The sequence below is a fragment of the Mytilus californianus genome, unplaced genomic scaffold (genome assembly GCF_021869535.1).
Source record: "Mytilus californianus isolate M0D057914Y unplaced genomic scaffold, xbMytCali1.0.p SCAF_3, whole genome shotgun sequence".
NCBI lineage: Eukaryota > Metazoa > Mollusca > Bivalvia > Mytilida > Mytilidae > Mytilus > Mytilus californianus.
Window position 1 is genome coordinate 57,358,456 of NW_026262679.1, and position 116,498 is coordinate 57,474,953.

General features: G+C 31.6%; 2 long non-coding RNA genes across 51 annotated transcripts; both read left to right on the forward strand.

Annotated features, from left to right (window-relative positions):
* The first annotated feature begins 41,278 nt into the window (after positions 1 to 41,278).
* On the forward strand, positions 41,279 to 88,142 carry LOC127733050 (uncharacterized). 50 transcript variants are annotated; one of them, XR_007996620.1, is made up of 18 exons: positions 49,684 to 49,698; positions 58,601 to 58,806; positions 62,252 to 62,457; positions 64,361 to 64,566; positions 65,559 to 65,766; positions 70,478 to 70,683; positions 71,473 to 71,555; positions 73,370 to 73,538; positions 73,929 to 74,117; positions 74,506 to 74,686; positions 75,076 to 75,264; positions 75,654 to 75,834; positions 76,224 to 76,412; positions 76,752 to 76,813; positions 78,903 to 78,967; positions 79,789 to 79,855; positions 81,924 to 82,008; positions 87,969 to 88,142. It is a non-coding gene; the product is annotated as an uncharacterized LOC127733050 (long non-coding RNA). The 50 variants fall into 50 exon arrangements; XR_007996661.1 differs by lacking the exon at positions 79,789 to 79,855 and having other exon boundaries at positions 73,873 to 74,117; XR_007996630.1 differs by lacking the exon at positions 79,789 to 79,855 and having other exon boundaries at positions 74,450 to 74,686.
* Positions 88,143 to 92,352: 4,210 nt separating this feature from the next.
* On the forward strand, positions 92,353 to 96,917 carry LOC127733057 (uncharacterized). The gene is made up of 2 exons (XR_007996687.1): positions 92,353 to 92,958; positions 96,293 to 96,917. It is a non-coding gene; the product is annotated as an uncharacterized LOC127733057 (long non-coding RNA).
* The last annotated feature ends 19,581 nt before the right edge of the window (positions 96,918 to 116,498 follow it).

Consider the following 116,498-nt stretch of genomic DNA (forward strand, 5'->3'; position numbering starts at 1 on the left):
TCTTCAAAAATCGCAATCAATAAATGCACGCAATAATTTCTGAATTTATAGTATATAACTGAATTAATGCATATTTTGACATTGTATGCATTAGCTTTGAATAAAAGGAGATTTTGGTACAACATAGATGAGACAGCATTCCAACAATGAAGAAATGAAAGACATTTTAAAATCAAAATACTAGTAATGTCTTCAACAATTGTTGTTGTATACGTCAAACCCTAGATTACCCTTGATACAGAAAAAGTTAACAAATTTCACAAAATATCTTCCAACAGCACCATTCCATAGCGGACAAAACCTTAAGAAAAATCAATGACGAGGTTTTTGACTTGAAACAGGCACAGGAACATGCAGTGGTGTAAACTTAGTCTTGTAAAAGCACGCAACCCTTTCGTTTTTATCTCATTAGGATGCATGTATCTTCTGTTCCGACGTAATACTACTAGCAGAATTTGTGGATGAAGACAGACTCCTAACCATGTTATGTGGTTTGATAATTGCGTGATTAATCAATCATGTATTGATTTATACGGACTTGCTTGATTGTCCAGTGGCAAATATTTCATGCAAATTAGGAGTAAAACAAATTGCAAATACATTAAATTGGTTGGTTCTACTGTATATTTATAAAACAAATTTGGGATGTTTATCCATTGTGTGAAAAATGATGCGATTAGTATCCCATCTTGAATGTTGATCCAATTTTTTCCGTCATTTCTTGAAAAATTAAAATGTCTCACATTTTTCTATTGGTCTCTATTGTTCATAAAATTTCAATCTGATATGGGCTGTCTGTGCAAGTAGTGTCCGGTTCAGAACTTTGGAAGTCCCGAAGGACATGAATATTACTTGATATTACCGTTTCAAACCATTAGAGGGAATGTTTTGAATAAGATTGGAATGTCTGTCTGAAATGTTTTTGGAAAAAATTAACGTGATTCGTCAAAATCTGTCGATTTTTTTTATCGTCTTGAAGAAAGTCTTCATTTTATCGTCATGCACCAAAATTTACCGTTAACGTCATTAGGCAAGATTTTTTACCGTTATTCGTCATGAAGGTACCCCCATTACCACCCTCTTTCATAAAACTCCCCATTAATAAATTCAGAAAACAATTAGTAAAATTAGGTTCCAACCTCCTCAAACAAAATTGGTCTTAAGTGGAATTTTCTATTCTATTTAGATCCCCTTTTGTTCCTTAACTATCCTTGATTTCAATTTTTTTTATTTGAGCGTTCTTGGTAAAAGTAAATCTAGAAAAGCGCTTCGAACGCAACACATTTTAAAAGTGTTATTTTAATTTTCATGTTTTTTTTTATTTACACGAGATAAAAACTATTTTAAAAAATCAATCCAATAGCAAGAAGCTTGAAGATGAGTGTCTGTAATCAAGCTACACGTAATTCTCATGAAAGAGTCCTGTTTAGCGGTACTGCACAGAACAGAATTAAAACATGACGTAACATCACAAACAATGACCTAAAACGTCATAACTGCGCCTTGGAAACCCTAGTACGAGATCCGCTTGATACTATCAACCAAAAGGAAAAATGGGAGCTACATTTGCAAAATTGGATTGCTCTGGATGCTTCCGTAAAAATAAGATATGGGTGGTAACAAACTCTCAACACAGCATAACACACAGATTTGAAACACGTCCATCATCTGTAATTATACAAGAGTTACAGAGAATTGGGATTGTGTCCGAGCGTTCTGGCGGAGTTAGATTTTTTGTAGAGACATTAACAGAAAGTGACAAGCCAAATGTAAAGCCACGGAGACTTCCTGCCCTTCCTGGTTCTACTGGTTTAACAAGAGGAAGACGCACTGAAAAATCAAGGGTGACTACTTCAAAAGGTATTTTTCAGATTAAATATTTTTGTTAGAATTTAGCCGGGAATTGCAAGACAATTGCAAAAAAGTAGATTTGGGAATTAACTGAAAAGTAGAATTTGATTTTTTTTGCTCACTGTGTATGAACACCGGAACCTTTATGACAAGTCATATAGCTATAGGATCATGAATTTGAATAAAATTAAAAAAGTAATTAAAATCTTCTGTATTTTCTGTAGATTTTTAAGATATGATATCTGGTTTCTACTTTAAAACTTTAGGGAACAACGGTTAGTTTTGTTCTTTTCTAGAAATCAAATTGAAAACAATATTATTTTTTTCTCTTTTAGAGAACGATATACATGTATATGACAAAGAAGAAAAGGGACTGATGGTCGAGATTCGACGTATTGGAGCGCTCGCAGATAAAGGTAATTCTAAAAGTTTCTTATAATCCATTCTAATGTATACATCATAGTTTAGTGACTTGCAAGATTGATTTCCTCGTTATAAACGTATGTTGAACACGGAGTTTTGGAAGCCAAAAATATCCAAAGGACTTCAAAGTACAGATTATAAAGCATACGAACCAATCTCAAAAAGCCCAAAACTAGAAAAAAAAAATGAAAAAGCAACTAAAAAAAAAAACCCCAAAAAACAATAAAACAATAAAAACAACAACACGAAGGATCTCCGTTTTATAGATATGATTGTGCATAGAAAATAATGGAAATCAGAAGAAACAATCTCAACTTTTCATACGACATAAAACTTATGCAGGACAGACAGACGGACTTATATTGTAGTAGGGCAACTAGTTGGTGTAGTGTTGTCAAATAATCAGATCCAATGACATTGAAGTAGCATAGCCCTATTCACAAACAAAAGTGAAGCGCACGTAATAAGTCAAGCAAATCCAATCTTTCGTGGATTTTTGCAATAATAACTACTATAAGCGGCAACAGATCTTTCACGACCCTTTTCACTTTCATCAAAAAGCTCTACCCGATCTTTCTTTTTCTTTTTATTTGTACAAATATTCCCATTTTTGCAAAGTTTCTGATAAAACTAAAACAAAATAACTTTAAGAACCGTTTTTAACCGTAATGTGGAATGATATTTTTAAGAGAAAAGTAGTTTATGCATTAAAAATATGAAAAAAAATCATGTTTTAGAAAAACAAAGGATATGGATTATCCATCCATGACACAAAATCAGTACATGCACAGCTATAAAACACACAAAAATCAAAGGAACAGCGGTTTTTTTTACTGTTCTTCATCTCAAATTTACAGTTAGGCCTTCAACGCGGAGCAAAAAAAAAACTCTCACCTCACTGCAAGTTTAAGACGGCCCCTTTGTTTACATTTTTATTTCTTTGAAATTTCGATTAGCAATCTGTCTTTTGTAGTTTTGTAAAAACGGTGTACTTTTAAATCTTGATTTTTCTCGGATATTGATTATAATGTTGAACAATTTTGACAGACAGTTTTATTTTTCCAATATTTGTCATTGTAATTCATTAAATTCTGTCTTCTCGATAAGATTTTTTTCACGATCCTATACCAGATCTCAACAATGACATATGTGGAAAGCTGATTCACGCGTATGATGTATAATTGTAGCGAAGAATTACACGGATTATCAAGTTCATCTATGTATTTTGACCGGATATTCTATTGGACAGAAAAAAATACTAATTATATGCATAAACAATAACAAGATAAACATGTATTGTTGTATTTAGGAAAAATGGCAAAGGAGTCAGCAAAAAGAAGACAAGAATTAATTGCTAGAAAAGAGGCTAGACTAAAAGAAAAGATACACAAAATTGAAAACAAGCTGAAGAGAGAAAATCAAACAGCACAGAAAAATATCACTAAGTCGTCAAAAGAAAACAGAAAACCTGAAAGAAAAACCAGATCAAACAAACCATCCGTTTCTGGTTTACCCTCTGTATCGGTTTAAACTTAATGATGTTACATAATTTAATTTTCAACAAATAATTTTTTTTTTATTTGAATTAGTTAACATTTTATTTGCTATTCTTAAAATAGACTTTGTGTGTTTTGTTATCATTATGACATTTTTAACTGTGATTCGACGTGTTGTATATATGTGTCGCGATGTTTAGTATTCGGTGTTTATTTATTTATTATAGCCCTACATAAGCCATATTAATTCAATAAAATTCGAAAGATTTCCGCAGGTTTTCCTTCTCCGACATGTTGCCTTATTTAACCTTAGCAGAGCTTACAAATACAAGACTTGCCACCTTCTCACTTCTTTATATGTGGCAAAGTATATTTTGTGATGTAAAAAAAAACCAAAACTTCGCAAAAGATCGCAAAAAATGTACCATAGGCATGATTCCTTCAGGATACATTACAGAATTTCCTATTTATTGTCAGAACAGAAGAATGAATAAACTAAAACAATACATGCCATCAGGTTTTATTTATGCAGCATGGGCGAGGGGGGAAAGAGAGACTATCTTTACATCTAAACATTACCGCCCTTGATGGTTAATAGCCTTCGGTCGCATGACGTCAGGTTTTATCATATAGCATGGGAGAGGGGGGAGACTACCTTTAAATCTAAACATTACCGCCCTTGATGGTTAATACCCCTTCGGTCACATGACATCAGGTTTTATTATGCAGCATGGGAGAAGTGGAAAGAGGGAATATCTTTACCTCTAAACATTACCGTACTTGGGGGTCCGTAGCCCTTCGGTCGCATGACATCAGGTTGTATTATGCAGCATGAGAGAAGTGGGAAGGAGAGATCTTTACATCTAAACATTACCGTCTTTGGTGGTTCATAGGCCCTTCGGTCGCATGGTCACTCAGAGCACTAAATGTATTTTTATTTGTAACATGTTACCTTGAGTGTTCCTGGTAATGGTTAATAGTCCTTCGGTCTCATGGTCCATAAAAAACATGGTATTATTACCGTCCCTAATGGTTAATAACCTTTCGGTCATAAATGGTCAGTCACAGTACTCAATGTTCCATGACATATTACTTAACTACAGCACACCAGGTAGTGTCCTACAATGTAATAAACCAGGTAGTGTCTTACAATACAACACACGAGGTAGTGTACTTAAATAATTAAACAACTTTGAAAATAGTTCAAAACCCTAAGCTATATTCTTATTTGTTAATCCCGAACAAAAGCCGTTTTGGATTACCAATTGCAATGGTTTGCATGGTTTGGTCATTGGCTATCATATTCAAGATACGGTTGATCTCAATTTATTTTAACCCAAGGCAACAGACTCCAATTAGGCTTTTAAAGTAGAAACAGTTTGAAACCTAAACTTTATACTTATATCAGTTTGTTCAAACAAATCTCACTTTTTCATTTCATAACTTGTCCATTTGTAAATTAGCCAAAATATAATGAAGTTGTTGATTTGTTGTTTTTTATACGATTTAGTGACAGATAGAGGAAGCAGGAATAACAGTGCCAATTCAGTGTAGCTCATGTCCAGTACGCAATTTAAAAAATCCTGTATTTTGCAATCGCATGTCCGTTGAGTACGGATATTGATTTTAAGAAAACAAAAATTGTTACTAAGTTGTGCTATTTTTTTGCTTTTTTGTATCGCCTAATTTGTAAAGAAAAAGTCCTATTTTGTCACAAAAAAAAGCTCTAGGCCTCTGTCAACTAGACCCTGTAAATTTGCTTATGAATACATATTGCCTCAACTCCTTGAAAGGAAATTGACGAAAATCACATGAAAGTTGCACAGATTTTTCTTTAGGCTGGACCTGGAGTTGTGCACCTGCTACTTGAACTTTTAGTCTGATTTTTGTGTTTGTTCGTTTTTGTTTGGTTTTTTTGGGGGGGAGGGGGGTTGGGGGTCACGTACCTGACAACACTCAATGTGTCTGTAAATCGATTCATATCTATAGAATTATTTTAAGGACTCAAACGCATATTCATTTATGAACTGTTTCGATATGACATATGATTTCTGACTTTACCACACTTAAAAGGTGCCTCGTAATTTTTAGGGTTAACTTGCATTATTTAATAAGAGTAAGTGTGGTTTCTTTAAATAAAATAAAATGCTCCGCTGGGCGCAGCTTGATAAGACCGCAGAGGTCGAACCCTGAACAGTTGGGGCAAGTATGGACACAACATTCAAGCTTGGTACAGCACTGAATTTGGATTGTGATTAAATATTTGACACAGCATAGGTTTCTGACACAGAATGAATGTGGTGTAAGAACTTAAAAAATTTTAATTTACCTATTCAAAAAAAAAAGGAAAAAAGGGGAAAAAAATCCCTCCCCCAAATTTTTTGAACCCCCTTATGATTCATCACCCCAAACTCAATCCCAGCCTTCCCTTTGTAGTATGGAACCTTGCAGTACAATTTCAGAGAGATCGATACACTTGAACACAAGTTATTGTCTGGAAACTAGAAAAATGCTTGTTTTTAGGCCCCTTTTTGGCTCCAAATTCCTAAACGTTTAGGGCAATTACCCCCAAACTCAAACACAGCTTTTCCTTTGTGATATGGAACCTTGTAGTACAATTTCATAAAGATCCATGCACTTACACACAAGTTATTGTCATGAAACTAGAAAAATGCTTGTTTTTCCCCTTTTTGGCCCCTAATTCCTAAAATTTTGAGGCAATTACCCCCAAAATCAATCCCAGCCTTCCCTTTGTAGTATGGTACCTTGCAGTACAATTTCAAAGAGGTCCATATACTTGGACACAAGTTATTGTCTGGAAACTAGAAAAATGCTTATTTTTGGCCCCTTATTCCTAAACGTTTAGGGCAATTACCCCCAAACTAAATTCCAGCTTTCCCTTTGTGATATGGAACCGTGTAGTACAATTTCAGAAAGATCCATACACTTACACACAAGTTATTATGAAACTAGAAAAATAAAATTGAGAATGGAAATGGGGAATGTGTCAAAGAGACAACAACCCGACCATAGAGCAGACAACAGCCGAAGGCCACCAATGGGTCTTCAATGCAGCGAGAAACTCCTGCACCCGGAGGCGTCCTTCAGCTGGCCCCTAAACAAATATGTATACTAGTAAATGCTTGTTTTTTGCCCATAATTCCTAAAATTTTGAGGCAATTACCCCCAAAATCAATCCCAGCATTCCCTTTGTGATATGGAACCTTGTGGTACAATGTCAGAGAGATCCACACACTAACACACAAGTTATGTCTGGAAGTTACAAAAATGCTTATTTTTGGCCCCTTATTCTTTAACTGTTGGTACCATAACCCCCAAAATCAATCCCAACCTTCCTTTTTGTGGTATTGAAACTTATGGTAAAATTTCATAGAGATCCATTCACTTAAACTAAAGTTAGAGTGCGAAAACCAATGTGTCTTCGGACGATGCCAATGTCATACCAATATACAACCGCAAAATTTTTTTGCGGTCGTATAAAAATGACTTGATATTTAAAAAAAAAAAAAGAAAAATTTAACAATTTTTCCATTTGTAAAGGGCATAACTATAGAACAGTAAAAGTGACGACAACAAAATTCAAACTTGATCTGTATATTGTGGTAATAAGCATTGTGTATAAGTTTCGTAACATTTGGTTGAGGCAAACTTAAGTTAGAGAACGGAAACGAAAAATTTAGCAATTTTTCCATTTGTAAAGGAGAATAACTCTAGAACGGTAAAAGTGACACCACCAAAATTCAAACTTGATCTGTATTTAGTGGTAATAAGCATTGTGTATAAGTTTCATGACATTTGGTTGAGGCAAACTAAAGTTAGAGAACGGAAACCAACTTCGGGACGGACGGACGGACGGACAGACAGACGGACAAGGGTAAAACTTAATGCTTCCTCCGCTACGGCGGGGGCATAAAAAGGAAGATGTGGTATGATTGCCAATGAGACAACTCTCCACCAAAGACCAAATGACGAAGAAGTTAACTACAATATATCAACGTTCGGCCTTCAAAAATGAGCAAAACCCATACCGCATAGTAAGATAAAAAAGGTCCCGAAATGACAAATTTAAAACAATTTATACGAGATAACTTACTGCCTGCTGTCGTCGAGTTGTCTTTTGTTATTGCTTTTGTTTCCTTATTTATATTTTGATAAAAATGTAGAGTCTTAATTTCCATAAATAATAAAATAAATATAGAATAATATGCGACATCACAGACATCACGCCCAAACATTTAATAATCCTTCCAGAATCGTCATCCTACCGCTAAAAATATTTTTATAACTTAAATAATAAAATGTTTCGTTATAGCATCTTATATCTGCATTTTACACGTCAACAATTCTAAGGTTCAGTTTATTTTAATTTGTATTAATTTATGATAACGATGAAGGATATTTTGTTCAAATATTTTACCAATTAAAGTAATTGACTTCTAATAACAATTCCATTTTTGCTATTTTAATTAAAATAGGAAAATTTTAAGATTCTCCTTGTTTGTTTGCATCTTTCCTGGACGTAGAATTTTAATTGCTGCTTAAACAGACTATGCTTTAAAGAATCCGGGTCCGTTCGCGCCCTTTCACTTTCGCACCCAAAGTCCGTTTGACCCTACACGTTCTCGCCCAATTTTTATTAGTTTTGTGTTTAATAATTTGTAAACGAGTTTTGGTAAGTGTATTGCTATAAATATATATTTTTTATTGTTTCTAAATAAAGTGAGATTCTAACGCTAAAATTGCTCAGTTTTAACATCTTAAAAAACGTCCCTATCCATTGTCGGTCACTTTACCTCCAATGTGAACCCAGCTTTTATTTCAGAAAACTTAACACAAACGACTCTAATTTAATTAACTATTGTAGGATATCAACCAGCCTCAATTAAGATGTATCTCTATAGCAACCGTAAAACGCAAAAACATATTCATTACATCAATTAATAGCCTATTACGCAGGCGGCCATAGAAAATAACAGATGTATTCCGAAAAGACAGTAGGCATTTCCAGTATTCCCAAAGACTACAAAAACAACAAATAAAAGACATTTTGAAATCATAACAAGTGTGGACACAGATCAGTGTGGATAGTATGTATATATGTTTGACAGTGTTTCATGTTGACAGAGTTCTATATATATTAAACTGTGTTGCACAATGACAGCTTTACTGAGCCAGACACTTAACGTTAGCAGTATTGTTTATTTAATACTTTGTTTTAATGTTCAAGACTGTCATGGAGACACTAATTGCATTGATTACCAAATGATTATGATAAAATATGTTCTACACCTTTGATTTTGGAAACATTTGTAGCTAGGAGAGGAACACAAAGTTCATTTCTTCATGATGTAATTTTTTATATGGGAGATGGTATTGGAGAACATGCATGCATGTACTATTTGTATGGTTATATTTATGTTTCTTTGTGGTGGATCTTCCCAGTACCATCAGTAAAATATTTTGTTTAGATACAAAATTGTTTCACAGATTAGAAGATATTTAATTGTCCGAATATGTTATATTTATCTAAAAAGTTATAGAATTTAAAATGAAAAAGGTATTGCAAAAATATTCTTGTTCCAAGATTTTTTTGTTATATGTATACAAATATAAGTGAAGCCAGTACAGTATTAAGCTAGTTTTGTTGTGGTATGAAAGTGCTGTTATTAACATTTACTGTTAATTCACACAATTTGACAAATTGACAAATGAATGATAGATGTTGAACAATGAAATATGATTTTAGAAATCAATTAGGGCAGATAGGTCCTTTTTTTTTACAATTAACTGAATGACATTTACATCTACCCAGGACTGTGTTATCAGTAGACAGTACAGAAGTTTGAAAAATAGTAACAAAATCACCTAGCATTATATTCATGTTCATGATATTGCTAGTAGCACGAGCAGTATTGTTTGGTAATTTGTGTGCTTTTTTAATTTAGCTTCTGGACACAACATCTTTGGTTCAAACGTAAATAAAATGCTTTAATATCTTTCTCCCCATTACAACTTACATAGATTGGATACTACTACAATTCCTTGTGCAGGTTAGAGTTGTTTGTCAAATCTTTATTTCACAAAGAATGAATTGCATAACAATGAACTGAGCTCAAAGCAAAGCACTTAAATAATACACTTAGACAAAGAGCTCAATCCAGTGATATACTTTGTACTACAGGTCCTTCATGAATATCCACTTCTCACAAAAATGCCATACTACATGGATGGATCTGAAGTCCTGAAAAAAAAAAAAAAAACATAAATTTTATATCATATTTTCAGTATACACCCTTACCGAAAAATAAACCTTGTGGCAAACATTTGCCGCAAGTTTGCAGCAAACATGCCGCAACCATTTTACCATGCAAATGAAGGTTGCGGCAAGCTTGCTGCAAACATAATTATGCAAATTAGATTTGCCGCAAACATGCCGCAACTGTTTGCTGCAAACTTGCGGCAAACTTGCAGAACTACACATATACCAATGTCATGTGTGTTAAGACACATTCAATTTATTTCTTTCAAATTACACATCAAAATTTTAAAAAAGAACTTCCTGCCTGTATACAGTCATTGAAAGAATACTTGCACACTTATGAGATTAAAGGAAATACATACATGCATTTCATTTTTGAAAAAGGGAGCCGGGGGTCATTCTTAAATGATATCATATACTGGTATTAAGAAATATAAAAAAGGATAAATCTCTTATGTGTATAGAGCATAAAGCTTTTTAAGGTAATAATTCCATTACAGAATTCATGACCGTAACTTTTTTAAACAGTATATATTTAATCAGTTACAAAATTCAAACTTATAATAGCTAGAGAATATATTTCAAACACATAGTTGTTATGATGGTGACATTAATTATTTTATTAAAACAGTTCTATGAATAATTTGTACTTACAAAACTACATATTGAATATCCCATATTATTGAACCATTTATCAAACACAATCAACATGACCTAGCCCACAATTTCAAATTGTTAGCTTTTCAGGAAGTGCCAACTAGGCATGCCCAGTCAATATTGTGTAATTCTTGCAATGTTCTGGCAAACATATAGAATGGTCAAAGTTTTCTGCAATTTTGCGGCAAACATATAGAATGGTCAAAGTTTTCTGCAATCTTGCGGCAAACATTCTTTATTATCTTAACTTTCTTGCAATCTTACTGCAAACATTAAGATGTTTCTGCAAACTTGCCGCAAGCTTGCAGCAAAAAAGCTGCAATGTTTGCGGGAAGTTTGCAGCTAGCGGCAAACATCTGCAAACACTTATAATTTTCTGTGTTCCTGCAAACTTTTTGTTTGCAGCAAACTTGCAGCAAGTCTGCTGCAAATTTGCAGCAAACATTTCAGTTCTATAAGGCATGTACGGTATAAATGGGGAACACCGGTTAAAACTTTCACAAAGTTGTGGTAAAATGATTTAGTACCTAAATTGCTTCATGCACAAATTGATATAGGCTGAGTAGTGAGTACCCTCTGTTTAATATAAGATCATACCTCCACCTAATCATAGTAAACTGAAAAACAAACATTCAAAACTATAAAATGTTATCAGACTGTCACTTATCACTTATCAGTGTCTATAGCTACATGTATTTACCATCAAAACTGAATCAATAATATAGGACTCAAGATTGATGTCCCTCTCTAATGTCCAAATGAAATAAGATTCCTAATCTACCACCAATTAAATACCCCTCTAATCATGCTAATGGACAGCTATTTGATGTTTTCAAATCAATGCCACCAAAATATTGGCTTCTCTAATTGACATCCTTTTTACAGACTAGTCATTGGGGTATCTAGTTTAAAAAATGTGTCAGGTGACCCGGCCAACAAACCAAAATGGCCACCATGGCTAAAAATAGAACATAGGGGTAAAATGTAGATTTTGGCTTATATCTCTGAAACCAAATTAAAGCATTTAGAGCAAATCTGACATGGGGTAAAATTGTTGATCAGGTCAAGATCTATCTGCCCTAAAATTTTCAGATGAATTGTACAACCTGTTGTTGGGTTGCTGCCCCTGAATTGGTAATTTTAAGGAAATTTTGTTGTTTTTGGTTATTATCTTGAATATTATTATAGATAGAGATAAACTGTAAACAGCAACAATGTTCAGCAAAGTAAGATCTACAAATAAGTCAAAATGACCAAAATGGTCAGTTGACCCCTTAAGAAGTTATTGCTCTTTATAGTCAATTTTTAACAATTTTTTGTAAATTTTTGTAATCTTTTCCAAAAATCTTCTCCTCTGAAACTACTGTTTTTGGCTCATATCTCTGAAACCAAAGCATTTAGAGCAAATCTGACATGGGATAAAATTGTTGATCAGGTCAAGATCTATCTGTCCTGAAATTTTCAGACCAATCAGGCAACCCGTTGTTGGGTTGCTACTCCTGAATTGGTAATTTTAAGAAAATTTGCAGCTTTTGGTTATTATCTTCAATATTATTATAGATAGAGATAAACTGTAAACAGCAAAAATGTATAGCAAAGTAAGACTTACAAATAAGTCAACATGACCAAAATGGTCAATTAATCCCTTAAGGAGTTATTGCCCTTTATAGTCAATTTTTAACAATTTTCATAAATTTTGTAAATTTTTGTACATTTTTACAAAATATTTTCCTCTGTAACTACTGGGCCAAGTTCATTATAGAAAAAGATAATTTCAAGCAGCAAGAATGTTCAGTAGAGTAAGATCTACAAACACATCACCATCACAAAAACACAATTTTGTCATGAATCCTTTGTTTAATATGCACATAGACCAAGGTGAGCGACACAGGCTCTTTAGAGCCTCTTGTTTTTTAATTTTGTCTATTGTTCCACTGTATTTTAACCTCTAGATGTCTTTCAATTACATTCAGTTTGGCTTTGGGTTGATGTCTGATTGTTGTACATGTATAATTGACGTGGGATTTATTCATATTATTAAAATATTCGCCAAAGCTCTCAATTATAGGCAACCATAAGGCCTTCAAAAATGAGAAAACCCCATTATATACTGTATAGTCGGCTTTAACAGAGCCCAACATGTTTATGTTGTTATACAGTTTATATTGATAAGATTAATACAAAAACCTTTCAAGACATCATAATTATTTGCATTTGTTCTGTTGATTGGTAGTGGTATAAAGACACGAATGAGATCAAATATATATAGTTAGGCTCAACAGTTTTATGGTAAATCAGTTGTAGTAGGTTGTTTGAAGTTATCAGCATATGTAACTTTGTACATCTTTTTCAGGTCTGCAATCAATATAAAAATCAGAATATTTGGTATGATTACCAATGAGACAACTAACCACTGAAATTCAAATGACAAAGCAAATAGTCTTCAAAAGAGGAAAACCCTTGTTGGCTGTCAACAGTCCCTACTGGAAAAGCAATACAACAATTCAAATGAGAAAAGTAATGGCCTGATTTATAATTAATTTAAACAACAGATTGGGATCCCCCCCCCCCCCCCCACCCAAATGAGGAATATTCTTTTTTTTCTAAAAAAAGGAAAAGAGAAAATGTAGCCTTTTAAACTTATAGAGGGGGAGGGGAACAGGGACTATATTTATATAATTATGTTTGAAACAACTTTTCTAAAGGATGCATGGATCAACTTATTTTCAATATTGACAATAAATAATTAAGATTGAAGTCTGGGAACAGCATATATATATCTATTATATAGATTCCAAATTGTGGACAAACCTGACATCAAATGTTGATAATGTTCCATGGTAGGAGATCAAATTAAGACAGTCAGTAAATTACAATGCAGAAACAAATTAATTGTCGCAATGGTGATACATATACATGCCAATGGAAGACTTTCCCGCGTAATTCTCATGTGTAAAATGGAACACCGTACCCCCTCACCCCCACCCCCCAAATGAGGAATATCCCTTATTTTGCTGTTCTAAAAAAGGAAAGAAAGAAAATGCAGCCTTTTTAACTAATAGAGGTGTAGAGGACGGGGGATTCATTATATTCGAAACAACTTTTCTAAAGGATGGATCATCTTATTTTCAATATTGACAATAAATAATTCAGATTAAAGTCCATCTGGGGACAGCATCTCTGCATGCTGTATTATATAGATTCCAAATTGTGGACAAACCCAACATCAAATGTTGATAATGTTCTATGATAGGATATCAAATTAAAAGACAGTCATGATCAGTAAATTACAATGCAGAGACGAATTAATTGTTGCAAAGGTGATACAATCAAATGGGTCTTTCCTGCGTACATCATGTACATGTCATGTGTAAAATGGGATATACCATTTTCAGGGCTGTACTGTCCTTCATAATTTTAGGCCAATTGCACACAGCAAAATATAAAGAACATGTTTACTTTATATAATGTTTCTTTATTAAGGAAGTTTATCAGTAAATCAAACTTAGTAACATACCTTAATTGTACATGTATGTTACTTAATAACCCCTAAAATATATGGTCAGATCATGTTTACTTACCGTATGTCATATGTTTTCATACTATGCATGCTTTTTCAATGGAAATCGTGACATCATAATGCATAATTCTTAATAGAACAAAAACTCATGAGACGAGGATAATGTATATAAAATCCTCTTTAGCGATTTTTATAAAGCCTTTAAAGGTGAAAGACGTAGAATTCATGAAATTTACAGAGATTCCGTTGATTTTATCAGTTGAATGGACAGAAATGAGATTAAATATACATACATGTACACAAAGGTCTATTAGACAGATGAAGTGTAAACAGTAATTCAGTTTTATTTGTTGGTTGATACAGTGAGTGAGACATACAATACATTATTGTATTAACCTCATGTTACAAATTTACAGTTTATGAATGTAATAATATTTCTATATAAATTATAGATAATGCAGAAGAATTTTCTGGTATCTTTATGAATTTTCCCATTTGATCTTTTTATTATTGAAAAATGCTTAAAAAATCATCCCTTTATCCTTGCCTGGTTGCTATAATAAGACGCTTTACCTGTACAGTTGTTGCTAGGGTGCTCTTTGAGGTCTGCGTTCATAGTATAAATACTGGGTAGCTATACAGTTCAAGTTGTTACTGACCTTGCAAGGGCTGCAAAGCCAGTCAAGGTAGTTAAAAACTTCCTTCGTCATTAAAGTTGTCAGTTTATACCGAAGACGTTGAAGGAAGAAGATCAGGAAAGCAGGAGAGTGAAGAGTTAAAAGCAGGATTAGTTAAAAAGTGAAGTGTTTGAAACCTGCTGACAGGATATAGAAAGGCTGAAACAGTTGGTTCGGTACAAATTTCCAAACTGGTGCTAGGGTTTAACGTTACTATTGCAGTGAGTGTTTGCTGTTAAACCATACCTTTGTTGCTACCCTGTTGTTCCGACAGTTATAGACATATATTTAAATAAAGTTTCATACCACTTCAAATAGTTTCCATACATTTGTTTTAATAGGTTCTATACATTATAAGGTTTCAGCCCAGTTTCATACATTTTGGTTTCTGCTTATTTCCAAACATATTTAGTTTGAACGAATATCAGACTGAAAGGGTTTTAAACAGTTTTGATTTACCAGGTTGGGGTTAAGTTGATAGGTGTTGAAATTCACTTTAAATAGTATTTAATTGACTTTAGAAATTTTGTATTGCTCTTCAAATCCAAGGAAACTGCGGTACTCATCATAAACTCGAGGATAAACATATTAAAACGCCCTGTCCTGTTGCACGTTACACTTGTCTCGTAGGTTTAAGTACTATTAAGAATGCAGAGATGTGATATTTTCCACTGAAAAAGCATGCATAGCATAGCATGTATTACAAATTCATATGACCAGAGACAGATTAAGGCCTTTCCCCTCCCCCCCCCCCCCCCCCCCCTTTCCCTGTTCATAAATGTAACATATACATATATCCTAAATAAAAATAGGGCAAACATTCCTAGGGCAAACGGACTATCAGGGCGAACAAACCTAGGGCGAGCATGTAATCAGGGCGAACGGACCTAGGGCGAGTATGTTGCGAACAGACCCGACCCCCCCCATTTCTGGGAAAATTATTGTTGTAATATCCTGTACATCTTCTTCAGTTCTGACTAGACTAGCAGGGACGAATACAGCTATTTTTAAAAAGAGGAACCTTACCCAGGATAAAGGGTCAGTTCCAACTAAATATCCCCATTCAAATGCATTGATCGTCACATGTCAATAAATAAAATGCTCTGCTGGGCGCAGCTTGATACGACCGCAGAGGTCGAACCCTGAACAGTTGGGGCAAGTATGGACACAACATTCAAGCATGATACAGCACTGAATTTGGATTGTGATTAAATATTGGACACAGCACAGGTTTCTGACACAGAAGGAATGTGGTCTAAGAACTTCAAATTTTTAAATTTACCTATTCAAACCATATCATTATTATTAGCTTTTATATATAAATCAGAAATAACCAATTTAAAATGGAAAATTTTAAAGAAAAAAAAAAGGAAAAAAAAATCCCCCCCCCCAAATTTTTGAACCCCCTTATGATTCATCACCCCCAAACTCAATCCCAGCCTTCCCTTTGTGGTATGGTACCTTGCAGTACAATTTCAGAGAGATCCATACACTTGAACATGTTATTGTCTGGAAACTAGAAAAATGCTTGTTTTTTGGCCCCAAATTCCTAAACGTTTAGGGGAATTATCCCTAAACTCAAACCCAGCTATCCCTTTGTGATATGGGACCTTGTAGTACAATTTCATAAAGATCCATACACTTACACACAAGTTATTGTCCTGAAACTAGAAAAATGCTTGTTTTTTGCCACTTTTTGGCCCCTTATTCCTAAAATTTTGAGGCAATTACCCCCAAAATCAATCCCAGCCTTCCCTTTGTGGTATGGTACCTTGCAGTACAATTTCAGAGAGATCCATACACTTGAACACAAGTTATTGTCTGGAAATTAGAAAAATGCTTATTTTTGGTCCCTTATTCCTAAACGTTTTGGGCAATTACCCCCAAACTCAATTCCAGCTTTCCCTTTGTGATTTGGAACCTTGTAGTACAATTTCAGACAGATCCATACACTTACACACAAATCATTGTCATGAAACTAGAAAAATGCTTGTTTTTTGCCCCTTTTTTGGCCCCTAATTCCTAAAATTTTGAGGCAATTACCCCCAAAATCAATCCCAGCATTCCCTTTGTGATATGGAACCTTGTGGTACAATGTCAGAGAGATCCATACACTAACACACAAGTTATGTCTGGAAGTTACAAAAAAGCTTATTTTTGGCCCCTTATTCCTTAACTGTTGGTACTGTAACAGGAGGGTCGGGCTTGGTTTCTTCCGTCCCCTCTAGTTAGTTATTTCTGTCGTGTTAATAACTGAGATATATGACTCTATTCACCAAATATACTAATAGCTATATAGTGTGCTGACGATGGATGCCAAGTGAGATCATTAGACTCTCTCAGTTCTTATAGTTCTTCTCAGGGAACTGAGCTATGACAGTAGGATAAAAAGATAATAAAGATGTTTATATTTGTATTAAATAAACATGATGTTAAGTAACAAAAACAGTACACAATATCAACAAATGTAAACTTGTCTAAAAGGTAAATTAAATTCAACAGTTTATAAGTTTAACAATAGTAAAATAATATTCTGAGTAGTATAACAATTACTTACATTTCAAGATAAATTGAGTATTTGAGTGGACCCAAAGTTTTATAACCCGTTTTTGTATTGACTTATTATTTATAGCTTTTGATTTATATTTAGAACTGTATTAAATACTTATTTATTTTAAATGTTAAAGACTGTAAAAGAACACGCTGTGGTAGTGAATAGGAAAGGACTTTCAAAATTATAGAAATAACTTTTCTACATCTTTGGTCTATAACCTAGGCAAACCTAGTATCAGTAAAAACTGATTATAAATATGTGTGAGCCTTACATTAGCTACTGGTCTGAAGACAAACTATTATTTGAACTTAGATGATATAACTAAATTAATTATTTACGGTACAAAGGTTACATATAATTTTTCCTTCTTCAAAAATATTTAAATATACTCAGAATTTTTCCAAGATAATTTATGACTAATTATAAAAAGTGATAATCTATAAAGATCATACATTACAACTTTAATTTACTTAAACAATATTCAACTAATAACAAAATTAAATAAGCGCAAGGGAGATAATTATCCTTTATCTTATAGCAAAATTGTTACATTCCTCCCCCCTAAGAATCAATTTATATGAAACATATACATTCTTGATAAACATATATATCTATTTTTAAACAATTTAGCTAATATTTAAACATATGAAATTTAATAAGCACAAGGGAGATAATTATCCTTTATCTTATAGCGAAATTGTTACAGTACCATAACCCCCAAAATCAATCCCAACCTTCCTTTTGTGGTATTGAACCTTATGGGAAAATTTCATTGAGATCCATATACTTAAACTAAAGATAGAGTGCGAAAACCAATGTGTCTTCGGACGACGACGACGTCAACGTCATACCAATATACGACCGCAAATTTTTTTTGCGTCGTATACAGGGGTGTTTCAACCTCCGGAATCCCCTGTCCCCCTGGATCCGCCACTGACTAGAGTCTTAATGTGTACAAACCTGACGTCAAATTATGTACTATAGGTGAAACAAATAATACCACATTACATCCAAAAATCAATTACTGTTACTTCACATTACATTAATCCCAAATTCTATTATATTACGATATCAATGGAAGAAGTTCCCGCGCAAATGTCATGTGTTAAACGGGATACACTAAAAAAGAATTTTAGGTGTACGTTAGCATTCGCATTCCGATCAATTTACACAGTTCAATAAAATATATATGTTAACTATATTTATATTGGAATTGAATTTAGATACTTTATCAGAGAAATCGTTTGTTTCTCGCAGACAACGCTAAATAATATACACTAACTCGACATTGAATCTGAACACTCCAAAAACAAAATGGTATATGCAATCGACCAAACAGATTTTCCTAATATTAATAAAGGTAAAATACGTAGAATAAGAATTGTGCACACTGAAATAAAATCAGAGATAAAGCCCTATGTAAAGTGAAAACCAAATAAAAAACATATATAAAATCATTGTTTATTAAATTTTCTTGCATAATAACCTTGAAGAGGGTGGTAAAGGGTTATTTTCGTGCAACGTGATCGCCGTTTTTTATTTTACGTTCAACGTGTTTTTACTTTTTTATTTGACGTTCAGTCGTGCAAGACAGGTGCCTCGTTCAACGTGTTCTGCTTATTTAATTTTACGTGCATCGTGATTTTCAGATGCTTATTTTGCGTGCTCGGTATTTTTCAAATAAAATTCAAACACTTGGCAGGGATCGTCAAGAAATACTTTTTTTAAAAGCCGTAAACCATTTACATCATAAATGTGTATACTAAATCGGGAATATCAAGTAAAACAGAGAGTTTATATATACAAGAAGACAGTGACTCAGTCACAAAAGGTTTACATCAAAGTCTTTATTTTTCGTGCAACGTTCATGATAATAATTATTTCACGTTCAACGTGAAATTATGTCTTATTTCACGTTTTTTCCGTGCAAGCACCCCCCCCCCCCCCCTTTTACCACCCTCCTTGAAGTTGAAACAAAAAACTATTACGTGTATCCTGTCAACCCCTGAAAAAATAATACTGTCTCCTTGACTACTTCCGCGCGCCACGGACTTATAAAATGATATATTGTAATAGTGTTTGTTAATTAATATTGATAATATGATACATATAATTTTTGTTCTAACATACCACTGGCTAGTTGACTGATTATCCAAACCTATATAGATTTCTGCTTGCTGGCTGTCCAGTTGCAAATATCTCATGTAAATATGAAATAAAACAATTGCCAAAAAAATACTATTGGTTGTTTCTTCTGTATACAGGGATGCCAAGTCTCACGCAACGCATGTCCATGCTTATTTTGCAGCATTTTTCTATGATCTATTGTTTTTTCTCTTTGATATTTACAATTTTGGCCAAATCGCACGCATTTGCTTCATGAAAACTTGGCAGTACTGCTGTATATTTATGATTTTATTAGAATGTTTTTTCTATTGTATGAAAGGTGATGTGTATCACATTTTAAATGTTGATCCCATTGTATTATTAAGCATTTCTAGAAACAATTAAAAGTTCTCTCGTTTTTTCATTGTTAAACAATTTCAACCATAAATGCACAGTCTGACTGTGCAAGTCATGTCCGATTCAGATAAATAGTACTTTGTAATATCATATCATTTCATAAGAAGATGTGCTTAGAATAAGATTGCATGGAATGTCTGTCTGAAAAGTCGAGGTCATTACTTCAGTTTGTATACAAAGATGAATACAAAGGGAATTTCTATGTTAAAGCTTTACTGGCACTACCTCATTGACAAGTTATTTATTTGAAACAATCATGCATCGGAGCAACAACCTAGACTAGAACATCCATGAGCCTGACTTCATCTGCAACATTAAAATCTCAAGCAACACGTTAAACAGTGACTGTCGTTCACTCACTATGATTTTGACTAGGATTGATCAAGATCAAACTCAAAACATTTAAGCACATGGTAAAGTCATTTAAAATTCAACAGCGACGTTCTGTCCTTTAAAGTTTTCAAAGAAAAGAACACATCGAGATAAATTTTAGAAAACTTGGCAGGAAATAACGTATGTATAGAGCAAATAATTCGGGTAGACTCTGTAAGATGCAACGCCATCAACCGCATCCAACAAAGTTAGACATCACTTGACGGGCCCTGTCAAAAAGAACAGAACGAAAAGTAGTACATACTACAAAATAGTGCCTACGCATAGTTGTAAATATGAAACAATGTAGAATATATATGAGGGTCTGGATGGAGTTTACAGAATAGAGAATAATGGGGGAAAAAAAGAATAAAAAAAATAAAGAATAAGGAAAAATTGACCAAAAAAGTAAATAATAGATAATAATGGGGTGCTAAAATATAAAGAATACATAAAAAGTAGCTATTTAAAGAAAACAGAAATGAAGGAACCCCATCCAGATCCTCATATATTGGTAATTTATGTATCAAATGAAAGGCAATGGACTGGTGATCCTTGTAGAGCACCATTTGACTGATAATTATGAATAATACAAAAATGTATGATTGAAATCTAAAAAGGAGGGCATATATTGCTTGTTTCTCAGATATGAACTTTGTCATAATTTTGTTTTTTAAATGCACGAGATACAAACTATTTCAAATAATTAATCTAATAGCATGCAGCTTGAAAATGAATACATGTTATCAAGATGCATGCAATCCCATGAAAGAGTCCTGTATAGCGGCACTGCATTGCAACAACGAATTGACACATGACGTTAAATCAAAAGCAATGACCTAAAACGTCACAACTGCTTCATGGAAACCGTAGTACGAGATCTGCTTGATACTACCAACCAAAAGGAAAAATGGGATCTACATTTGCCAAACTCGATTGCTCTGGGTGCTTCCGTAAAAATAAGATAGGAGTCGTTACAAATTCTCAACACAGCATACACAGATTTGAAACACGTCCGTCATCTGTAATAATACAAGAACTACAGAGAATTGGAATTGTGTCTGAACGTTCTGGCGGAGTTCGATTTTTTGTAGAGACATTTCCAGAAAGTGACAAGACAAATGAAAAGCCAAGGAGACTTCCTGCAATTCCGGGTTCTACTGGTTTAACAAGAGGAAGACTCACTGGAAAATCAAGGGCTACCACTTCAAAAGGTATATTTCAGATTAAAAATTTTGTTAGACTATTGTGGGAAGGCAAGAACATTTCAAGTATGTGAATTTGGGAATTAACTAGAAAGATGAATTTAAATTTTGTGGCACACTGTGTATTGAATCCCATGACCTACATGTCGCGTTATATAGCTCATAAACGCAATTATTTGAATTAAAGGTAGTAAATAGTAGTTAAAATCTTCCGTATTTTCTATTCTTAAAATGTATCTGGTTTCTCATTCAAGATTTTAGAGAACAACGGATATGTTGTACTTATCTAGAATACGATTTTTGAACAATATTATGTTTTTTTTTCTCTTTTAGAGAACGATATATATGATAAAGAAGATAAGGGACTGATGGTCGAGATTCGACGTATTGGAATGCTTGCAGATAAAGGTAATTCTAAAAGTTTCGCATAATCAATCTTAATGTATACATCATAGTCAATTAAGTGACTTGCAAGATTGATATCATCTTTATAAACGTATGATGTATGCGGAGTTTTGTAAGCCAAAAATATTCAAAATCAGGTGAAGCATACAAACTAATAGTTAAATAATAAAAAAAAAAACAACAAAGCAACAAACAAACAAACACAAAAACATACACAAAAACAAACACAAAAACAAGCAACAACAATCCAAACAATAACACGACTAGGGATTTGTTTATATTGTGGAAGCTGAATATACGGAATTTATATTTTTTTTATGCTTCTGTATTGTTCGAATAGGTATGTACGAGGCGTTGTCCTCACTTTAAAAATTTATTTTTGGTCTGCTCCGAACTTGCAGTCATATCGCATGCTATAATATTATATCATAATAGCTCAGTAGACGGCACACTCATATATGATAATATCTCATTAGTTATAAAAATAAAGAATTACTGTAGAACATTTATTTTAATCGTGGGGGTGTAAACGAATTTTGTTTGTGTGTTGGGGGGGGGGGGGGGGGGGGGGGGGGGGGTGAAACAATCGGCCAAAATTTGCAAACACAATTTTTTGGAATATATTTTTTTTGTCATCAGTGTCATATGTGGAAAGCTGAATCACGCGTATGATGCGTATAATTGCGACGCATGTACCGAAGAATTACACGGATTATGTCATCTATGTATTTTGACCGGCTATTCTATTGAAACAGAAAAATAGTAAATATATATGCATAAGCAATCATTGCAAGATAAACATGTATGATACTTTTGTTGTATTTAGGAAAAATGGCAAAGGAATCGGCAAAAAGAAGACAAGAAGTAATAGCTAGAAAAGAAAATAGACTAAAAGAAAAGATAAGAAAAACAGAAAATAAATTGAAGAGAGAAAATCAAGCCGCAGAGAAAAATATCCCTAAGCCTAAAAAAGAAACTGAGAGAACAAAACCTGACAGAGAAACCAGACCAAACAAACCTGCCGTTTCCGTTTTACCCTCGGTATCGGTATAAGCTTTAGGATATCAATTAATTTAATTTTTAACGAATACATATTTTTTTATGTGAATATACTTATTTAATATTGCATTTCCTTAATTTTTAACGAATAAACAAATTTTTACTTGCATACTTTAAATTTTTATTTCCTTTTTTGGAAATGGCTTCTGTGTGTTTTACTATCCTTATGATATTTTTTAACTTGGTATCCGAGGGTTTGTCCCAACGTGCTATGTGTGTGGCGATGTCTAAAGGTGTCGGTGTTTATTTACTTATAGCCATAAATAAGCAATACTAATTAGATAAAAGTCTACAGATTTCCACATCAATACATTAACTTGATGTGTCCTACAACGTAATAAAGCAGGTAGTGTACTATAATGTAATACACCAGGTAGTGTACTACAATGTAATACGTAATACACCAGGTAGCGCACTACAATGTAATACATCAGGTAGTGTCCTACAATGCAATAAACCAGGTAGTGTCCTACAATGTAATACTAGTAAACCAGGTAGTGTTCTACGATGTAAAAGAAGATAGTGTTCTACAATGTGATAAACCAGGTAGTGTCCTACAATGTAATAAACCAGGAAGTGTCTTACAATGTAATTAACCAGGTAGTGTCCTACAATGTAATAAACCAGGTAGTGTCATACAATGTAATAAACCATGTAGTGTCCTACAATGTAATAAACCAGGTAGTGTTCTACAATGTAATTAACCAGGCAGTGTCCTACAATGTAATAAACCAAGCAGTGTCCTACAATGCAATAAACCAGGCAGTGTTTTAAAATGCAATAAACCAGGTAGTGTTCTGCGACGTGATTAACCAGGTAGTGACCTACAATGCAACTAACCAGGTAGTGTCCTACAATACAATAAACCAGGCAGTGTCCTACAATGTTATAAACCAAGCAGTGTCCTACAGTGCAAATAAACCAGGTAGTGTCCTACAATGGCAGTTTTCTACAATGCAATAAACTATGTTGTGTCCTACAATAGAATACATCAAGTAGTGTCCTACAATGCAACAAACCAAGTAGTGTCTTATAATGCAACACACCAGGTAGTATCATGCAATACAATAAACCAGGTAATGTTATACAATGCAAAAGCAGATAAAGTTCTACAATGAAATAACCAGGTAGTGCCCTACAATTGTGTAAATTTTAGCAACATCTGCCTAGCCGTGTAGAAGGCTGTAAGGTGCGGATCCAGGATTTTGAAAAAAAGGGGGCCCCTTACAAGCCGACGTTTTGAGTGATACCTTTAAACAGTCTATGCTTTTGGGAAACTATTGTTACAATCCGCTTTCACATTTAGGACATGGATTATATTCTTTTCTGCGTATTCTTATTTGTTTTACAACTGCAAGTAAGAAGAGTTAAAAAGCACACAGACAGACAGACGGACAGGGTAATTTCTATATACCCTGCACCCCCCTCCCCCCCAAAAAAAAACAAAAACAAAAGAAAACTACATGGCATGGAATTACTAGTATATGTAGATTGTTTCAAGTTTTAGTTTCCATCAATAACGCTCCAGGATGGTACAATATCATACCCGTGGGATTGATAGTATTTTGATATTATGTGCATAAGATATGAATAAAAGTAGATGAGATGTGAGGCACAATGAGAGAGTCACAGAAATAAAAAGTGTCAACATACGGTCTTAAATAAAGACGAGTGTCTATTAAATAGGCCAAGTTCTTAATCCCCCAGGTAAAAAAAACTTTAAACGAGAATAAAATTGAGAATGGAAATGGGGAATGTGTCATACCATCATAAAATATATGAGAAGAACATAACCCGTACCATGCCAACAACTGGTTTTAGAATAAATGTGTTTATTTCCGATGCAAAGACCCTATGAGTGAATCAATATTAATTCCAAAATATGATCTTTAATGACCTGACAACAGTATCGTAACTATATCTTTTTAATAAGTCTGTTTAAAAGTTTGGTTAGCTTTTGAGGTGAATGACGCCATTTTTGTGCTTTGTATGGAATAATACCATAAAAGATTTGATGCGTCAGAAATACAACGTATAAGATGTCTGCATGTTGGTTTATATTTACGAATGATGTCCTTGTACCGATCATAAAATTTAGTAAATGTTTTGACTAGTTTATGATATCGAAAACCCTGGTGTAATAATTTTTCAGTATCAATACAGAGATTTCTTTCGTTCAAGTAAAATCAAATACGATGTTACATACACGAGCGAATCCAAAAAGTCAAGTTGAGATATGTAAACACCATAAAATGGTGACAAAGGAACGTCACCATCTAAAAAAGGATAATTAACAATAGGAAATGAAAAATCAGCTCTTCTATCGTAAATTTTGGTATTAAACTTCCCATTGTAGATATTGATATCAAGATCCAGGAAAGTGCAGTGTTCACAGAGAAGTCTATTATATATAAAAAAAAATCTCTAATTGACAAAAACATTTATAACATGCAACTGATGCAAAGCACATTTTTATATTGTACGAATTGGATATAAGGAGATGTGGAGGTACAACATAGATGAGAAAGCGAAATTCAACAATTAAGAAATAAAAGACACTTTGAAATCATAATATTGACAATATCTTCAACAATAGACAAGTGTTGATATACAATATGGCAAACCTGTAATCGTATAGAGAACTCAAAGTCCAACTAGAAAAATGCTTTCGCGTAATGACGTCGTAGCAGAGACATATCATAAACATGTCTCTGATTGTATGAAGGCACCAAGCAAAAAAAGAAAAAGAAATGGCTTCGGTGTTCTGACGTTGTACTACTACGTCTCAAACTCAAATACATGTGTATATGAATAGATGAACTGTGTCCCCGGAACTTATAGAATAGAAAGACTTGACCAGTCTTTATAAAACTTGGCATGACCAAAACGTAGGGAATTGTAAAACTGCAGACTATTATACTAAAATAACGAGGTCCAATTTGTTAGCCGGCATGGGGTAAAAACGACGAATCAAATAATTCAACTTTATATATAACTAATATAGGACAATTGTGTTGATTAAAAATTACACCATTCCAGGCCCTTTTGTTTTCCAAAGAATTAATATTACCGTAATTATTGAGTTCCGGGTCGACATATTCAAACAGAAAAAAAATTGAAAGCAGAGAAAACCGTGCATCTTATAATTAGCATGACTTTATCAGATGACAATACCAATACTAAGAATCCAGGCTAAAAATAAGGCTTATACACAATTAGATACTTTAATTAAGTCACGTACCCGTGATGTCGCGGGTGTCTGTGTGTTCTAGTTTTATCTATCAAAATGTGGGCATAAAACATAAATATTGCAGAAATTTGCTTTCTGAATGCCCTAATATATCATGTTCATTTAGCATGCATTTAAAGCAAATGAACAATCATTTGATGGATTAGAATTATCATTGTGTATTACAATAGCATAAGCATAAATTCCGCCGATAAAAATTCAACAGAAAGGTAAAAGATTGATCTTCTTAAAGCATTTTTTGCATCTCTGCCCCCGGTGACAGTTATTTTTGAATATATTCCAACAATGGACAATAATTTCATCGAAAAGGGAAAGTCGAGTACACCTTTTTTATGTTCAGGCTTGTTCTGTTAAAAAATTATCGATACAAATATCACGTTTCTCTTTTATTCGTCAATTTTAATTTATTTTCTTCTTATCATCATGGTTGTTGATTCCAGTGAGTAATTGTAGCCTAATCCCAATAGTGCTGGCCGAGTCACTCCCAGCGAGATAAAGACCATTTAAATTGGCAGTGTGACAGACTCCGTACCACCATCCACATTTATGCCATTTAGCACAGGGTCCTGAATGATCGTCATTATCCCGATCTTTAGTACTGAACTTTCTACCATTATGGTGGGCAAGAGAGTCACCGTAAAAAGTTTTTAAACAATTGGTTACATTTTGTAAACTTATATTTAAGAAATCCTCAACATAATTGACAACTTGACCAGAATATCACATCTTTGAACTTCGGATATCTCGGCAAAGAAAAAAAAAATTTCATTTGCACATTTTGGCGGAATTTCGAAAAATGTTTGATTTTTCGTATCATAGTGCTATATATAATGCTACGATTTTTCTTTATGATATGAATACCTTAAATAAATTACAGTTGTATTATTGCATTTATAAATTGTCTAATGGTACAGTGTTTGTCATAAACAAACGGATTAAATATTGATCTCGTAATCATGAATTTATTGATTTTCACGTATCAAAAAATGTAACTTGATTTCGTTGTATTTCTTGTTCCGTCTTTTTAGAAAAAAATCTAGCAGCGGTAACGACCAAGTAATAGTAAAAACAAGAGGTTCCTAAGAGCCTCACCGCAGTTTGCCTAAATGAATTATAGTTATCAAGTTAATTGCCGACAAATAATTGGGTAAAATTCGTCATTTTTTGACATTTTTGGTATTTGTAGCTTCGTATTATCTATTATTATTTTGGAGATGATAGCCTAACAAGGGTAGATCATCACTTATGGTCGATAACTCTAAGAAGTCGATTGGCAATTTCGGGGATGTTGATTTATTAGTAGATCTTATCTTGCTGATCATTTTTGCTGCTATATGAACGCTCTATCCTAATAGTTTTCTAATGGTGCAAAAAACATTTTTGCTGTCAATTCTGGTTTTTAAGATATTACACATGCAATTACTTGCTTTTTACACATAAGTTATATTTTAGTAATGGTGGCCATGTTGATTGTTAGGCAGAAATGAAAAAAAAAGTCTACCTCTAAATTCAACAAATATGTAGCCAATAAGAAACTCCAGCATACTGATCACTTTTTCGTCGATGTACAATGTTTTACCTTTTTGTTCACTATTAACAAAATATGCCGTATGATATCCCAAAGCAATAAATTTATAGCGTATGCTACTATTTTTATATTGAAAAGCATTATGGATTATTTCTTTTAGACGATTTTTCAATTTAACAAGAAATAATTACTTTAAGATAGTAATAATCCTGAACTACTTATTCAACTTCACACTGACAAAAGTCCTTTACTTACCACTCCATTATTTTCCATATTGATATTAAACACAAAATTAATGCTCCTTATCGCACCGCGGGTAAATTATCACGTTGTGATTGGTTTAACGCCGTCACGTGGTGACCCCCCATGGATCCGTAGGGGTTTAGTAAATTCCATAGTGGGTTCATGACGTCACGTCTACTGTTAATGGTGACGTCATCTATTGATGTTTTTGTATTTCATTGTTTATTTTTCTACAAAACGCTGCAGAAAAAGTATCGCGTGCGATAAATTCGTTATACGGTTAACTACTGACCCCGGCCTCACCCCCTATGGATTTTACTAACCCTCTATGGATCCGTACGGGGTCAGTAGCGAACCATATAACTTATATTGTTGAAAATTTGAGGATTTGATACCTCTAGTATCATTCAGCCCAAGTTTGGTTGAAATTGATCCATTAGTTTCAGAGAAGACTTTTTTTAAAAGTGTACGACAATGGACGCCAAGAACAAAAGCTAACATAGGCAAGATGAGCTAAAAAATATGATATCGATTACCTAGCGCACGAAATATTTCAGAATAGAACCACATGCGCTTGCTGCATGGACCCCCATTTATTATAAATATCAATGTAATAGATATTTTTGAAATATTATTTCAGCTTTATCTACTTTATCGGCAAAGTATGCATTCTCATACCAACGCAATCTTATCGTTAAAATAGTTTATATTTGCATTATTTTTGCATGGTGTGAGTGACCGTTTAAGTGTAATTGTGAAGAATGGGTCTGCCAAATACTCCACACAAAATATTTCGATATCAGAAATAAAGCGCCGGAGTTTAGAGTTAATGTTATATAACCTCTTTTATGGCGGTGTTAATCAAATGAGGAAATTAAAAAATTCTCAAGACATGTATTATTTCATATTCATAATAAGTGTGCTCTAAACACGTTCTTGTCTTGATGGCATATGATGTTGTCACTGAATGAACAAGTATCGTTTTGGGTGAATTGTCTTAAGCTTGAGTAATACAAGATCCCTGACATACATTTATTAACTTAAGTGACCTTATATGACCTTTTATCAATTATGAAACCGCTCTGTCGACGAAATAACTATATAATGGAATCTTTTTCAGACAACAAGAATTCGGACGACGTAGAAATGTCTCGCCAGCTTTCCTCATTATGATTGAATTTTATGTTGAAAGTCTTTAAGATAATTTAAAAGCTTTTACAACAGATATCACATAAACTACGTATACCACTCATCCATGCATGATTGAAGATGAGGTCAATGTCGGAGAAACCCTGTCAGACATATATGTCAACCTTTCAATCATTCTATACTCAAAATATAGTCGACCTATTGCTGATAGTATCTGAAAACGGACCTTACCACACACACGTTACGTTGATGACTGATCTATGTAATGATGTCAAGGTCATATGCCCATGTCTTACAGATAAGTACGCCATACAATCATTCCTTACAAAAAGTACAGTTGACCCGTTGCTTATAGTATCCGAGAAACGGATCTAATCGCAAAAAACTTAACCTTGAACAATGAACCAAGTCAATGAAGTCTAGATCAGTTGAACCCTGCAAGACAGAGATGTACATCTAACAATTGCAATTAAACCATGGACTAATCATCATTGACCTATAATTGTTTAAAGTATCTGTGCAACAGATCTAATCACGAAAACTCAACGTTGACCAATGAACCATGAATATCAGGTCAAGGTCAGAAGACGGACATGTACACCTTATAATCATTCTATACAGAAAATATCACACTGCTTGTAGTATATGAGAAACGCACTTAACATTGAAAACTCAACATTGGCCAATGAACTATGAAAATAAAGTTAAGGTCAGATGAACCCTGCCAGACGACAAATCCGAGTAACAATCATTCCTTACACCAACTATAGTTAATCCATTGCATGTGGTATCCGAGAACTGAACCTAGCAACGAAAATAAAGTTGATCGCTGATCCATGGAATGAGGTCAAGGTCAGATACTAGGTAACCCTTCCAGTCCTTACAATTATTCTATTTATGAAATATGATTGATCAATTGTTCATTGTATCTGAGAAAACCTTACCGTTGACTTTGGAACCATGAAAATAGGGTTAAGGTCAAATAGACGTGATAAAATAATTTAAGTTTTTTTATGATCAAAATGAATTAATTGAGTTAACGGACATATGCCAGACAGAAACTAAAGTAAATAAGACATCTTAATTTCAATGACTGAATTATGAATACAGACTATTTAAGTTAAGTGTTACCTATGCAACCTTATGTTAATTATTGACTATTAAAATATAATTACAAATAGTTTTTCAATAAAGATTGTGTGGGTATCATAGTCTTTGAAATCACAACTTATATTAGTATTTTAAAACAGGTAAAGTACTCACCAGCATCTCCCGTATACGTCTCATATGTCATCTTAAATTTGATTTTTTCATCGCCTATTTTAAAGTTGGTATATTTGGCATATCTGTTTTCATTCGAAAAGTCCTCCATCGTGATTAGCAATTCATAACTTCCTTGGGAAGTAAGATTATGTAGTTTTTCATTACCTAACTAGATATTGAATTATTCTTAGATTTAACACGGGTTTGTCCATTTGTCTGTGAATAGAAACTACAGCTTGGAATGATAATCCAGAAATGTGCATTGAAAGCAACCAAATATTACGTTTTTAAAGCTTTACTGACGAGTCATCATTAAGTTTGCTTTATAATCAGAGAAAAACTCAATCTAGCAAGTTTGTAGAAATGGAATTGAAGAATTATAAATTTTGCAATCCTTAAAAACAAAGTTTCATCTATATATAATAGACAAAATTGTATCTTGTAATATGCAAAATAAAAAAATAACACTCTTGTAATTTTAAAAACAAAAGCGCTACTCACTTACGAATACAAACAAAATGACGCGCATATCAATTAATTGATTTTTGTTTGCCTAATGTCCATGTGAAAATATTTCATGCATATTCAGTATCAGAATAAATTAACATCAATAGATACAATGGGTAGGTTCTACAGAGAGGGCCGATCGGGATGAAAGGCGGAAATTTCGACTGTCACCAAAAAAAAAATGAAAAGAGCAACTTTAAGGCACTCTCCCTATACGAGGCATCGGATTAAACGTCCTACAAATCTTTTATCAATAAAACGGAAATTTAAGTGGCAGTAGCATACATCGTTCGACAAATGGCAATTTAAAGTCAAGTCATTGTTTTGCATTAGTTACACGTTTTCTGTTCATTTGTACTTCTGTTTGTCGAATTCTTTTAATTTGCCGTATCTTGGAAAGTATAAAGTATCTTGACCCTCAATCATATAAAGAAAACTCCTCCAGAATCATGAAAATAAAAATTGGTATGATACAATGTATTCTTAAATTTACATGGAACTCAAAAACCTTTATACATGACGCCAAATTACCTAGTACTCCAGATAGACAAGACAAAGGTTTGCAAAATATGTTGCAGTTTATTAGTTGTTGCAACTCTGAGATACAGGAGTTACATACGAACGAACAGATGAACGACCTTCCTAACGAACAAACACAAGAAGACATCTTGAAAACTACAAAACCTCCACAAGGATACAAATGTTTATAAAACTTGGCTGATCTCTTACAGTAGTATGATAGCCCAATTTTCCGAAATTAACCCCACCCCTCAATCCGATAGCATTTTTGTCTGAAAACCCATCTGTCTTACAATTACTAGTATATGAAATGCATTCTTATATAAGGAACAAGTAACAAGATTTCTTTGTTATGGCCAGAGACATGTATTATATGTCTCTGTTATGGCCTTTTAAAGGGTATGGCATGGATTTAAGTAAATAAGAACGAGGCTTACTTTATGTTGGTAAGGCTCACTAAAAATCGCTGATGGTTGTTGAACTATAAGTATAAGTATAAGTTTATAGTACGCAATAAGTGGTGAAAACTATCTATAACAACACATTAAAGTTGGAAAATGAATGCAAATGTTTGCGAAATGACACAGTTTGTGAAATAATGCATAGTTTAATAAATAATGAAAAGTTAGCGAAATGATGCAAAATCTTTGTGAAATCATGAAAATTTGCCGAAAAAAAACGGCAAAATATTAGCGAAATAGCAAAAGAGTTTGTGAATTAACTCAAATGTTTACAAAATAAAGCAAAATGTTTTAAAAAGTCTGATTGTGTGGCAGTATAAACATTCGACGGAAGAATATACCTTTGTGTCTCAATTGTGTGTAGCCAGCGGGGTAGCCAGCCGGTGATAAAAGCATGGCCCGCATGTACATCCATGAGACCAGCCTGCAATACTATTCTAGAGATAGATGGCATTCTATAAAAAGCTGCTGGAAACTAGTTATATTAGGAATTATTTGCATAGAGGTCGTCATGACGGCTTTTGGACTGTATAGTTTATATTTAGTCACTAATACAAACCCTATACACGCTGTCGGCACTTTTCTACATTTTTAAATCCATGCTATGTACGTATTATTGTTTGGGGAAAATGGGGGAATGTAGAAAACTTATTACAAATGACATTTCACATCCTAAATTTTACGGTAATATTGCACTAAAAGCACGGAAATCACTAAGTGATCCGTGTAAACTTATCGAGCCTTTAAACAAAGTTATAAGTAAAGGTTATCTTATTGATGTTGTAATAAGATCTTTGAATTTTGTTTTCATTGGCACTTACATCGATTTTTTCATCAACAATTAAAACATGACTAAATTTGTATTTTTTTCGAATGGTTTTTTGGGATGTATATATACACATCCACGTTTATTTTCTATATAAAAATTGTTTTATCTATACACAACATCCTGATACATTTTTATTATCAGGTTAAATCCCAACTATCCTACTGCCTGTCGTTACTTTTATTTTGGCATTGCACAACTTCCACAAGTCATGTCTTCTTCCTGGGACTATACCGTAATAGTCCCAGCTTCCTTGACTGTCCAAGGCGTTAAAACACTAAATCCCTGCCTGGGATGTGTTTTAATTGATTTTAGTCTCTGATGCATGATTTTTTATTATTAATTGTTTTTGGTTTTTAACTAGCTTTCAGTAACTGCGAGTACTCTCAAATCGTACTTTCGTGTTAATTTGACCTGTTGACACAATTTGTAATGCATTTCTGATTCAATGTTTACTTATTTGTGTTATATCTCGTCTTACTATTTTAAATATGTACCACCTTTGATTTTTAGTATTTAGTATGACGAAAAAAAAATCACCTCTGTACTCGTACTATGAATAACAAACTTTTTTTGTTAACAAATGTTTCTGTACTAACAACAACATTATTATATTTAAATTTACCTGTATAAGTTACCTTATTTAACGCCATTTTGTCATAGGTTAAAGTTGTATTTTTGACATTGAAACATCTTTTTTATTTATATTGTGTCATAGATCAAACGTATTCGTTCAGTGTATATTTTATACTTGTTTTTGTGTATTGTGTTTTTGATCGAGTTAAGCCATTTCAATTGATATTTTATTGTGTGTCTTTTTATCGGTTGTAATGTTATGCCACTGTTTTGGGTTAGTGTTGAGGTTGGCGCCTGTTAAAACGTTTTAACCGCTGCATTTTTATGCACCTGTCCTAAGTCAGGAGCCTTTGTTCAGTGGTTGTCGTTTGTTGATGTGGTTCATAAGTGTTTCTCGTTTCTCGGTTTTTATATAGATTAGACAGTTGGTTTTCCTGTTTGAATTGTTTTACACTAGACTCTTTTTGGGACCCTTGATAGCTTGCTGTTCGGTGTGAGCGAAGTCTCCGTGTTGAAGCCCGTACTTTGACCTATAGTTGTTAACTTTTTACTCATTGTGACTTGGATGGATAGTTGTCTCGCACTCATACCACATCTTCTTATTTATAAGATAAGAATTGAAAAATTAAGAATTAAGATATACTATTCCCAGATAAAACTGGCTGTTATAAAACAATTTTCAAACCATTCTCAAAGATGATCTTAAAAGTCTTCAGTAAGGAAAGAAATGTTGCCATTCTATATTCTGTATTGGACACATACATTATTTTACTGAATCATTTCTCGATAGTTTAGCGAAAATAAATAGATACTAAAAAAATTCAAAGATCTTTTAGAGTACATACAATCTAAGACTCTCATCTTTCAACAGTATTAAAACATTTGACTTTTCTACACTTTACACAAGTATTCCCCATTCCAAACTAAAAAACAAATTGAAAGAGTTGGTATTGCTCTGTTTCATAAAAAAGAATGGCCAACATAGAAACAAGTATCTTGTCTTAGGGAGGGATAAATCCTACTCTGTAAAAAATCACTCTGATTCAAACAAAACATTCTCTGATACTGACATTATCAAGATGCTTGATTTCTTGATTGACAACATATTTGTTACGTTTGGAGGACGTGTTTTCAACAAACAATCGGCATTCACATGGGAACCAACTGTACCAAATTGACTTACACCTAGAAATTGACAATGAGGGTCGGTTGAAAACAAAACTTTACGACAAAAGAGATGATTTCAGCTTCCCAATTGTGAACTTTCCATTTCTATGTAGCAACATTCCCGCAGCGCCTGCATACGGAGTACATATCTCCAAATTGATACAAAATTCCCGGGCTTGTATTTCCTATCATGATTTCCTTGATGGAGGGTTGCTGCTCACAAGGACGCTATTAAACCAAGAGTTCCAAATGGTGAGGTTGAAATCATCCCTTCATAAATTTTACGGACGCCATCACGAGTTGGTTGACCGTTATGGAATAACCGTTTCACAGATGATAGCGGACATGTTCCTAATGTCGGAACTACAATCCCGTTCCCTTTATTAGACTATTTACCGGGTTTGTACTAACATGCGCAACACGACGGGTGCCACATGTGGAGCAGGATCTGCTTACCCTTCCGGAGCACCCTGTGGCGGATCCAGGGGGAGGGTTCCGGGTGTTGGAACCCCCTTTTTTTGGACGATCAATGCATTTGAATGGGGACATATAGTTGGACCCCACCCTTTTATCCTGGGTTGGGACCCCCTTTTAAAAATGGCTGGATCCGCCCTTGAGCACCTGAGATCACCCCCAGTTTTTGGTGGAGTTCGTGTTGCTTAGTCTTTAGTTTTCTATGTTGTGTTTTGTGTACTATTGTTTGTCTTTTTCTTTTTAGCCAAGGTGTTGTCAGTTTATTTTCGATTTATGAGTTTGAATGTCCCTCTGGTATCTTTCGCCCCTCTTTTAAGCAAAGATTGAACTATTAAAGGTAAACAAAATCGGAGCATTGGTCGGATATCAATTATTTGAGGTACATGTATAAACCCTTACTCTTATGTCATGAGGGTGCAGTTATATTAAATATCTTTTCAGAAACAGATTAAACCGTCAAGCAAAGGTAATAATCAAAATATTTTAATTTAAACACGCAAGAACCAGAAATCATTTTGTTGCCCTGTTACAATAGTTTTTGTGCATCAATCAGGACATCCTGTCCTTAGCCTGAATTGCATCATGTTAAAGCTTTATGGTTACAGATTAGTGAGATTACCATTAACTTGTGGTTTAAATGAGAAATGCACACACATTGTGGGTGTTTTGATACTCCTGCGTGAGCTGTGAATGTTTCTTTAATAATATTGACCTGGCAAGTTGAAGAAATTGAATTCAAATTATTTTAAATTTTGATTTACTCTGATAATGTGGAAAAAAATCCATTATCATTTTCGCGGGAAATAAATAATTGCAGAACCAAATGTTGGTTTACTGGCGATGTTAATCAGACAGAGAGTTCAATGAAATAAAAGTACAGAAGCTGCACAACAACCTTAATTACTATTCGAAGTCTGCATTACTTAATTCTTGATATGAAAATGCAAGGATGTGTTCTACCCCTGCATGCCTAGCTTTCTCCATTTTCCTTTCGTCTTGTTTTTTTTTTTTGCCATAATCTGCCTCATCAGTAGTTACGGCCCTGCGAATCCGGCAGCATTTAATATTTTGCGACAAAATACCTCTGATCGTAGATTTAACGGTTCATCGGTTCATTAGACCACACTGCCATTACAATCTCTGTTTTAATTGGTCACTATTTTTGGCGGTTTTTTTTCTATTGTTCTAATTTTTCAACTCCTACCATGATGGAATTCATTCTGAAGGTCAGTTTTATTCTTTCTATATTAATGACATACTAATGGTCTAGTAATAGTTCATTGGTGTTACTTACACACAGAATCAAAGTTTATTTTAGCAGAGACATATAGACACATATATATGTCTCATATTTTAGTAACTATCGAAAAGGAGAGTTAATCCATTATAAAATGACAATCAGAAAAGAAGATTTTACGGTCATACTTCATAACTCAGTAATCTTATTTAGATTTGTTATACTATGATATTTAGTCTGGTTTATATAGGACTTGTATTTACCAATTGATTGACTGAACGTTTCGGATCGAGTAGACCGGTTCGACCTATAATATTAGACTTCGTAGGTTCTTACTTCATATCGTTTGCATTCATCGTTTTTTTTTAAAGGTTATTTTTGTTTACTATCAATGTTCGTGGTTCAGCATGGATAGTAAAAAAATATCCGATAAAAAACGTTGAATGCGAACGATATGAACCTATATACGAAGTCTTAAATTATAGGACTAGTAGACCGGTATGAATGCTATTTTGTGTAAATCGATTGGAAATAACACGGCATAGAAATAAATAGAAATAAGAATAGTTCTATAAATGATCAAATGGGTTAAATTTGAATTTTTATCATAAACAGAATTTTTTTTTTGTAAACTGATGAATTGAGCCCTTTTCAACTTATTTTTATAGCTTTGTTCCTATGTTGTACTGTACAACACTATCCTAGGTTAGGGGAGGGTTGGCACCTTCAAACTAGCTTAACCCTGCCACATTCCTACGTCAGGAGCCTATAATTCAGTAGCAGTTGGTTTTTGCTGTATTTCATTTTGTTTTTTCTTTCGTGGTTTTGTACTTAAATCAGGCTGTTTTCTCATTTGAATTGTTAAGCATTTGTCATTTCGGGGCCTTTCATATCTGACTATGCGGTATGGGTTTTGCTCATTGTTAAAGGCCTTACAGCAACCTATAGTTGTTAACTTCTATGTCATTTGGTCTCTGGTGGAAAGGTTGGGAACAAACCCTCTATATGGTGTTTATACCTGTATAGAGGAATAACCCTTCTAAAGAAAGATAATTATCCCTCTGTAGAGGGATATAATTGTTTATATAAAAAGAAGATGTGGTATGATTGCAAATGAGACAACTCTCCACAAGAGTCCAAATGACACAGAAATTAACAACTATAGGTCACTGTTAGGTCTTCAACAATGAGCAAAGTCCATACCGCATAGTTAGCTATAAAAGGTCCCGAATTGACAAATGTAAAACAATTCAAACAAGTAAACAAATGGCCTTATTTATATATACAAAATAATGAACGAAAAAAACAAATATGTAACACAGCAACAAACAATAACCACTGAATTACAGGCCTGGACTTAAGACAGGCACATACAGAATGTGGCGGGGTTAAAATAGTTGGAAGGAGCCAACCCTCTCCTAACCTGGGACAGTGGTGTAACAGTACAACATAAGAACAAACAATAAAAAACAGTTGAAAAAGGCTTAACTCATCAGATGGATACAAATAGAAAAACATCTAACAAAAACACAGAGTTGACGTGGACGGGTACTTATACATCCCAACAACAAAAAGACATTAAGTCCAGATCTGAGAGTACTTGCAGTTACTGACAGCTAGCTCAAAGCCAATAACAACTAATAAAAAAAAACATCCATCTAAGACTAAATTATCAATCAGTTCACATCCAACATCCAATGGATTTAGTGTAAAGACGTCAAAAACAGTCAGAGAAAAACATGACCTTGGCAATACCCAGATACAGGATTATTATTATTATGAGACGGATTAAAAGCAAAACATGGCAAATGTGCATTTTCTACTTATTATGGCAGTAACCTGCAACATTTAATGCACCAATTGTTGTACTTAATGTAATATGCACATGTCTAGTTTACTGCTAAACTGACTGAATATACAATCTATTGTTCATGTTAATTGAAAGCTGTGATGATCAGGTAAATTCCACTTAGTTATGCCTCAATGAACAGATTTCTACATTTTTTTTTAACAATTTTAGTTTCAATCACTGTGATAAATCCTTTCAATCTGATAAATCTGCTTCAGGGCAGTTGTAACTCATTTATAGAAACTCTTTGTTTTGAATTATAGGTTAGATAATACTTGGTCGTAGCCGAGGGTTTTATATATTCATAAAACATGACCAAGTATTGTCTGACCAATTTAGAACATACTCAGACCTTCGAGTGACATAACAAATTTGGCTGCTCTTTGTAATAATCAAACTTTGATATTAGCTCACTTTGAGTGTTAACATGTTTAGTAAAAAGGAAATGGTCATTTCAACAGATGGAATGAAAGAGCAATGAGATAGTTTTGTGATTACAAAAAAGAATAAATTATTGAAAAATGGAGATTGCTTCTGCTTCAGGTACAATTTAATCTTATATATCAAAAATTCCTTCATTTTAAAATGCACAAAATGTTGTATAAATCAGCTTTTCTAAAATTGTATAATTTTCAATATGGGCAAAACTTCAATAAATTTTAATTTTCAATCGTTTCAACTTCAGATGCTTACTCTTTTTTAAAGATGAATGTATTGGGTTTTTTTTCTTCTCAAAAACTTCCTTTGATTTTTGTCGAGCCTTCGACTTTAGTCGAAAAAGCGAGACATAGCGATCCTACATTCCGTCGTCGTCGGCGGCAACCACAAATATTCACTCTGTGGTTAAAGTTTTTGAAATTTTAATAACTTTCTTAAACTATCCTGGATTTCTACCAAACTTGGACAGAAGCTTGTTTATGATCATAAGATAGTTTCCAGAAGTAAATTTTGTAAAAATAAAATTCCATTTTTTCCGTATTTTACTTATATATGGACTTAGTTTTTCTGCCGGTAAATATTACATTCACTCTGTGGTTAAAGTTTTTAAAATTTTAATAACTTTCTTAAACTATCCTGGGTTTGTACCAAACTTGGACAGAAGCTTGTTTATGATCATAAGATAGTATCTAGAAGTAAATTTTGTAAAAAAATAAATCCATTTTTTCCTTATTTTACTTTTAAATGGACTTAGATTTTCGGCCAGGAAACAACACATTCACTCTGTGGTTAAAGTTTTTAAAAATTTAATAACTTTCTTATATTATTTTGGATTTGTACCAAACTTGGACAGAAGCTTGTTTATGATCAAAAGCTAGTATCTAGAAGGAAATTTTGTAAAAAAATAAATCTATTTTTTCAGTATTTTACTTTTAAATGGACTTAGATTTTCTGCCAGGAAACAACATATTCACTTTGTGGTTAAAGTTTTTAAAATTTTAATAACTTTCTTATACTATTTTGGATTTGTACCAAACTTGGACAGAAGCTTGTTTATGATCAAATGCTAGTATCTAGAAGGAAATTTTGTTTTCTTCCAGTTAACATTACATTCAGTCTGCAGTTAAAGTTTTTAAACATTTATTAGATTCATAAACTATCCTGGAATTTTACCAAACTTGGACAGAAGCTTCTTACAATCAAAAGATAGTATCAAGAGGAATATTTTTATTGATTTACTTCCTCATTTTTGTTGAGCCTGCGATTAACAGAAAAAGTAGGCGAGACACTGGGTTCCGTGGAACCCTTACGAATTTTTTTTATCAACAGGCATTGTTTCTGAAAACATTGAATTGAGGTCTGGTATAAAATATGGGTTAAGGTTCATCTATACACTTCAACAAAAATGGCTGTGTTTACACCATGAAATTTTCTCTGAATGCAGACAAAACTGTGTAATTCTAATAGTTTTAAATCCTGGCAGCACCTGGATATATACAAGCTGTATTCATTTTGTGTTTTAAAAAGAAAAAACTTTTGTGGATTTTGCTAAACATTTTCTTTCCTTGCCACAGGTGGTGTAAAAATAAAGTCATGTGAAATCTTTGAGATGGTCCCCCTCAGGTAATGATTGTATTGTATCATATTGATTGATATGGACAATAGAGGGACAATAGAAATCTACTCACAACAAAGGTGATTTAAATAGTGTAAATGAGTGGACTGTATCAAAGAAAACTCGGGTGTTTGTTTATTTCACCATCTTTTGTGGCAAGGAAAGAAAATGTTCATCAAAATCCATAAAGTGTTTTAACTCTTTAGAACATAAATTGGATATTACATTAATTATCTAGGTGCTGCCAGGCATTAAAACTTTTAAAATAACACAGTTTTGTCTGTACTCAGAGAAATTTCATGGTGTAAACACAGACATTTTTGTTAAAGTGTATTGATGAACCTTAAATATTACATGTATTTTACCTACACCTTTGCCCCCTTTTGATTTTTTTTTTCAGGGGTCTATATATGTACCATAAAATAAAATTAACAATGTTGAAATTTCAACTAAGATACCAGCCCCAGGATATTTACGTCGGAACATTTTACACATGATTTGGAAAGTAAGTATATTTTTTTTAATTTATTAATAGTTGTCTGATAGATATTACAATAATTTTGAATATGTATTACAGATAGACTGGAGCCCAGAGAAGAAAAGTACAGTTTAGACATGGACATGATTTAATTGTAGATGCCTAGATGATGATGTAGGTATTTTGTCATTACAATGGTACTTAAACTGTTAATAGTTGTAAGGTAATAAAATCAGTTTCCCCTGGAGAAACAGCTTGAAAACTTATTACAAATTAGTCCAAAATTTCTTTTTCAAATTTATACTCTAATGAAAAAAGTATACTTGTACTCCAATTTAGGATTTGAATTAAAACATGCATCACATTAATTTCTGAATTAATTTTAACAGCAGGTATTTTGAAAGGAAAAAAAAATTAAAGTAGCAAATTTTTTAAGTTTTATATTTGGTTCAATATTTTTGAACTTATTTTGTTTTTGTTTCAGATACCAGCTCCAGGATATTTACGTCAGGACAGGTAACATATGCATCGGAAAGTAAGTATATTTTTTTTTTCATTTATTAATAGTTGTCTGATAGATATTACAATAATTTTGAATATGTTTTACAGATAGACGGGAGCCAAGAGAGAAGAAGAAAAAATACAGTCCTAGACCTTGAAACGATTTAATTGTAGACGCCTAGATGATGATGTATGTATTTTGTCGTTACAATTGTACTTAAACTGTTAATAGTTGTAAGGTGATAAACTCAGACTTTTCCCTGGAGAAACTGCTTGAAAATTTATTACAAATTAGTCCAAAATTTCTTTTTCAAATTTATACTCTAATGAAAAAAGTATACTTGTACTCCAATTTAGGATTTGAATTAAAACATGCATCACATTAATTTCTGAATTAATTTTAACAGCAAATAGTCTTTTAACATTGACAATTTAGAAACCCTGTCTCTAATAGTCTCACCTGAACGAAAGTAAAGTTTCCGATTGTCAATTTGGATATCTACATATTTAGTTGATTTTTTAAAAAGTAATTTGGAAAATATGACTTGATTTAGATTGTTTGAAATTCAGTTGAATAATTCCCGTATGAAATTATAAGGCGTATTACGCCTGGAAATAAGGCGTAAACCATGCGTAAGTGGTTCTTACGTGTCTAGATCTGGGCGTAAGGGAGCAGGAAACGTAAATTTGTAGTCCTTACGGGCGTAGAAAAAAGTGGTAAACCTGGCGTAAATTGAAATAAGCAAGGCGTAAATTTTCTTACAGGCGTAAAACTGTTGGTATGGCGTAAATCATAATACCCATAATGCTTTGTTTAAAGGATCATGGGAATTTTTTTCAAAATTTGGCTCTTTGGTTTTAGTTTGCAAGAGTTGGACTTAGGGCAGCTTCATATGTTCAGGGATAATTAGCTTGTTTTGTGCTTTTTGAAAGAATTTGAAATTGGAAATATGGAATCAAATTGATTAATAAAAATTGTGAAAAAATGGAAAGTAAAACATGGTAAATAATAATTATATGTGAGTATAACCTAAGTTATTAAGTTTTAAGTTTTAACAGTAATTTTAAAATCCCAAAACCTTTAACCTTGGATAATAACATTAAAATCTTTTACATGAAGTTAAATTGCAGTATTATCATTATATTTTAAGAACATTAATTTATAAAAAACTTAGTTAATTAAAATGCTTAAGTTTTATTTCAAGAAAAATTAATTGTCATAATTCTTATTTAAACTTTAAACTTATTTGAGCCAGTGGCAGTGTCTGTCTAAAATGTATTTATTTATATATTAGCTTCTTCAATGGTTAATATTTCAAGTTTTATGTCAAACAATGAGAAATTAAAGCAACAGTACAGAAGTTTGTATTAAATACACAAAAGAACACAGCTAGGGTAGTACACTGATTTGAAATAAGTGTAGTATTATGTAAGGATATTACGCCTGGTTTATTTATTTTCCCAGGCGTACTCATTTGCATATTACGCCTGGTTTTCTCTGGACCAAGCGTACTCATTTAAATATTACGCCTAATTTTACGCCTGGTTTCCGCCTCAGTTACGCTTGGTTTCCGCCTGGTTTACGCCTGGTTGACGCCTGGACATGCATTCATTAAACACTGCAATGACGCCCGGATAAAGTATGATTTTAACGCCTGGTTTCCGTGTCATATACGGGCGTCACAGTTTGTACAGGATTATTCATTTCTGTTCAAAATATATACATCAGATTGTTTTGGTTAGCCACCAACTTCTGATAAATTGACGTGCACATTAATTTCGGAAATAATGATTATATCAATAAACCATCTTCATTACTGATTGAAATATAGATTTAAAATGAAAATAAGTTAATGATATACAGTCAAAAAGAGCAACTGACCAATGATGATGGCTGCCATTAATGCCAGTTTTTCTTTATAGGTATTTTGAAAGAAAAAAAATTAAAGTAGCAAATTTTTTAAGTTTTATATTTGGTTCAATATTTTTGAACTTATTTTGTTTTTGTTTCAGATACCAGCCCCAGGATATTTACGTCAGGACAGGTAACATATGCATCGGAAAGTAAGTATATTTTTTTTTCATTCATTAATAGTTGTCTGATAGATATTACAATAATTTTGAATATGTTTTACAGATAGACGGGAGCCAAGAGAGAAGAAGAAAAAAATACAGTCCTAGACATTGAGACGATTTAATTGTAGACGCCTAGATGATGATGTATGTATTTTGTTGTTACAATTGTACTTAAACTGTTAATAGTTGTAAGGTAATAAAATCAGACTTTTCCCTGGAGAAACTGCTTGAAAATTTATTACAAATTAGTCCAAAATTTCTTTTTCAAATTTATACTCTAATGAAAAAAGTATACTTGTACTCCAATTAAGGATTTGAATTAAAACATGCATCACATTAATTTCTGAATTAATTTTAACAGCAAATAGTCTTTTAACATTGACAATTTGGAAACCCTTTCTCTAATAGTCTCACCTGAACGAAAGTAAAGTTTCCGATTGTCAATTTGGATATCTACATATTTAGTTGATTTTTTAAAAAGTAATTTGGAAAATATGACTTGATTTAGATTGTTTGAAATTCAGTTGAATTTTAATCATTTCTGTTCAAAATGTATACATCAGATTGTTTTGGTTAGCCACCAACTTCTGATAATTTGACGTGCACATTAATTTCGGAAATAATGATTATATCAATAAACCGTCTTCATTACTGATTGAAATATAGATTTAAAATGAAAATAAGTTAATATGATATATAGTCAAAAAGAGCAATTGACCAATGATGATGGTTGCCATTAATGCCAGTTTTTCTTTATAGGTATTTTGAAAAAAAAAAAATTAAAGTAGCAAATTTTTTAAGTTTTATATTTGGTTCAATATTTTTGAACTTATTTTGTTTTTGTTTCAGATACCAGCCCCAGGATATTTACGTCAGGACAGGTAACATATGCATCGGAAAGTAAGTATATTTTTTTTTCATTTATTAATAGTTGTCTGATAGATATTACAATAATTTTGAATATGTTTTACAGATAGACGGGAGCCAAGAGAGAAGAAGAAAAAAATACAGTCCTAGACATTGAGACGATTTAATTGTAGACGCCTAGATGATGATGTATGTATTTTGTCGTTACAATTGTACTTAAACTGTTAATAGTTGTAAGGTGATAAAATCAGACTTTTCCCTGGAGAAACTGCTTGAAAATTTATTACAAATTAGTCCAAAATTTCTTTTTCAAATTTATACTCTAATGAAAAAGTATACTTGTACTCCAATTTAGGATTTGAATTAAAACATGCATCACATTAATTTCTGAATTAATTTTTACAGCAAATAGTCTTTTAACATTGACAATTTGGAAACCCTTTCTCTAATAGTCTCACCTGAACGAAAGTAAAGTTTCTGATTGTCAATTTGGATATCTACATATTTAGTTGATTTTTTAAAAAGTAATTTGGAAAATATGACTTGATTTAGATTGTTTGAAATTCAGTTGAATTTTAATCATTTCTGTTCAAAATGTATACATCAGATTGTTTTGGTTAGCCACCAACTTCTGATAATTTGACGTGCACATTAATTTCGGAAATAATGATTATATCAATAAACCGTCTTCATTACTGATTGAAATATAGATTTAAAATGAAAATAAGTTAATGATATACAGTCAAAAAGAGCAATTGACCAATGATGATGGCTGCCATTAATGCCAGTTTTTCTTTATAGGTATTTTGAAAGAAAGAAAAATTAAAGTAGCAAATTTTTTAAGTTTTATATTTGGTTCAATATTTTTGAACTTATTTTGTTTTTGTTTCAGATACCAGCCCCAGGATATTTACGTCAGGACAGGTAACATATGCATCGGAAAGTAAGTATATTTTTTTTTCATTTATTAATAGTTGTCTGATAGATATTACAATAATTTTGAATATGTTTTACAGGTAGACGGGAGCCAAGAGAGAAGAAGAAAAAAATACAGTCCTAGACATTGAGACGATTTAATTGTAGACGCCTAGATGATGATGTATGTATTTTGTTGTTACAATTGTACTTAAACTGTTAATAGTTGTAAGGTAATAAAATCAGACTTTTCCCTGGAGAAACTGCTTGAAAATTTATTACAAATTAGTCCAAAATTTCTTTTTCAAATTTATACTCTAATGAAAAAAGTATACTTGTACTCCAATTTAGGATTTGAATTAAAACATGCATCACATTAATTTCTGAATTAATTTTAACAGCAAATAGTCTTTTAACATTGACAATTTGGAAACCCTTTCTCTAATAGTCTCACCTGAACGAAAGTAAAGTTTCCGATTGTCAATTTGGATATCTACATATTTAGTTGATTTTTTAAAAAGTAATTTGGAAAATATGACTTGATTTAGATTGTTTGAAATTCAGTTGAATTTTAATCATTTCTGTTCAAAATGTATACATCAGATTGTTTTGGTTAGCCACCAACTTCTGATAATTTGACGTGCACATTAATTTCGGAAATAATGATTATATCGATAAACCGTCTTCATTACTGATTGAAATATAGATTTAAAATGAAAATAAGTTAATGATATACAGTCAAAAAGAGCAATTGACCAATGATGATGGCTGCCATTAATGCCAGTTTTTCTTTATAGGTATTTTGAAAGAAAGAAAAATTAAAGTAGCAAATTTTTTAAGTTTTATATTTGGTTCAATATTTTTGAACTTATTTTGTTTTTGTTTCAGATACCAGCCCCAGGATATTTACGTCAGGACAGGTAACATATGCATCGGAAAGTAAGTATATTTTTTTTTCATTTATTAATAGTTGTCTGATAGATATTACAATAATTTTGAATATGTTTTACAGATAGACGGGAGCCAAGAGAGAAGAAGAAAAAAATACAGTCCTAGACATTGAGACGATTTAATTGTAACCGCCTAGATGATGATGTATGTATTTTGTCGTTACAATTGTACTTAAACTGTTAATAGTTGTAAGGTGATAAAATCAGACTTTTCCCTGGAGAAACTGCTTGAAAATTTATTACAAATTAGTCCAAAATTTCTTTTTCAAATTTATACTCTAATGAAAAAGTATACTTGTACTCCAATTTAGGATTTGAATTAAAACATGCATCACATTAATTTCTGAATTAATTTTTACAGCAAATAGTCTTTTAACATTGACAATTTGGAAACCCTTTCTCTAATAGTCTCACCTGAACGAAAGTAAAGTTTCCGATTGTCAATTTGGATATCTATATATTTAGTTGATTTTTTAAAAAGTAATTTGGAAAATATGACTTGATTTAGATTGTTTGAAATTCAGTTGAATTTTAATCATTTCTGTTCAAAATGTATACATCAGATTGTTTTGGTTAGCCACCAACTTCTGATAATTTGACGTGCACATTAATTTCGGAAATAATGATTATATCAATAAACCGTCTTCATTACTGATTGAAATATAGATTTAAAATGAAAATAAGTTAATGATATACAGTCAAAAAGAGCAATTGACCAATGATGATGGCTGCCATTAATGCCAGTTTTTCTTTATAGGTATTTTGAAAGAAAGAAAAATTAAAGTAGCAAATTTTTTAAGTTTTATATTTGGTTCAATATTTTTGAACTTATTTTGTTTTTGTTTCAGATACCAGCCCCAGGATATTTACGTCAGGACAGGTAACATATGCATCGGAAAGTAAGTATATTTTTTTTTCATTTATTAATAGTTGTCTGATAGATATTACAATAATTTTGAATATGTTTTACAGATAGACGGGAGCCAAGAGAGAAGAAGAAAAAAATACAGTCCTAGACATTGAGACGATTTAATTGTAGACGCCTAGATGATGATGTATGTATTTTGTCGTTACAATTGTAATTAAACTGTTAATAGTTGTAAGGTAATAAAATCAGACTTTTCCCTGGAGAAACTGTTTGAAAATTTATTACAAATTAGTCCAAAATTTCTTTTTCAAATTTATACTCTAATGAAAAAAGTATACTTGTACTCCAATTTAGGATTTGAATTAAAACATGCATCACATTAATTTCTGAATTAATTTTAACAGCAAATAGTCTTTTAACATTGACAATTTGGAAACCCTTTCTCTAATAGTCTCACCTGAACGAAAGTAAAGTTTCCGATTGTCAATTTGGATATCTACATATTTAGTTGATTTTTTAAAAAGTAATTTGGAAAATATGACTTGATTTAGATTGTTTGAAATTCAGTTGAATTTTAATCATTTCTGTTCAAAATGTATACATCAGATTGTTTTGGTTAGCCACCAACTTCTGATAATTTGACGTGCACATTAATTTCGGAAATAATGATTATATCAATAAACCGTCTTCATTACTGATTGAAATATAGATTTAAAATGAAAATAAGTTAATGATATACAGTCAAAAAGAGCAATTGACCAATGATGATGGCTGCCATTAATGCCAGTTTTTCTTTATAGGTATTTTGAAAGAAAGAAAAATTAAAGTAGCAAATTTTTTAAGTTTTATATTTGGTTCAATATTTTTGAACTTATTTTGTTTTTGTTTCAGATACCAGCCCCAGGATATTTACGTCAGGACAGGTAACATATGCATCGGAAAGTAAGTATATTTTTTTTTCATTTATTAATAGTTGTCTGATAGATATTACAATAATTTTGAATATGTTTTACAGATAGACGGGAGCCAAGAGAGAAGAAGAAAAAAATACAGTCCTAGACATTGAGACGATTTAATTGTAGACGCCTAGATGATGATGTATGTATTTTGTCGTTACAATTGTACTTAAACTGTTAATAGTTGTAAGGTAATAAAATCAGACTTTTCCCTGGAGAAACTGCTTGAAAATTTATTACAAATTAGTCCAAAATTTCTTTTTCAAATTTATACTCTAATGAAAAAAGTATACTTGTACTCCAATTTAGGATTTGAATTAAAACATGCATCACATTAATTTCTGAATTAATTTTAACAGCAAATAGTCTTTTAACATTGACAATTTGGAAACCCTTTCTCTAATAGTCTCACCTGAACGAAAGTAAAGTTTCCGATTGTCAATTTGGATATCTACATATTTAGTTGATTTTTTAAAAAGTAATTTGGAAAATATGACTTGATTTAGATTGTTTGAAATTCAGTTGAATTTTAATCATTTCTGTTCAAAATGTATACATCAGATTGTTTTGGTTAGCCACCAACTTCTGATAATTTGACGTGCACATTAATTTCGGAAATAATGATTATATCAATAAACCGTCTTCATTAATGATTGAAATATAGATTTAAAATGAAAATAAGTTAATGATATACAGTCAAAAAGAGCAATTGACCAATGATGATGGCTGCCATTAATGCCAGTTTTTCTTTATAGGTATTTTGAAAGAAAGAAAAATTAAAGTAGCAAATTTTTTAAGTTTTATATTTGGTTCAATATTTTTGAACTTATTTTGTTTTTGTTTCAGATACCAGCCCCAGGATATTTACGTCAGGACAGGTAACATATGCATCGGAAAGTAAGTATATTTTTTTTTCATTTATTAATAGTTGTCTGATAGATATTACAATAATTTTGAATATGTTTTACAGATAGACGGGAGCCAAGAGAGAAGAAGAAAAAAATACAGTCCTAGACATTGAGACGATTTAATTGTAGACGCCTAGATGATGATGTATGTATTTTGTCGTTACAATTGTACTTAAACTGTTAATAGTTGTAAGGTGATAAAATCAGACTTTTCCCTGGAGAAACTGCTTGAAAATTTATTACAAATTAGTCCAAAATTTCTTTTTCAAATTTATACTCTAATGAAAAAAGTATACTTGTACTCCAATTTAGGATTTGAATTAAAACATGCATCACATTAATTTCTGAATTAATTTTAACAGCAAATAGTCTTTTAACATTGACAATTTGGAAACCCTTTCTCTAATAGTCTCACCTGAACGAAAGTAAAGTTTCCGATTGTCAATTTGGATATCTACATATTTAGTTGATTTTTTAAAAAGTAATTTGGAAAATGTGACTTGATTTAGATTGTTTGAAATTCAGTTGAATTTTAATCATTTCTGTTCAAAATGAATACATCAGATTGTTTTGGTTAGCCACCAACTTCTGATAATTTGTCGTGCACATTAATTTCGGAAATAATGATTATATCAATAAACCGTCTTCATTACTGATTGAAATATAGATTTAAAATGAAAATAAGTTAATGATATACAGTCAAAAAGAGCAATTGACCAATGATGATGGCTGCCATTAATGCCAGTTTTTCTTTATAGGTATTTTGAAAGAAGGAAAAATTAAAGTAGCAAATTTTTTAAGTTTTATATTTGGTTCAATATTTTTGAACTTATTTTGTTTTTGTTTCAGATACCAGCCCCAGGATATTTACGTCAGGACAGGTAACATATGCATCGGAAAGTAAGTATATTTTTTTTTCATTTATTAATAGTTGTCTGATAGATATTACAATAATTTTGAATATGTTTTACAGATAGACGGGAGCCAAGAGAGAAGAAGAAAAAAATACAGTCCTAGACCTTGAGACGATTTAATATAGACGCCTAGATGATGATGTATGTATTTTGTCGTTACAATTGTACTTAAACTGTTAATAGTTGTAAGGTAATAAAATCAGACTTTTCCCTGGAGAAACTGCTTGAAAATTTATTACAAATTAGTCCAAAATTTCTTTTTCAAATTTATACTCTAATGAAAAAAGTATACTTGTACTCCAATTTAGGATTTGAATTAAAACATGCATCACATTAATTTCTGAATTAATTTTAACAGCAAATAGTCTTTTAACATTGACAATTTGGAAACCCTTTCTCTAATAGTCTCACCTGAACGAAAGTAAAGTTTCCGATTGTCAATTTGGATATCTACATATTTAGTTGATTTTTTAAAAAGTAATTTGGAAAATATGACTTGATTTAGATTGTTTGAAATTCAGTTGAATTTTAATCATTTCTGTTCAAAATGTATACATCAGATTGTTTTGGTTAGCCACCAACTTCTGATAATTTGACGTGCACATTAATTTCGGAAATAATGATTATATCAATAAACCGTCTTCATTACTGATTGAAATATAGATTTAAAATGAAAATAAGTTAATGATATACAGTCAAAAAGAGCAATTGACAAATGATGATGGCTGCCATTAATGCCAGTTTTTCTTTATAGGTATTTTGAAAGAAAGAAAAATTAAAGTAGCAAATTTTTTAAGTTTTATATTTGGTTCAATATTTTTGAACTTATTTTGTTTTTGTTTCAGATACCAGCCCCAGGATATTTACGTCAGGACAGGTAACATATGCATCGGAAAGTAAGTATATTTTTTTTTCATTTATTAATAGTTGTCTGATAGATATTACAATAATTTTGAATATGTTTTACAGATAGACGGGAGCCAAGAGAGAAGAAGAAAAAAATACAGTCCTAGACATTGAGACGATTTAATTGTAGACGCCTAGATGATGATGTATGTATTTTGTCGTTACAATTGTACTTAAACTGTTAATAGTTGTAAGGTAATAAAATCAGACTTTTCCCTGGAGAAACTGCTTGAAAATTTATTACAAATTAGTCCAAAATTTCTTTTTCAAATTTATACTCTAATGAAAAAAGTATACTTGTACTCCAATTTAGGATTTGAATTAAAACATGCATCACATTAATTTCTGAATTAATTTTAACAGCAAATAGTCTTTTAACATTGACAATTTGGAAACCCTTTCTCTAATAGTCTCACCTGAACGAAAGTAAAGTTTCCGATTGTCAATTTGGATATCTACATATTTAGTTGATTTTTTAAAAAGTAATTTGGAAAATATGACTTGATTTAGATTGTTTGAAATTCAGTTGAATTTTAATCATTTCTGTTCAAAATGTATACATCAGATTGTTTTGGTTAGCCACCAACTTCTGATAATTTGACGTGCACATTAATTTCGGAAATAATGATTATATCAATAAACCGTCTTCATTAATGATTGAAATATAGATTTAAAATGAAAATAAGTTAATGATATACAGTCAAAAAGAGCAATTGACCAATGATGATGGCTGCCATTAATGCCAGTTTTTCTTTATAGGTATTTTGAAAGAAAGAAAAATTAAAGTAGCAAATTTTTTAAGTTTTATATTTGGTTCAATATTTTTGAACTTATTTTGTTTTTGTTTCAGATACCAGCCCCAGGATATTTACGTCAGGACAGGTAACATATGCATCGGAAAGTAAGTATATTTTTTTTTCATTTATTAATAGTTGTCTGATAGATATTACAATAATTTTGAATATGTTTTACAGATAGACGGGAGCCAAGAGAGAAGAAGAAAAAAATACAGTCCTAGACATTGAGAAGATTTAATTGTAGACGCCTAGATGATGATGTATGTATTTTGTCGTTACAATTGTACTTAAACTGTTAATAGTTGTAAGGTAATAAAATCAGACTTTTCCCTGGAGAAACTGCTTGAAAATTTATTACAAATTAGTCCAAAATTTCTTTTTCAAATTTATACTCTAATGAAAAAAGTATACTTGTACTCCAATTTAGGATTTGAATTAAAACATGCATCACATTAATTTCTGAATTAATTTTAACAGCAAATAGTCTTTTAACATTGACAATTTGGAAACCCTTTCTCTAATAGTCTCACCTGAACGAAAGTAAAGTTTCCGATTGTCAATTTGGATATCTACATATTTAGTTGATTTTTTAAAAAGTAATTTGGAAAATATGACTTGATTTAGATTGTTTGAAATTCAGTTGAATTTTAATCATTTCTGTTCAAAATGTATACATCAGATTGTTTTGGTTAGCCACCAACTTCTGATAATTTGACGTGCACATTAATTTCGGAAATAATGATTATATCAATAAACCGTCTTCATTACTGATTGAAATATAGATTTAAATTGAAAATAAGTTAATGATATACAGTCAAAAAGAGCAATTGACAAATGATGATGGCTGCCATTAATGCCAGTTTTTCTTTATAGGTATTTTGAAAGAAAGAAAAATTAAAGTAGCAAATTTTTTAAGTTTTATATTTGGTTCAATATTTTTGAACTTATTTTGTTTTTGTTTCAGATACCAGCCCCAGGATATTTACGTCAGGACAGGTAACATATGCATCGGAAAGTAAGTATATTTTTTTTTCATTTATTAATAGTTGTCTGATAGATATTACAATAATTTTGAATATGTTTTACAGATAGACGGGAGCCAAGAGAGAAGAAGAAAAAAATACAGTCCTAGACATTGAGACGATTTAATTGTAGACGCCTAGATGATGATGTATGTATTTTGTCGTTACAATTGTACTTAAACTGTTAATAGTTGTAAGGTAATAAAATCAGACTTTTCCCTGGAGAAACTGCTTGAAAATTTATTACAAATTAGTCCAAAATTTCTTTTTCAAATTTATACTCTAATGAAAAAAGTATACTTGTACTCCAATTTAGGATTTGAATTAAAACATGCATCACATTAATTTCTGAATTAATTTTAACAGCAAATAGTCTTTTAACATTGACAATTTGGAAACCCTTTCTCTAATAGTCTCACCTGAACGAAAGTAAAGTTTCCGATTGTCAATTTGGATATCTACATATTTAGTTGATTTTTTAAAAAGTAATTTGGAAAATATGACTTGATTTAGATTGTTTGAAATTCAGTTGAATTTTAATCATTTCTGTTCAAAATGTATACATCAGATTGTTTTGGTTAGCCACCAACTTCTGATAATTTGACGTGCACATTAATTTCGGAAATAATGATTATATCAATAAACCGTCTTCATTAATGATTGAAATATAGATTTAAAATGAAAATAAGTTAATGATATACAGTCAAAAAGAGCAATTGACCAATGATGATGGCTGCCATTAATGCCAGTTTTTCTTTATAGGTATTTTGAAAGAAAGAAAAATTAAAGTAGCAAATTTTTTAAGTTTTATATTTGGTTCAATATTTTTGAACTTATTTTGTTTTTGTTTCAGATACCAGCCCCAGGATATTTACGTCAGGACAGGTAACATATGCATCGGAAAGTAAGTATATTTTTTTTTCATTTATTAATAGTTGTCTGATAGATATTACAATAATTTTGAATATGTTTTACAGATAGACGGGAGCCAAGAGAGAAGAAGAAAAAAATACAGTCCTAGACATTGAGACGATTTAATTGTAGACGCCTAGATGATGATGTATGTATTTTGTCGTTACAATTGTACTTAAACTGTTAATAGTTGTAAGGTAATAAAATCAGACTTTTCCCTGGAGAAACTGCTTGAAAATTTATTACAAATTAGTCCAAAATTTCTTTTTCAAATTTATACTCTAATGAAAAAAGTATACTTGTACTCCAATTTAGGATTTGAATTAAAACATGCATCACATTAATTTCTGAATTAATTTTAACAGCAAATAGTCTTTTAACATTGACAATTTGGAAACCCTTTCTCTAATAGTCTCACCTGAACGAAAGTAAAGTTTCCGATTGTCAATTTGGATATCTACATATTTAGTTGATTTTTTAAAAAGTAATTTGGAAAATATGACTTGATTTAGATTGTTTGAAATTCAGTTGAATTTTAATCATTTCTGTTCAAAATGTATACATCAGATTGTTTTGGTTAGCCACCAACTTCTGATAATTTGACGTGCACATTAATTTCGGAAATAATGATTATATCAATAAACCGTCTTCATTACTGATTGAAATATAGATTTAAAATGAAAATAAGTTAATGATATACAGTCAAAAAGAGCAATTGACAAATGATGATGGCTGCCATTAATGCCAGTTTTTCTTTATAGGTATTTTGAAAGAAAGAAAAATTAAAGTAGCAAATTTTTTAAGTTTTATATTTGGTTCAATATTTTTGAACTTATTTTGTTTTTGTTTCAGATACCAGCCCCAGGATATTTACGTCAGGACAGGTAACATATGCATCGGAAAGTAAGTATATTTTTTTTTCATTTATTAATAGTTGTCTGATAGATATTACAATAATTTTGAATATGTTTTACAGATAGACGGGAGCCAAGAGAGAAGAAGAAAAAAATACAGTCCTAGACATTGAGACGATTTAATTGTAGACGCCTAGATGATGATGTATGTATTTTGTCGTTACAATTGTACTTAAACTGTTAATAGTTGTAAGGTAATAAAATCAGACTTTTCCCTGGAGAAACTGCTTGAAAATTTATTACAAATTAGTCCAAAATTTCTTTTTCAAATTTATACTCTAATGAAAAAAGTATACTTGTACTCCAATTTAGGATTTGAATTAAAACATGCATCACATTAATTTCTGAATTAATTTTAACAGCAAATAGTCTTTTAACATTGACAATTTGGAAACCCTTTCTCTAATAGTCTCACCTGAACGAAAGTAAAGTTTCCGATTGTCAATTTGGATATCTACATATTTAGTTGATTTTTTAAAAAGTAATTTGGAAAATATGACTTGATTTAGATTGTTTGAAATTCAGTTGAATTTTAATCATTTCTGTTCAAAATGTATACATCAGATTGTTTTGGTTAGCCACCAACTTCTGATAATTTGACGTGCACATTAATTTCGGAAATAATGATTATATCAATAAACCGTCTTCATTAATGATTGAAATATAGATTTAAAATGAAAATAAGTTAATGATATACAGTCAAAAAGAGCAATTGACCAATGATGATGGCTGCCATTAATGCCAGTTTTTCTTTATAGGTATTTTGAAAGAAAGAAAAATTAAAGTAGCAAATTTTTTAAGTTTTATATTTGGTTCAATATTTTTGAACTTATTTTGTTTTTGTTTCAGATACCAGCCCCAGGATATTTACGTCAGGACAGGTAACATATGCATCGGAAAGTAAGTATATTTTTTTTTCATTTATTAATAGTTGTCTGATAGATATTACAATAATTTTGAATATGTTTTACAGATAGACGGGAGCCAAGAGAGAAGAAGAAAAAAATACAGTCCTAGACATTGAGACGATTTAATTGTAGACGCCTAGATGATGATGTATGTATTTTGTCGTTACAATTGTACTTAAACTGTTAATAGTTGTAAGGTAATAAAATCAGACTTTTCCCTGGAGAAACTGCTTGAAAATTTATTACAAATTAGTCCAAAATTTCTTTTTCAAATTTATACTCTAATGAAAAAAGTATACTTGTACTCCAATTTAGGATTTGAATTAAAACATGCATCACATTAATTTCTGAATTAATTTTAACAGCAAATAGTCTTTTAACATTGACAATTTGGAAACCCTTTCTCTAATAGTCTCACCTGAACGAAAGTAAAGTTTCCGATTGTCAATTTGGATATCTACATATTTAGTTGATTTTTTAAAAAGTAATTTGGAAAATATGACTTGATTTAGATTGTTTGAAATTCAGTTGAATTTTAATCATTTCTGTTCAAAATGTATACATCAGATTGTTTTGGTTAGCCACCAACTTCTGATAATTTGACGTGCACATTAATTTCGGAAATAATGATTATATCAATAAACCGTCTTCATTACTGATTGAAATATAGATTTAAAATGAAAATAAGTTAATGATATACAGTCAAAAAGAGCAATTGACAAATGATGATGGCTGCCATTAATGCCAGTTTTTCTTTATAGGTATTTTGAAAGAAAGAAAAATTAAAGTAGCAAATTTTTTAAGTTTTATATTTGGTTCAATATTTTTGAACTTATTTTGTTTTTGTTTCAGATACCAGCCCCAGGATATTTACGTCAGGACAGGTAACATATGCATCGGAAAGTAAGTATATTTTTTTTTCATTTATTAATAGTTGTCTGATAGATATTACAATAATTTTGAATATGTTTTACAGATAGACGGGAGCCAAGAGAGAAGAAGAAAAAAATACAGTCCTAGACATTGAGACGATTTAATTGTAGACGCCTAGATGATGATGTATGTATTTTGTCGTTACAATTGTACTTAAACTGTTAATAGTTGTAAGGTAATAAAATCAGACTTTTCCCTGGAGAAACTGCTTGAAAATTTATTACAAATTAGTCCAAAATTTCTTTTTCAAATTTATACTCTAATGAAAAAAGTATACTTGTACTCCAATTTAGGATTTGAATTAAAACATGCATCACATTAATTTCTGAATTAATTTTAACAGCAAATAGTCTTTTAACATTGACAATTTGGAAACCCTTTCTCTAATAGTCTCACCTGAACGAAAGTAAAGTTTCCGATTGTCAATTTGGATATCTACATATTTAGTTGATTTTTTAAAAAGTAATTTGGAAAATGTGACTTGATTTAGATTGTTTGAAATTCAGTTGAATTTTAATCATTTCTGTTCAAAATGTATACATCAGATTGTTTTGGTTAGCCACCAACTTCTGATAATTTGACGTGCACATTAATTTCGGAAATAATGATTATATCAATAAACCGTCTTCATTACTGATTGAAATATAGATTTAAAATGAAAATAAGTTAATGATATACAGTCAAAAAGAGCAATTGACAAATGATGATGGCTGCCATTAATGCCAGTTTTTCTTTATAGGTATTTTGAAAGAAAGAAAAATTAAAGTAGCAAATTTTTTAAGTTTTATATTTGGTTCAATATTTTTGAACTTATTTTGTTTTTGTTTCAGATACCAGCCCCAGGATATTTACGTCAGGACAGGTAACATATGCATCGGAGGTAAGTATATTTTTTTTTCATTTATTAATAGTTGTCTGATAGATATTACAATAATTTTGAATATGTTTTACAGATAGACGGGAGCCAAGAGAGAAGAAGAAAAAAATACAGTCCTAGACATTGAGACGATTTAATTGTAGACGCCTAGATGATGATGTATGTATTTTGTCGTTACAATTGTACTTAAACTGTTAATAGTTGTAAGGTAATAAAATCAGACTTTTCCCTGGAGAAACTGCTTGAAAATTTATTACAAATTAGTCCAAAATTTCTTTTTCAAATTTATACTCTAATGAAAAAAGTATACTTGTACTCCAATTTAGGATTTGAATTAAAACATGCATCACATTAATTTCTGAATTAATTTTAACAGCAAATAGTCTTTTAACATTGACAATTTGGAAACCCTTTCTCTAATAGTCTCACCTGAACGAAAGTAAAGTTTCCGATTGTCAATTTGGATATCTACATATTTAGTTGATTTTTTAAAAAGTAATTTGGAAAATATGACTTGATTTAGATTGTTTGAAATTCAGTTGAATTTTAATCATTTCTGTTCAAAATGTATACATCAGATTGTTTTGGTTAGCCACCAACTTCTGATAATTTGACGTGCACATTAATTTCGGAAATAATGATTATATCAATAAACCGTCTTCATTAATGATTGAAATATAGATTTAAAATGAAAATAAGTTAATGATATACAGTCAAAAAGAGCAATTGACCAATGATGATGGCTGCCATTAATGCCAGTTTTTCTTTATAGGTATTTTGAAAGAAAGAAAAATTAAAGTAGCAAATTTTTTAAGTTTTATATTTGGTTCAATATTTTTGAACTTATTTTGTTTTTGTTTCAGATACCAGCCCCAGGATATTTACGTCAGGACAGGTAACATATGCATCGGAAAGTAAGTATATTTTTTTTTCATTTATTAATAGTTGTCTGATAGATATTACAATAATTTTGAATATGTTTTACAGATAGACGGGAGCCAAGAGAGAAGAAGAAAAAAATACAGTCCTAGACATTGAGACGATTTAATTGTAGACGCCTAGATGATGATGTATGTATTTTGTCGTTACAATTGTACTTAAACTGTTAATAGTTGTAAGGTGATAAAATCAGACTTTTCCCTGGAGAAACTGCTTGAAAATTTATTACAAATTAGTCCAAAATTTCTTTTTCAAATTTATACTCTAATGAAAAAAGTATACTTGTACTCCAATTTAGGATTTGAATTAAAACATGCATCACATTAATTTCTGAATTAATTTTAACAGCAAATAGTCTTTTAACATTGACAATTTGGAAACCCTTTCTCTAATAGTCTCACCTGAACGAAAGTAAAGTTTCCGATTGTCAATTTGGATATCTACATATTTAGTTGATTTTTTAAAAAGTAATTTGGAAAATGTGACTTGATTTAGATTGTTTGAAATTCAGTTGAATTTTAATCATTTCTGTTCAAAATGAATACATCAGATTGTTTTGGTTAGCCACCAACTTCTGATAATTTGTCGTGCACATTAATTTCGGAAATAATGATTATATCAATAAACCGTCTTCATTACTGATTGAAATATAGATTTAAAATGAAAATAAGTTAATGATATACAGTCAAAAAGAGCAATTGACCAATGATGATGGCTGCCATTAATGCCAGTTTTTCTTTATAGGTATTTTGAAAGAAGGAAAAATTAAAGTAGCAAATTTTTTAAGTTTTATATTTGGTTCAATATTTTTGAACTTATTTTGTTTTTGTTTCAGATACCAGCCCCAGGATATTTACGTCAGGACAGGTAACATATGCATCGGAAAGTAAGTATATTTTTTTTTCATTTATTAATAGTTGTCTGATAGATATTACAATAATTTTGAATATGTTTTACAGATAGACGGGAGCCAAGAGAGAAGAAGAAAAAAATACAGTCCTAGACCTTGAGACGATTTAATATAGACGCCTAGATGATGATGTATGTATTTTGTCGTTACAATTGTACTTAAACTGTTAATAGTTGTAAGGTAATAAAATCAGACTTTTCCCTGGAGAAACTGCTTGAAAATTTATTACAAATTAGTCCAAAATTTCTTTTTCAAATTTATACTCTAATGAAAAAAGTATACTTGTACTCCAATTTAGGATTTGAATTAAAACATGCATCACATTAATTTCTGAATTAATTTTAACAGCAAATAGTCTTTTAACATTGACAATTTGGAAACCCTTTCTCTAATAGTCTCACCTGAACGAAAGTAAAGTTTCCGATTGTCAATTTGGATATCTACATATTTAGTTGATTTTTTAAAAAGTAATTTGGAAAATATGACTTGATTTAGATTGTTTGAAATTCAGTTGAATTTTAATCATTTCTGTTCAAAATGTATACATCAGATTGTTTTGGTTAGCCACCAACTTCTGATAATTTGACGTGCACATTAATTTCGGAAATAATGATTATATCAATAAACCGTCTTCATTAATGATTGAAATATAGATTTAAAATGAAAATAAGTTAATGATATACAGTCAAAAAGAGCAATTGACCAATGATGATGGCTGCCATTAATGCCAGTTTTTCTTTATAGGTATTTTGAAAGAAAGAAAAATTAAAGTAGCAAATTTTTTAAGTTTTATATTTGGTTCAATATTTTTGAACTTATTTTGTTTTTGTTTCAGATACCAGCCCCAGGATATTTACGTCAGGACAGGTAACATATGCATCGGAAAGTAAGTATATTTTTTTTTCATTTATTAATAGTTGTCTGATAGATATTACAATAATTTTGAATATGTTTTACAGATAGACGGGAGCCAAGAGAGAAGAAGAAAAAAATACAGTCCTAGACATTGAGACGATTTAATTGTAGACGCCTAGATGATGATGTATGTATTTTGTCGTTACAATTGTACTTAAACTGTTAATAGTTGTAAGGTGATAAAATCAGACTTTTCCCTGGAGAAACTGCTTGAAAATTTATTACAAATTAGTCCAAAATTTCTTTTTCAAATTTATACTCTAATGAAAAAAGTATACTTGTACTCCAATTTAGGATTTGAATTAAAACATGCATCACATTAATTTCTGAATTAATTTTAACAGCAAATAGTCTTTTAACATTGACAATTTGGAAACCCTTTCTCTAATAGTCTCACCTGAACGAAAGTAAAGTTTCCGATTGTCAATTTGGATATCTACATATTTAGTTGATTTTTTAAAAAGTAATTTGGAAAATGTGACTTGATTTAGATTGTTTGAAATTCAGTTGAATTTTAATCATTTCTGTTCAAAATGTATACATCAGATTGTTTTGGTTAGCCACCAACTTCTGATAATTTGTCGTGCACATTAATTTCGGAAATAATGATTATATCAATAAACCGTCTTCATTACTGATTGAAATATAGATTTAAAATGAAAATAAGTTAATGATATACATACAGTCAAAAAGAGCAATTGACCAATGATGATGGCTGCCATTAATGCCAGTTTTTCTTTATAGGTATTTTGAAAGAAAGAAAAATTAAAGTAGCAAATTTTTTAAGTTTTATATTTGGTTCAATATTTTTGAACTTATTTTGTTTTTGTTTCAGATACCAGCCCCAGGATATTTACGTCAGGACAGGTAACATATGCATCGGAAAGTAAGTATATTTTTTTTTCATTTATTAATAGTTGTCTGATAGATATTACAATAATTTTGAATATGTTTTACAGATAGACGGGAGCCAAGAGAGAAGAAGAAAAAAATACAGTCCTAGACATTGAGACGATTTAATTGTAGACGCCTAGATGATGATGTATGTATTTTGTCGTTACAATTGTACTTAAACTGTTAATAGTTGTAAGGTGATAAAATCAGACTTTTCCCTGGAGAAACTGCTTGAAAATTTATTACAAATTAGTCCAAAATTTCTTTTTCAAATTTATACTCTAATGAAAAAAGTATACTTGTACTCCAATTTAGGATTTGAATTAAAACATGCATCACATTAATTTCTGAATTAATTTTAACAGCAAATAGTCTTTTAACATTGACAATTTGGAAACCCTTTCTCTAATAGTCTCACCTGAACGAAAGTAAAGTTTCCGATTGTCAATTTGGATATCTACATATTTAGTTGATTTTTTAAAAAGTAATTTGGAAAATGTGACTTGATTTAGATTGTTTGAAATTCAGTTGAATTTTAATCATTTCTGTTCAAAATGTATACATCAGATTGTTTTGGTTAGCCACCAACTTCTGATAATTTGTCGTGCACATTAATTTCGGAAATAATGATTATATCAATAAACCGTCTTCATTACTGATTGAAATATAGATTTAAAATGAAAATAAGTTAATGATATACATACAGTCAAAAAGAGCAATTGACCAATGATGGTGGCTGCCATTAATGCCAGTTTTTCTTTATAGGTATTTTGAAAGAAAGAAAAATTAAAGTAGCAAATTTTTTAAGTTTTATATTTGGTTCAATATTTTTGAACTTATTTTGTTTTTGTTTCAGATACCAGCCCCAGGATATTTACGTCAGGACAGGTAACATATGCATCGGAAAGTAAGTATATTTTTTTTTCATTTATTAATAGTTGTCTGATAGATATTACAATAATTTTGAATATGTTTTACAGATAGACGGGAGCCAAGAGAGAAGAAGAAAAAAATACAGTCCTAGACATTGAGACGATTTAATTGTAGACGCCTAGATGATGATGTATGTATTTTGTCGTTACAATTGTACTTAAACTGTTAATAGTTGTAAGGTGATAAAATCAGACTTTTCCCTGGAGAAACTGTTTGAAAATTTATTACAAATTAGTCCAAAATTTCTTTTTCAAATTTATACTCTAATGAAAAAAGTATACTTGTACTCCAATTTAGGATTTGAATTAAAACATGCATCACATTAATTTCTGAATTAATTTTAACAGCAAATAGTCTTTTAACATTGACAATTTGGAAACCCTTTCTCTAATAGTCTCACCTGAACGAAAGTAAAGTTTCCGATTGTCAATTTGGATATCTACATATTTAGTTGATTTTTTAAAAAGTAATTTGGAAAATGTGACTTGATTTAGATTGTTTGAAATTCAGTTGAATTTTAATCATTTCTGTTCAAAATGAATACATCAGATTGTTTTGGTTAGCCACCAACTTCTGATAATTTGTCGTGCACATTAATTTCGGAAATAATGATTATATCAATAAACCGTCTTCATTACTGATTGAAATATAGATTTAAAATGAAAATAAGTTAATGATATACAGTCAAAAAGAGCAATTGACCAATGATGATGGCTGCCATTAATGCCAGTTTTTCTTTATAGGTATTTTGAAAGAAGGAAAAATTAAAGTAGCAAATTTTTTAAGTTTTATATTTGGTTCAATATTTTTGAACTTATTTTGTTTTTGTTTCAGATACCAGCCCCAGGATATTTACGTCAGGACAGGTAACATATGCATCGGAAAGTAAGTATATTTTTTTTTCATTTATTAATAGTTGTCTGATAGATATTACAATAATTTTGAATATGTTTTACAGATAGACGGGAGCCAAGAGAGAAGAAGAAAAAAATACAGTCCTAGACCTTGAGACGATTTAATATAGACGCCTAGATGATGATGTATGTATTTTGTCGTTACAATTGTACTTAAACTGTTAATAGTTGTAAGGTGATAAAATCAGACTTTTCCCTGGAGAAACTGCTTGAAAATTTATTACAAATTAGTCCAAAATTTCTTTTTCAAATTTATACTCTGATGAAAAAAGTATACTTGTACTCCAATTTAGGATTTGAATTAAAACATGCATCACATTAATTTCTGAATTAATTTTAACAGCAAATAGTCTTTTAACATTGACAATTTGGAAACCCTTTCTCTAATAGTCTCACCTGAACGAAAGTAAAGTTTCCGATTGTCAATTTGGATATCTACATATTTAGTTGATTTTTTAAAAAGTAATTTGGAAAATATGACTTGATTTAGATTGTTTGAAATTCAGTTGAATTTTAATCATTTCTGTTCAAAATGTATACATCAGATTGTTTTGGTTAGCCACCAACTTCTGATAATTTGACGTGCACATTAATTTCGGAAATAATGATTATATCAATAAACCGTCTTCATTACTGATTGAAATATAGATTTAAAATGAAAATAAGTTAATGATATACAGTCAAAAAGAGCAATTGACCAATGATGATGGCTGCCATTAATGCCAGTTTTTCTTTATAGGTATTTTGAAAGAAAAAAAAATTGTCAATTTGGACATCTACATATTTAGTTGATTTTTTAAAAAGTAATTTGGAAAATATGACTTGATTTAGATTGTTTGAAATTCAGTTGAATTTTAATCATTTCTGTTTAAAATGTAAAATTTCGGAAATAATAATTATATCAATAAACCATCTTCATTTCTGATTGAAATATAGATTTAAAATGAAAATAAGTTAATGAAATACAGTCAAAAAGAGCAACTGACCAATGATGATGGCTGCCATTAATGCCAGTTTTTCTTTATAGGTATTTTGAAAGAAAGAAAAATTAAAGTAGCAAATTTTTTAAGTTTTATATTTGGTTCAATATTTTTGAACTTATTTTGTTTTTGTTTCAGATACCAGCCCCAGGATATTTACGTCAGGACAGGTAACATATGCATCGGAAAGTAAGTATATTTTTTTTTCATTTATTAATAGTTGTCTGATAGATATTACAATAATTTTGAATATGTTTTACAGATAGACGGGAGCCAAGAGAGAAGAAGAAAAAAATACAGTCCTAGACATTGAGACGATTTAATTGTAGACGCCTAGATGATGATGTATGTATTTTGTCGTTACAATTGTACTTAAACTGTTAATAGTTGTAAGGTGATAAAATCAGACTTTTCCCTGGAGAAACTGCTTGAAAATTTATTACAAATTAGTCCAAAATTTCTTTTTCAAATTTATACTCTAATGAAAAAAGTATACTTGTACTCCAATTTAGGATTTGAATTAAAACATGCATCACATTAATTTCTGAATTAATTTTAACAGCAAATAGTCTTTTAACATTGACAATTTGGAAACCCTTTCTCTAATAGTCTCACCTGAACGAAAGTAAAGTTTCCGATTGTCAATTTGGATATCTACATATTTAGTTGATTTTTTAAAAAGTAATTTGGAAAATATGACTTGATTTAGATTGTTTGAAATTCAGTTGAATTTTAATCATTTCTGTTCAAAATGAATACATCAGATTGTTTTGGTTAGCCACCAACTTCTGATAATTTGTCGTGCACATTAATTTCGGAAATAATGATTATATCAATAAACCGTCTTCATTACTGATTGAAATATAGATTTAAAATGAAAATAAGTTAATGATATACAGTCAAAAAGAGCAATTGACCAATGATGATGGCTGCCATTAATGCCAGTTTTTCTTTATAGGTATTTTGAAAGAAGGAAAAATTAAAGTAGCAAATTTTTTAAGTTTTATATTTGGTTCAATATTTTTGAACTTATTTTGTTTTTGTTTCAGATACCAGCCCCAGGATATTTACGTCAGGACAGGTAACATATGCATCGGAAAGTAAGTATATTTTTTTTTCATTTATTAATAGTTGTCTGATAGATATTACAATAATTTTGAATATGTTTTACAGATAGACGGGAGCCAAGAGAGAAGAAGAAAAAAATACAGTCCTAGACCTTGAGACGATTTAATATAGACGCCTAGATGATGATGTATGTATTTTGTCGTTACAATTGTACTTAAACTGTTAATAGTTGTAAGGTGATAAAATCAGACTTTTCCCTGGAGAAACTGCTTGAAAATTTATTACAAATTAGTCCAAAATTTCTTTTTCAAATTTATACTCTGATGAAAAAAGTATACTTGTACTCCAATTTAGGATTTGAATTAAAACATGCATCACATTAATTTCTGAATTAATTTTAACAGCAAATAGTCTTTTAACATTGACAATTTGGAAACCCTTTCTCTAATAGTCTCACCTGAACGAAAGTAAAGTTTCCGATTGTCAATTTGGATATCTACATATTTAGTTGATTTTTTAAAAAGTAATTTGGAAAATATGACTTGATTTAGATTGTTTGAAATTCAGTTGAATTTTAATCATTTCTGTTCAAAATGTATACATCAGATTGTTTTGGTTAGCCACCAACTTCTGATAATTTGACGTGCACATTAATTTCGGAAATAATGATTATATCAATAAACCGTCTTCATTACTGATTGAAATATAGATTTAAAATGACAATAAGTTAATGATATACAGTCAAAAAGAGCAATTGACCAATGATGATGGCTGCCATTAATGCCAGTTTTTCTTTATAGGTATTTTGAAAGAAAAAAAAATTGTCAATTTGGACATCTACATATTTAGTTGATTTTTTAAAAAGTAATTTGGAAAATATGACTTGATTTAGATTGTTTGAAATTCAGTTGAATTTTAATCATTTCTGTTTAAAATGTAAAATTTCGGAAATAATAATTATATCAATAAACCATCTTCATTTCTGATTGAAATATAGATTTAAAATGAAAATAAGTTAATGAAATACAGTCAAAAAGAGCAACTGACCAATGATGATGGCTGCCATTAATGCCAGTTTTTCTTTGTAGGTATTTTGAAAGAAAAAAAAATTAAAGTAGCAAATTTTTTAAGTTTTATATTTGGTTCAATATTTTTGATCTTATTTTGTTTTTGTTTCAGATACCAGCCCCAGGATATTTACGTCAGGACAGGTAACATATGCATCGGAAAGTAAGTATATTTTTTTTTTCATTTATTAATAGTTGTCTGATAGATATTACAATAATTTTGAATATGTTTTACAGATAGACGGGAGCCAAGAGAGAAGAAGAAAAAAATACAGTCCTAGACATTGAGACGATTTAATTGTAGACGCCTAGATGATGATGTACGTATTTTGTCGTTACAATTGTTCTTAAACTGTTAATAGTTGTAAGGTGATAAAATCAGACTTTTCCCTGGAGAAACTGCTTGAAAATTTATTACAAATTAGTCCAAAATTTCTTTTTCAAATTTATACGCTAATGAAAAAAGTATACTTGTACTCCAATTTAGGATTTGAATTAAAACATGCATCACATTAATTTCTGAATTAATTTTAACAGCAAATAGTCTTTTAACATTGACAATTTGGAAACCCTTTCTCTAATATTCTCACCTGAACGAAAGTAAAGTTTCCGATTGTCAATTTGGATATCTACATATTTAGTTGATTTTTGTCAAGCCTTCGACTTTTGTCGAAAAAGCGAGACATAGCGATCCTACATTCCGTCGTCATCGTCGGAGGCGTCCACAAATATTCACTCTGTTGTTAAAGTTGAAATTTTAATAACTTTCTTAAACTATTCTGGATTTCTACCAAACTTTGACAGAAGCTTGTTTATGATCATAAGATAATATTCAAAAGTAAATTTTGTAAAAAAAAAAATCCATTTTTTCCGTATTTTACTTATAAATGGACTTAGTTTTTCTGCCAAGAAACATTACATTCACTCTGTGGTTAAAGTTTTTAAAATTTTAATAACTTTCTTAAACTATCCTGGATTTCTACCAAACTTGGAAAGAAGCTTGTTTATGATCATAAGATAGTATCCAGAAGTAAGTTTTGTAAAATAAAATCCATTTTTTCCGTATTTTACTTATAAATGGACTTAGTTTTTCTGCCAAGAAACATTACATTCACTCTGTGGTTAAAGTTTTTGAAATTTTAATAACTTTCTTAAACTATCCTGGATTTCTACCAAACATGGAAAGAAGCTTGTTTATGATCATAAGATAGTATCCAGAAGTAAATTTTGTAAAAAAAAAAATCCATTTTTTCCGTATTTTACTTATAAATGGACTTAGTTTTTCTGCCAGTTAACATTACATTCACTCAGTGGTTAATGTTTTAAAAATTTTAACAACTTTCTTAAACTATCCTGGATTTGTACCAAACTTGGACAGAAGCTTGTTTATGATTAAAAGCTAGTATCTAGAAGGAAATTTTGTTAAAATTTTTTTTGATTTTTTCCGTATTTTACTTATAAATGGACTTTGTTTTTCTTCCAGTTAACATTACATACAGTCTGCAGTTTAAGTTTTTAAAACATTTATTAGATTCATAAACTATCCTGGATTTTTACCAAACTTGGACAGAAGCTACTTACAATCAAAAGATAGTATAGAGAGGAATATTTTTATTTATTTTTTTCCTCATTTTTGTTGAGCCTGCGATTAACAGCAAAAGTAGGCGAGACACTGGGTTCCGCGGAACCCTTACAAATTTTTTAAAAAGTAATTTGGAAAATATGACTTGATTTAGATTGTTTGAAATTCAGTTGAATTTTAATCATTTCTGTTCAAAATGTATACATCAGATTGTTTTGGTTAGCCACCAACTTCTGATAATTTGACGTGCACATTAATTTCGGAAATAATGATTATATCAATAAACCGTCTTTATTACTGATTGAAATATAGATTTAAAATGAAAATAAGTTAATGATATACAGTCAAAAAGAGCAATTGACCAATGATGATGGCTGCCATTAATGCCAGTTTTTCTTTATAGGTATTTTGAAAGAAAAAAAAATTGTCAATTTGGATATCTACATATTTAGTTGATTTTTTAAAAAGTAATTTGGAAAATATGACTTGATTTAGATTGTTTGAAATTCAGTTGAATTTTAATCATTTCTGTTCAAAATGTAAAATTTCGGAAATAATGATTATATCAATAAACCGTCTTCATTACTGATTGAAATATAGATTTAAAATGAAAATAAGTTAATGATATACAGTCAAAAAGAGCAACTGACCAATGATGATGGCTGCCATAAATGCCAGTTTTTCTTTATAGGTATTTTGAAAGAAAAAAAAATTAAAGTAGCAAATTTTTTAAGTTTTATATTTGGTTCAATATTTTTGAACTTATTTTGTTTTTGTTTCAGATACCAGCCCCAGGATATTTACGTCAGGACAGGTAACATATGCATCGGAAAGTAAGTATATTTTTTTTTCATTTATTAATAGTTGTCTGATAGATATTACAATAATTTTGAATATGTTTTACAGATAGACGGGAGCCAAGAGAGAAGAAGAAAAAAATACAGTCCTAGACATTGAGACGATTTAATTGTAGACGCCTAGATGATGATGTATGTATTTTGTCGTTACAATTGTTCTTAAACTGTTAATAGTTGTAAGGTGATAAAATCAAACTTTTCCCTGGAGAAACTGCTTGATAATTACAAATTAGTCCAAAATTTCTTTTTCAAATTTATACACTAATGAAAAAGTATACTTGTACTCCAATTTAGGATTTGAATTAAAACATGCATCACATTAATTTCTGAATTAATTTTAACAGCAAATAGTCTTTTAACATTGACAATTTGGAAACCCTTTCTCTAATAGTCTCACCTGAACGAAAGTAAAGTTTCCGATTGTCAATTTGGATATCTACATATTTAGTTGATTTTTGTCGAGCCTTCGACTTTTGTCGAAAAAGCGAGACATAGCGATCCTACATTCCGTCGGCTTCCACAAAAATTCACTCTGTGGTTAAAGTTTTTGAAATTTTAATAACTTTCTTAAACTATCCTGGATTTCTACCAAACTTGGAAAGAAGCTTGTTTATGATCATAAGATAGTATCCAGAAGTAAATTTTGTAAAAAAAAATCCATTTTTGCTGTATTTTACTTATAAATGGACTTAGTTTTTCTGCCAAGAAACATTACATTCACTCTGTGGTTAAAGTTTTTGAAATTTTAATAACTTTCTTAAACTATCCTGGATTTCTACCAAACATGGAAAGAAGCTTGTTTATGATCATAAGATAGTATCCAGAAGTAAATTTTGTAAAAAAAAAAATCCATTTTTTCCGTATTTTACTTATAAATGGACTTAGTTTTCCTGCCAGTTAACATTACATTCAATCAGTGGTTAAAGTTTTTAAAATTTTAACAACTTTCTTAAACTATCCTGGATTTGTACCAAACTTGGACAGAAGCTTGTTTATGATTAAAAGCTAGTATCTAGAAGGAAATTTTGTTTAAATTTTTTTGATTTTTTCTGTATTTTACTTATAAATGGACTTTGTTTTTCTTCCAGTTAACATTACATACAGTCTGCAGTTTAAGTTTTTAAAACATTTATTAGATTCATAAACTATCCTGGATTTTTACCAAACTTGGACAGAAGCTACTTACAATCAAAAGATAGTATAGAGAGGAATATTTTTATTTATTTTTTTCCTCATTTTTGTTGAGCCTGCGATTAACAGCAAAAGTAGGCGAGACACTGGGTTCCGCTGAACCCTTACGAATTTTTTAAAAAGTAATTTGGAAAATATGACTTGATTTAGATTGTTTGAAATTCAGTTGAAATTTAATCATTTCTGTTCAAAATGTATACATCAGATTGTTTTGGTTAGCCACCAACTTCTGATAATTTGACGTGCACATTAATTTCGGAAATAATGATTATATCAATAAACCGTCTTCATTACTGATTGAAATATAGATTTAAAATGAAAATAAGTTAATGATATACAGTCAAAAAGAGCAACTGACCAATGATGATGGCTGCCATTAATGCCAGTTTTTCTTTATAGGTATTTTGAAAGAAAGAAAAATTAAAGTAGCAAATTTTTTAAGTTTTATATTTGGTTCAATATTTTTGAACTTATTTTGTTTTTGTTTCAGATACCAGCCCCAGGATATTTACGTCAGGACAGGTAACATATGCATCGGAAAGTAAGTATATTTTTTTTTCATTTATTAATAGTTGTCTGATAGATATTACAATAATTTTGAATATGTTTTACAGATAGACGGGAGCCAAGAGAGAAGAAGAAAAAAATACAGTCCTAGACATTGAGACGATTTAATTGTAGACGCCTAGATGATGATGTATGTATTTTGTCGTTACAATTGTACTTAAACTGTTAATAGTTGTAAGGTGATAAAATCAGACTTTTCCCTGGAGAAACTGCTTGAAAATTTATTACAAATTAGTCCAAAATTTCTTTTTCAAATTTATACTCTAATGAAAAAAGTATACTTGTACTCCAATTTAGGATTTGAATTAAAACATGCATCACATTAATTTCTGAATTAATTTTAACAGCAAATAGTCTTTTAACATTGACAATTTGGAAACCCTTTCTCTAATAGTCTCACCTGAACGAAAGTAAAGTTTCCGATTGTCAATTTGGATATCTACATATTTAGTTGATTTTTTAAAAAGTAATTTGGAAAATATGACTTGATTTAGATTGTTTGAAATTCAGTTGAATTTTAATCATTTCTGTTCAAAATGTATACATCAGATTGTTTTGGTTAGCCACCAACTTCTGATAATTTGACGTGCACATTAATTTCGGAAATAATGATTATATCAATAAACCGTCTTCATTACTGATTGAAATATAGATTTAAAATGAAAATAAGTTAATGATATACAGTCAAAAAGAGCAACTGACCAATGATGATGGCTGCCATTAATGCCAGTTTTTCTTTATAGGTATTTTGAAAGAAAGAAAAATTAAAGTAGCAAATTTTTTAAGTTTTATATTTGGTTCAATATTTTTGAACTTATTTTGTTTTTGTTTCAGATACCAGCCCCAGGATATTTACGTCAGGACAGGTAACATATGCATAGGAAAGTAAGTATATTTTTTTTTCATTTATTAATAGTTGTCTGATAGATATTACAATAATTTTGAATATGTTTTACAGATAGACCGGAGCCAAGAGAGAAGAAGAAAAAATACAGTCCTAGACCTTGAGACGATTTAATTGTAGACGCCTAGATGATGATGTATGTATTTTGTCGTTACAATTGTACTTAAACTGTTAATAGTTGTAAGGTGATAAAATCAGACTTTTCCCTGGAGAAACTGCTTGAAAATTTATTACAAATTAGTCCAAAATTTCTTTTTCAAATTTATACTCTAATGAAAAAAGTATACTTGTACTCCAATTTAGGATTTGAATTAAAACATGCATCACATTAATTTCTGAATTAATTTTAACAGCAAATAGTCTTTTAACATTGACAATTTGGAAACTCTTTCTCTAATAGTCTCACCTGAATGAAAGTAAAGTTTCCGATTGTCAATTTGGATGTCTACATAAATGTATACATCAGATTGAATTGGTTAGCCACCAATTTCTGATAATTTGACACGCACATTAATTTCGATATAATGATTATATTATGAAAACTGTCTTCAATACTGAAGTCAAATACAGATATACCATAAGTTATATATATAAAGATATCCTACAATCTGTTCACATCACAAATTCATACTTTTGTGTTTCTCTTACCAAAGTAAACTACTGTAAATTCAGAAATTATTGTGTGCATTTATTATTGCGATTTTTACATTATGGACTAAAAGTAAGATTATTTTATTGAATTTCAGGAAAGTTTTTATACAGATATCGGAATAGGAGTTTCTTATTATTGCAAAACTCAACCTGTCACATTATTCAGATGAATAAAACCTCGCAATAGTGTTTCTGAATTAACGGTTAATTATTTGTGCCAGAAGTTATCCAACACATCACTCTTTTATAATTTTTGGTTTTGTTACAAATGCAGGCCTGAAAAGTTTCAGTGGTACAGCTTGAAGATGGTTCCATTGTACATAGAAGATGAAGATGAGTTAGGTTAAACCTTGTAAGGTAATAATAAAATCAGTTTCCCCTGGGAAAATTGCTTGGTTTTTTAATCACAACTGGGTTTAATATTTATAGCTTTCAAATTAATATTCTAATGATACATTCTTAAATAAAAATGTATTGTTATAATCTATTTTCATGTTACCGAATTGATTAGAGAGTATGGAACTTTTCGATAGGTAACTTACTCTGTGGTAGGATATTCTAGTACTCTGTGATGTAAGAAAGACTGAAAGAAGTAAAATCATGTAAGCTTACAGTCTGTGCAATTTGTCGAAAAAGTTGATTATTTTGGGTTTTTTTTGAGTCGTCTCATCTGTGTAAAAATTTTGACCGTTTGTGGCCTAAAAGTTTATTAGCCATTCATAAGGAGCAAACTTCAAAGACCGTGACACACCTTTCAATTCAAAGGAACACAGCATGGCTCCCTATAGCTTTAGATATGGCAGCCAAAAAAGTTGGAACTGAAGATAGTGACCAGACAACAGAATACTTGGGGGAATAAAAATAATTTGGTTTATAAATCCAGACAATAAAATTTCTTAAATGTCCAAAAACTCAGATGAGAATTAAGGAGAGCCCAAAGGATGATGTGAGATGCCCATCTGTCCTTTGATATATCAACACTAATATGAAATGCTTCAAAGACCTGTAGAATTAACAACTAAAACTGCATATGTGCAAAAGTAATATTTAAAAAAGTTAAATTGTAAATGTACAAACTGTTCAAGATTCAGTTTAACTTTGGTGAACATATTTAAGAGTAGTTGAAGAAATCATGATATATATGTAACACTCCCAAACGTTTCCATCCCCCCAAACATGTCTGATTCCCTAAAACGTGTCCTTAGAATCTTAAATCGCGCATACGTGACCGATTTCACTCCCCCAAACGTGTCTAATAATTGTTATTCGCCAAAACGTGTCCAGTTTAAAGCACCAGAACGTCTCAAAACTTTTAGCGCTTATATGTCTCCTGTGAAGTTTATGGCAATACAATGATGGGGGACATGATAGAAGACATGGTGTTTGGGTTGGATTCTAAAAATAAATCGAAGCAGCTAACTAAGGACATCTGGAGGAAAGATATAGTAATCTGCATAGACAAATATCCAAGATATGGTACAATGTGCACAGGGACTTCTGCTTTCAAATAAACAGACACAGTGTAAGAAAAAGGATGACAAAATAAGCTATTTTTACTTACAGTGGTTTATTAATTTTTTATCAATAAAATTGTCATTGTTTTAAATTACAGTTGGAGGTACTTCATAATTAAGAAATCTAATACAATTTATATTGCATGTTTTCCCAGTCCTTCACTGTTAATACAGTGGTCATTTATTAGCATTAATTTGTCCAATGCCGGTTGTTTATATCAAGCATTATTGCAAGCTTAATTTAACTATTGACTGTTGATTGCTTAATGTCAGTGGCAAATATTTCAAGCATATTTAGAGCAAACAATTACACAGAAAACGCAATTAACTAGTTTTGAACAGTGTAAATCATCGTTTACTTAGTGAATTATTTTGTACTAATATACTCTGGTGATGCCTAAATATCTTTATAATGTATGAGGGTAATTGCACGACAGGCTTCCTGCAGAAGTTGTTTCTGGGCTTTTTAAAAGAACCCTTTGGTTCCATATAGACTGGATACGTTGGAGCTACATAAACAGAACACGTTTTGATACCCTTTAGCAACAAGTCATATTTTGCAGTTCATTGACGTCATATGGACACGTTTGGGGGAATCAGACACGTTTCTGATTGGTACATATATACAATAACTATCTGATTTCCATCTACATGCAGAGTGAAAAAACAAAACAAAGCAGTTCCAAGGAAAATGGTAACATATAGATCTTCAACTAACTCTGAGGCTCTGCCATGAAAAAAATAAAGAAGCAAGGACAGCAGCTCTAAGAAAGATTATTACATTGATAATCTTCCAAGTCTGATGTGTAGCCATTAAAGAAATAATGTAAGTACAATTAGGCAATACAATTTCTGTATATTCTCTAAAAATATGTGATAAAAGTACAGAAGGTAATATCTGTTTTCTTATTTTCCACATTTACAACACACAAAAAAAAAGAATTTATCAATTCAATATATGGTTTCCAGGAACATGAATAAAGCTTTCAAATCACGAAAAGTAAAATTCAGAGAGAATTTTTTCCTTCAAGGGGAGACTAGTACAACAAATGGCAAGACTGTTTTATTCATTGAGAGATTACTCATTGAAAATTTTAGGCTGGCAATTTCAACAAGATTTGTAAAATGTATAATTTATGTCTATTTTAATTCCTTTTTAGGTTATTTCTGAGTATTACATATATACAATAACTATCTGATTTCCATCTACATGCAGAATGAAAAAAAAATAAAGCAGCAGGGATATAATAAGTAGTTCCAAGGAAAATGGTAACATAGATCTTAAATCAACTAACTCTGAGGCTCTGCCATAAAAAAAATACAGATTAGCAAGGACAGCAGCTCTAAGAAAGATTATTACATTGATAATCTTCCAAGTCCGATGAGTGGCCATTAAAGAAATAATGTAAGTACAATTAGGCAATACAATTTCTGTATATTCTCTAAAAATATGTGATAAAAGTACAGAAGGCAACAACCATTTTCTTATTTTCCATTTTAACAACACAAAAAAAAAAGAATTTATAAATTCAATATATGGTTTCCAGGAACATGAATAAAGCTTTCAAATCATGAAAAGTAAAATTCAGAGAGAATTTTTCCTTCAAGGGGAGACTAGTACAACAAACGGCAAGACTGTTTCATTCATTGGGAGATTACTCATTGAAAATTTTAGGCTGGCAATTTCAACAAGATTTGTAAAATGTATAATTTATGTCTATTTTAATTCCTTTTTAGGTTATTTCTGAGATTTACATATATACAATAACTATCTGATTTCCATCTACATGCAGAAAGAAAAAAAAATAAAGCAGCAGGGATAGTAGTTCCAAGGAAAATGGTAACATAGATCTTAAATCAACTAACTCTGAGGCTCTGCCATGAAAAAAATAAAGAAGCAAGGACAGCAGCTCTAAGAAAGATTATTACATTGATAATCTTCCAAGTCTGATGTGTAGCCATTAAAGAAATAATGTAAGTACAATTAGGCAATACAATTTCTGTATATTCTCTAAAAATATGTGATAAAAGTACAGAAGGCAATATCTGTTTTCTTATTTTCCACATTTACAACACACAAAAAAAAAGAATTTATCAATTCAATATATGGTTTCCAGGAACATGAATAAAGCTTTCAAATCACGAAAAGTAAAATTCAGAGAGAATTTTTCCTTCAAGGGGAGACTAGTACAACAAACGGCAAGACTGTTTTATTCATTGGGAGATTACTCATTGAAAATTTTAGGCTGGCAATTTCAACAAGATTTGTAAAATGTATAATTTATGTCTATTTTAATTCCTTTTTAGGTTATTTCTGAGTTTTACATATATACAATAACTATCTGATTTCCATCTACATGCAGAATGAAAAAAAAATAAAGCAGCAGGGATATAATAAGTAGTTCCAAGGAAAATGGTAACATAGATCTTAAATCAACTAACTCTGAGGCTCTGCCATGAAAAAAATAAAGATTAGCAAGGACAGCAGCTCTAAGAAAGATTATTACATTGATAATCTTCCAAGTCTGATGTATAGCCATTAAAGAAATAATGTAAGTACAATTAGGCAATATAATTTCTGTATATTCTCTAAAAATATGTGATAAAAGTACAGAAGGCAATATCTGTTTTCTTATTTTCCACATTTACAACACACAAAAAAAAAGAATTTATCAATTCAATATATGGTTTCCAGGAACATGAATAAAGCTTTCAAATCACGAAAAGTAAAATTCAGAGAGAATTTTTCCTTCAAGGGGAGACTAGTACAACAAACGGCAAGACTGTTTCATTCATTGGGAGATTACTCATTGAAAATTTTAGGCTGGCAATTTCAACAAGATTTGTAAAATGTATAATTTATGTCTATTTTAATTCCTTTTTAGGTTATTTCTGAGTTTTACATATATACAATAACTATCTGATTTCCATCTACATGCAGAAAGAAAAAAAAATAAAGCAGCAGGGATAGTAGTTCCAAGGAAAATGGTAACATAGATCTTAAATCAACTAACTCTGAGGCTCTGCCATGAAAAAAATAAAGAAGCAAGGACAGCAGCTCTAAGAAAGATTATTACATTGATAATCTTCCAAGTCTGATGTGTAGCCATTAAAGAAATAATGTAAGTACAATTAGGCAATACAATTTCTGTATATTCTCTAAAAATATGTGATAAAAGTACAGAAGGCAATATCTGTTTTCTTATTTTCCACATTTACAACACACAAAAAAAAAGAATTTATCAATTCAATATATGGTTTCCAGGAACATGAATAAAGCTTTCAAATCACGAAAAGTAAAATTCAGAGAGAAATTTTCCTTCAAGGGGAGACTAGTACAACAAACGGCAAGACTGTTTTATTCATTGGGAGATTACTCATTGAAAATTTTAGGCTGGCAATTTCAACAAGATTTGTAAAATGTATAATTTATGTCTATTTTAATTCCTTTTTAGGTTATTTCTGAGTTTTACATATATACAATAACTATCTGATTTCCATCTACATGCAGAATGAAAAAAAAATAAAGCAGCAGGGATATAATAAGTAGTTCCAAGGAAAATGGTAACATAGATCTTAAATCAACTAACTCTGAGGCTCTGCCATGAAAAAAATAAAGATTAGCAAGGACAGCAGCTCTTAGAAAGATTATTTCATTGATAATCTTCCAAGTCTGATGTGTGGCCATCAAAGAAATAATGTAAGTACAATTAGGCAATACAATTTCTGTATATTCTCTAAAAATATGTGATAAAAGTACACAAGGCAACAACCATTTTCTTATTTTTCACATTTACAACACAAAAAAAAAAAGAATTTATCAATTCAATATATGGTTTCCAGGAACATGCGCATGAATAAAGCTTTCAAATCATGAAAAGTAAAATTCAGAGACAATTTTTCCTTCAAGGGGAGACTAGTACAACAAACAGCAAGACTGTTTCATTCATTGGGAGATTACTCATTGAAAATTTTAGGCTGGCAATTTCAACAAGATTTGTAAAATGTATAATTTATGTCAATCTTAATTCCTTTCTAGGTGATTTCAGTGTTTAAATGGATGGGAGTAAGACTTGGTGGTATAATATTTCTAATATTGAAGTAGGTATATAATTCCTCTATTTAAACATGTTTTATTTTCATCATAAAATAAGTTTATAGGAAATAAAATATGCTCTATGCTTGAAGATGTAAGAGGTCAGAAGTTTGTTTTTTCATATCAGTACCAAAATTTGACCGTATGTTTTAAAGATTTTAATTAATTCTGTGGATGTCATATTTTTGTGTTGTTGGGATGTTGTCACATTGATGTATATAACTCATCTTCTGTTACTCACTTTTGTCGCGCCTTGACAGAGTCTTAAAGCGAGATATAGGTATGCTGTTTCCCGCGGCGGCAGGGTCAACAATGTATTAGTTTGTGATTAGGTCTAGTTCATGGTGAACCACTAGTGGTAGGTCAATGATATTTGGTATGCAGTTGCATTGGCACATCTCATTATCATGGAGATTATTTGGCCCCGCCCCCTCAGTCAAGGTCTATTGACTTTGAAACTTTGCTTAGTTTACATGTATTAGTTTGTAATTAGGTCAGTTTATGGGGAACCACTAGTGGTAGGTCAATGGTATTTGATATGCAGTTGTATAAGCATTGGCATATCTCATTTCCATGGACAACGTTTGGTCCCTACCCCTCAGTCATGGTCTATTGACTTTGAAACTTTTGCTAAGTTTACATGTATTAGTTTGTGATTAGGTCAGTTTAAGATTAACCACTTATGTTAAGTCAATGATATTCGGTATGCAATTGTATTGGCATTTGCAAGTTTCATTTCAATGGAGATTATATAACCCCACCCCCCTAATTATGGTTCATTGACTTTGAAACTTTTACATAGTTTACAAGTTGGTCCAAGTACACAGTTATTTCGTAGTGCATTTCTTTTAGACAATAAATGAAAATTAAAAAAATCCCACCTGCGCTTTATCAATAATATTTTTAGTGTGTTGTACTACTTTTGGGACAAATTATATCAAAATTATAGAAAACCTCATCGGCTCTAACTCAAAATATGGACAATTTTATGTTAAGGGGGTCTTCAAATCTTTTGACAGCTTCCGAAGTGCTAATTTTTAAAAATTTTCAGCTGGACCAAATCACTACTTTACTTTAAAATTCATAACCAACATTTTTTACAGTGTCATTTCACCCCCTACTTGCTATTTGAGTCATAAAACATGGAGAAATAAATTTGGAAGGGGTATAAAAAAATTGGCAAGTAACACACTGTCCACACTAGGGACTATATTCGTGGACAAGGAAGGACGATAACTATGTACTCGGACTAGTTAATGTTTGTGTTTAGGTTTGTTTAAAGGGAACGACTTATGAAGTCAATGGTATTTGGTTTGCATTTGTATTAACATTGGCACATCTCAATTCCATGGAGATTGTTTAGCCCTGTACCTTCAGTCATGGTTCATTAACTTTGGATATTTGCATAACTTACATGTTAATGTATTGCTATTTTAATTTCATCATTTGCATTATCAAAATAACAAATAGGCGAGACATATCTGTGTTAACAGTTTATGTCATATATAACCTATTTCCATATACTCTGGATTTATTATCATTCTTTGTATACCAATTTTCGTGGATATAAAAGTGACCAACATATATAAATGTTCAATGTAGTACAAATTTTCTATAGGCTTGTATGCCAACTTTATCAAAACCCACAAAAATACAATTGTTCCTCAATCAACGAAAATGAAGAAATGTTCAGAATGTTGAGATCTACCTCCTGTACAATTACGTCAAAACTGTCAGACATTCTTAAAGGAGTTATTGCCCTTAAATGTAAAGTTTTACAATTTTTTTTCATTTTTATCCATTATTTTGAAAATAAAAATAGATGGAGAGAAATTTTAATACAAAAAAAAGCAAGACAATTTATGCACAAAAGTCAAATGACTGAAATCTTCTGAGGACTAATTATTGGAGTTATTGATCTTCAATGACGCAATGACGATTTTTACCATTGATCAGCAAGTCAAGATTTACAAAAAAGCTGCCTTAGATTTTTACCAGGAAGTGGTTATTGTTGAAGATGAAGATGAGCGACACAGGCTCTTAAGAGCCTCTGTTTTGAACAATTTTGATTGCCATTTTACTTTTTACTTTCAGGTTAGCATTAGTTACTGCTTGTCAGTATGGATTGTTTAGAATCGTCATTGGAGCTGTCTTTTAAGGTAAGAACCATTGCATAGATTTATAAACTTGTCGATTAAAGATTATGTAAATGCACTTGAATTTTGCCTGTGACATTTTGTCGCAGAAGCCAGGCATAGCAATTCACATTACTTTGTTTTAGGCATCCAAATTTAGGTTCAGTATTATGGTCAAACATCAAAATCTTTATCAAACTTAGTAATTGTACATCAGAAGAATCCACAGCAAAATTTTGAAATTCAAATTGAAGGAACAAATGTGTGTAGGGTATGAGTTATTTAGTTATTATTGCTGTATATAAAATCAGAGAAGGGGAATTATCAATTTGTATTTAACTTGGAAATCAGTCCTTCATTGCACAGATGCAATAAATGGACTTTTTTCAAAGTTTTCACTAAGATAATTTTAAGGTTAAAATATTAGTTATCAATTACTTTGTCAAACCTTCATAGTATTGTATGAAAATACGACAAAAAACATTTATTTTCCACATTCAAAGTACCAAGAAAGTTATTTTATCAGTTTGATATTTGGTTTCCAGTAACATGAATAAAATAATATATCATTTGAAAAGTAAATTCTGAGATAGATTTTACCTTCAGGAGGAGACTAGTACAACAAACAGCAAGAATGTGTCATTCAATGGGAGATAACTCATAGATTATTGAGAAAAAAATTAATGTTAAAACAAAATCAAAACATGTTTTTTTTTTCCGGTTTTATAGATATTAAACTGGTTTTGATGCTATGCGAAATCTTAAGTCAGAAAACTAATTTTTTGGCTGACAATTTAACACTTTCGTAAAATATATAATTTGCATCAATTTTAATTCCTTTTTAGGTTATTACAGTGACTGTTTTCATGGATGGGGAGTAAAACTTTGTGGTCTAATACTTCTCATAAATGAGTAGGTATCTACTCTGTTGAAAACAAATTTTATTTTCATCTAAAAAAATAAAAATTGAGAGGAATATAATGTGCATTAGGCTTGATAGTTTTAAGAGATTGGTCAGAAGTTCTTTTTGTCTACTTTGCACCACAGGGGATATATGGTTATAGTCTTTGTCTAAGTGTCGTAAACACATTAATACTTAAAGATGGTCGCTCTTTTTTTTTTTTTTACTTTTTGCCAGATATTCAGAATCCTCTTGTTTTATCCATGAAGTGCCATTACAATTTTGCCCACTTACCCCTTCTTATCTTTTCATAATTTTATTACATATGGTTTAAAAACCCATGTTTGAAAATCTTATAAAATCCTTGTTATTTTTTCATAAATCTAATTTGCAATAATATAAATAAATGGAGAATGTTTCCATATAACATGTAAAAGTGACGCCATTTAAATTCAAAGCTGAACAGTGTTTTGTGGTAATTAGCATTGTGTATAAGTTTCAAAACATTTGGTCGAGGCAAACTAAAGTTAAAAACGGTAACCACTTTTGCAATGCACATACAGACAGACAAGGGTAACACTTGATGCCCCCTCAGCTTTGGTGCTGGCATAAAAAATGACCTATATGTTAACAACAAACAGAAACAAAAATTCTTTTTAAATCACACGCTATTGCCTTCATTTTGATACTAATTTTCAAAACCTACCTCAATTAAAATATGACCAATTGCCATGATTGCGGTTTGAATTCAGTTAAAATTAAAGAACCTTAGTGAGCGCGCTCACATACCCCACGTCCTCACATTGTCATTGGAGAAATAAAATATGTGTAAGAAAAAAAAATTGAATCATAATTTCCTGTCAATTTGCACATCTACATAGTATGTCCTTATTATCTACAAAGTTTCATGAAATTATGTTGTGTGGTTTCAGAGGAGTTGCGATGAAAAACTGTTGCAGAAGACATTGAAGCAAATAAGTTCAAAGGGGCGTAACTCCTAGAAAAAATATTGAATCATAATTTCCTGTCGATATGCACATCTACATAGTATGACCTTATTATCTACAAAGTTTCATGAAATTCTGTTGTGTGGTTTCAGAGGAGTTGTGATGACAAACTGTTGCAGTAGTACATTGAAGCAAATAAGTTCAAAGGGGTGTAACTCCTAGAAAAAAATTGAACCGTAATTTCCTGTCGATATGCACATCTACATAGTATGTCCTTATTATGTAAAAAGGTTTCATGAAATTCTGTTGTGTGGTATCAGAGGAGTTGCGATGACAAACTGTTGCAGTAGTACATTAAAGTAAATAAGTTCAAAGGGGCATAACTCCTAGAAAAAAAATTGAACCGTAATTTCCTGTCGATATGCACATCTACATAGTATGTCCGTATTATCTAAAAAGGTTTCATGAAATTCTGTTGTGTGGTATCAGAGGAGTTGCGATGACAAACTGTTGCATAGTACATTGAAGCAAATAAGTTCAAAGGGGCGTAACTCCTAGAAAAAAAATTGAATCGCAATTTCCTGTCGATATGCACAACTACATAGTATGTCCTTATTATCTAAAAAGGTTTCGTGAAATTCTGTTGTGTGGTTTGAGAGGAGTTGCGATGACAAGAAACAGGACTGACGGACTGACGGACTGACAGACGGACGGGTCAAAAACATTATACCCTCCGCAACTCGTTGCGTGGGGTATAATGAAAATATATATGTGGTTCCAGTTACCAGACCCACCCTAGAACTTTTTTTTCATTCTGTAAAATAAATTTTGAATGATCCCATTTTATGGAATGTGAACTTCAATAATTAAATTCAAAGACTTCTGTCATATGAATTTCCAATAAAAGTATCCACTACGGCTAAAAATGCAACAAATTCTTAACAGAATGCAACAAAATTAACTAAAAACGTGACATGTCTGTTATTTCACAACCAAACATATAATATATGATATATAGTGTATAATACCAGAATCGGACTCCGTGAACACACCGACCCTATCTTTTTTTGAGAATGTAACTGGAACCACACATATATTTTAATTTGGACTTATGTTTTTTTGTATTATGCAGATGAAGATTTTGGATCCTTTTAGCTTGAAAGATTGTCAGGAACATGAAGAAACTGAATCCATAATAAACATGTGTACACAAACAGGTAGATATATATCTGTATATAGTTTTCAAATAAAACATGCTTCAGCAGTGTGCAAAATAACTGTTCCATTAATGTGTTATGTATTATAAGGAAAGATGGGGGGTACTTTTAACCACAATTTAAAAGCACTAATTTCTACTAATTCTAAATGTTTATGTATGATTTTTCAAGAGATTGCAAGAAAATACATGCAAGCCCAATTACATCCTAGTCAGTGCCCATGTGTGCCCTATATTAAAGTACATGTACACAAATATATGCACAGCTGCATGTGAATTGGGTTTGGAATGAAGCATTGCAGTTACAGAAAATATATCTAGAAAATTTACCTTTTTCATTACAGAAGAATCATTTATATGAGTTTTCAAAGGCCCATTCAATTAAATGAGAGAAATACTGTTTAACAAAATTGTGTGGTAATGTAGTGTTCAGAGTCGAAAAATCATAAATGTCAACTGAATTGAACAGACCATCAGTATCAAAAACATCCAAAGATTATTTTGACACTCCAAAAATAGTTAATTCCATTAATTTTGTATGCTTTGTTACACAAAATTGATAATAGTTCATTAACAGGGAACTAGTTAACAGCTAGTACAGAAAGATTAGTCGTAGAACACTTGCTATAAGTATATACTTTTATATTGATGTTCCTGATGATGGCCAACCCGGGTAAAACACTTCGGACACCCTGTATTGACAAAGTGCTATTTTACAAACTATACCACTTGGTCGTTGCCGCTGCTTATGAAATGTTAATCACGAGGTTGTCACAAGACCAAGTAGTCAATAACATTAGTTACTAGTACAACATTCATTTTTTTTTTCGTCGATCAATATTGAAATGATTAAGAAAATGAAGTTCAAATTTCCTTAGACAAAGTAAACCTTTATATACAAATACTAGTAAGGAGAGATGTGGTATGATTGCCAATGAGACAACTATTCATAGGAAACTAAAGAAATTTGATGTGATCAACAATAGATCATTGTACAGGCTTAAAAATATCGTGAAGTAAGCTATAAATGGTCCCGACATGACAAAGTGGAAACAGTTCAACGGAGGAAACTTACAGCTTCATTTATGCTGGATCAATAAACGAAAAAAATATGTCAGGCAGCAACCAACGACAACCACTGAGTTAGAGGCACCTGACGTGGAACATGCACGCAGAATTGGTATTTTGGATGATTTGTATATATATATATATCCTTAACTTTCAAATATCTATTCTGAGCGTTCTTTGTGAAAATTAATCCCGACGCGCAATATACATTTTGTGTGCTCAATATAATTATATTGACTTTTTTCGTGTTTGTGAGTGAATTGGTTGAGTTTATACACCAATAAATTCCTTTAAAAAGGCGTTTAATCCTATAATATAAAATACTTCATTCTGACTGAACAGTATACATAAGAGCGGCATATCTCGTGAAAATTCTATGAATTTGAGCGCACAATGTATTATATGGTGCGCATAATATAGCTATATCAAGCACACAATATGATATTAAATAGATCGCACAAAATAATTATTTGTGTGCACTATTTGTGCGTACAATATATTTGCATTGAGCGCAAAAAATAAAAATTTATGCACACCATATAATTATATTGAGCACACAAAATGTATATTGAGCGTACAATATATTTTTTCTCTATACCGTACTTTGATAGGTATAAGAAAATAATGGCCGATAAGTTCAGGAACCACACTTTGATATGATTGGTCTGCCAGGTGAAATTACATTTTAGTTCATTTAAACCAGCCTGGCGTATTTGTTTAAACTTCTCCGTTTCAAGACTGCCATTAGTAAGTGATATCCCGAGGAAGGAAGTTGTCTTGAAGTTACATCATGACCTTCCCTTTTCTTTGTTTTGATTCTTGTGCAGCTGATTGAGTCAACATTTTTCAGTTTTATTATACTTTTAATAGGTCGGGAACTCTAGATTTCCTGACGTCAGAATATATTTGCATAGTAATTTCCGAAATAGAAGGTAAACATGGCCTTGAAAAACTGACCAATTGACTCAATGAACTACAATGCATTGTGGGCTACTACAAGTTTACTACCGCTTAAAAACACGTGAAGTTAGTGGAAAAACTGTCAACTAATATAGTGTCTGGGACTCACATAATAAATGTTTTTGTTCGGCGAATGTGTTTAATGTAAAATATATAACATAATCTTCAAATTGCATGCTCAGATTAAAAAAATATTGTTTACTGGCTTCACGATTCGACTTTCTTTTTCACCTTGTAAAAGTAGTTGAACAGGCTTTGTCCATTGTTATGCATTGTACCTGTGGATTAATTTCACGTGAAACAGTGAAATTTCAAATGAAGTGACCGCTGTCCAGAATAGAAATCTTTTGAGTCCTTATAAACCCGTCAAAACGGTTTGAATTAAGGAATGGGTTACATGTCTATCTCTATATAGATATAGGAAGATGTGGTATGAGTGCCAATGAGACAACTCTCCATCCAAGTGACAATTTATAAAAGTAAACCATTATAGGTCAAGGTACAACCTTCAACACGGAGCATTGGCTCACACCGAACAGCAAGCTATAAAGGGCCCCAAAAAATTACTAGTGTAAAACCATTCAAACGGAAAAACCAACGGTCTAATCTATATAAATACGAGAAACGTGTATGAACTACATAAACAGATGACAACTACTGTAATCAGATTCCTGACTTAGGACAGGTGCAAACATTTGCAGCGGGATTAAACGTTTTAATGGTACCAAACCTTCTCCCTTTTCTGAAACAATAGTATAACATCACAACATAGAAAAATACACTATAAAATATCAATCGGAAGGCTTAACTCAATCAAAAAACATAAATTAACACATAATGAACGAATAAATTTGACCTGTGACATATATGCTTTGGGATTATTTTGTATCCTGTATAAGGGCATACAATACAGTTTTAATCTCACGATGATTTTTTTACGAAAATTTGCATACAAGCTAATTTACACCTAGTCAATTCAAATATGTAATAAAAAATATACCTTCATGTGCTACTTTAAGAGATAAATAGGGTCAAAGTTTTAAACATTTGCACAAAATTTCGGTTTTGTGGACAATACTGTCAATACTATCCTTTTGAAAGGCATACCTAACTTTTTTTGTTTCAAAAGATAAACACAAGCGCATTTTTGTAAAAAAAAATAAACATTTGGAAAACCTTCTTCACATAAGTATGTTCTAAAATTGTATAACAATTCTTTGGAATTAATTAATTTTTATCAAAGTTTCAGGATTTTAGAAAAAAAAACGGATTTTTTTTTTTGCTGTATATTTATCTTATTTTTAAAAATTTCATCGGTGACTTTTTCATAAAAATTAGTATAAATAATCTTAACACGTAATGATAGCACCATAAATGATTTTATTAAGATTGGCAAATATCCGAGTCCGTTAAAAATATAAAAAATTCCAATATCTACTTTAGAAGAAAACGAACTTTGCAAAGACGAAAACAAAACGAAACTACAGCTGCTTGCATTGATTGAGGAAAATATTGCTTCATTACTTTCAGAACAAAGGGAACAGTTTGAAATAGAAAAAAGCCCCAAAAACTGAAATATGCCAAAAAATCAATACTTATAGATTTTGTTAACATTTTCAAAGAAGAATTAAGAAATGTCTTGAGTAGTTTTGATAAAATATGATAGATGATATAGGTTTTATACATGTTCTGTACCTGTCAAATTCTAAACATAAAAATATTACACAGTATTCTATAGTAAATATCTCTTTTCAAGATAATGGAAAACCAATCAAGACATTCTGAAAGGTGTTAGTATATAAAAAAGAATAAGGAGGTGTGGTATGAATGCCAATGAGACAACTATCTACCAAAGTTCAAATGAAGTGGATATAAGCAATTATAGGCAACTACAATGAGAAAAACCCATACCGTATAGTCGGTTATAAATAGCCCCGATTGACAATTACACGTGTTTGTTTCTCAAAAACAAATTAATAAATAAATACCCTTCCTCGATTTAAATTACTTTTTAATCATAAAAAAGGTACAATATCATAACATCAATTTTATGAAAAGTTTGGAAATTTTATTGACCCCAACAGATATTTGACACACAAAGGGTCTTCCTCTTTTTTACGAACCTAAACTTCAAGGATCCCTTATTTTTTTAACTATCTAATTGAAAGTTTGTCTTATGGGTAATTGTGTTTTTCACTGTTGTTTCGTTGTTGTCTTGTTGACGAATACCTGAAATCTTCGTGTAATTATTAATCATATAAATGGCTATATTTCCAGTAATTCAAACACTCGTTTCTTGGCATAAAAACAACTCTTTCTTAATCTGAGCATGGAACGAATACTTTATATCACGGACTATAAATGTGGATACAAAAAGTGAAAAACTAAGCGAAATTGTTAATCCCGCAATGCATGAAAAAATGTGTTGTATTTGAGGAAATAACACGTGTTCTCGGGTTGATCGTAAACACGTTGTAGTCCATCATGCATTGTTATTCATTTAATGGATTAGTCAAAAACCCATGAAAAAAAAATGCGTCATACGTAAATAAACAATTACATGTGCGAGGACATCAGTATGCTAATCTTTGCATATCCATATAAGGTAGTGTTCCCGACCTGTTTGAGAAAACCCTAGGTATATTAGATATTGTTTTTATTTCATGATTTTTTTTCAAATATAAAAACTGACAAATGCATGTAGAGATACATCTGTCTGTCTGTCCGGCCGAAAGACCTTGGATAGGAAACTTTTGTGAAAGTTATCTATAAAGGGGAATGGTTAATACGTTTTTTATTTGGTAATCAGCTTGACAATGTTAAGTTAAATCGAGTAAGCAAATTTTACATCCACTTATAAAAAGAGTCGGAAGATACCAAAGGGACACTCAAAATGAGGGGGGGGGGGGGGGGGGGGTCCAAAATGCATTAGTTGAAGAGAAACCGACAACACCATGGAAAAAAAGAAAAAATAACCAAAAGACAAACAAGATTCTATAAAACACAACATAGAAAACTTTAAAATTTATTTTGTTAAAAGTAACTTGTTAAATTAGTTTAGGAGCTATACCTACAAAGGAGATATCAAAGAGTGGAAATAAAAAATAAACCATCTGTATTTAGTCATTTTTCTTAAAAGACTGAGCAACAATAATCCCATCGAACACTTGGGGTAATAGTAAGCAAATTCTGTTCTATATGTGACACTCGCTGTGATTTTCATGGTATTACTAAGTAACTTTTATATATCTAGTGGATGCCAGGCCTTAAGGAAAACTTTTCCAACTACATACGTTAGTTTTCAAGGTGTAAATACAGCCATTTTTGTCCATTTGTTATGGTGAACCGTCCGAATTCAAGCTTAATATAAAAATTTTATCATTTGCCACAAAACGTCGCTTTTCAGATAGTTTTTGTCTAAAATGGAAGTGGCCGCATTTGTGTTCAGTCTCAACCTTTATATATATGTTACGTATCATCATCAAATACAACATATATTTAAATGTTAAGATTGAACACAAGTGCGGTCACTTCCATTTTAGACAAAAAACCCGTCTAAAATAAGCACAAATGCTAAAATTGTAAAGATTTCAGTAATTTTGCATGAATTAATGATGCAAGTACCTGATGCATATATATGCATTGTTTTGTTAAAAACAGCCCATCTTTATTAAACACAATGATTCTTCTTTCCAAAAAAATAACTAAAAGTTTACATTTTTAACAACTTTTTGAAATGCTATATTTTGGGGCCAAAAAGGGGCCTTACCGGGCCTACTCCTTGTGAACATTGTAATGTCACAGACGATGTTAAACACTTTCTTTTGAAAACAATAAAATATATTAAAAAAAAAACCTCTGTTCGATCTACAAATCATTAGTCTTATCATTAGTCTTCTTTAATGTTATAAATCAATAAATAATTTTTTCCAGACAAAATAACAACAACACTGGTTGATACAATTCTAGGAACCGGTGAAGAAGTTAAAAGTTTTACAATATACTGAAGACTTGCAATGGAAAATCCAGGAAACAGGTCTTTTACTAAACAGTATGAGAGAGCCAAGATGATTGTTGGATTTAAAATGCTTGGAAAATACAACCAAATGAAGACAAAAAATGCACTGCATCAACAAACAAAACAACTACTGGAACATTGGGGCACCAGTACTGAGTTCTGATTCTAAAAACAATTGTTCAAAATCTTCTACAAGATTAAGAAGACTGTACATACATGTATATATATATTTATATAAAAAAGAAAAAAATAATGCATGTGCTTGAAACTTGTGTACATACATGTAATGAATAGAAAAAATGAAAGAAAAAAAAATGAAAACAAAATGAAAAGAAAAAAAAAAGAAAAAAGAAAGAAAGAAAATTCAAAAAAAGAAAAAAAGAAAAGAAATTCAAAAAAAGAAATGAAAAGAAAAGAAAAGAAAGAATATTCAAAAAAAGAATAGAAAATTCAAAAAAAAAAATGAAAGAAAAAGAAAAAAAAAAATTGAGGAGGGAGGTGGGTAATGCAGCCAAGTAATACTGTATTCACCAATTTTCATGCACCATAACACCCACAATCGTGATAGTACTCTTAGATTTGCCTACAAATTTTGTGATTAAATAATATAACCTCATTATGCAGGAAATCTTTTAGAGCAGACCCAAGTCTTTTATCATTTTCATTGATATAAGATACCCCAATTTTAATTTCTAAATAAAACCAAGGTGCTTATTATTATGAATACAGTACAACTTGCCAGTCACAAGCCTGGAATAAAGAGCCACATTAAAATATCAAGAATTAAGTTAGTTTAAACAGGACTGTTCACAACTTTTTTTACCATTATATTCTTGTCACTCATATTTTTTTCGTTTCCTTTAAATTAGGTCGATATATTCTATAGCATGTTTAGTTACATGTACCTACCCTTTTTCATAGTCTCAATATACATTGCCTTCATGGTCTTTCTTATATACAAATGTACTCCAGGTAAACAAAAAATTCTGGAACAAATTGTACATTCTAGTTGTACAGTATGTGTCATACTAGTAAAAAAGGGGGGATACAAATTTAAACTTTTAACATATATTTAAATCATGGATTTATTGTGGCTTTTAATGCAGAGTGAATCACCATATAGTTTTAATTTTAGATTTATTGTGGCTTTTAATGCAGAGTGAACCATCGTATAGTTTTAATGATATTGTAGAACCAACTTGTAAAATTCAGAATCATACACCAATCAATACATACGTAAAATTATATATTGTACTAGGAATACACAAATCATGATAACTCAATATAATCTATATGTAGTTTTTATTCTAGTCAAGACCATGCTCATTACAATAAAAATTGTTTTACAAATATCTTTAGTTCAGAGATAGTTTCTTTTCAGAGTCACAGTGTCCAATATTTTTTGTTCAACATACATGGTCACATACAAAAGTCATGGGAATAACGTCAGAAATCTAAGAAATGTTTGAATAAATCAATGTTGTCTGCATGAAAATACAAATATCAACATATTACGTTTGGTTTTTATCAGAGTCCTTGAAGATAATCTGCTGATCCTCACTATAGATTACATGTATATGTATGTTCTATTGAAAAACAACAAAATAGTCAGTCCTTTGAATATGGTGGAGGGCAAAACCTTCGGACCCACCACTTATTGAGAACTCTGCTGGACTACATTTCCTTAATACGCCTGTGTATAATAAACTGTTTTAACTAGAGGGGTGCATTGAAAAATGTCACGCATTAGATAAAAGAAAAAAGGTGCCAATGTTAAATGTATGAAAAATCTACAGAATCATTTCCTGCCAAATTTTAAATGGCTTGTAAACATCTTGAAAATCAGGACATAGACCCTTCATTTTTTTCTGCTTGAATTACAAGCTATCGGATAAGGACCGAATTAACAGCAAATCTATCCTTGTTTTAATAAATGCCTCCCCCCTTGAGATGCAAAATATGACACCCCGAGCGACACATTACCTGATGTTCATGCTGAGTGGTTGTCGTTGTTGATGTGGTTCATAAGTGTTTCTCGTTTCTCGGTTTTTATATGATTAGAACATTTTTTTGTTTGAATGGTTTTACACTAGTCATTTTTGGGGCCCTTTATAACTTGCTGTTAGGTGTGAGCCAAGGCTATGTGTTGAAGGCCGTACTCTGACCTATAATGGTTTACTTTTTACAATTGTGACTTGGATGGAGAGTTGTCTCATTGGCACTCATACCACATCTTATATCTACTTATGGTTAGCTTTCATCATACATGTACATTTCTTATCAATTTTCCAGAATTCAAATTTATTTCAGATTCCAATAATTCTTTGTTTGCAGTTTAAAATGTATGACAATGAATCACATTAATCAGAGACATATATACATGTATATATGTCTATATACATGTATATATGTCTATATACATGTATCTATGTCTATATATATGTATATATGTCTCTGCTTTAATAAGAATAATTAAAAGAGTTAATCTTTAATTGTAATTTCCAGTTAATTGGTGTTTTCCTTTTTCAATTTCAATTTTGATTTTGAATTATGTATGCATTGCAATAATAGTATTTATGAATATTTATATAATATAATCTGGCGACTCCAACGAGCATGACAGGCTGTCAGCAAAGTTAGATTATTGTTTGTGTTGTGTTATATTTGGCACAACTATGCAGTTAATGCACAAAAACATCTTTTGTTTTTCTCATTTCCCTGGTAAGGTCCTACACTAGAGTTTTGCTGGCATATAGACGTATTTACACTTGTATGCAAATTTGTCAGCAATTACGTAAAATCACACAGGTTCCCGTAAACTTTGACATCATAATTCAAAACATTTGACGTCACAATTAAAAAGTGATTGTTGCCTGACGTCAAAAGGTGATTCGGAGTAGATCTAAGGTCATTCGGGGGCAAAATATAGCTAAATACCAAAAGTGTAAATACGTTTATTGACAAAAGGACTCAAGTTCCTAAAAGTGGGATTTTACCTGGTCAGCTAGAATCATTGGAATGTAGTTATTTAGTTTTTCAAAATGAAATACAAAAGGTTAAGATGAGATTATTTTTATAGTATGAGTTATTGAATTGATATTGTATAGTGTATAGTGTATATAATTTATTTGGCAATCGCCAATGGCAGTCAGCAGGGTTTAAGAACATTTGTTGTTCGACCTGTTAGTCAAATGCGTTTTGTTAAAATATACTTTTTCACTTTTTTGGTCTTTTGGAAAATGTTGTTTGTGCTGTATTTAGACCCCTCTAACAAGAAATTTGTTTTGCATGCACACGTATAAAAATTGCGGTTTTTATCCAACGCAATCATAGGTTTGAACGTTGTCTTCAATTTAGACTTGTTTATATTTTTTCGTTTGGGCTTGTATTATATTTGCCTTCGGGTTTATATGATCCGTTCATCCTATTTTGACTCCTCAAAATTCAAGAGTCTATCCTAAATTGAGTTAAATTGTATGGCTTTCCAAATACCGTTTCGATTCCTAACATCACTGAAGAGACATTTATTGTCGAAATCCGGATATGGTGTACAAAAACCTTTGCACCTTTTGTTTGCGGTATACCATCTTTTCCGCGAGTTTATTGTTTTCTGTTTAGTATTAAATTTATAATTAAGATCCATTTATTACATCGGTGATCCGTTTATTTGGCAATCGCCAATGGCAGTCAGCAGGGTTTAAGAACATTTGTTGTTCGACCTGTTAGTCAAATGCGTTTTGTTAAAATATACTTTTTCACTTTTTTGGTCTTTTGGAAAATGTTGTTTGTGCTGTATTTAGACCCCTCTAACAAGAAATTTGTTTTGCATGCACACGTATAAAAATTGCGGTTTTTATCCAACGCAATCATAGGTTTGAACGTTGTCTTCAATTTAGACTTGTTAATAATATACAGATATACACTATACACTATACAATATCAATTCAATATCTTTATATTATTTATTTGTCTTATTAAACCGGCAGCTCACAAAATGCAGTACTCGAGCTAGTCAAAAAACAAGAATGTGTCCATTATTATAAGTACATGGATGCTGACCACTCACCCCAATAAGGACCCCCGGTAGAATTTTTTTATTTTCACATATTTTGTAGATTTTTTTATGCTGAATCCAAAAATGCAAAGAAAAAAGGGGGTCACCAGGCTCGTTTTCCCCTCAAATGGAAGCGAAATGTGCGATTTTGACCCTATTTCCAAACTTTTACACCCTTTCAACAATAACGACTACATCAAATTCAAAGACTTTTAGAACCATGTCAGTATGATTATTATGTGAACAAACAATTAAATTTGAAATGTAAACGTTCCCCTTGGTTGTATTAGACTTAAAAATCCTTTTATTTTCAGATTTATGTCTAAATTTGGCATTTTTTAATTTCAGTTTAAGGCTAAAAATATTGGTTAAATCGATTTTTTGTAAAATTTCCCCGGTAGATTTTTTTTTTAAACGGATATGTCAAAGCTATGAACTTTTCGAGCATTTTAAGGTAAAATAAAATGGGGGTCACCAGGCTTTTAAAAAAGTTACGAGCTTTTGTTTAACCCCTCTACCCCATGAGGTCTGATTTCAATGCACTCCATTAATTACTTTATTGTGATTTTTTTATTAATGTCTTTAAATAAATAATGTTTGTAATTATATCAATGGACGAAAGCTGAATATAAATGTGATGAACATTTTAATGTTTGTTATAAAAAAGCGAAATTTTGATTATTTTGGTGAAATACGGTAATTTTGTCTGGCGCGAGTTGCTTCCCTCTAATCTGGCGCCATAATCGGACAACAGAAATTTCAGGGTCGCCATTGCTGAGCAGCATACTGCACTGATAAATACGACCATGTGCATGAATAACAGACATAGTGGCGAATAGACAACGATGAAGGTAGAGTGATTACATAAGAAAACATAGATTTTAATATATTAGACAGCCAAATGTAATCAGTATCACGAAAAATACAAAGTGGGGGATTATCTCAAAATACTCGATACTGTAGAAAATCACTGCGGCTGGAACCTTGCATGGGCTAAATTTCTGTTCTATGTATAATCGTTATGGCTGGTATCTTATTTATGTGTTTACTTGACCCTTAACCTGTTAACTGGCAAGTTGTGAACATGTATAGCCTGTTTTGAAAAAATATCCGTGTCAAACAGTCAAAGAGGAGGGGATGGTCATTTTCAGCATCTCATGATCTGCGCTATCGTTAGCGTCAAATGAGTCTTGATTTTATATCGTCATTCGTAAAATCAAATTTCGTAGCCACGTTAGGGAGCTACCATTTGATTTTTATGGGGGGGGGGGGGGGGGGGGGGGGCTAGGATGAAAAATGTTGTCCTGCTTTTTTTTAGTTGTAATCTTTGTCCTGCCTTTTTATATTTTTACTCTATTCGATCCTGCCTTTTTTTTACTAGTTTATCCTGAATTTTTTTACACAAATTGTCATCCTGAATTTTTTTTTTTACCCGTGTTGCTCATCCTGCCTTTTTTTTTTACACCAAACTCCTGTCCTGCCTATTTTTTCAAATTTCATCCTAGCCCCCCCCCCCCCCCCCCCCCCCCATAAAAATCAAGTGGTAGCTCCCTTAGGGTCAAATGAAAAATATTTATCGTTAGCGTCTATAATGACTAGTAAAATAGGTTGGGAACAAACCCTCTACATGGTGTTTATACCTGTATAGAGGAATAATCCCTCTATAGAGGGATACAAGAGGGGTGTTTTTGTTTAGACTGGATTTAAAGCAAAATAGGGCAGAATGGCATTTTCTAGTTATATTTGCTATAATCTATAGCACTATATATGCATCAATTATTGCACTTTACTGTACATGTATTCTGTATTTCTTTACCAAAAAATGGCCTGGGATGCCCAGTTTTCTGCTAAAGTGACAGAACTTGCAATCTATTGTATACCTATCTGAACACCCGATCAACAACAAAAGGGACATGCAGTTGACCTTTAAATTTTATGTTAAATCTAACAATAGAAATTCTGTTCAGTGAGGCATAACTGAGTGGAATTTACCTGATCATCACAGCTTTCAATTATGGTGTACAATAGATTGTATATTCAGTCAGTTTAGCAGTAAACTGGGCATGTGAATTGAAATTAAGTACATCAATTGGTGCATCAAATGTAGCAGGTTACTGTCATAATAAGTAGAAAATGCCATTCTGCCCTATTTTGCTTTAAATCCAGTCTAAACAAAAATTCCCCTCTATAGAAGGATTATTCCTCTATACAGGTTTAAACACCAGTGGCGGATCCAGGGGGTTGGACCCCCCCTTTCTTTTGACGATCAATGCATTTGAATGGGGACATATAGTTGGAACCCCCCCTTTATCCTGGGTTAGGAACCCCCCCTCCCCTTTTATAAATGGCTGGATCCACCCCTGAAAACCATATAGAGGGTTTGGTCCCAACCTGTAAAATGGGGTACCCCATAACTTCCCTCGGACAGGGGTTCATGATTACCACTCCCTATCCCCAACTCCCATTTCTCTTCCCTTTTACTCTAAAATTTTCTCCCCTAACTTCTACTTCCATCCCCCTTGCTCCCAGACAAAAAAATTGCAAAATATATTTCCCAGATTATTCATCACCCCTCTTTTCGAATTCTTGTCCTTTCACCCAAAAATCATGTTCGCTCCAATTCACGTTCATCCCTTTTACATTCCCACCCTGAGTCTGTTTGTACCCTTCCTTTTATCTAAATCATGCTTTTGTTAGTATAGTTCTATAACAATAAAATAAAGATATATTAAGTTTATTTTTATTGTTTAAAAATAAAGTGACTCACACAAGATCTAAGGTTTTTTTTCTATTTATAATCTTCATAAGATTTACTTCTACCAAATTGGTTACTTTTATTTTCACTCAGACCAGGCTAATTAACGGTAACGTACCTGCACATGATACCCCCTTTTCTCGCTTCCTGATCCCTCAATCCCATGTTCCCTTATCCCTGTCCACCCGCTCAAGTAGTCCTATAATATATGAACTCCGGGGCATTATTTTCTATTTCTGTTTTCTTTTTACTGATTTTGCTATTTTTCTTTTTTTTTTTATTGTCAATGTGCCTCCAAAAAAAAAATGAAAATATCAGCATGAAAACGTTAAATAGTGAATATATAATGCGAAGGCATATATTATAGGACTACCCGCTCAAGGGGTTCGATTGTTTCGTTTGTTTTCTTGAGAATATATAAATGGCCTGATTTGTAAATTATAACCACTACAGTACGAGGCAATACATTTTATTGATGGATTCGTCTTGATCACAATTTGTTTACAATTAAACACCCCCTCACCCCCCCCTGTCTCTCTTTTGTATAAAAAATTTCATAACGTCAAGTATCAGGTTTAAACATACACGCAGGGCTTATCTTGTTTACCAAATAACACATACATTTGAGTTGAAAAATTCATTATTGTTTTCTGCTTAGTATTTTTAAACACAAAATTTGTATATCCCATATTCCAAACAGGTTACAAGACACCTCAGCATAATTTGGTTGACGAGGAGTACAAATGTAGCTCAGCTGCATTTTAGAATTTTTAGGCATAGAAATAACTTGTCCCTGGCATCAAAACAGCATGCCCTGAGAAGTCTGTATTCAACATATATATAAGAACAAAATCACTATTTACACTTGCTGTGCATGTAATTTTATTTTGTTTGCTCATTATTGTTGCCACAAATTCTTCATTTTTTTACGCCGTAGTGGAGTGGGCATTAAGTTTTACCCTCGTCTGTCTGTACGTATGTCCCAAAATTGGTGTCCGTTCTCTAACTTCAGTTTGCCTCAACCAAATGTTATGAAACTTATACACAATGCTTATTACCAACAAACACAGATCAAGTTTGAATTTTTTTTGGTGGTGTCACTTTTACTGTTCTAGAGTTATGCCCCTTTACAAATGGAAAAATTGCTGAATTTTTTGTTTCTGTTCTCTAACTTTAGTTTGCCTCATCCAAATGTTATGAAACTTATACACATTACTTATTACAACAAAATTCAGATCAAGTAAAACTTTGGGTAGTGTCACTCTTACCGTTCTTTAGTTATGCTCCTTTATAACTTTATATGCAAGTGGGGGCATCATCTGTGTCCCATGGACACATTCCCCATTTATTTAAAATATGAACTACATTATGCTTTTAAATGTCAATCATGGTTGATTAACTGACAGAATTACTCTGACATTTAATTTCAGGCTTCAAGTACATGTAAGAGGAAGGAGTGATTTGTTGTGGAAGATCCTGGAATGTTCAACTTTACTTGGAAACTATTGGCAAAGAACTGACAGAATTTACACGAGAAGCCAGTATCATCTTGTCTTGCAATTGGGAACTATATGTAAAGTGCAGAAACTTAAGAACAACATTAGAAGCCAAGATCAACAATACTTGGAACTACATGTATAATCAAAGTACTGTCAGAATCCATATGAGAGAACCCAAGATCATCTACACTTGGTGTCTATATGCAAAGTGTTGTCAGAATCCACTTAAGAAGCCAAGATCAACTATAATTTGGAACTATATGCTTTAGTGCTGTCAAAATCCATAAAAAAAAAAGTCCAAGATCAAAAGGACCTACTTTACCTACCTGTGCCAATGATGAATACAGATTATTGAGTCTTATAAAAAACACTGATGAAGAATATTGATATAAAAATAATGAAAATATAGAGCTGATCAGCTAATGATTGTACATGTACATGATGTATACATGTCAACAATTACTAGTATATTGAAATTGACAATGCTAATAAATGTTTTATAAATTTGATCTCAGACATTTTAGGAATAAAAATCAAAAATGTTTCAAAAAATGAATTTTAATAGAGCTTTTTTTGCTGTCTGTAGAGAATTTTGCTGCAAACACAATTCATGATATGCAAACTGCAATATATGCAGTTGTCTTTAATACAGAAGGTAGCTCTGAGATTTGGAAATTTTGGAAATCATAATACCAAGTGGCAGTTGTGGTAAATGCACATGTCTTTGCCTCATCTTTTACCTCACCAACCCCTGACCTAAATGGCCACTTGAATTATTTTACATCATTTGGCATTTGTTTTCCATCCATATGCTATTCAGTTTCTATTTCAAAAGTTATATTTTCTGGATAAAAGGAGAAATAAAATACAGTTTTGTTCAATGAGACAGCAACCAAACAAAACAACCAAAAGAATTATATATTGTCTGGGAAAACTTGTGTCTCACTATTAACTGACAACATTTTTACCTACTGTAAATTCAGAAATTATTGCGATTTTTGACGAATGGACTAAATTGCGAGTTTAATTATTGCGATTACAAAAAAAATCTGCATAAAGATCTATAATTCAGTTATCAGAATGCAAGTTCTTATTATTGCGACATCACCCTGTCGCATTATTTGCATTAATAATAACCTCACAATAATTTCTAAAATTACAGTATCACAATAATCCAGATTAATTTTGTTTTGTAAATTTAGATATGCACTCAAATTAATACAGATTGCTACAAAGATCTCAAGCACATTTCATGGACCAGTGATCAAGGTTAAAGTTACCTGATTAGGGTTGTTTATCAGATACTGTTAGCAATAGGTCATTTGTCAATGTCATGTTTTTGTCTGTTTTTTCTAATACTAAAAGTACATGTAGTAGATAAACTATATGTATGCAATGATTCACAAATGTAAGGAGTACATGTCTGTCTGGCAATTGTCATTGACCACATTTGCATGGTTCATTGGTCAATGGTAAGTCCTCTTTTAACATGCTACATTGTGTAATCAATGGGTTATTATATTTGGTGTATGGTATGATTATTAAATGTATATATTGAAATATTAAGTAAAAAGATGTGATATGATTGTAAATGAGACACTCCACAAGAGACCAAATGACACAGAAATAAACAACTAAATGTCACCATACGACCTACGACAATGAGTAAAACCTATACTGCATAGTTGAGTAAAAAAGCCTCAAAATGACAAATGTACAATTTAAAACAATTCAAATGAGAAAACTAATGGCATATTTATGTACAAAATAATGAATGAACAACAAATATGCCTGTCTTGCAGGGTCTATCTGAACTTAACCTTATGTTCATGGTTTTGTCTGTTACTGGCATACTATATATATGTTTAAAATATTTGGTTGATGGGGTGATTGTTACAGAGGCGGATTTAGGGTGAGGGCCCATTGGTTGATTATATAGGGAATCACTGAAGCATGACTGGAGCAGGCCTCTCTTAGGCAGTCACCCCCCCCCCCCCCCCCCCTTTCATGAAAAATTCTGGCTGCGCCACTGTGTAAGGCTGGCTTGGATTGGTTTATCTGATCATTTTCATGATCATTGATAATATTAATTTTTTCTGATACTTGTAGTGAAACTTTATCTTCAGGAATATCAACATAAAACCAATCATGAATGATGATTAGTAAAGCAGGTGAGACATTTCAGCTTGTGCACTCTTGTTAACACAAAAATTATATGGACTGTAGCTAGAAAATGAATGAACAATGCATGCTTGGTATGGACAAAATTCCTCCTTTTTAGCTCACCTGGCCCGAAGGGCCAAGTGAGCTTTTCTCATCACTTGGCGTCCGTCGTCCGTCGTCGGCGTTAACTTTTTACATTTTGAACTTCTTCTAGAGAACCAATGAATGGAATGAAACCAAACATGGCATGAATGTTCCTTATGAGGTGCTGACCAAGTGTTGTTACTTTGTAGCCGATCCATCATCCAAGATGGCCGCCAGCGGGGAACTTAGTTTAACATAGGACCCTATGGGAAATACATACAAATGTCTTCTTTTAGAGAACCACTGAATGGAATGAAACCAAACATGGCATGAATGTTCCTTATGAGTTGCTGACCAAGTGTTGTTACTTTGCAGTCGATCCATCATCCAAGATGGCCGCTAGGGGAGGGACTTAGTTTAACATAGGACCCTATGGGAAATACATACAAATGTCTTTTTTAGATTACCACTGAATGGAATGAAACCAAACATGGCATGAATGTTCCTTATGAAGTGCTGACCAAGTGTTGCTACTTTGTTGCCGATTTACTGTTCAAGATGGCCACCAGGATATTTTATTAAATAACGGGACCAATATTAATCAAAATTTGGCCTCAATCATTATTTGGGTATCTGTTATGATTTTTATCTATCTTTACATGATTTCTAAAACCAAAGTAGAGTCAGGTGAGCGACACAGGCTCTTGAGAGCCTCTAGTTACCATACGAGGCTGCGTATTTATCTCGGGTGGGGGTGGGGGAGGGGGCACTTCCTATATTCAAGGTTATGGGACATGCCGCTGGAATAGGTCACCTTTTCAAGCTTGAAAATATGTGAAAAAGTCGGGAAAACTATCAAAAATATATGATAAGGTCAATAAAGTTTCCATAACTTCTTCGTCTGTCATCTTTCTTGGTGTTCCCGGGTGTGATTTTATCAACCAAATTTTCTCTTTTAACACTTTGGTATTCTAGTCTTACATTACACTACATGAAACCCAAGCATTATAGGGAAAAGGTTACATTTTTACAGGTATACATTTTTGAAATATAAATTTTTGAAAAAGGTGGGCCCCAGCGGCACCCCTTGTCAATTAAGTTTTGAAGTGCCCCCTCCTACCACACCCCCCCCCCCCCCCTCCCCCCCGGAGGTATTTATACATCCAGCTGTATGAACACCCTGCCATAGCAAGGGATTATCTGTCAGATTAACGAAGTCATATTTCTATACCCTACGATATGAAAATAAGGAGATGTGGTATGATTGCCAATGAGACAACTATCCACCAAAGTTCAAATTTAAAAGTCAATATTAAAAAAAATTGCATCTCCATATTATCATCATAGGCCGATAATTACGTTTCTTTGCAGCTAGCAGGTGGGTCAAACCAGTGTTCACACATCATTAAAAAAGTTGTTATGCATATTTCTTGCCGCAATGACACACTCCACTTTAATTTTTTTAAATCAAGAACTTTCCTTATTAGCTTCCCTTTTGAAAAAAAAACGCATGTCAAAAAGTAAGACAGAAGTTAAAGTTTGCCAATATCACCGACTATTATAGCGTCCCTGTGTACTGGGCTGAGTTTTAAAATTACAATCCCAACTTTTCCTGAACCTATTAAGTAGTATAGATTTTGTGTATATATAATGTCTTTAACTGGTAGTGTTTGGAACTGCCCGGTAGACTGCGGATGTGTGTCCTAGGCAAAATCCCGACTTGGTCAAGCCAAATATTTTGCGCCGCAAAGCATGTGGTATTGAGGGATAATAGCATATACCGATATATAAGGCCGGAATACTAGTAAGGTCCCGGTTGCTATTGACCAATTATCATCTACATGATGAAATTTCTGCGTAAAACAAAAAATGTGTTGCTCGCGTTCCGTTAGTCTATTATAATAACTCATTCTTAATCAATTATTTTAGTTTTTACGCTGATATTTCCTCTTTCTTTTTTTAATGCGAACTCTGTTGGCATATTGATAGATACAACAGAAAATAGAAAATTAACAAATAGCAAAATAAGTAATAGGAAAATATTATAAATAGAAAACATTGGCCCCGAGGTCTCATGTTATAGTACTAGAGTTCCAAATTTGTTAGATATTTTCGTGCCCATTATTTGATAAAGTATATAAATCTTTAAATAAAAATGTTATGTGTGACTGTCAAGTATTTAGTCTTTGTTTGAAAATTGTAATGTCCAAAAAAAAAATTTGGAAAATAAAATATCAAAATTTTGCAGTGTTAAAATATTTCCAATACTCCGGAATTGTTATGTTCAAAAATTTTTGGCAAATAAAAAATACGTAACCATATATATTATCAAAATTTTGCAGTGGGAAAATATTTCACATACTCCGGAATAAGATCCCAGCAATACTTGGAAATGAAGATATTTCAAGTAAAAAAGAGATTTATGACAGTAACAAAATGTTATAAAACGCCAAACGGATAAAACGGTTAAAAGCTCATTAGAGCTTATGTTGACTCTGTTTGTACACTTTGCCGACTCTAAATAAAGCTTATTTATTATTTTTTATTTATTTATTATTTATAGCGTGCAGATGAACCCCGATGCCGTTAAACTATAGCATACTATATGGGTTTTACTTGTTTTTGAAAGCCGAACGGTGACATGCAGTTTACATCGCTATCCTTTGTTTACGGTTAAACATTGCGTCATTGGCAAAATATTTTCATATATATACTAATACATCTAAAAGACATCTTTTGATATATTCAACCAGTATTTAAATGAAAATGGGGTGCGAACGGATCCAAGGGGCGAACGTGTAGGGTGAGAATGTGTTTTTGGAGCGAACGCACCAGATACCGTCGTACAAGTCAATATTTATATTTTCTTTTTTTTAATGTTATGCTTTAATATATCATGTATAATTCTGTCCTTTTTATGTGAAAAATGAACAAACCACTCTGTAGTCCTGACCGTACGTATTTCCTGTTTTGTGGCTTTTGTAGAACGTTTTGCATGGTTTGTTGACATCGGGAAACACGCCCGCGTTCCAATGTCGTCAAAACTATTTTTGAGAAAACCCCTCAAGGCGACCGTTTCCAAGGCGCTCGTCGTTAGTAACATGCGTTAAAATATGCGCACTGTTAAAGGGCCGAGCCACCTTAATCAAATGAGGAAATTAAAAAATTCTCAAGACATGTATTATTTCATATTCATAATAAGTGTGCTCTAAACACGTTCTTGTCTTGATGGCATATGATGTTGTCACTGAATGAACAAGTATCGTTTTGGGTGAATTGTCTTAAGCTTGAGTAATACAAGATCCCTGACATACATTTATTAACTTAAGTGACCTTATATGACCTTTTATCAATTATGAAACCGCTCTGTCGACGAAATAACTATATAATGGAATCTTTTTCAGACAACAAGAATTCGGACGACGTAGAAATGTCTCGCCAGCTTTCCTCATTATGATTGAATTTTATGTTGAAAGTCTTCAAGATAATTTAAAAGCTTTTACAACAGATATCACATAAACTACGTATACCACTCATCCATGCATGATTGAAGATGAGGTCAATGTCGGAGAAACCCTGTCAGACATATATGTCAACCTTTCAATCATTCTATACTCAAAATATAGTCGACCTATTGCTGATAGTATCTGAAAACGGACCTTACCACAAACACGTTACGTTGATGACTGATCTATGTAATGATGTCAAGGTCATATGCCCATGTCTTACAGATAAGTACGCCATACAATCATTCCTTACAAAAAGTACAGTTGACCCGTTGCTTATAGTATCCGAGAAACGGATCTAATCGCAAAAAACTTAACCTTGAACAATGAACCAAGTCAATGAAGTCTAGATCAGTTGAACCCTGCAAGACAGAGATGTACATCTAACAATTGCAATTAAACCATGGACTAATCATCATTGACCTATAATTGTTTAAAGTATCTGTGCAACAGATCTAATCACGAAAACTCAACGTTGACCAATGAACCATGAATATCAGGTCAAGGTCAGAAGACGGACATGTACACCTTATAATCATTCTATACAGAAAATATCACACTGCTTGTAGTATATGAGAAACGCACTTAACATTGAAAACTCAACATTGGCCAATGATCTATGAAAATAAAGTTAAGGTCAGATGAACCCTGCCAGACGACAAATCCGAGTAACAATCATTCCTTACACCAACTATAGTTAATCCATTGCATGTGGTATCCGAGAACTGAACCTAGCAACGAAAATAAAGTTGATCGCTGATCCATGGAATTAGGTCAAGGTCAGATACTAGGTAACCCTTCCAGTCCTTATATTATTCTATTTATGAAATATGATTGATCAATTGTTCATTGTATCTGAGAAAACCTTACCGTTGACTTTGGAATCATGAAAATAGGGTTAAGGTCAAATAGACGTGATAAAATAATTTAAGTTTTTTTATGATCAAAATGAATTAATTGAGTTAACGGACATATGCCAGACAGAAACTAAAGTAAATAAGACATCTTAATTTCAATGACTGAATTATGAATACAGACTATTTAAGTTAAGTGTTACCTATGCAACCTTATGTTAATTATTGACTATTAAAATATAATTACAAATAGTTTTTCAATAAAGATTGTGTGGGTATCATAGTCTTTGAAATCACAACTTATATTAGTATTTTAAAACAGGTAAAGTACTCACCAGCATCTCCCGTATACGTCTCATATGTCATCTTAAATTTGATTTTTTCATCGCCTATTTTAAAGTTGGTATATTTGGCATATCTGTTTTCATTCGAAAAGTCCTCCATCGTGATTAGCACTTCATAACTTCCTTCGGAAGTAAGATTATGTAGTTTTTCATTACCTAACTAGATATTGAATTATTCTTAGATTTAACACGGGTTTGTCCATTTGTCTGTGAATAGAAACTACAGCTTGGAATGATAATCCAGAAATGTGCATTGAAAGCAACCAAATATTACGTTTTTAAAGCTTTACTGACGAGTCATCATTAAGTTTGCTTTATAATCAGAGAAAACTCAATCTAGCAAGTTTGTAGAAATGGAATTGAAGAATTATAAATTTTGCAATCCTTAAAAACAAAGTTTCATCTATATATAATAGACAAAATTGTATCTTGTAATATGCAAAATAAAAAAATAACACTCTTGTAATTTTAAAAACAAAAGCGCTACTCACTTACGAATACAAACAAAATGACGCGCATATCAATTAATTGATTTTTGTTTGCCTAATGTCCATGTGAAAATATTTCATGCATATTCAGTATCAGAATAAATTAACATCAATAGATACAATGGGTAGGTTCTACAGAGAGGGCCGATCGGGATGAAAGGCGGAAATTTCGACTGTCACCAAAAAAAAAAATGAAAAGAGCAACTTTAAGGCACTCTCCCTATACGAGGCATCGGATTAAACGTCCTACAAATCTTTTATCAATAAAACGGAAATTTAAGTGGCAGTAGCATACATCGTTCGACAAATGGCAATTTAAAGTCAAGTCATTGTTTTGCATTAGTTACACGTTTTCTGTTCATTTGTACTTCTGTTTGTCGAATTCTTTTAATTTGCCGTATCTTGGAAAGTATAAAGTATCTTGACCCTCAATCATATAAAGAAAACTCCTCCAGAATCATGAAAATAAAAATTGGTATGATACAATGTATTCTTAAATTTACATGGAACTCAAAAACCTTTATACATGACGCCAAATTACCTAGTACTCCAGATAGACAAGACAAAGGTTTGCAAAATATGTTGCAGTTTATGAGTTGTTGCAACTCTGAGATACAGGAGTTACATACGAACGAACAGATGAACGACCTTCCTAACGAACAAACACAAGAAGACATCTTGAAAACTACAAAACCTCCACAAGGATACAAATGTTTATAAAACTTGGCTGATCTCTTACAGTAGTATGATAGCCCAATTTTCCGAAATTAACCCCACCCCTCAATCCGATAGCATTTTTGTCTGAAAACCCATCTGTCTTACAATTACTAGTATATGAAATGCATTCTTATATAAGGAACAAGTAACAAGATTTCTTTGTTATGGCCAGAGACATGTATTATATGTCTCTGTTATGGCCTTTTAAAGGGTATGGCATGGATTTAAGTAAATAAGAACGAGGCTTACTTTATGTTGGTAAGGCTCACTAAAAATCGCTGATGGTTGTTGAACTATAAGTATAAGTATAAGTTTATAGTACGCAATAAGTGGTGAAAACTATCTATAACAACACATTAAAGTTGGAAAATGAATGCAAATGTTTGCGAAATGACACAGTTTGTGAAATAATGCATAGTTTAATAAATAATGAAAAGTTAGCGAAATGATGCAAAATCTTTGTGAAATCATGAAAATTTGCCGAAAAAAAACGGCAAAATATTAGCGAAATAGCAAAAGAGTTTGTGAATTAACTCAAATGTTTACAAAATAAAGCAAAATGTTTTAAAAAGTCTGATTGTGTGGCAGTATAAACATTCGACGGAAGAATAAACCTTTGTGTCTCAATTGTGTGTAGCCAGCGGGGTAGCCAGCCGGTGATAAAAGCATGGCCCGCATGTACATCCATGAGACCAGCCTGCAATACTATTCTAGAGATAGATGGCATTCTATAAAAAGCTGCTGGAAACTAGTTATATTAGGAATTATTTGCATAGAGGTCGTCATGACGGCTTTTGGACTGTATAGTTTATATTTAGTCACTAATACAAACCCTATACACGCTGTCGGCACTTTTCTACATTTTTAAATCCATGCTATGTACGTATTATTGTTTGGGGAAAATGGGGGAATGTAGAAAACTTATTACAAATGACATTTCACATCCTAAATTTTACGGTAATATTGCACTAAAAGCACGGAAATCACTAAGTGATCCGTGTAAACTTATCGAGCCTTTAAACAAAGTTATAAGTAAAGGTTATCTTATTGATGTTGTAATAAGATCTTTGAATTTTGTTTTCATTGGCACTAACATCGATTTTTTCATCAACAATTAAAACATGACTAAATTTGTATTTTTTTCGAATGGTTTTTTGGGATGTATATATACACATCCACGTTTATTTTCTATATAAAAATTGTTTTATCTATACACAACATCCTGATACATTTTTATTATCAGGTTAAATCCCAACTATCCTACTGCCTGTCGTTACTTTTATTTTGGCATTGCACAACTTCCACAAGTCATGTCTTCTTCCTGGGACTATACCGTAATAGTCCCAGCTTCCTTGACTGTCCAAGGCGTTAAAACACTAAATCCCTGCCTGGGATGTGTTTTAATTGATTTTAGTCTCTGATGCATGATTTTTTATTATTAATTGTTTTTGGTTTTTAACTAGCTTTCAGTAACTGCGAGTACTCTCAAATCGTACTTTCGTGTTAATTTGACCTGTTGACACAATTTGTAATGCATTTCTGATTCAATGTTTACTTATTTGTGTTATATCTCGTCTTACTATTTTAAATATGTACCACCTTTGATTTTTAGTATTTAGTATGACGAAAAAAAAATCACCTCTGTACTCGTACTATGAATAACAAACTTTTTTTGTTAACAAATGTTTCTGTACTAACAACAACATTATTATATTTAAATTTACCTGTGTAAGTTACCTTATTTAACGCCATTTTGTCATAGGTTAAAGTTGTATTTTTGACATTGAAACATCTTTTTTATTTATATTGTGTCATAGATCAAACGTATTCGTTCAGTGTATATTTTATACTTGTTTTTGTGTATTGTGTTTTTGATCGAGTTAAGCCATTTCAATTGATATTTTATTGTGTGTCTTTTTATCGGTTGTCATGTTATGCCACTGTTTCGGGTTAGTGTGGAGGTTGGCGCCTGTTAAAACGTTTTAACCGCTGCATTTTTATGCACCTGTCCTAAGTCAGGAGCCTTTGTTCAGTGGTTGTCGTTTGTTGATGTGGTTCATAAGTGTTTCTCGTTTCTCGGTTTTTATATAGATTAGACAGTTGGTTTTCCTGAAAAGATTGAACTATTAAAGGTAAACAAAATCGGAGCATTGGTCGGATATCAATTATTTGAGGTATATGTATAAACCCTTACTCTTATGTCATGAGGGTGCAGTTATATTAAGTATCTTTTCAGAAACAGATTAAACCGTCAAGCAAAGGTAATAATCAAAATATTTTAATTTAAACACGCAAGAACCAGAAATCATTTTGTTGCCCTGTTACAATAGTTTTTGTGCATCAATCAGGACATCCTGTCCTTAGCCTGAATTGCATCATGTTAAAGCTTTATGGTTACAGATTAGTGAGATTACCATTAACTTGTGGTTTAAATGAGAAATGCACACACATTGTGGGTGTTTTGATACTCCTGCGTGAGCTGTGAATCACTGTGTATCATCGCCACCGGAAATTGGGTACTAACGAAGCGGAGAGAAATGGAAAAAAAAGTAAACAAGGTAAGAATTCATTCAATTTAAAGCATTTCTACTGATTTGACGAGGGTACCGCTTAAGAAATGATTTTCTGATATATAATTCTTTAAATTATTAGGCCGATAAGTACAAAATTAAGGCAATATTTTGTGTTATACTCCAAATCTTGCCACTTAGTACCTGAAAATTTCGAGGTCGATTGTCCTCTGTCGCCCCATTGGCAAGATATTCAACTGTTTTTCATTATTTTTCCAGACACGTTTTTAGATTATGATAGTGTGACATCATATTGACTGAAATCTGTTGTCATAAAGATGTTTTTAAAGAATATGGACCAAAACATTGTTTGTTTATTGTACGGCGAATTGCAGGACGTTGTACGGCGAATTGCAAAATAACAACTTTTGTCTGTACGGCGTCTTGCAATAAATTGTAATTTAAAGATGAAATTAATCACTGTTTAGATAATATCAAGTGACGAAATTTTGGCTGTATCAAAGCTTTACCGGCTTACAAATGTACAAAATTAACTACTTATCAAATATTATAAAATATATGCCGTTAATTTCGTTCAGAAGTCGTCGTTGCGTACCTCTATTTGACTTTGTGTTTTTAAAGACAAAAAGGTTTTTTTCAACCATATTATCCAAAATACATTCATATATCGTTATACTACTAACGATTGTTGTCTTATTTGTTGTCAGGGTGAAATTTTGTAAGTTCAATAAAAAAAACCGACCATTCATCTTTTGTTGGCGCTGTTTTTTTTTTTTAAATATAAACAGTGGAGATGTTGTATAATTGCAAATAAGATAACTATCCATCAGGGTCAAATAAAGTGTATGTAAGCAATTATATGCTATCGTTTGGCCTTCAACAACGAAAAATCGTACCTTACAGTCGGCTATAAAAAGCCCCGACATGAAAATTGTGGAAGGATTCAACAAGAAAACTAACGGCCTAACTCATAACAAAACAATTAACGAAAAATAACAAATATGATAGAGATGAACCAACGACAACCACCAAACTACAGGCTCGTGGCTTCGGACAGACACATAAAGAATGTGCTGGGTTAAATAGATATAGGAAGATGTGGTATGAGTGCAAATGAGACAACTCTCCATCCAAGTCACAATTTATAAAAGTAAACCATTATAGGTCAAGGTACGGTCTTCAACATTGTTTATTGTTTATTTTTTAAATTTCTGAAATGAATAATTTGTTAAAAGAAAAGTGAAGAAAATACTTTGTTTTCATTGAAAATTAGGAGAAATAAATCATGAATCGTGTTTCGAATTAAATTTCTTGTTTCTTATTGAAAATAAAATTGTATTTTTTTTAGTTTCAGTAAATTCAATCAATCTTTTTATTTACAGGGAAAAAATAATAAAAGACTGTTGCTAAGGCTGTTTGGCCTAAACTTAAATGAGTAGATGGAGGGGTAGTGAAAAGGAGTGTATTCGTCCGAATTTTCATTGTTACAGTAGAACATTTTCATGATTACTATGTATAATATTTCTCAGTAAATTTTAATGTGATATTGTACCAATTAAAATTATATAATTAATACAAGTAAGACTTGCATTTGCCTTAAAAGATATAGCAGTACGTGACTATTTGTTTTCAAACACACCTTCTCTGTTTTGAAACTTATAAAGGTATGGATCTCGGCCTATCTGTTTGGTTGAATATAAATGTGAATTCACAGAGTTTCAAAATCAACAGTAAGCCCTATTTTTGTGTGTGTGTAAATAATCTAATCTTTAGATAGATGCTAAAATTAAAATCATTTTTCTTAATACGAAGAAAAAATTGCAACTTAAGCACGCCTGAATGTAAAAAGGTGTACCCGACTTATTCGTTCACGATAAGAATTTACCGATTTCGGTATTTTAACAAAACTGTTTACGAGGGCAAATAAATAAATGAACGCTATCAATTCAACATATAAATTTACGTGGATTTTTCCAAAAGAATTTATGAGTATGCACCATCAGGATTCAAAAATATTTTAACCTGTCCTTATTAGATGTTATTTCATTATAATTCTTAAAACTTACAAGTCGAAGATGCTAGCTTTTGTGAATTGTATTATTAAGTATATAATATTAAGATGACAACCAAAAAAACTTCATACAAGGTCATCTTTATTCTCAAGTAGAAAGTTTATATAAATAGTTTATGCCGTAGCCACAGCCGGATTTGTATCCCTTGTGTCGGATTCTTCTTTCATTCTTTCCAAAAATGATTAATCTAAGGTTAATTTTTTTTTAAAATTTAAACAGTGTTAGCCACCGAGCTTGTTCATTTCTTACTATATAGAGATGAAGTTTTTTTTTTAGAAAATTAATGTTCTTTATTCTAATATATTGGCTGTATCTGCATTTTACAAATAAGACAATAACATTAATTGAAAAAGGAGACGTGGAATGGTTTTCACTGAGAGGACTTTCAAACAAAGTCCAAATGAAATAGATTTGACCAACTATTGGTTACTATACACTTCACAATGAACAAAACCCATACCGTATCAAAATTGCCTGATTTATGACAAAATCATAAAACAAATATGTCAGGCAGCAACTTACGACAGCCGCTATATTACATGTTCCTGACCAGGGACAGACACATATATATTGAGGCGGGCTTAAACATGTTTGTGAGCACCCAAACCTCCCTTAACATGGTGCCGTGATGTAGCAATACAACATTTTTTTTTGCAGAGAATGATAATTCATTTATATTTCATTTTATCTGAGAGTTGAAAGAGAATTCATTCACTTAATGGTTCTAAATATTCAATGCTGAAAAATTCTCCTGCCATTACCTCCTTCCTTCCCTCCACCCACAACCCATCCCCGAAATGTTCATCACTTATATGCAAATGCTGACTAATGTTGTATGGTTAAAACATTTGGTTGAGGCAATCTAAAGTTTGAGAACAGAAACGACAGCTTTAGCTTTTTTTCATTTATAAAAGGGCATAACTCAAGAATGGTAACAGTGACGCTACCCAATTTATAACTTGATCTGTGTTTTGTGGTGATAAGCATTTCGTGTACGTTTTAAAACATTTGGTTAAGGCATACTAAAGTTAAAGAACGGAAACCAATTATTAGGACTTTCTGGACGGACGGTAGAGACGGGTCGGACGGACATGGGTAACATTTAACGCTACGTTAGGGCAGAACAACAGGTCAGTAAAACAGTGACATGCCTTTCTGAAAGTTACAACATCTGCCAGCTTTTGTATATGCCGTATTCATATTGTATACATCAGGTATGTAAAAGATATAATAGGACTGTGTTCAAGCCTTATATTGTGTATACATCTTAAATGGTGTCAAGCGAATTGTATTTTTATCAAATGCATAATTAGATATTTGAACCTAATACTTTATTTTCTTTAAAAAGACGGCAAATAAATATTTTGAAATTAGCAAGTTGCCATACAGTTGAAAACAAGTTGCCATACAGTTGAAAACAAGTTGCCATACAGTAAATTTGTCAACATGAGCAAGTTGCCGTACCCTAGACTTTATTTTTTATGGTCTATATTCTTTAAAAACGTTCATTTTGACAACAAATTTCAGTAAATATGATGCCACACTATAATAATCTAAAAAAGTGTCTGGAAAAATAATGAAAAACAGTTGAATATCTTGCCAATGGGGCGACAGAGGACGATCGACCTCGAAATTTTCAGGTACTAAGTGGCAAGTTCTTGAGTATAACACAAAATCTTGTCTTAATTTTGTACTTATCGGCCTAATACTTAAAAGAATTATATATCAGAAAATCATTTCTTAAGCGGTACCCTCGTCAAATCAGTAGAAATGCTTTAAATTGAATGAATTCTTACCTTGTTTACTTTTTTTTCCATTTCTCTCCGCTTCGTTAGTACCCAATTTCCGGTGGCGATGATACACAGTGTGAATGTTTCTTTAATAATATTGACCTGGCAAGTTGAAGAAATTGAATTCAAATTATTTTAAATTTTGATTTACTCTGATAATGTGGAAAAAAATCCATTATCATTTTCGCGGGAAATAAATAATTGCAGAACCAAATGTTGGTTTACTGGCGATGTTAATCAGACAGAGAGTTCAATGAAATAAAAGTACAGAAGCTGCACAACAACCTTAATTACTATTCGAAGTCTGCATTACTTAATTCTTGATATGAAAATGCAAGGATGTGTTCTACCCCTGCATGCCTAGCTTTCTCCATTTTCCTTTCGTCTTGTTTTTTTTTTTTTGCCATAATCTGCCTCATCAGTAGTTACGGCCCTGCGAATCCGGCAGCATTTAATATTTTGCGACAAAATACCTCTGATCGTAGATTTAACGGTTCATCGGTTCATTAGACCACACTGCCATTACAATCTCTGTTTTAATTGGTCACTATTTTTGGCGGTTTTTTTTCTATTGTTCTAATTTTTCAACTCCTACCATGATGGAATTCATTCTGAAGGTCAGTTTTATTCTTTCTATATTAATGACATACTAATGGTCTAGTAATAGTTCATTGGTGTTACTTACACACAGAATCAAAGTTTATTTTAGCAGAGACATATAGACACATATATATGTCTCATATTTTAGTAACTATCGAAAAGGAGAGTTAATCCATTATAAAATGACAATCAGAAAAGAAGATTTTACGGTCATACTTCATAACTCAGTAATCTTATTTAGATTTGTTATACTATGATATTTAGTCTGGTTTATATAGGACTTGTATTTACCAATTGATTGACTGAACGTTTCGGATCGAGTAGACCGGTTCGACCTATAATATTAGACTTCGTAGGTTCTTACTTCATATCGTTTGCATTCATCGTTTTTTTTTTATCGGTTATTTTTGTTTACTATCAATGTTCGTGGTTCAGCATGGATAGTAAAAAAATATCCGATAAAAAACGTTGAATGCGAACGATATGAACCTATATACGAAGTCTTAAATTATAGGACTAGTAGACCGGTATGAATGCTATTTTGTGTAAATCGATTGGAAATAACACGGCATAGAAATAAATAGAAATAAGAATAGTTCTATAAATGATCAAATGGGTTAAATTTGAATTTTTATCATAAACAGAATTTTTTTTTTGTAAACTGATGAATTGAGCCCTTTTCAACTTATTTTTATAGCTTTGTTCCTATGTTGTACTGTACAACACTATCCTAGGTTAGGGGAGGGTTGGCACCTTCAAACTAGCTTAACCCTGCCACATTCCTACGTCAGGAGCCTATAATTCAGTAGCAGTTGGTTTTTGCTGTATTTCATTTTGTTTTTTTCTTTCGTGGTTTTGTACTTAAATCAGGCTGTTTTCTCATTTGAATTGTTAAGCATTTGTCATTTCGGGGCCTTTCATATCTGACTATGCGGTATGGGTTTTGCTCATTGTTAAAGGCCTTACAGCAACCTATAGTTGTTAACTTCTATGTCATTTGGTCTCTGGTGGAAAGGTTGGGAACAAACCCTCTATATGGTGTTTATACCTGTATAGAGGAATAACCCTTCTAAAGAAAGATAATTATCCCTCTATAGAGGGATATAATTGTTTATATAAAAAAGAAGATGTGGTATGATTGCAAATGAGACAACTCTCCACAAGAGTCCAAATGACACAGAAATTAACAACTATAGGTCACTGTTAGGTCTTCAACAATGAGCAAAGTCCATACCGCATAGTTAGCTATAAAAGGCCCCGAATTGACAAATGTAAAACAATTCAAACAAGTAAACAAATGGCCTTATTTATATATACAAAATAATGAACGAAAAAAACAAATATGTAACACAGCAACAAACAATAACCACTGAATTACAGGCCTGGACTTAAGACAGGCACATACAGAATGTGGCGGGGTTAAAATAGTTGGAAGGAGCCAACCCTCTCCTAACCTGGGACAGTGGTGTAACAGTACAACATAAGAACAAACAATAAAAAACAGTTGAAAAAGGCTCATCAGATGGATACAAATAGAAAAACATCTAACAAAAACACAGAGTTGACGTGGACGGGTACTTATACATCCCAACAACAAAGAGACATTAAGTCCAGATCTGAGAGTACTTGCAGTTACTGACAGCTAGCTCAAAGCCAATAACAACTAATAAAAAAAAACATCCATCTAAGACTAAATTATCAATCAGTTCACATCCAACATCCAATGGATTTAGTGTAAAGACGTCAAAAACAGTCAGAGAAAAACATGACCTTGGCAATACCCAGATACAGGATTATTATTATTATGAGACGGATTAAAAGCAAAACATGGCAAATGTGCATTTTCTACTTATTATGGCAGTAACCTGCAACATTTAATGCACCAATTGTTGTACTTAATGTAATATGCACATGTCTAGTTTACTGCTAAACTGAATGAATATACAATCTATTGTTCATGTTAATTGAAAGCTGTGATGATCAGGTAAATTCCACTTAGTTATGCCTCAATGAACAGATTTCTACATTTTTTTTTAACAATTTTAGTTTCAATCACTGTGATAAATCCTTTCAATCTGATAAATCTGCTTCAGGGCAGTTGTAACTCATTTATAGAAACTCTTTGTTTTGAATTATAGGTTAGATAATACTTGGTCGTAGCCGAGGGTTTTATATATTCATAAAACATGACCAAGTATTGTCTGACCAATTTAGAACATACTCAGACCTTCGAGTGACATAACAAATTTGGCTGCTCTTTGTAATAATCAAACTTTGATATTAGCTCACTTTGAGTGTTAACATGTTTAGAAAAAGGAAATGGTCATTTCAACAGATGGAATGAAAGAGCAATGAGATAGTTTTGTGATTACAAAAAAGAATAAATTATTGAAAAATGGAGATTGCTTCTGCTTCAGGTACAATTTAATCTTATATATCTAAAATTCCTTCATTTTAAAATGCACAAAATGTTGTATAAATCAGCTTTTCTAAAATTGTATAATTTTCAATATGGGCAAAACTTCAATAAATTTTAATTTTCAATCGTTTCAACTTCAGATGCTTACTCTTTTTTAAAGATGAATGTATTGGTTTTTTTTTCTTCTCAAAAACTTCCTTTGATTTTTGTCGAGCCTTCGACTTTAGTCGAAAAAGCGAGACATAGCGATCCTACATTCCGTCGGCGTCGTCGTCGGCGGCAACCACAAATATTCACTCTGTGGTTAAAGTTTTTGAAATTTTAATAACTTTCTTAAACTATCCTGGATTTCTACCAAACTTGGACAGAAGCTTGTTTATGATCATAAGATAGTTTCAAGAAGTAAATTTTGTAAAAATAAAATTCCATTTTTTCCGTATTTACTTATATATGGACTTAGTTTTTCTGCCGGTAAATATTACATTCACTCTGTGGTTAAAGTTTTTAAAATTTTAATAACTTTCTTAAACTATCCTGGGTTTGTACCAAACTTGGACAGAAGCTTGTTTATGATCATAAGATAGTATCTAGAAGTAAATTTTGTAAAAAAATAAATCCATTTTTTCCTTATTTTACTTTTAAATGGACTTAGATTTTCGGCCAGGAAACAACACATTCACTCTGTGGTTAAAGTTTTTAAAATTTTAATAACTTTCTTATACTATTTTGGATTTGTACCAAACTTGGACAGAAGCTTGTTTATGATCAAAAGCTAGTATCTAGAAGGAAATTTTGTAAAAAAATAAATCTATTTTTTCAGTATTTTACTTTTAAATGGACTTAGATTTTCTGCCAGGAAACAACATATTCACTTTGTGGTTAAAGTTTTTAAAATTTTAATAACTTTCTTATACTATTTTGGATTTGTACCAAACTTGGACAGAAGCTTGTTTATGATCAAATGCTAGTATCTAGAAGGAAATTTTGTTTTCTTCCAGTTAACATTACATTCAGTCTGCAGTTAAAGTTTTTAAACATTTATTAGATTCATAAACTATCCTGGAATTTTACCAAACTTGGACAGAAGCTTCTTACAATCAAAAGATAGTATCAAGAGGAATATTTTTATTGATTTACTTCCTCATTTTTGTTGAGCCTGCGATTAACAGAAAAAGTAGGCGAGACACTGGGTTCCGTGGAACCCTTACGAATTTTTTTTATCAACAGGCATTGTTTCTGAAAACATTGAATTGAGGTCTGGTATAAAATATGGGTTAAGGTTCATCTATACACTTCAACAAAAATGGCTGTGTTTACACCATGAAATTTTCTCTGAATGCAGACAAAACTGTGTAATTCTAATAGTTTTAAATCCTGGCAGCACCTGGATATATACAAGCTGTATTCATTTTGTGTTTTAAAAAGAAAAAACTTTTGTGGATTTTGCTAAACATTTTCTTTCCTTGCCACAGGTGGTGTAAAAATAAAGTCATGTGAAATCTTTGAGATGGTCCCCCTCAGGTAATGATTGTATTGTATCATATTGATTGATATGGACAATAGAGGGACAATAGAAATCTACTCACAACAAAGGTGATTTAAATAGTGTAAATGAGTGGACTGTATCAAAGAAAACTCGGGTGTTTGTTTATTTCACCATCTTTTGTGGCAAGGAAAGAAAATGTTCATCAAAATCCATAAAGTGTTTTAACTCTTTAGAACATAAATTGGATATTACATTAATTATCTAGGTGCTGCCAGGCATTAAAACTTAAAATAACACAGTTTTGTCTGTACTCAGAGAAATTTCATGGTGTAAACACAGACATTTTTGTTAAAGTGTATTGATGAACCTTAAATATTACATGTATTTTACCTACACCTTTGCCCCCTTTTGATTTTTTTTTCCGGGGTCTATATATGTACCATAAAATAAAATTAACAATGTTGAAATTTCAACTAAGATACCAGCCCCAGGATATTTACGTCGGAACATTTTACACATGATTTGGAAAGTAAGTATATTTTTTTTTAATTTATTAATAGTTGTCTGATAGATATTACAATAATTTTGAATATGTATTACAGATAGACTGGAGCCCAGAGAAGAAAAGTACAGTCCTAGACATGGACATGATTTAATTGTAGATGCCTAGATGATGATGTAGGTATTTTGTCATTACAATGGTACTTAAACTGTTAATAGTTGTAAGGTAATAAAATCAGTTTCCCCTGGAGAAACAGCTTGAAAACTTATTACAAATTAGTCCAAAATTTCTTTTTCAAATTTATACTCTAATGAAAAAAGTATACTTGTACTCCAATTTAGGATTTGAATTAAAACATGCATCACATTAATTTCTGAATTAATTTTAACAGCAGGTATTTTGAAAGGAAAAAAAAATTAAAGTAGCAAATTTTTTAAGTTTTATATTTGGTTCAATATTTTTGAACTTATTTTGTTTTTGTTTCAGATACCAGCACCAGGATATTTACGTCAGGACAGGTAACATATGCATCGGAAAGTAAGTATATTTTTTTTTTTCATTTATTAATAGTTGTGTGATAG